A 135,350-nucleotide genomic window follows, 5' to 3' on the forward strand; every position below is an offset into this window, starting at 1 on the left:
CTTCGTGTGTTTCTTTGTTTTGTCTCCAAAAAGGAACGGGAGATAGAAAAAGTGAATGTTTTTTATCTTCAAAAGGAGGCAGAGGTTTGTCGCTACCCTTCCATTTCCATCCCAGTTTTAATCGCTGCGATGAACAATTTTCGAGATACGCTCCTTGAGAATATAGAAGAAACCCAGTTTCGGCTAGGTTCCTAAAATGAGCTTTAAAAAAGCTAATACAACGTCCATTATACAGTTCACGCTGCGCCTCAAGACGCTTCTCGATAAGAAGAGGCTAATACAGTCGAAAAAATGGGTTACTAATTCAAAGGCCCCAGCGAATTTCGTCACCCTGTTCGAAGGTTTTCAACAGTTTGACGGGGACTTGAACAAACTTCAGGTGAGTTGACTATGCTGTGGCGTAGGTCGATACAGATCTCAATGGGAGAGTCAAGTTTCTAAACTTTTGCGACGACATAACAGCAATTCGTCGAGGTCAACGAAACCGCCGTCTCCAAAATTCTGAAAAAGGTTTGTCGCTATATCCCCTCATTGCGCTTGATCGAGATCCCCCCCGGATAGACCGGGGGAAAAAGGAACTTGGAATATAAAAAGAGGAGGATTGCTGACACTTGTTCATATTTAGTGGGATAAAACATCAAAGGTCCGATTACCATCGCTAATATTAAGGGAGAACTGCAATGGGGGATAAGTCTAGCTAACAATAGGATCCACCTAGTCACGTACAAAAGAACTTTATCTTCATCGCGCCGTTGAAGTACAGCCGTGCTTTAATCGAGAGGTTCTGCGAGATCTCTCTGACCGAGCGACGACCGCAAGGTTAGAGCTTGAGGCTTGGGCGGAAGGCGAAAATATTCAGTTCGATGCCTCACGCCTGGCTGATCGCATTGTTGCCGAAGAGGATGATTCCGACTTACAGATCTTACAAACCACCGCTGCAGGTAATTTTCAAACGTTGCGGGAATGGGTTGCGAAGTTGCAGTCGTCGCCGGATGGCGCGGATCGACTCACACGTATGTTCCTGGCTGCAATTAATGAGTATCCCGATGAGGTCCTTGCCCTTCTTCTTGGCACGGGTTTGGTGGACGTGAATGCGGAAGATGATATCAACGAGCGCAACTGTCTCCACGAGGCGGCGATATCAGGGCGCCTATTTGTTCTCATGGCCGGACTGGAGCGTGGGGTTGACGTTGCACGGTCAGATGTCTACGGGAGGATACCTCTTCACTATGCCTGTATGCATGGTAGAGTGGAGATGGTGAAACCCCTCCTCGATGCAGGCATTTGTACTATTGACGCGATGGATCACGATAATTTCACCCCACTAATCCACAGCATCATCCGGGATCAGCTTCCCTGTGTGGAACAGCTCCTTGCCCATAACGCTCGCATAAACCCGGCATCCGAGTCCGACCATATCCCGCTGAACCTGGCCTGCCAGCACGCATCGCTACCAATCATAAACCTTCTCTTGGAGAGGAACGCTGAGTTACTCCCTGACGCAGAGGGTTTATATCCACAGCATCTCGTCGCGAGGTCATGTCGAGCTCCAGAAGTGCTCCTTGTGCTAAAGAGCCATGGAGCTGATCTCGACCAAAAGGACAAACTCTACCAATGGACCCCGATTTTCCACGCGGCAAGTGAGGGGTGCGTTGGTTGTTTGAGAACTTTATTGGAGTGCGGTGTAAATCCCGATGTTTTGGATGAAAAGGGATTATCCGCTATGTACTATGCTGCATGGGAAGGTCACCTAGAGTGCATGATATTGCTCTGGTCAAGACGGGCAGGTTCAAAACCACCACGGACACCGCTGGATATACTCAATGGCCCTAGATTTCGAGATTCGGGGTCGATGACTTCCCCTCTCCTCGCTGAAAAATCAGGAGGACTTAAAGCAGGCGACGGTGGTGACGGCATTCCTCTTCTATCTCTACCACCCCCGATTATTCCATTACGAAGATACGGCCATAATTTCCTTGACACAAAAACATTCATTCAAATATACTTTGAACAAACGCTGTCCTCAGAACCAATTGTGTTTTACCAGGCCGGCCGTTATGCTGCTGCACGATTGACGATTTCCTCCAAAACCTCAGATCTTATACCCCGAAACGTGATGTTACCCATTCAGGATGACGCTCGACTTGTATCATTCCAGATCGACCGTCTGGACACCTTTGCTCTAGAGTTTGAAATTTTCCCTACTTTTGGATCCAAGGTCATCGCCAAAACTGTTGCTTTACCGGATGTATTTATAGGTGGCAGGTTATCAGAGGGGATATGTACCTTACCTCTTTTCGATCCCAGGTTACGAGCAATCGGTGAGATACGCTTCAAGTTCCAAGCTATCAAGCCCTACCACGGTGATCCGCTGGAGATTACACATTTTGCTACTTACTGGAAGGCGACAAGCACCCTTGATTCGGATCACAATGGACTGGTGACTGGCTCGAGTTTATCAGGCGACTACGTCCAGGTTTTTGTCCAGTTGACCAAGGACGGCGTTCCCGTCCTCTACCCAGAGTTCACCGTTAACCATCATGGGATCGACATCCCCATCTGCCGCCTATCCTTCGAACAATTCCGCGCTATCCACGCCGAATATCTGGCCCAAACCAGATCCGAGGACGCCGCCTTGCTTAAATCCCTAGAAGATATGACGGTGGATGACATGGCGCAAGCGCATAGATTATTAGCAACGTCCTTCCTCTCCCTAAAGGAGGTCCTCGAACACCTCCCCACAAACATCCACGTAGATCTATGCATCCTATACCCCTCACCAGCCGAAGAGGCGAAACTTGGCCTTGGCCCACTGGCGGATATCAACACCGTCGCCGATGCGATTCTCACAGATGTCTTTACCCATGCCAGAGTGTCGAAGGAAACGAACCCGGATTTTATGCGCTCGGTCGTATTCACCTCGTATAATCCTAATATTTGCATTGCGCTGAATTGGAAACAACCAAACTGTAAGTTGTCCACCATCAGTTTGCCACTGACATGTGAAGAATTCAAAAATTAACCCCATGTCTCTAGACCCTGTTCTCCTTTGCAACGACCTAGGCCAGATCCGCGACCTGACACAGGATGTCAGCTCGCTACCCGTTATCCGGAGTAGTGGGCGCTCGTCAATGTCCATTAAGGAATCCGCGCGGATAGCCCAGAGCAATAACTTCATGGGCTTGATGTGTCGTTCGAGTTTGCTAGTAACGTCCCCACGTTCCCGAGCTTTCTTTCTTTCACCTTTTAATTTATTTTTTTTGTACTCTATCATATGTTATTTTTCTATACTCTTTCTTTTTACCTTATTGGTCTTTGGCACACTTTTCCTATTATTCTAACCGTTTCACGTAGAACGTCATGCCGTCCCTCGTCGAGTCGATCAAGGAACTCGGCCTCGTCCTTGTCGCCGATACATCTGACGAGATCTTGGACAAGACCCGTTTCGGTCTCGGTAGCGGTAAACTAGCCAGTCATGATCGTAATCATGAACAACAAGGTCGTGCTGGTGCTGGCGTTGGCATTGGGGTTGGAGTTGGAGTTGGAGTGTCCGCGGAATGGGCGTATAAAATGCCCGAGGGCGTGAATGGGGTTGTGAGAGGTAATGGTGTTTTGCGATTTAATGATACGATTGATATGTGACGTGACGTGATGTGATGTGGATTTAACTTGGATCGGATATCCCCTGACCGTCTCAGCCCTCCCTTTTTTTATTTTATATAGAGGGTATATATATATATATATACCACTCCCAATATTTGGTCTTTATCCGAACTTAACTATTTACTCATGGGTAGAATGTGGAGTAATAAATTCATCGACTGTTTATTCTCGCCTTCCTTCCTACGTCCTTCATTGCGCTCTCATCCACCTAGTCAGTCATCCATTGCTACAAGCCCACATATTTATGCATGTTTGAGATATGAGTGTACATATCTATACTCCCATGATTTGTAAAATTTTAAACACAGATTCGGACTCCTCTGCCCATCGTAGAATAAAATAATGTGATCTATGTAGTAGTCGTAGTAGTATACAAGAGGAGTTTATATGTTAAGACCCAAGCGGGGTGTCTAGATGTGTGTGACAAGATTTGTGATGATGAGAGATTATATCAATCGAAAAAAAGGGGAACCGGAACCGGGCCTCGGAAACATAGAGATGTTGGAATCGGGGGGTGTCAAAGGGTGAGTGCCGTACGTGGGCTTATAGTATACAAAACGAGTAGGTAGATTTGTTTCCACGGACATGAGATGGTGATTTGCGGCGGCGTATGTCTGGGGTGGATGGGGTGATGGGCTGATTGTATGTGTCTGGGTATGTGTCTAAGAATGCTCCGCAGGGGGTGAAAATTAAGGAACGCTCTCTTTTGCGCGCAAGGAGAGGAGAAAGCGGGAGTGGGGGGTTTCCTAAAAGTCCTTCCGTTTGCATCATATAAATTTCAGGTACTTTTAGGCTTCTTCTTCCCGATATCCCAACCCCATCGTCGTAGCACCTTGACAACTTTGGGCGTCACCGCTGCCGTCAGTGGGACTCGGATGAAAATGAAACTCTTGTGGATGGCATAAGCTAGGGCGAGTTGCGTCCATAAACCTGACAAAAAAAAGATGGCTTCGTTAGTTGGGACAAACTTTTCAGAAAAGCAGTTCATGGTCGTCTCCTCCCCGCCCCAACACGACAATTAGAGATATCTATATAAAAGGGAGACGATGATATGACGTACTAGCCTCAGGTCCCGTATTCCGCGCGTCAGCCTCCAAAACCCCATGATCATACGATTCGGCATCCTCAGCTCCGCTGCTGATGTCAGCACCCGCAATCGCGACATCGCCTCCTGCACTTCCTACTTTATCATCCGCGGGAACCCCGGCTATTTCCTGTTTCCCCATGGACGGCAGAACTGAGCCAAAAATACTCTTAAACCCTTCCACAAGCACATGTTCGTAGTGTCCAATCCGTTCGACACCTAGTAGCCGCACGGCGATGAAGCAAAATGGGAAATCAAGGGCAGAAAGGGTCAGGTAGACGCCTAGCGCGGCCCAGCCGTATTCCCGGGAGAGCTTCTTCATGCGCTGGGAGAAGCTGAGTGTCGGCGAGGAGGAAGAGGAAGAGGAAGAAGAGGATGAGTTGCTGGAATTCGACCGGCGCGGGGAGCGGGATTGGATTCTTGATCTTATGACATTGTTGAGGATGTTGCTGGCATTTAATCGAGGTCGTAGAGGGGTCGCAGATTTGTGGAAGGGTCGGACATGCGGCGGTTTCGCAATCGGTAAAGACAGAGATTGTTTGCCGGCTGTTCGTGGAGTGAGAGATTGGAATGTTGAGAAGGGGGTTGGGAGTCGTTTCAAGCTGCCTTGAAGGAACAGGTGGGAGGGTGGAGGCATGGTTCGGTGTGTAGTAGTAGGGAGGCCTCTGTATATATGAGGGGTTCAAAAATCTCCCGCGAATAGCCAAAACCTAAGCCCTGGCTGTGTTTGGTAGACTTAGGTATTTTCTTTTTGTTTTGATGATGTCAATCGCCAACAATATTCAAGGAATAAAAAAAAAGTGAGGCAGAGGATTTGGGTAAATAATAAATACCTACTAGTTCGTGAAAAGAGATTGGATTTTGCAACCCGACTGCTCCATCCACAACAGGTATTTCTGCGAAGAACAAGTCGGGAGAGAGCAGACTGCTATGACAACTGCTATGACACTCCCAAGAATACTCCGAGCATCCGCATCAATCAAGTCTGTGTCGCCGTGTTATTTTATGCTTCGAATTTCCGCTTTCGACGCAAATGCTTCCGGATATATTTCACGTGATGACGAGCCAGAGGTTGTCGAATAGCGATAGCACTAGTCTATATCAGGCATAGCGCCCGGTCTCCAAATTCCTCGCGGCTTCAAATCGTCTCGAAAAGCTTCATACTTGCGTTTGGTGTTGGGGATAAATGCTTCGAGTTCACTTTCAACCCGTGTCTTCCTCTCCTGGCTTCGACTGTCTGTCTTAACAGCCTTTAGCCATGCCCCCGTGGCTACCAGGGAAGCATGCGCTGCTGTCCCTCTCCACCTCAATCCCCCGTCTCGCCATCGAAAATGTTCTGACCAAGAGGGCATTTGGCATCAAGTCCATGTACCCGCCAAAAGCAGACCGTTTCAATGTTGGTCCCAATCTCCCCGTCCTTACATCTCGTCCGTCGGTAGCCCATCAGCGCAAAGCCGCCACCACCCCTCTACGAACCGGCGCCCTGGCCATCAAAAAGGGAATGACCGCAATCTTCGATCTAGAGACCGGCAAACGAATCCCCTGTACTGTCCTCCAACTTGACCGGGTACAAGTCGTCGCCCATAAAACCCTCAAGAAAAATGGCTACTACGCTGTCCAGGTTGGTTGCGGTTGGAAACATGAGCGCGCCGTCACACGACCCATGTTGGGCCATTTCGCAGCCAACGGCGTTGCGCCCAAGCGGCATATCCATGAGTTCCGGGTCAAGGACGAAAACGGCCTATTGCCCATCGGAGAGACGATCAATGCGGATTGGTTCCAGGAAGGCCAATACGTCGACGCACGATCAAATAGTCGAGGAATGGGATTTGCAGGCGTCATGAAGAGACATGGTTTCCACGGTCAAGATCGGAGCCACGGTGTGAGTTTGACCCATCGTTCGATGGGTTCATCGGGTCCCGGTCAGGGTGGCGGTTCTCGTGTGTACCCAGGAAAGAAGATGGCGGGTAACATGGGTAATGAGCGAGTGACGCAGCAAAATCTGAAGGTACTGAAGGTTGATGCCGAGAAGGGCATTGTGGTTGTTAATGGTTAGTTGCGTTTACCTTAGCCATTCTCTCCTGGTCAGTAACTAACAATGATGGCTATATAGGAAGTGTAAGCGGTCCGAAAGGCTGCATCGTGAAATTGCAGGATGCAATCAAAAAGCCGTGGCCAGAAATTGCGCTGAAGCAAAGCGCCGGAGGAACTAAACAAGAGAGTTGAGATATATAAAGCATGTTTAAATGTTCTTCCCTTCATGTATTATTGTATAAAATTTATCAAGATATTTTGTTTAAGGCGTACGAATAGATCAAATTAGGTTCACTTTATTTTTTTATCCTTTTTTTAAAGAAATGTCGATGGTTCTTCCCTTTTGAGATCTGACCATTTGGTTATTTTCGCTACTAGTTGAGTTGTTTCCAAAAATCCCAATGCTATATAGTACAGTACACTCATTAAATGCACACCCCCGATATGTATAAAACTCCTGAACGCCACGCGATGAAGCAAAGGGTACTGTAGGCACCGTTTCTCACCGGTTAATGCACATTGTCCTTTTTCATATCGACGTCTTCAAGTCAGTCGTAGTGTCGCCAGACATCACATTTTGGAAAGGGTCTCCTTGCGATGCATCCAATAGCTGCACTACCGTGCCATCCTCCAGTGTAAGAGTCCAGTTTTCGGTTCGGAACTAGGGCGTTCAAGTATTAGCATTCAATTCCTTTTAGAAAATATGGACGGAAATAAAGGGATAAATCCAATAAGGAGGATGTAATAGAACTCCACTTACATATCCATTTCTTCCATCCCTAATACTCCGGAACCTCATCTTCGCCTTGCTCTTCGTTCCCTTGACCCAAAACGAAATATCAATCCGCCCATGCAACTGATTCATCTCCCCGCTAATCCACGGAATTTTCTGCGCAAAGTATATCTCGTCACCTAGAAGTTCCCTTCCCTTGGGCGATACCCGCAACGCATACAGGGTGCTATTCACCACGCTTGACGAGGATTTCTGGTAATTGAACATGCCTAGCATGGAAGCGCCAACGACGACGAAGAAAATTGGCAAGGTACGGAGCCACCTTCGGCCCGACTTTATTGAAGGAAGCTCGCGGTCTGCTCGCCGGCTTAGGAGGGGTCCTGAATGCGGCCCTGGTGCGGAGATGAGTGAGCGGCGGAGGAGGGGACGGGCGGAAGCGGGATGAAATAGGGTGTTTGATCTGCGGCCTAAGGGACGAACAGCTCGAAGAAAGCTCATGGCTGGTATTGATTTCATCGCCATTCTTTAAGGGCTGACTTCTGCGGCCTTTTAAATTTCGATATTATGTAGGATCAGAAGTCCCGGTAGTTCTCTTTCCCAGCTCCGGTGTTTAAGGGTGTAGTTACGGAGTATAATAGTACTGTGGATTGTGAGCAAACCATACGGGAAGAACGTAGGGTTAATTTACGGTGATTACACCGTGGATCCCACCATTCCACCCGTGTCACGTGTCGCCGATTGTAACACATGTTCCATCATTATATTCAGTGACACATTGCTGAATATTAAATGTCAAGATGGTGTTGAAACAGCACAGGACTTCTTGACACCATCAGGGGACAGCTCAGTCATCATGTAATCAGTGAATGCCATTATCAAGATACTACTGAGATACTGTGAGCCATGATATACTATTCTGTCAGTAAAATCAATGCTTGTATACTATTCAGCTAGACTAGTTAACTACTTTATATAAATTAAATTACTATCTAAAGAAATGAGATATCTTAAGTGTAATATAAATATCTTGTTATCTGAGATTTATATATTAAATAATCATTATTTTCATCAGTATTCAGTATTGAAATGTTATATAATACTGTCTTTTAAACTACTGAAAGCCTGATAATAGTGTAACTGTCAGAATTCTCTTATAAAATTAATAGATTCAGTAGACAATTCTGTCTAATATGATGTAGAGAAGTAAGTATAAAGAAAATCTACTTAATCTTTCTTATTTTATAAATAAAGATAGTTATAATCTGATCAAGATCAGCTCTCTGATATTAAAGAATATTTCTCTTTATAAGAGAGATTCAGTGAACATACTCTCTAGTTTATATATTAATAAGTTAATAACTGATTGATTAATTAGTTAAAGAGATATACTAAACTGAGAATATTAACTTATTATAGAAAAGAATCAGATGATAATCTAGTTTCAAAACTAAGAACTTATTTTAATTAATGTTATAGAATTCTCACAGATTATTAAGAAATAAATAAAGTAATTCAAGCTTGAAGAGATTTATAAATTATATATTAACTTTCTCTGATATTTTATTTAATAATAGATGATTAAAAATCTTCAGAGTAATATAATCTTTTATTAGTATTAATTTAACAGAGTAGTTTAATAAATTATTATTCTTATCTTCAGTTTCTTTATTCATTCTTAATAAATTATTAAAAAGTGCTGAATAATATACATATAAATACTGAATCTTCTGTGTTAGATATATATTAAAGCTGTCAAAGAAATCTTCTAATACTAGTTATAAGATTCACTGAAAACTCTTCTGTAAGAGTAATATCTTTTTTATATTTTAATAATTTATTCACTGTATTAGATTCTTATAGTCTTGATACTTATTCTCTTCTATCAGAATATTATAATTGTTAGATACAGTATATTCTTTAATCAGCTTAATATAGTATAAACTAATATATATATTCAGCTGACTTTTTATATATTATATAAGCTTTGCTTTTTTAATATAATCACTGCTGCTGATATATGTAGCAACTGTGCTTATAGTTAAAGTAAAGAATGATTGATAACTAACAACTGAATCAGCTTGAGATGATTTAAATATCACTGCTACTCTCATTACAGCTTTAATAAGAAACTATAACTATTGATAGACTGTAAGTATGATTTAATAGATCACTTCAGAATTATTTTCTCTCAGAGATTGAGATATTAATAGACTATTACTTCTTATAATAACTGTATATATCTGAATAATAAGATTAATAGATGATTGATTTTGACTTTGTGCTGAAAATGCTGTAGAATTAATCTGCTTAATTATCAGACTGAGTCATTTCTCTCTGAGCTTATATTATAAGATAAGAGATATAATAATTAAAGCTCAAGCATGTTTTTGAAGCTGATACTTCTTGAGATGAGTGATTAATAACTGTAAATAATTTTAACTGTGAGAAAAGAAGAATATCTATAATATTTAAAAGTATTCTTACTGATTATACAGTGATAGAACAGAACAGATTAGTAATAAATATAAAATCTCTGATATTTCAGTAAACTCACTATAATATGAATCTGAAGAGAAAAATGAGATTAAATTCAAACTTAAGTATATTTAAAAAAGAGATACTGTCTGTGCTGTTATACTCTGCTCTTGATATATTTAATCTCTATATATGAGATTCAGCAGATTATCTAGTTTAGCCTGAAGATACTGTATATAATAATAAAATCAGCTGTTATTGTATAAATTATAGTTCAAATTCAGCTGATTCTTATCATTAATAAAACAGCTTTAATAAGATCTTCTCATAGTTGATTTTTTAATCTCTGTATTATTATTTTACTGTAACATATCTTTAAGAAATGTTATATAAGATATAATCACTCTTATCTTTTCTTCACTGATATTCATTATAATTCTCTCATAATTTAATATAGATAAGTTATATAATAATACAGTGATAGTGTCAGAGAAATTAATATTATAAGAATCAAAGATTAGAATAAAAATATTATTTCACTTTGAGTACTTAACAGCACTCAGTGCAGAAATTATATAAAAACTTATCAAGCTTCAGTACATATTTTAATATAAATCAAATTCATCAATGAACAATTGATATAATAGAGAAATAACTTATATATCAGAGTAAAATATACTTTTCAAAATATCTTATTTATATACAGCAATTTTCAACTCAGTCTGAATTAGTGAAGATTTATAATATGATTATATCTTAACAGCTTCAGTCTTGATTCTTATAACTCAGTGAAGAAAATACTGATCTTTACTCTTATATTTTATCAGTAGATTGAAATCTGATTCAAATATTATATTCATATGAATATCAAGTTAATTCAGAATCTGAGTAATTAAGATATATTTTATCTCATCTTTCATTGTAATTAATTTAAATGAGATAAATGATAGATTTAAGAATAATAATCTTTATACTATCTGAGAAGTATAATAAATGACTTCTTGAACTTTCAGAACTATTATATAAGATCTTATTCTCATATTTAAATGTCAGTGATTATATCTGATAAAACACACTCTCTTAATATGAGATATATCATTCAATCTTAATTTACAGTAGCATTCAAGATTCTCACACTGATATCAAATAAAATCAGAAGAAAAAAGAGGTTTATTTATTAATAAATATTATACAAAGTTATTAGAATAATATTTAACAGAGCTCTCTTAACTGTGAGATTATTATAACTCAGTAAGATTGTTGATAAGTTCTATCATTTCTATATACATCTATCATCAGAAATTTGAGAATTTGAGAAGAGTAGATATTAATAGAATTGAATTTTAAAAGTAGAGTAATCTTATGAAGAATATAGTAAGATTTTTCTAAGCAGAACTCAGAGTTAGTATTTATATTAATAATACTATTGAAATTGATATTTTCTTAACTGATAAAATTGAAAATTATGCTCTGTATTGCTTTTTCAGAGTTGATAGGCCTTTGAGAAGTAGACTTATCAGTGATATATTCTTCAATAAATGCAGGATTTACAGTAGTAATTGATAGTTTTTTCAGAAAATATCTAACTCTTTAGCTCAGAGTCTCATTATCAAAATAAATAAATTTATTTCAAAGTTACTATATTTATAAGCTATATTAATTACTGAATCAGAATTAACAAATTCATCAGTAGAATGAGAGATAGTAGTAATATCTTCAATAGTAGTATCTTTCATAGTAATATCTTTAGTAACTGACTTATCAGAATCTTCTTAATCATTATTTTCTGAGATATTTTTCAGAATATTCTTCTCAGCATCTGCTTTCAAAAGTCACTCTATATACTTAATATTATCAGTGACATTCTTATTATATAACTCTGTCTTTAAATAATATTAGTTTTTATAATAATAAGTAAGACATTAAAAGTGATAAATGTACTGAAAATAGTAATACTTCTTTATTAGAAACATCATTATCTGAATCACTATTAATAAAATTCTCATTTGCAGTTTCTGAGAAAAGAGAGCTCTGAGATTGAAATTTTAATTGATTATTTCTGAATTCTTGTCTAGAGACAGATAGTAGATAGCATTTTAAATTTCAATTAAACAGATATAACATTTTACTTTCTAATATAATTTATAGAAACAAGTTGTATAGTTGAAAAGATATAATTGAAGTGAGTGAGCAGTCTTAATAAAATAAAGAGATAAGATTGAATTACTGAAAAGAAGTATATTAATAAAAGCTGCAATCAGTGACAATCTATATTAAATTAATATTAATAATTAAACTGTTTTCTTTATTTCAAGATTATATTTCTGCAAGCTTCTGAAATCAGTATTATTCATTGACTAGAATTTCAATCTAATTTTAAAAATGAATACTCTCATTGACTCTGATATACTAGATCTTTTCAAACTTTTTCATCTAGTAGATTTAATGAGACAATTCACTGATTTCAAAGAAAATTCAATATTAATATTTCTTAATCATAGCAGGCATACAATGACATCAATGAAGAATGCTTAATAGATGAGAAGAACAGTAAGAAGAACTCAAACTTCTTACTAATAAGTAATTCATCAAGAAGATGTCAGAGAACTAGACATTTTAACACTGAAATATATGAGAAGAAGATTTGCTTAACAGAGTAATATCTATGACTAGAGATTAAATGAATGTATTTTCTGTTCTTTATAAAGAAAAATCTCGATCAGACAGTTATGAAAATAACTAAAATCAATGATAAAACATTGTATATATTCTCATTCAGCAGAATAACAATGCTGAACACAGTCAAGACCTGAAAATCAAGATTATTAAAGAAAATAAAGATAAGTATTTAGATTTAATAAAATAGTAACTTTTCAGCAGAATATAATAAATTCTTGATAAGAGATTATAAATCTCTGATAAGAATTCAGTAAGAAATCTTAGAAAAATCTAAACTTTTATAATTAAGTTAGCTAACTTAATTTCAATATAGAATTATATTCAACAGAAAAAGACAAAGAGTAGAGTAAGTTCAGAGATAATCAGTTTATATAATTATTATAAAGAAATAATTATCTTTAATTACTTTTATAAGTTATTCATCACTGAAAAGTTCTTTCTGATTTTTTATTAAGTGTAGAGAGTTATTAACTTTGACTGATTCTCTGAGTGAGAATAATGATATATAAAACATAAGTTAGCATAATTCAAATTGTTCTGAAAACTAGAAACTGATTTTAAAAACAGAGATATATATCAATCTAATAACTCAGGTTAAAATATTTAATAATACTGATATAAATAAAAATTTCACTGCAGTTATAATGCAATGATAAAATATTCTGATATTTTAAAATCTAATAAGTGATGTTTCTGAATATCAGGAAATTATCAGAGATGACTTTGTAAAGATAATTCAGAATACTCTGACAGTCAAAAAGAGATATACAGTGAAAGATATACAGAAGAAGATATGAAAAAAGATTAAATTTTCAGAGACACTTTCAGCAAAAGATAGATAATATAGAGATTTCTAATATAATCTATTTCTATTTCAATATATTTAGTTTTCTATGCATTTTATATATAAATTAGTTAATATATACTTTATTATATATCATTAGAATACATCTGTCTTGATATTTACTGATAAAAGTTATTATATTATCTATCTTGCATTTAATTATAGTTATAGTCACAGTAGAATTGCTGATTTCACTGTATCAGAAAATCTTCTTATTTATCTTGAATTCTGTAGATATATTTCTAACAGTGTATTAAACACTTATTTCTAGTTAATAGAAATGATTTTATATTCAAAATAGCTGTAATTCAATCAGTGATAGCCTGTGTAAAAAGTATTAAGATATAAATGAAATTCATCAGATATACTGATTACACTCAGAAATAAAATATGAAAGTATTTATATTTATTGTATAATAATCTGCAAAGATGAATTAATAATATATATAAAGACTTATATTTTTCTTTTTCTTCTTTTCTTCTTTCTTCTTCTTATAACAATAATATACTGTAAAGATTATTTTCAGTCTATTCAGCTTATTCTATTCTTCTTCATCTTTCAGTCTGATTAGTATTCTGTCAGTTATAATAGAAAGCTTTTAATTAGAAAAGTTCTAATCAAGATATCTTATCTATGTAGTATATCAAGAATATTAGTAATTCATTATATCAGTATTAATCACAGTAATAACAATAACAGCAGCAGTATTAAAATAATAAGTAACACTCTTAAGTGTACTTATATCACTGCTGCAAAGACTTAAGAGAAGAAAGCAAGCAGCTGTCTGAATATCTCAATAAAGCAGCTCAGTAAATGAATAATATGTAAGTACTGTATTAAGTATATTTTTCTCTATTATTTGAATACTGCTTATAATAAGATGAAGAGAAGCTCAAAGTCTTATATAAATTATAATTATGAGAAAAAGAGATATATAATTATCTCTGAAGAATTAAAAGAATAAGTTAATAATCTGATTTAAATTCACAACTTTTATCTTTCTATATTAGATAATTTTAAGAAAATAATAAAAAGAGCTATATTAAAATCAGTGAAGAATCTTTTAAAATAGATTAAGAAAGTTAAAACTTACTGATAAAAAGTAAAAGTTTAATATATAAAGAGTATCACTATTACTCTGAAAGCTCTGAATATTATTATCAGTATCACTGAAAAAGCTAAAATTAAGATTAAGAAGATCAAGTTAAATATTGAAAGAGTAAAATTAGAAATTGAAAAGAAAAAAGTTACTATAGAAAAGAAGAAAATCATGATTAAAAAGATAAAACTTAATATTGAAACTATCAAGCTTGAAGTGTATCATAAGCTTTTAAGAATGATAGTCAGTCATATTAAAGAATAAAAATTGATAATGAAGAATCTTATAAATTTGATAAATAATATCAATACTGAAGCTAGTCATATTATCATTGAAATGTATAAAATAATGAAGTATGTTTAAAGACTCACAGATTATCTTGATAAGAATTCAATTACAGTCAGTGATAGTAGTAGCAGTGATGAGAAATTTGATAATAGTAATAATTCTCTTTTTATCTCTTTTACTAATATCTCTGCTACTGCTGTTAATTCTCTTCTTTCTTTCTTCTTCAATCTTCTGACTTCAGTTGATTCTCTGACTATAAGCAGCACTGAAACTCTTGACATTCTCAGTGAAAAAGTAAGTTAGAATTGATGAAATGATTCTCAGATTTATACAGAAGTTGATAATAATATATATAAATGAGTAAATACACAGCTCTTAATCTCTTTAAAATCTTCTCTTTTAAATAGTAAATAATTATTGATACTGACTCTTTACAAACTTTAACATCAATTTGTAAGTTCTCTGAAATAAATGTTGATATAAATATGACAGAAAATAATGACAATGATATAGAGATGATTTAAAGAATTCAGAAGAAATTATAGAGAGATATAACAGATTTTCAATAGAGAATAATTTCAGTGAATGAGATGTTTTTTAGAATTAGTAATTATATAGATAGAAATCAGTGACATTGTCAATACAATGATGATTTTATTCTGTTCATAACTCATTTACAGTGATTCCACAGCTAATCCATCATTATATTATATTTTACAGTTCAGTGACAGTGTCGGTGACTGGCACGGCGGAACAACCATAACCCGGTCGTATAATAAGCCTACGTTTTTCCGGTATGGAAGAACGATTGAGGTCACATGATATCTAATTCATCTCACATGACTTACACAGCTATCCCATTACAAAGAAGTCCGTAATTGTAAGCTTGCCTGTTAGATGTTATTCCTCAGGTATTGAAATTGTTTGGAAGATTCAAATATCAGTGAAGGACGTCTTCTACCACAATAATGGCATCCTTGAATTTGCGAAGAACATTCCGTTACCCAGACTCAGAGAGCGAGAATGAAGCTAGAGAAGAGATGGATGAACAGGGTAAGCAAGTGCTCCGTTATCCATGGGATATGTGATGTTTGCTTGATCCTAGGACTTTGGAGAGGGTGTACTAATCTAGACATGGCTTCCAAATTTAGAGCAAGAGGAGGTGATTCAAAAGTTGCTACGTCGGGATGAAGATCGCAATGCTCAATATAGAGTATGTATATTTGAGCTTCTAACTGGCAAGAGTCCTAACAAAACAAATCTTCAAGGTGTTGTTGACATTATCTCGTAGCTTGTGTTCACCGCCATACCGCTAGCTTCTGTCTTCCTCTATCTGCCCTGTATCTTGTCCTCCACATCTACGGGGTCCGGGAGGCTTCTCTGCCTACTCAGCATTACCTCCCTTCTCTCAACAGCGTACATTATGAAATATTTCCGACTAGAACGGCCAGATCCCAAAGGCAAACGCCCCATAAGAGACATTGCAGCTGAGCAGGGGCCCATGATAGTTAGGCAGCATCTTTCCACTGCAAATACTGTCATTTGTGCCCTGCTCTCCGTTATTGCATTTTACGCTGCAAATCAGACCTATCAGGGAGACATTTTCTGGGCCTTATATCTAGTTCCTGGTAGTAAGTTCACCCAAAATGGAGTTTCTCATCCCTGTGTTCGAATAAGACGTTAAATTTGTCTGATTAACTGGGAACAGTTGTTTTCCTCCTTGTTTCGGTTTCCAGGCAGATCATGGTGTCAGTTGATATTAAAGAGCTCGAAGGTCTGCGCTATGAGTATAAAGGCGCTTAATCACCCTGCATATAGCACGGGAGTTTCTCTCCTTGCTTTGGAGGAGGATCATTCACACATGGCACGATAGTGGTTATGGAGCCACACCATGGGCGGCGGATGGCGGGTGTTGCATATCTGTCGGCCTTCGTGCTTTCAATCGTTGAATGCTTCAGCCATCGAATCGCGCGTAGCCCACATGAGACCCCATGAACGCTGCGGCAGTTTTCTGCCTGACTGATGCTTATATGAGATAACTACTCATCAACCAAGAGCTACGGCCTTGGCATCTGCTTACTCTCTGCATGACTGCTGAAGCGACTCCCTGGGTCATGAAACATGGAACGAGAAGCAGAAACGAATTGTTTACGACTCTCTTTAGCGGTGTGATTAAGGATTTCTTCATAGGACTTAAAGGATCCTGACATTTTGTTCAGAGCAGCGCTAAATGAAATACATTAAGGTTTTCGATTTTGATAATTAGATTGACGAGCACGGGAAATAAAATAAAACTCCAATTACGATTATTTTCGCTTGCCAAAATTGGCGATAGCTATATGTATTGACTGCTTATCAAACAATACTATTCGCGAGATTGTATTTGACTTAAGTTAATGAGGAGGAAGAGAAAAAGAAGACAGATACAAGGAGGGAACATGTCAGAACTTCGGCAAAATCAAGATACATGAGCAACCGCACTAACCTTCGTTTCTTGGTATTAAACTGAACGTCATAAAAAAGGAGGGAACTGGAACTGGGACTAGGATACTACATGACACCACATATCAAGGGTTAGTGCCCGGATGGCTTTGGAAAAAAATATCGCTACATCTCTGGAGCCACAATTTAACTCCACCCGTCACTTTCATCTTCTTCGCGACCACGACCCTCTGCCCAGCGCACAGCCATCATTTTCGCTTTGCGATTCCTCTCCGCCTCTGTCATAGGATGTGACTGGCTTTCGAGTCTTTCAGGTGGTGAGGGCTGAGACTGGGTATTGACGGTAAGTGTACCTGGTGGATTTCCTCCGCCCTTTGCAGTGGCTGGTGATGAATTTGGAGGTAGAGAAAGTTCATTGGGCGTAGAGGATTCCATATCAACATCCTCAGCATTAACAGCGGGGTGAGAACTAGCTGTTGAAGGATGGCTTCGGTCCCGTTCCCGTTCCCGTTCGGGTTCTCGTTCTGGTGCTCGCTCTGGTTCAGGTGATGTGGCCTCTAAGACGGGAGCGTTTGCCAGGGATGATTCATTATTATGCCGGGTAGAAGAAACACGCCGACCCGATCTCCTAGTTCCTGTTACATGAATCGAGTTCTGTTTCCCCGCATTCGTTGGCGGCTGGTCCTCCTCGCTCGAAGGGTCTATCACTTCCATATATGTAACTTTGGCTCTACCTCGTTTCCTACCAGGTTTCCCCTTGGGCTTCCACTGGCGCTGCTTTCGTAATTTTCGTAATCTGAAATCATCGTCGTCCTCTGGTCTATAAGTTTGAAGTCTATCTGGCTGGGTTCGATTGGTGTACTTGATCGCGTTAGCCGATAAAATATCAGACTGTATGATTGCATTACTGGACAGATCAACCACACCATCCATACCGAATTCCTGGTAGGAATTCACGTTGGGATGTTGAACTAATCCATTATTTTGACTATTAATGTCCATCGCGGTTTTGTTTGCTTGGTCTTGAGCCGCACCAGGAGGGGTGGTCTCTGGGTCCGGATATTCGAATGTGATAACCTCTGTTGCTTCGTAGCGATCTGACATCTCTTCCTGGAACATAGCGTTATCCGGCATAGCGAAATGAGGGTTAGGGGCAAGAGCTTCATACTGCCCAGACATCATGGCCGGATCGATAGGAATCGCCTCTTCCTCAGCGACGTTGAAGTTACTTAGAGTCGGGTCCACTGGAATGTTTTCCTGTCTTGCCAATCTAAGGATTCCTCCTTCCACTGGATCCATATAGTGTTCGTCAAGTGTCGGGTCAATAGATTTGGCTTTTTGAGCTTCCTCCAGTCTTTTCCTGATTCTCCGTGTGTCTTGATTTTGTGGATGATCACCCGCCTTTTTTAGCCAAGTCAAGTTTGATTGACTGAAGTCGACGAGGCTTTCGACACTTCTCGGATCCGCCACCTTTCGGGTATCATGGCCAAGCAAAGTTCCAGAGGGTTCAAAAGGTTTCATCGTAGGATCACGGCGACAAGCCCCACACGAACAAATTTTTCGACATCTTGGGCATGTCCAGTTCGGATTTTCCAGAACAGTGCGGGGAGAGATCTCAAAAGCTCTAAAAAGACTACCGTAACAGTAGTTTAATCCACATGTAGAGCAGGATGCCTGTTTCCAGGAAGGTTCCGGAGTTTTGCAGATATGACAACTTCCATGCTCCTTTCTCCATTTCTCCGATCTTCGAATCTTACGACGCTTTCGAACCCGCCCATCATCATTGGTTTCAATAATATCTTCTTCCTCCTCCTCACGGTCCGGCGTTTTGGTAATGTCAGTCCATGGCCTCCGTTTCAGTTCTTCTTGGCAAATTTCTGCGAGGGTCTTTTTGCCCGTACGTTCCCTTTCAATAGGCAGAGTCTGAGGTAACTGGGAGGGATCACTGCGTTTATCAAATTGAATGATTTGGTTTCTCCAGGTATCATAATTCCGCACCAGGTCTTTCCACCGAAACTGTTCAACCCATCTAAGCTTGGAAACGCACGCGCAGCTTCTCCCGATAGAATAACACTCCATGCAAATATCGTATGTATCATCATCACCATCAGGTAGCTTTCCGACGCATGAAGGGCAGGTCAAAAATCGATTGAAAATGTTACATCTGCAATATGAACATGTGACATTGCTATTGAAAGGAAGATATTCAACATTCCTCGGCTCTGACATGTTTCTCGAATAGCTTTCAGATATCAATATTTTGGTGTAGAGTGAAAACAAGCGTCGGAAATCCTTCTGAAGCTGGCGTATGTTATGGGTGTAGTGACCGTGGTGAGTATCACGGAGAAGAGTGGAATATTTGTTGAGAGTATAATAAACAATAGCTTTGTTTTTATACTGCTCATCGCGACAAACCATTCTTGCCTTTGGAAGAGCCTCATTTATAGCCATTTCCAATGTTTCAACAGTGGTCCTATTCCACGCAACTTTCATGGTCCGAGTTCCTCTATTCCAAACTTGATGTGGAGCAAGAGGAGGAATGAGGATTAAATCGCCGACTCTTTGCTCGACAATATATGTTTTAAAAGGCGCAGCCTTCCAGGCGTTGATTTGGGCGAAATGATTCTCGATCTCAATGTCGTGCCCAAGCGTTGATAACCAGTATTCGGAGACCAGGTGTCGATCCTTCGTTTCCGTCATGAACCAAATCGAGGAGCCTGGTTTGGTGGGCTTACCATCCTCCACTGAACCAGTCGAAGTTTCCACCATGATGTTATGACCTAGTGTAGCGCACATTTCACGATGCGCCGGTGTATAGGTACCCTCATGCCCAATGTAGCACATCAGATTCTCAGCCCTCATTTCAGGGGGAAGACTGCTCATCAAGTCTCCGGCTTTGCTTCCTCTCTCATTTGTAGACTCGTTTAAATAATATAGAAATGGAGGAAGCAAATCTTTCAGTTTCTCATACCAAACCGAAGGGCAGTCGATATCTTTCAAATAAATTCGTTGGCGGTTAGTATCCTTGTAGTTTTTTGCATTCCACTGGTCGGTGAGCAGCGACATGTTCTTCAAGTAGTGGTTTATGGAAAGGGGTAAGTTCGATTTAGTGGTTAAGTTCCTCGCGTTCTCGACTATTTCACAGGATTTGTTAGATGAAAAAAAAGTACGCATTGGATCTAAATATCAAGAAGTGCATGACATACTCTTGGAGCCGTGGTTATCTTTCAACCACTGAAGCCCAAATATCCATTTCTCTAGTCGATCCTGATACCCTTCAATGACCAATGGCCTCCCGCCTATGATGACATGCAGGAGGACCAGCTTTTCGAAGTTCTCAATCCCCTGTTCAATAATCGCATCGCAATGGATTCTAACAACATAGTCGAAATTGGGGGTTGATTCAACGAGCGCAACAAGGTCGAGGTCTGGGGATATGGGCTCGAAAGCCGCTCGTGGGTGACTAGGGCTGGGCATCGCGGCGGTAATGATGGGGAGGGGTTATCTCGAAAGTACCAATGTATCAAAAAGAGGTTCGGTTCGAGGGTCGGGATGACGGCGCATTCCAGTTCATCCCAAGCTAGCAGAACGACTGGTGGCTGCTGAGGAGAAGCTCTACACATGAGTGCAGTGCGCTGCGTACACAAGGCGCGTGACAGTCACTTGGCTGCTTTACAACGCGGTACCTATGCTTAGTCATGTGACAATAATCATCAACATATGTACTCCGTAGAAGTAGAATCTACAGATTACTCTGTAAAATATCTTAAAATTATTATATTACAATTGACTTATAATAATAAGTTTAATCTCAATGTGATTTTAGAACAATGTTCAATCATTTCAAAACCTCTGGTGACTTGCATACATTTGTTCCCATGCATCGCATCTGTGTCAAGTCCCGACCACGTAACTACCTCTTAGTCATTCCTGTCAAGACAAGCGACAAAAAGATACCTCGCGGCTAGACGAAATGGATTGATAGCCCGGGAGGTGTGTTGGGTCACGTGGCCACATTGTAGGGCATCTGGCTAACACCTAAGTTTCAAGGTTGGGATTTATATACATACTCATTATTACCATTTATCATAGTTTACCTAATTGCTTACTAGGAACCTTTCGGATTGGGTTTACAGCTCGTCGACAGGATAATCAGAATACCTCAACCCCCTGCATTTCGCGCGTTGCGACCTCATCGGCAGCTATGAGGATATTTTCTTGTCGCCAGTTTCCTCTACACCTGTATTCACTACCAGAGTTCGCGCCAGTTTGCAAAACGAAAACTAGATTAAGTTGTCAATACTATGTATTACGGCACAATCAGTTGCAGTCCCGTGCATCACACAGTAAGGGACATAGGAGCCCGACCAACACCACCGATCTCATCACAAAAGGAAAATTGGGTTTACTACCGGTCAGACACATATCCTCGTCATCGCGAACATTGCACCCGTCATCTTCACTTTCGCCGAAACCCTCTCCGACTTCGCAAACACCAAATGTGAAATACACGCCGCCAAAAACAGGGTTGCTAAGCGTGCTCCCCAAGCCGTGGATTCCATATGCGGAGCTGATTCGTCTTGATAAACCAACAGGAACATATTATCTGTTCTTCCCTTGCGCCTTTTCGACGCTACTTGCCGCACCCCTAGCGTCACCAATGGCGCATCCCTTGGAGGTTGCGTCAGTATGCGCCATGTTCTTTGTGGGTGCTCTGGTCATGCGAGGAGCTGGTTGCACCATCAACGATCTATGGGACAGGAATTTAGATCCCCATGTCGAAAGAACCAGGCTACGGCCTATAGCAAGGAAAGCGATATCGCCGCAGAATGCACTAGTTTTCACGGGCGGTCAGCTTCTAGTGGGTTTAGGCGTTCTCCTTCAGTTCCCTACCACGTGTCTGTGGTATGGCATTCCAAGCTTATTGTTTGTGGCTACATATCCCTTGGCCAAACGAGTGACGAACTATCCTCAGTTTGTCCTGGGGTTGACTTTCTCATGGGGAGCTATGATGGGATTCCCTGCCCTGAATATAGATGTTCTGGGAGACACAAATGTCATGCTAGCAGCATCTATGTTGTATTCGAGCTGCGTAGCGTGGACTGTGCTATATGATATGATTTACGCACATATGGACATCAAATATGATGCCGCTGCTGGCATTAAGTCTATTGCCTTGAAACATGAACACAACACCAAGGCCATACTCTCTGCTTTGGCTGTAACCCAGGTCGGTTTGCTAGCAGCAGCTGGCGTGGCTGTGAATGCCGGCCCCATTTTCTTTATTGGAAGCTGTGGTAGCGCTATTGCCTCCCTCGCCACGATGATATGGAAAGTCAAGTTGAAGGATGTTGAGGATTGTTGGTGGTGGTTTAAGAATGGCTGCTGGATTACAGGTGGTGGAATAACCCTTGGATTACTGGGCGAATATCTCGCCCAGGTCTTTGGATTGTATGAGACTACCGATTCCGCGATTGAAGGAAACCAGGGCAAGGAGGAACTATAATTAATGACATGGGGCAATTTTAGTTGCTTTAATGATGATATATTTTGTATTATTATTTATGCCCTGACCGATAGTTAATACCTTCGTCCCCTCCATTAGAATCCACTGTTCACTTATGTTTTTCGAGGTTGTGCTGTGCGTGTAGGACTACGTATATATTGTAGGCTACTGGGGCAAAAGAGCTCAATCACCACCAGCGCCTGCTGGTAGAAGGGCCGACCAACCGCGGGACCCCCAACATATATTCATAGTTCACTTGCGGTCCCTGTAACGCTGCTTGGTCAGCAGTCTGATTTCCGCAGTGGCGCTGGTTTTAGCGCGGCTTGAGTTAGTTAATCCAATGGCGGCAGCTTGAATGTCAATCCATGGATTAAATTGACAACCACGCTGCGCCTACAACTTCCTACCTCTCATTATCACCCATTTACCGTATTTCTTTCTTGAACAAAAGACATCGCTTTAGACTTTAACAATGGCTGCTAGGATAGGCATGAGCCCTGTGAGTTTATTATTCCCCGGCGATCGCGAAAATTCCTACTTCCCACCAAGACCCAGAAGAAGTCTAACAATTATGTCATGTCATTATAGCTTTTTAGGGCTCTCCCCAGGCCGACATCCGCTTTCCGCAGACCGCCGCCATTCCTAAATACTCTCCCATCCCAGATCCGCCTGCTTTCCGATGAAACAAGAGCTGCCATTGACAAAGCAGTGGCATCTGCGCCGGTTGTTTTGTTCATGAAGGGTACCCCAGAAACGCCGCAGTGCGGATTCTCAAGAGCAAGCATACAAATTCTTGGACTCCAGGGAGTAGATCCGAGGAAGTTCACCGCATTCAATGTTTTGGAGGATCCGGAGCTGAGGCAAGGTAAGCGCTTCTCTTCCGTCTCTTTCCGCAGTTCGGACCGTGGCCCCAAATCGTTGACAGATCAATGATTGACAAACCCTTTCTTTCTATGCTGTAGGTATTAAAGAATATTCGGACTGGCCCACAATCCCGCAGGTGTATCTAAACAAGGAGTTTATTGGCGGTTGCGACATCTTGATGTCCATGCATAAAAACGGGGAGCTCGCGAAGCTCCTGGAAGAAAATGGGGTCCTTATTCCTGCCGAAGCGGAAAATGAAGCGCACAAAAAATGAGAAGCCCCGAGAATCTACGTTATGAAAAGATAAATCACGAAAACCTTGGTCCCAGCAGGATCTTTTGTACTATAAATTCTTTCTATTTTGTGTTTAGCTAAACTGTCAGATTTCTCTACTTGATGCGATTCCCCCTTCTTCCTATTGGCAATAATTGATGCCTGGGTTTATTGTCTCGATATGCGCTGTACATATTTAGATATACAGTGCACAGTTAGCAGATTAGAGAGGGAAATATGCCTATATACCTATGTATTGGTTTCCTTGAAGGGTACACGTATTCCTCTCTAGCAATGTTTGGGTTTGTCTGCATTGTGGTGTTGGTTTTGATACCACTACTTTCCCAAGAGCCCCAAGCTGAGGTAACCTCCACCACGGCGCTTGGGCTACTTTACATTCATCTAATGAACCCAACTCGCTTCTTCAACCCTAGACTTACTGCTCCTTTTCTTTCCTTTCCTTTCACAGTTTCTATCTCCTATCCTACTCACAATACATTGCTCTCTGGGAGTAGCTAGAGGAAGAAAGGGGTCTGTCACCTGTGGATCCTTTACCCTGTTTTCACTTGGCCCATTCCCACTGAAGGCTCAGAAAAGATGTCACGTACTCGTGGAAAACAAGTAGTGTCTATCCGTGGCATTTTTGGGCGAAAAGTTGCACAGAAAGATGCTTCTGTCCGTAGACCTGCCGCCTATTACAACATGAGAAGCCGGAAGTATCCTCCTCCACAGAAGTCAAGTGGTTCCAAAGTCTCAAAGGGCCCGAAACGGTTCACATCGATCCAGTTCGGACGTCGCAACCTGAAAGGCGCAGACTCATCAATGACTATCAGCAGTGGTACCTCTGGTTCAGACGGACAGCGTCTCCTCCATGACTTCGTTGGTGCGTCTAGCTATGAATTTGTTTTGTCCACATGATCCTGGCTGCTAATGACGCTCTCCTGAAAGACTCCATCAACACCACACACTCCCAAATCGAAGAGGATATTTCTAAATCGCTGGTAGAAGCAGAGAGAGCGTTAGAGAAGCGAGTCGCGCAGAGAATCTCGGAACACGACGAGAAACTTGAGCTTTCGCGCGCTACGCGTGCTGCTATCTTCTCCCCCCTGGAGCCAGAATCTCTGAAGAGTGCAGCTTCCCTAGCTAAAAGCAAGGATAAAATCCATCTCGCCGACGTTTGCAATATACTCAGCCCTACCGAAAAGGCTCTGAAGGGCCACTGGAAAGCATGGGCCAAAACCCAGCAGAAAATTGCCTGCTTGGCGGTTGAGATACTCGGCCCTGAATCCGTGGCTCTCCCACAACCTACGAGAGAGGCCATGGGTTCGGGGGCATTTAAGAAGAGACTCGCCAGCGCGGCTGATGCGTTCGAGAAGCAGGAATCCGTAGAGCTAAAGATGTTGGCAGATGTGCAGAAATGTAGGGATGATATCGCCTGCCTGGCAGGGGAGATGAGGAATCAGGTTACCGCTCAGGAAAAGGTATACTATATTCCATCCTCAGCTTTTATGTTTTACACTTCTTTCTGCGCTTGGCGAAGCCGGACATTATAGCCAATGAATTAATTCTTTTTTCTTTTCCTTGTAGAAATCGCGAGACGGCAAACGGAAGCAGAGAGAAGAAATCTGCCAACTGGCTAGGAAGATGATTGCGAATATATGACCTGACCTCATCGATGGTGGAATTCACAATTGATTAAGGGGAAAAAAGAAAGAAAATTAACGAAATGCTTTGACTTATATTCTTATGTTATTGCATCAGTTTCCTACGCCAGAACTTGTCTATGGTGCTCTCTCCCAACTTCTATCACCTATCGCTGCCCATGTGCTTTTATCCTTTCCGTTTTTTTCACCCTCAAAAAGGTAAAATGGTGTTATATAAATACTAATCAGTATCGAGATATCATGTAGATTCTTATATCATGAATTATTTAAATTCTCGTCTTTCTACAAAATTAATATCATTCAAGACATTTTCGTTGTTTCCGTGGCGATAAAATCTATTGCGTTTGTTGCCGGAGAGAACAATCTTCCCAGTGGTTTTGGGCGATCGACGGAACAGCGGCAGAATGCTTGCCCCTTGCATTCAGTTTCTGGAGGACGCACCCTTTCCTATTCGGGCTAGTTTCCGGCATCCATCGATTTACCCCTATTCCCGCTGCTGCTGCTGTTGCTGCTGTTGCTGCTATTTCCGCTGCTGCTGTTGTTGCTGTTGCTTTCTCAGCTTCTTCCTTGGGCCTGGAATTTCGCTTTCACTGGGCCGCCTTCAGTAGCTTAGGTTCGCTGTCTCTCCTCAAATGCCTCCCGGCTTCTTCAGGATCCGCTGCACAATCTCGCCAGCGTTCACATGCTCGAAAGAGGTGAGAATCTACTTGTCTGAAAATTCCTAGTTTTGATGGAGCAATGTATGGATCATATGTGAGGGGTATAAATGTTTGTGGGACCGTGGTAGACCGCATCAGGCATGCCAAATGGTAGAGCTTTGAGATATTCAATGTTAGGCGTAAATGGAGCGCAGAATATAACGGCGTGGACGTACTATATGTGAGCAGTTAGTTTGCTTCCTTTTGCGTGTCATATCCTCGGTATCGGATCGAGAAAGAAAATAAAAATAAAAATAAAAATAAATAAATAAATAAAGAGTGGGTATACACATACACGACACTGGAGAACGCAAAGTCCGCGCTCAAAAATATTCATGATCGGGTAATTCAGGCCCTTCCAGTGATTGATGACTTCGTCGTCATGGACGCCGGCCACAATATAGGCTGGACCGTAATCTTCTCCATATTCCTTTACTCTGTTGTCAACGTTCTCTGGAAGGTACCAGCCACGACGAGTTGCGTCCTCAGCTTCAATCGCGAGGACACGGCGAAGAAATTCGATATGGCCGGAAGAAAATAAATCAAAACCGCCATCAACGTAGGCGATCCGCTGGCCTGGTTTTGGTCCCTTGCCATCAACGAGGTGCTGGAAACTACCTTGTTCCGTGCTAGTATGCTGGAGTTTTGCGGAGGCCGAGGCTTCCCAGGTCCACACATCGGGTCCCGGGTTTAAGCCAGTTTCATCAGTTGCATAGTCTTTAATTCTCTGGAGAGATTCACTGGCAACTTGCTTCCGCTCCTCATCGCTCCCCGAGCCCTCCTCCCCCCTCAGGAATGCAGGGAAAGACTTGATAAAATGGGTGCGTGTGCAAAGAAGCATCCTGCCGACCAGATCCGTTGTAGAAATGCCGGGGGTACGTTTCACGACCAGAAAACGCCCAGCAGCTTTGACAAATCTGTAGCAGTCATCCCCATTACTATCGGAAGTGATATCATCTCCATGGACAACATAGTAACAGCCATAGTGGGAGATCCACGGTAGCTGCGTGACATATGGCGCATGAGGAATTGACTTTGATGCCCAACGACATGCGTCAACTGCGGATACTCTTTTTCCGATGCCACCCAAACGTCAGTAATAAGTTTCCCATGCCGGTTGAAAGAACAGAGGGCGGACGGACGGACCGTTCGGAGAGTGTCATGACCGTAGGCCCCTTGTTTTCCAGAATCTCCTCGTCGGAATGTACACCCACAAGCAGCTCCTTTCCGAGCCTGCGAGCCTGAAGCATCGCTCCCGCGTGGCCTATAATTGCGCTAACCTGTTAGTCTTGAGCAATTGGACAACGGGGTAAACAAGCTGGGCAGAAGCACACATCAACCACTCACCGTGATGGCTAAAGTCGAAGCAACCATCGATCCAGATACGGTCTTTACTGATGGGAACATCTTCTTGAGGGTCTACTGGCCATTGTCCAGGGGCAGGCACAGATGATGTAGACATAGCTGTGAAATGGTAAACTGTAGAGAGAGGGTCGGGTCGGGACCGAGGGTTTGCAGCAATGATGAGGGGGTTGTGGCATGTGATAACTGAGGATTGTTGATATTCAAAGGATACAAACAGAGTAGACGGGATTGTTGTTTATTATCTATCTGTTCATTGCGTGACTGTGGCATGTATTGAGCCTTTTAATTGAGCATCTTGTAACCAGAGAGAGTGAGTGTGTTGAGCGCGGGGAGAAGAGCGAGGAGGAGGAATGTTGGGGTCGGGGAGCGAGCAGTATTTATTTATTTATTTAACTATTTATGGCAGCCGGACCGTGGCCCCGTTTAAATATTTAGTTAAATACAGGGTAGAGTAGACTTTGTCTGATGTTCTACTAAGATAGTATTTAACTAAATAATAAATAGTATATTTATGGTCAACAGCAAGATCTTTTGTTTTTTAAATCATCAAAAGTTCTTGTTTGCTTTTTCCATTTAAATATCAATTTTGTCGCTGTATCATATTTAATACCCCAACGATTGCCACAGGAAGATGTTATGGAGCAGTTGAACTCCTCTTGATTGGTACGGTACGTTAACAATAATAATATACAGTACATTGTTGTCGTCCAACCTGTGAGTTCTTTTGCATGGAAAGATATCACGTATTTAATATAATATCAACGACTTCTTTGTAGCATCCGCCCTAGTGGCGTTGCCGTAGCGACCGCTCCGCCTACACGTGATCTCATATGTAATATATATAGCTAGCTCTTCCTACACGAATATAACAGATTAACCATCCCACAGGTTATAGCCCGGATAGCACATTTTTACAAAGGATTACATTTTTTTTACTTTTGTTTAAAAACACCTGTGTAAGCATTGAATGTGTTCATCCTGAATAGAAGAATTCTTTTATCATATTTACATTGCATGTTATGAGTGTATCTGCTTGATCAGTGATTGAAATAGCAGAACTCTTCAGTATAATATAACACATTTTTTTTCTTTTCAATTTCTTTATTCAACTCTTCTTTGACTGATGAGTGATATATCTACATCACAGAGTGATAGAAGAAGAACTTTACATTTACATTCTCACACTCAGGCATCTATCAATGAAGAATCAGAGAAAATAGATACTACATAATATATAAAAGTCACAGAAGAGATCATGAAGTCATCTATAAATAGTGAAGTAGATTATAGATTGAATGATGATATCTCAAGCTTATAAGCAATATGTACAGAAGTATGACACATAAGTACTATATCTAGAATAAGTTCAGATGATATAATATTAATAATATTTAATAATCTGATAATGTTCTGTGACAGAATGAGTATATGTTGAGTAGTCACTTCTGCAGCAGATGATTTCAAATCTGAGATTTACAAATATTAAAAGAATATTCAAAAAGCTATGAATATCAAAGCTGTAATCACATTTGATAATAATAACTATAAGATCTGATATACAGAAATTCTTGCAGATGCTGAAGTTATCAGTGAATCTGATATTCTTATGAAGAATTAATATGTCTGTTCAGAAGACATCAGTCAAGATATATTAAATGCTGAAAAATAAAGCATTTATATCAAAGCACTGTATTGATGTATGTTGCAGTTCTTATTAGAATCTGTATATACAATCATTGAAACTCTTGAGTCAGATAATACAGCTGTACTATAAAAAAGAATTGAAGTTAAATATACTGTCTCACTTATAGAGAAATATATGAATATTATGAAAGAATTTATCATCTTACATGTCAGAGATAATGATTATCTAATATTTTAGAGAAGATTTCATTATCTAGTTACATATTATAAGAAATTGATAAATAACTCAGAAGACTTCTATCATGATCTCTTTCTTATTGATTTGAAGAAGTATCAAAAGTCTTTTATTAAGACATGTTTAGATGATTTCTACATGTCTGGTCAGAACTCTATACACAATATTAATATTAATAATCTCATGAAACAGTTGATAAACTGTATAAACAAGTTTAAGAATAAAAATTCTAAGTCTCAGTGAGTTAATATAACTATCATAACTCTCTCTACATTATCTGTATACAGTTCTAAATATGAGATATGCAGTTTGAGATGACACTGAAAAAACATCTGTTAATATCTGTATTCAGAACTTGCTACTGAACAGTGATATGAGTTAAATAAGAAATATATTATTACATCTGAGAAGAACAATAGTAATAATATCAGTATCAGCAGACATGACAAGTGTAAGAGTAAAAAGAAGAACAAAGATAATAAGAAGAAGAAATTCTCTGATCTTATAATCTCACAATCTGCAGCTGTCAATATGACAATTGCTTTTTCAGCAACTATTAATATAATAAGCAAACCTTGATTTCTTAACATATATACAAGTTTTCACATAACAGATAAAAAGCAGTTCCTCATTCAGTGAAAGATGTATGATAATAATATGAAGATTCACACAGTGAATAAAGATTATAATTATATCAAAGAGATCAGTGATCTTCTTCTAGAATCTGAAGAAGAGAATATCACTGTCTGTGATGTTTATTATGTTTTTAATCTCACAGTTAATCTATTGTCATTCATCAGGTTGAAGAATCAGAGTTTTCAATATAAGCTTTCAAGCTTGAACACCTTATTCTATTTTATTATTAAAGTATTAAGTGAAGTGATATTCACTGTAATCTGTATATCTTAAAACTCAATTTATAAAATAGTTGAAAGAATGTCAGAAGTTGATATATATTATAAGTCTAAAGCAGTCTATTTCACAGTGAAATTATATATATATAATAATGACTATACTAAAGCTATAATTACTATTGATGACAATAATCTTATCATTGATTAACCTCAATATCAAGAATCACTTACAACTGTGAAAATACTTGCAGAGTGATATGTTGATCTGAGATATATATATATGAAAGCTATTATAGCATTGGCAAAGAATTCACTATCTAGCATCTGTATTAAAGACACTAAGATCAATTTCTTTTATAATATCTGTATTAAAGCAGGTATGACATGTAAATACTCAATCATCTTCATGCCACAGGCAGTACACTCAATGAAGCAGATTCATATCAATCTTACAGATGATAAGTGAATATTGAGTAAGTCTATAGATTACTCTGTTGAATTGTGACAGAGTAATAAATATTATATGTTAATTATGAATAATGTGATCAGATATAGATGAATCTATTTCTTATATATTAAGAATCAAACTTACAATTACTATACACACTGAGTTTAATTCATAAAGAATCTAGGTTTTACTGCATCAGTATATATCAGAACTAATATTAATAATATATTTAAATTTATGAAGATTACAGTATTATTCATCAATCATGACACAGTATAAAAACTAACTACTTCTCAATCATCACATTAAGATGATGTGTCTGAGTACAGAATACATACAATTATGGCCTGCATTAAAGTAGTTCTTATTAATAAGAAGATTCTGAAGAAATTCTGAATGAACATTCTGAAAACAGTTATTTTAATCATAAATAATACACTCATATCTACAGTTCTATATAATGAAAAGTATTGATCTGCAGTTGCAGATGATGATAGTAAAGAAGCTGTTTATAGCTCTTATATAATTTCTTTTTCAGCATTGATAAATGCTCTGCTGTAGATCATACATTTCTATAAGCTTAAAACTAATGTTTTTACTCATTTTTATAAATCATAGAAGTCATTGAATAAGTTGTCTGCATGAACTGATTCATATAAGCTTATTAAATTCTGCAGATGTTCAATCTATTACTTATGAAGTTCTACAATAGATAAAATTATTGATATAAGTAATATAATTTTCTCTGTAAAAGTGTAAGAAATGCTGAAGATTACTATAACTACTACAACTGCAGCAACTGATACTGTTTCTATCATCTATTTAATGAAGAATTCTGACATTTCTGAATTGATGAGTACAGATTGAATGCAGTCAGCAAAGGCATTTACAGCTTATACTTTCATTCTCATTACTGATTTTCTTCTGAAATCACACAAGAATGCTATGAGTAGATCAGAGACAGTGAGAGATTATTGAAAGAAATCAATACAATATGAAATATCTGACCTTGAGAGACATAAGACCTGAACACTTATTTCATATTCTGATATCTCATATAATGAATCAGTGATATCTGATTACTGAGTATTCATTGAAAAGAACTACTCTGATAATCTCAATACTGATAAGAATGATATATTATGAAAATCTCAATGAGTTATATGTAATAACTGATTGAAGAAAGATACTTATCAGAAGACTTATACTTCTATGATTACAGATATAATAAATTGAATAATGTTTATAATTGCTGTAAAGTGTGATTGAACTCTATAATAAGTGAATATAGTAATAGTATATCTGTATAATAGATTAGAAAAAACAGTCTATATGAGATAACTTATAGACTTTGAATAAGAAACTCAGTGTATACTTATCTGTGCAGTTGAAGAATCTCTATATGAATTGAATTCAGCTGTTAAAATATAATATGACTACTTAACAGCTATACTGTAAGAAAATGACTTCAGTCTGAGTTCTTATAACTCTGCTCTTTGAAAGCATTCAGCCTGAAAACACCTGTATATGATTATATATGTTGATGATCTTCATATCTTTGTGAATGCTCTGAAGAATGCTGATTGACTTATTAACATTTTACAGTAAAAACTAGAGATCAAAGACTTAAAGAAACTCACAAAATATCTAGAAATGAAAGTGAAATATATAAAGAGTGAAATTAAATTAATACTCTGATATTATATCAATGAATTGATAGAAGATTTTTATCTAGATGATGTAATCACTGTCTATATACTCATGAATGAGAATCTACATCTAGATGACTTCTCTGTCTCTGAAAAGAAAAGCAGTTTTACAAAGTAATGATTTCAGTATAATGTTAAGTATCTGCAATACTTAGCTATTAAGCTGTAGCTGAATATCATCTGTGCAGTATCTCTACTGATGCAGAAGAACACTGCTCTCATCTCTAAGATATGAAAGACTCTATTACATATTATTTAATATTTAAAAGAAATGTGTGAGATTGACATATTCTATATAAAGAATGATGATGAGAAATCTGAGAATGAATTTCTGAATGTGACATACATGTCAGTTGAATATATAGATTTCAATTGAGCTGATCTGTTGAATGATAATTGTAAATCTACATTCAGTTATATCTTTAAATTGAGAAATGTACTGATTTCATGATGATTGAGCAAGCAACTCTGTGTATTCTTAAGCTCTAATGAGGCTGAATATGTGGTGTTGAGTGATACTGTACATGAAGCAATATGATTGAGAAGTATGATAATGAATCTGAGCTTCATTGAAACAGAAGACTCTCTGTCAATTAAGACAGATAATAAGAGAATGATTGATCTTGTTACAGTGACTGTAATCACTGCAAGAAGTAAGCATATTGATATCTGATTTCATTACACCTGCAGCCAGTTGAACAATGACATAATCTCAATTAATTACATCTCAACTGAAGAAATGATAGCAGATGAATTGACTAAACTCTTGAATACAATTGCATTTTGTTGATTCCTTGATTTACTAGGTTTTACAGATGAAGAGGGACAGAATACATAAACTCAATGCAGATAGCATGATTTGGATGGATTTGAGGATGGCATAGCTAGATCTGCAAGAGATGATTGATTCTTTATTATGGTGTTTGTGATCTTGCATGGCGATGCGAGGGGGGGTGTAGCATCCACCCTAGTGGCGTTGCCGTAGCGACCGCTCCGCCTACATGTGATCTCATATGTAATATATATAGCTAGCTCTTCCTACACGAATACAACAGATTAACCATCCCACATTCTTATAGGGTTCTAGCTTGATATTTAGTTGTCCTGAGCGGAGTCTTCAGTTCGACCTTTTTCTTTTTCTTTCTTCTTCTTCTTTGCAGGGCAATGTACAGTACATATATAACTATACTGCGTACATGTCGCATCTGACATTTATTACTGGAAATCGGATGGGATCTTGTATTTATTTAAATAGTCTCGACTCTCGACTCATCCCCCCTTGTGCGAGTCAACAACCGGTAGCTCAAAACACAATCCGGGCATCACACACTTTGGGCCGATTCAATGACGTTATAGCAATCCATAATCTTAGACAAGTTAGATAGATAACTATATAAAAGAGGAGAGACGGAAGACAACGGCGCAAGCAGAGAGGAGAAACCTAGCAAAGTAAAATCAATAATGTACAGCACGTACGCACAACGTACACAGTTCTGGTGAAAAATATCAACCTGTCACAACAAGAAGAAAAGACTCTGGACGAAGAATTGGAAGAACTGCGAACGAGGGAAAAGGCACCAACCTACCGTGATACAGAAAATAAATAATCCACACCGGGCGAAATCCAACAATAACAAGACGTACGTTGCTGTGATGATCCAGGGGGTAGTTATTTATTGTTTAAAATATTTATTAGCTAAATAAATATTTTCATGTCAGTTTATTTATTATTATTATTTCATAAACTTCGCGACCTTCCAGCTAACGTTATTTAACTTATTTATTTACAGCAAGCAGAGTTCTTCTGTTTCTCAACCTCCATAACTAACTTATTTACTTCCCTTCCATATAGCAAGATCAATCCAACAGCGTTGCCTATATGCTATGGACCAGTTCGCACCCTGCCCCGACAGCCCAGCCCAGCCCAGCCCAGCCCAGCAGTATATTATAACCAGCAGTATAATAATATGTATGATATCTCCGCCATCCTGCTTCCTCTGCCTGTGCCTGCCTGGACGAAGTAAATAGTGTGATCTGACTGACTGACCTAGCCAGGCCTGACGGGGGTTTGCGTTGTTGTGATTTGCGCCAGCTAAATATTTAGGAGCAAACCCAGCCGCCACGCCGCCGCCATGAACCGCCACGACCATCACCATCATCCCCATCATCCCCATCACTACCACCACCGCGACGGGAGTCATGGCGGCACATCCAGCTTCGACCGGAACTTGGCTCCCCATCATCCTGGAAACCTCCCCGTCCTAAGGGTACCCGACAGCGTCCCATTACCTCGTGTCGACACCCCCAGTCGCCCGGGATTCTTCTCGAGAAACGGTTCTTTGTCTAGATCCTCTAGCCAACGGCAAAAGACAAAACAGCCCGCCCCTCCTCCAACGCCTCTCGTCGTGCCCTGCTGCAGCAGCTGTCCGTCAACTTCCACCGCTGCGACGATATCCGCAACCAATGCGACAAGTCCTCCTCTGACGGCGACTACGATTCCCCCCTCCTCTTCCTTTCATTCTCCAGAACGACGACCGTTTCTCAAAGATTCCCCGACAAAGCGCAAGGTGTCTGGCACGGTCGGGAACAAAGGCAAAAGCATATCGCGGTTGATAATACCAAACTTTTCCGCCAATTCGAATCAGAACACCTCCTCAAGTGATTCCCAGTCGCTCCCCCAGACCCCATTGGATATACCGGGGATCTTCTGGGCGAAAACCCCCACGATAGGTCAAACCATGGATTTCCAGATGTATGGTGGTCTTCCCGGCGCACCACCCCCAACTTCGGGCGGGGGTGCTTTCGGCCCGCAAAGCGCCAGTTCGATTTATATGAACATCCATCAAACCTCGTCAAAGCGGATATCAACGCTGGATTATTTACGGAAAGCGTAAGCTCCCCCTTGCTACGCTCCATGTTCCCTCGTCCCAAGTAGATGTATTATTAATGGCTGTCTCATATGGCGGGGGAAAAATATACATCTAGACATGAAGGCAGTGTCTACTGGTTTAATACTGTACACTTCTCAAAATCAGACCTCTCCCGCATGTCCTATTTCGAGCAACGGAAACTCTCTCGCCGAGCAATTAACTACCTCCTCCTAGGCCTTTCCATCCCCCCCCTTCTCGACGTCAGCACAACCCCCTTCGAATACCTCCGCGCTCTTAATGCACTCCTCATGGAGTTCGAAACGTTCCAACAGGTCCACCCCGCCGATGGAAATGCCTCATCTTCACTCGGGCGCGCAAGGATACCACACATGTTCAAACGCTCCGCCCACTCAGGCGCCAAGACCCGCCGGGCGAGCTCAGCAACGGAAATCGGCCTGCCCATGCAGACAAGCGATCCATCAGACATCAAAGCCATGACGGGGAATATCGCGACTTCGTCAAATTCTTCCGCTACAACCTCGTACCCCAGCACAGACTCCTCCGACCTTCTACCCGGTGAGGAATACACATACCTCCTCACGCCAACCTTGCCCTTCGACCCTGACTTCTTCGAGACCTTTTCATCTCTATGCGACGTCCTGATTGATTGTTATACAAGGCTTATGGCACTGGTGTCTGGGCCTGCTGTCTGCTCTGCTGTCATTGCCGAGATGTTCACCAAGGCCGATTCGAGGCTGCGAAAGGTGATGATCGCGGGCGTGGTGAAGGAGTTCGAAGATGCCAGTCGCAGTAACGTCAAATCGGAGATTGCCGGGGTGAATAAGGTCCTTCTTGGCGGGCTGCTGGGTTGAGTTCAACCATGCTGAAATGATTTCACGGGCATTTTTGATGTCTGTAAAATCGCACACATACTTACCCCGCCCCCCAGCCTCCTCCTCCCTCCCTCACTCTATTGCGGCGCATTATCGGGCGGGGTTTTTTTTTTTTTTTTTTTTTTTCCCTTGCATGGGTGCGTTTGCTTTTTTTATTAGAGACCATGTCACCTATGTAATGAATATATATCAAGGATTGGTCCTTCAAATAATAAATATCACTTTCTTCACATTTAAAGAAAATATATAACGTACAGATTTTCTTTTTTCTTTTTCTTCTTTTCTTTGATTTTAGTGAGAGGTGAGTGGACTTTGAAACGGAAATTATCAGCAGCATAGAAACCTCGATCAACTATCCTACGCCACACAACAGCTTTCTTGGATGCAGTAGCAGTGGACCCAATATAGACGATTTCAAATGACTGATAATAGATGACATGGGACTCAACCCCCGATCAAGGTGCCAATATTTCTGGAAGTATTGCTCACTGACGTGAACAGTATTGTATGTGTATGTGCATATGGATGCGTATAGACAGGAAATGTAACGCTAATGGACAGGAGTCTAGTTCGAGTACATGAAACGGAGAGAGTATATATAAAAAAAAGTGAAAAGAAAAAGTCGTATACCAAAATACACCACGACGCCGATTTTTTGTGCGCCAATCCCAAATCAATAATACTTTTGATTTTTTTTTTTCCCCAGCCAACAGAATAAAGAAATGAGAGCACAAATCAAGGAAAAAACATATACATATAAAGTGACGAAAATCAATGTGCCGGTTCCTCTTCGCCGACGGGTCGCATGCTTCTCCGCAGATGTCGTCTCGGTATCAATGCAGTCGCTCAGTATGTTGAAGTTTGAAAGAATGGTTAACGCTAAAATAAAAAATAAAAAATAAAAAAAGAAAAAAGTGGCGTATGGCTCCAAAAAGCGCAAAGCGGTAGCATCAGGAATAGAGGTAGGTAGGGGGGCTAAGAATCCCGGGGAGCTGGCGAAAAAGGAGACAAGGAGACATGGATCAAAAACGGGTGTCATTGAGCCTGCTGCCTTGCCTCCAATTCCCGTTGTTCCCCAAACACCCTCCGACTCATTTCCAGCACTGCCTCGAAGCCTTCGCGACCTTTCTTAGCATTCTGGCTAAATCGTTCAATGCTGGCCTCTTCAACTTTGTTCTTTACTTTCTGCCAGCCGCTGCACACGGCGGTTATTTGTGCGTCTTGCTTGAAATCTGTCTTGGTGCTTGGAGCATCTCGCGAAGGCTGGTAGGTAACGGTTTCTCGGACTTTCAAAACATTCGACCATGTTAGGTTTGTTGAGCACATGGTCACTTTCTTAGAAACGGGATCGACATATGACACTTCGTAGACATGAGAGGTGGCGCTACCCCCGAAAAGCGTGAGGAGCCATTGGGGAGCGGATTGATTGCAGGTGATCAGGCGTTCCGTTCGTAGCTAATTGTAGGTGTAACTGTTAGCCAACAAGAACTGCTGAGAATGTTTGCCGAAAAGTGCATCCAATGTGTTAGATGTGGTAACTCACAATGCCGGTATCAGGGTGCAGTGTCCGGGAGAGAATATCAACGGCCACAACATGGGTCGACTTGTCGTTCCAAGGACAGTATTTCCGCCAGTTGGCGGTAGAGACCTCCTCCCATGAGTAATCGAACGTGCACGTTGACGCGAAGACTTTCATATCTAGATGTCTAGAGCAAGAACAACCAACGGCCTAGGCGAGACGAAAACAAACGACGGAGTCGGTCTGTCGTCTGTTCACCGAACGCAATGACAAAACAAAGGTTACTAGCAAGGGGGAGGATTGTTGATCGAGTGAGGTCGGGTTCCTACCCCGGGTCTATCTGGTAGTGGAAAACGGCGAAGACGCAACCTTCGGAGGAAAGGAGGAAATATTATTCGGTTACAGCAGTCGGAATACTATACATTAGTGGCTATTATGCGATCACAAGAGGATTGCAGCCTTCAGGATTGCGCGTGTGTGGGGGAGTAAGTGGTGTTAAAAGAACGACACCAATCTTGTGGGTATATTGGATATTTATTGGACTGTTCAACCCCGTCTTCTTGGTTGGAGCGGAGGAGTTGAGTCTTGTCACAAGGGAAAAAATTTTGCCAGACTTGAAAAAAGCGGGAAGAATCGATTTCGATCGCAAGGGGCGGGTTAGTCAGCCGGGTTTGCCGCGGTTTCAGCCGATCCTGACCGGATAATAACTTTATCCGATTTGTATTAATCATCATACTACGACTGATATGATTGGCTGTGACCATCGACAAGCAAAGTAAAAAATATCTGCTAGAATATCTATCATTCTTTAACATCTCTCTGCTCGCGTACAACCTAATAGGCTGCCTATTACTGGAAAAACGACATTGCCAACGATCGCAAAATGATAACTGCAACTCCTTTCTGAAATTCCAGTTTTATCCCTTGAAAAGCAGCTACTTACCCCTCAAAACCCTAGCCAGACACCGCAGCCGGAGGAATATCATGGCTTGTTCCACAGCCGATTTTACTCAGTTACTCTCCTCGACCCCAGAGATTTTCTTAAAACCGGCAACTTCCTTACATACAGCATGGGCGACAGCGACAAAGCGCTATCTCGACCCACTTGCATCAGACATCACCAAGGCTCAGAAAAAACGCCTCCAAGACAAATGGAACCGAAAAAGAGTTGACAAACATCGACATTTTCGTTCCCAAGCGCTACATCTGCAGGAAGTTCATACCGATGGTTTTACGCCGCGACAAATCTGGGAGCAAGCGAATAGAGTGCTTAATGCCTCTGTACAAGATACCGCGCACGAACTTGCGTTATTGAGAGAACCGGAGGCGGAAATCGTCTCTTCCCAATCCAGCCCTCATAAAAAGTCCCGTGGAACCCAAGATGAGGAGCATGGATCTGAGGTTACTACCGAAACGGATCAAATCTCGGACAATTTCCCTAGCGACGATCCAGTCAGTATCCAGAATGGTGAAATCGCAGATGAAGACAGTAATGGAGAGGGGGACGAACGCGTAACGGAAGATAACAAGGATGGTGAGGATGGTGAGGATGATGATGATCATGATTCTATGTCCATCGATGGCGTCCAACCGTCTTCACGGCGCAAGAAAGACAAGAAATCAATAAGCGCGAGCGATATCAAATTTGTTCAGGACCCTCATAAGCTCAATGACGGATTCTTTTCAATAGACGAATTCAATGCTCAAACAGCTTTATTCGAACAGAAGGACGCAAAGGGGATGCAGGATGGCGACGACGATGACGATGACGAAGGAGCGATTGATTGGGGAGCCGATCCTCTTGGTCTTGGTGCGATTAATGGGGATAAAGAAGATGATGAATCTGCAGACCAGGACTACCCTAAAGAAGACGACGGTTCGGATTCCGAAGGTATGGACGAGGACGGCGATTTTGACGAAAGTGAGATGGGTTTGATGGGTGGTAATGCGAATGACATAAAATACGCTGATTTTTTTGATCCTCCTCCTTCCAAAGCTCCAAAAGGTCGACAAAATGGTGTTTTGTCTAAACACAAATCGCCCACTCCCGATGAAGACATCGAAGCTAGGATCCGTCGTGCTATTTCTGATGTACAACGCGATCTTTTTGACGATGATATGTCCGACGATGAGGAAATGGACGGCTCCGCGCGACAAACAGGGACAGCTCAGTCTACCCATGAGAAACGACAAGCCAAGCTCACGGATGAAATTCGACGATTGGAAGCCGCGAATGTTTCCAAAAAGGAATGGATGCTTTCTGGAGAAGCGAAGGCGCCAGACCGCCCCGTAAATTCGTTGATCGAAGAAGATCTTGAGTTTGAACGTGTTGGGAAGCCTGTACCTGTGATCTCAACTGAAGTATCGGATGACATTGAAGCGCTTATCAAACGGCGTATTTTGGCCAAGGAATTTGATGAAGTCCCACGTCGCCAACCGTATATTCCAGGCAGCGAAGCCCAGCGTAAACGTGATCAATTTACACTCGACGAGACAAAACCACAGCAGAGTCTAGCAGAGCTATACGAGGAGGATCATCTTCGCAAAACGGATTCTGCATTCGTGGACCAGAAGAGCGAGAAGTTGAAAGGTGATCACGAAGAGATTGCTCGACTGTGGAGTAACATCAGCTCTCAATTAGATACGCTTTCAAGCTGGCACCATAAGCCTAAGCCGCCGCAGGCAAGCATCAATGTTGTCACCGATGTCGCTACCATTGCGATGGAGGATGCGAGACCAACGGGTGGAGCGGGAATGGACTCGTCAGGCATGCTTGCGCCGCAGGAAATGTACGCTCCTGGCGATGAGGGCAAGGTGCGGGGTGAAGTGGTTCTCAAGAGCGGGGTGACAGTGTCCAAGGAGGAGATGACGCGAGAAGCGAAATTGCGAAGACGGAGACGCGAGAAGCAAAAATTGAAGAAGAATTCTTCTCAGCCTCTACGTACTGGAAAGCAAGCTGAGAAACAAAGGATTGTTTCCGACTTGAAGAAGGGTGGTGTTAAGGTGATTGGAAACCAAGGCGATCTTAAGGATGTATACGGCAATAAGGTGTCTTCTAATGAAAATAGAGGGCAACTTGTCTTGAAGCTATAATATTTGGACGGCATCTTGAAGTGTAGACAAAATAGATAATATGATAATGTTCATCTCTAAGCTACCATAATATTGCATCCACTCCATTACTTGATGTATCATTGCATTATCTCCTCCTTGCGCTTCCCCGGTTCTTCAGATTTCACCTCCCTTTTCCTGATGATGTATAGAAAAATGCTTTCTTTCGAATAACGGTCACGATCCGGATCATCCTTTACTTCAACCACATTGAATAACTTTTTTGCCTGTTTCATGAATCTGAGATCTGCACGACGCCGCTTTTTGAAACAAAAGTAGCATAATGAATGCGAACTGCTAAGCAGGTTCTGAAGAGTTGATAATAATAGCGGAAATGCAGGTTCGAAGTAGACACAATCCGCAGCAATAATTACAGCAGGGTCCGATGGGACCCCCTCTGGGAGCGCGCTGCCCCAGTCGAGTACGGCCGGGTGAACGATGTCAGACAGACCGTTTAACTGGACATTACTTTGCATTAGTGACAGCATCGGGATCTGGTCGGTGATGTAAATTGGCGAGTCAACTGCGCATCCTCGTGCTACCGCAAGTCCAACGAGCCCGCCTCCAGCACCAAGTTCGACACTAAATGTAAAAACAACATCACGTAAGTCATGGTTCTTAAGTAAAGCTATTGTCCCACAGGAAAAGCCGGAGTAAAAAGGCGGAAATGTACGGCGGGCAATACAGACATTACTTTCCCGCGGAGGTCAGACTTGTGCTTGCGAAGCATATATTTCGCCAGCACCATCCCGGCTGGCCATAGTTTCCCACCACACCCGTCTTTCAGGTCTTCCTTGATTTGTAGAGGGGGGGTTAGGAGTCCATCGAGGGAGAGAAGCACTGTTCCCGCCGTTTTGTTTTCACGGACCGGAACCAGGGACTCACTAATAGCGAGTGGGAAGTCTGGCTCCGATAGCACAAGGGTCGCTTCGGCAGAATGGTCGATTTCACCCATTGGGAAACGTTTCTTCGTGGCCGTCTAATAACGACAATGGTAGATAACCTGGTAGTCTGACAACAACGGCAACACCGACCAGGACAGCAATACTCGGGGATTTGTCGAGAGATTGGTTAGGTAAGAGTTAGATGGCGGTCATGTTCTTTTTACAGGCACAGTTCATAGCGCAAAAACTGAAATGGTATTATTCATTGTGTCGTCTGCAAGAGGATAGGTATTAGAAGAAACAGAATTGATATTGGGCAATATCAATGTATCGGGATCGAAATTATCACAAGATCAGAAATTAAGTGCTCCATTGTTGGTAACGAACGCTTTTGCATTTTGAGCGGGCAACAAGAACGTCTCGGGAGAAAGCGTGAAAGGCGGCTCTGCGGGCATGCCGGCCCTGATCGGCGCGGATATTGTTCCGTCCGGCGCTAAGCCCGTCTGGCGCCTAATCCCCATTCAAATGAGGTCACCACCGCCAGCAGATCAACCGCGTTTTTATCAAATTCATAGTTGCTTCTAGTTAATATTTTAATTTCTTTGTTAAGCAACGTTTCTTCAAAAATCCTACATCAGGCCCCAGCTGCATTTCAACTCCTCCTGGTACATCTCTCCATGGCCCCAACCATGAAAAGGCACAAACAGAACAATGGCGGCGAGGCTCCTCAACATAAAAGGCCCAGAACAGACAACAGTAGTTCGGTCGCGTCACCTGAGGCTGGTACTACCATTGGGACCTCTTTTCCTACTTCTGAGAAGAAGATCGACTCCAACGGCGACTTCTACTGGAACATTTCGCGTTTCCGCCGTCTTACGGTTTCCTCCTTTAAGGGCCGTACCATGGTCAGCGTGAGAGAGTACTATGAAAAAGATGGACAAGAACTTCCAGGCAAAAAGGTCAGCTCAATACTACCCTTCTACGCCATATTTATCCTTAGTGAACTGTCATTATGAAAACCTAGTTGTCAATGCCTGCTAACATATGTCTACAGGGGATATCAATGCCATTAGAGCAGTTTAATGCCATGGTCCAGTTACTGCCCAATATCGAAGCAGTGATCAAAGAGAAAGGTGGATCTTTAGATAGACCAAATTATATTGATGGTGAAGGCAAGGAGATCGCGAAGAACGACCCAGTCCAAGAGGACTCGGGCTCAGAGTCTGATGAATCTGAAGATAATTAGGTTGAATTTTTCTTGTATGTTTCGATTGCCCTTCATATTTTCCTCTGTAACGGTTGTAACTGTCCCTGTAGTCTGCATACCCCGGCGGGTTCTTTGTTTTCCTTAGTTCGGTTTGCGCTTCGGGATGTTTGTGTAAGGGAACGTGTGAATTTATTTTAATATAATCACTTCCGAGGCGTAATTGGTTTTTGTTCTTCTAGCAGGTGCGGTATCTAGCGACTAATTATTTCGAGGTGATCATCACCCGAGCGGCAAATAGTCATTTCACGATCATGCGCTCGTCTCCTGTGTTTCTATGCGGCTAGCCAAAGACCCTCCTTTCCAAGCTTGTTTAAGGTCTCTCCCTTTCCGAGCTTTGCTTTCCTCCCCTACCTTGCCCCACCCACCGCCGCCAGGGGTCTTTACAACTATGCGATCGCCAGGAAACATTTTCGCTGTATTCTTCGCCCCTAGGTTTATCTCCCTTACCTCCCATTCGCCTGGTTGCCCTCGTTTTGGTGTCCTTCTCACCCAAATATTCAGTCCGCATTGGCCATCCTTGCCTCCATTCAAGCCATACGGATGGTATACCCTGCGCTCCGAGAGGATGGATACTTGTACTGGAATTCGAAATTCAATGTCCCGGATGACACCATCTCCACCCCGGTGCTGCCCATCCCCTCCGGACCCTGGCCTCAGACTGAACTCTCTTATCAGCACTGGATATCTTCGCTCGAAGACTTCAGAATCCGTAATACGAGTATTAGTCATATGTGTGTGGACCCCGGAGGTCCCCTCCCAGTCTGGGCCAGCACCACTTCCACCAGCAATGGTTTCGTAGTACCCAAACCCTTTGGTTTCTTCTTCTCCTGAAACATTTCCGCCATATCCAAAAGTTAGGTTGTTTGTGTCCCCTTGGGATGCAGCACAAGCTTGGAAACATTTTAAGATTACGTCGGTCACTCGCTGGCTCTGTGTCGCGTGTTAAATCAGAGAAAAGAATACAAGGAAAGCCCAAAACAGGCAAGGGACTCGAATAAAGTAGTAAATAAAAATGTTTAACCTACTGTCAAAACGTTACCGCCAACAACAGCAGCTTTATCGGACGGGGAAAGGAAACAATTTCTCGGGATTCGCACATTGATGGGTTTGAGACACCCTTGGTTCAATGGAATATCTTCGGATATTAGACACCGTAAGCAGTAAATGATCGCAGAGTAAGTAACAGCTTCCGGCGCATTGATGTTCCCTGTAATTTAAGTAAGTATTCAGGTCCATAGCTGGCATTAGCTTGGAACTGACCGTAGACTTCAGGGCCGGTGCCTTCAAAATCAAATACCGCTTCCCCCATCTCCGCATCAATGGTTATCTTCAGGTGGATTGGGCTTCCATCGTCCATGTAGTCGACAGCGACAAGATCCGCCCCTGCGAACCTTTGGCTAACTGTTTTCAGAAGGTTTCTTACGCTAAGTTCCGCATTATCTTGGATGTTATTCATGTAAAACTGAACCGTATCCTCGCCGTATTCGCTGATCAACATTGATATGAGGTTAATTCCTTTCTGATTTGCGGCTATTTGAGCTTTCAGGTCGTTTATATTATCTGCAAGACATCTTGTCCCGCTGCATCCAGGATACTGTGCAGGTTCGTGATACAAGAGGTGGGTGATTCGCTCCTCGTTGAATATGCCTTCGGAAACCAACTTCTCTGATTTGATCGCCGCGCCTTCTTGGGATAGCTCTTTTGAATGTGGGGGCATGGAACCCGGGAGAATACCACCAATGTCCGCTGTTTGTTTTAACCATCAGCTCCCCCAAAGAACACAAATTCGGGTCTTGGATATGAAGTGAGATTTGACTAACCATGATGCGCCCTAGATGCGACATAAAATATTATCTTATTGCCATTGAAAGCTGGTGTAATAACCGTAATGTCTGGCAGATGAGTCCCACCGAACTCAGGATGGTTGCTTACTATAACATCACCTGGTTTGAGTTTTCCGGCCCATATTTTCGACTGCTTTCTGACGCAGGTGGACATGCTACCCAGATGAACTGGTAGATGCGGTGCATTGGCCACAAGTCCGCCATCGGAATCAAACAATGCACATGAGTAATCCAATCTTTCCTTGACATTAGTGCTAACACTTGTTTTCTGAAGTGCGCGTCCCATTTGTTCCGCGATAGCCATGAAACGGTGTCCAAATATACTGAGAATAACAGGGTCGACCGTGTTAAGGTTAATCTTCGCATCTCGAAGTTCGGAGGTACCGATATTGATAACAACATGGGTTTCGATGACTAGAGCTGTTGCTCCTGGGGTTATCACTAGTGTTTGCGTCCCATCAGCAAGAATAGCCGGTCCATGAATGCGGTCATTCACGTTCAAATCTTCAAGCTTATATATCGGCGTTTGGCGGCGGCCACCCTCAAAATACACCTGAGAAACACTGAATTTCTTTTCATCTCCTACATCCTGAGGTTTGGCTTCTTCGAGTTGCTGATCGACGGTCTTTCCTAAATCGTCAAAGCTCTTGCCGATTGCCCGCACCCGAACATCATCGATAATAATATCACGGTCGGGCAATGTGAATCCAAATTCTCGTTCATGTTGCTGGACGAAGGCTTTCCCATAGGCCCAATCGCTACCGCTATCAGACCCTCCAGTCGCTACTCGTGATTTGGGATTGATTATCATCAGTGTAGACTCGGTTCCTCGGTATCTCATGTTGAGATATTCCTCAAACACAATAGACTTGTCCTCAAATCCCTGGTCGTGCAGCCTCCTCCGAGCTGCTTCTTTCAACGTATCCATTTTTTGTCTCAGCTCTGTGATGGTACTTCCATCATCAGACCATACCTTTGATTCTGGCACCTGGCTTTCGTCCACCACGTCTGCAAGGGCCATTCCATATGCAGATAGGACTGAGGAATAGCGGTGTACAAAAATCTGCTTAATTCCAAGGTTTTCAGCAATTGCCACCGCATGCTGGCCACCAGCACCACCAAAAGTTGCCAACCTATGTTTCGAGGTATCATGTCCCTTGGCCTCGGTTAATGAGCGGATTGGCCTTGTCATTGATTCATTCGCAATTTGAATAAACCCATACGCGACTTCGTCTGGGGTCATTTTCTGGTCTTCGGGCAATTCTTCATTTATAGTTTCTGTCAGTTCTTCGAAAAGCATCGCACTTGCATATGCATCCAAGCCTTCGTTTTCTTTCGGGCCGAATATTTTAGGAAAGAACTCAGGTAACAATCGACCAAGAAACAGGTTGGCGTCCGTGATAGTTAGCGGGCCGTTTTTGCGATAGCAGGCAGGACCAGGATGTGCACCAGCGGACTCTGGCCCTACCACGAACAAACCATTTCGATAAAATAGGCGCGACCCTCCACCGGCAGCAACAGTATTAATATCAAGCTGAGGGCTTTGTATCGTGACCCCAGCTGTTGTAGTCTCGAAAACATGTTCATAGCGACCAGAACCATACCGGCTAACATCCGTGCTGGTGCCCCCCATATCAAACCCAATTACGGGAATGTCCGTCTTCGAGTCGTACGAAGTAAGGGCATAGCCGACAACTCCGCCAGCGGGCCCTGACAGAATCGCACGCAAGCCAGAGAAGTTGTCAATATCGACTAGACCGCCATCTGATTGCATAAATTCACATCGCGCCCCTTTAGATCCATGTTCCTTTTTGAGGCTGCTTGTGCCAAGTCCACCCTCAAATCCAGACTGAAATCCTGAGATATACTTGCGAATGGTAGGTGTTAGGTACGCGTCAGCACAAGCGGAAGTTGCCCTTGGCACCAATTTGATCATAGGCATGAGCTCATGGCTCAAGCTGATATGATCGAAACCAGTTTGTCTTGCGAGCCTCCCAATCATGACTTCGTGATCCGGAAAGGTATATCCATGCATGAGACATACAGCAATGCTTCGGAACCCCTCGTTATAGAGAGTTTGGAGCTGTGTTTTTACGATGCTTTCGGAGGGTCGCCGTAGTATCCTAACCGCCTCCGAGGACAGGCCACGCACAATTTCCGCATCTGGGGGTGACAGGTCTCGCGGGAGCGTTGGTGTACTGTGCTGTATTGGATCCTCTGTATAGTCCTCGAGCGTGACCCGTTCATCCACTTCAATAACTTTCTCGTATAGGACGTCCGGCCTCTGAATGGCCAGGTCAAAAATTTTGGGGCGGGATTGATTTCCAATTTCCAGGCAATCCTTGAATCCCCTAGTCACTACCAAGGCCATTCGCTCTCCTTTCCTTTCTAGTAAAGCATTCGTGGCAACTGTGGTTCCCATACGAATGCTCTCTATCTTAGCAGTATTCAATGGCTCCCCTCGAGGGATTTCACGACCTTCGAACTTGGAGAGTAGCCGACGTATGCCTTCCAAAGGCGCATCATCGTAATGGTTTGGGTCTTCGGACAGTAGCTTGATCACAATGTCATCTTCTAGCTTCCCGGAACCAGGATTGCCAACGCAGTCCGTGAAAGTACCACCACGCTGAATCAGTAAAGTTAGCGAGATTGTCGGTCAATTGGCAGAAGAATAGTGCACATACGTCAATGGCGATCCTGATGCCGCGCCGCTGTACTGGAATAGCCATTGCGGAGGTGGGCGATGAATACTACCTTCGGCTTGGATGGAGAAAATGAGAGTTTATTTATTTAGAACGTAGAAGTGAATATCTTTTCTTTACCAGGACAAAGAGGTACGACGACTTGATTCTTTTATATTATTTCAAGCAAACCCATAGCGTCGGGAACAAATGCCGGCGCTTGGTAATGCGGATGAACCGCCCAGAGTGAGTGGGGGCGGGGTTTGATACCAGGGCTGAGTGAGGTTTATCAAGCTCGCAAAAAAGCACAATTTGTATCAATTACTATTATTTGATCATCGAACCCCTAAACCCCCACTGTAGAGGCAGAGGTATTTTGGCGGATCCCATTTTGAGCTATGTACGGAGTATTATTGAAACTACGATGTTGGAAGCCGCGCCCGGCTTGGCAATCGGAGCTTTGGTCCCGAGTCCCGAGTTGTCAGTTGTCGCTGACATCATCAGCGGCTGACGTCACGTGTCGATGTTTTTATTCCAACCACCACAACAAACATACCACAGAACAACGCAACGCTTCCTCATTATTATTATTGCATCTTCCAGCTACCCACAACTGTTGTTCACTGAATCGCGTAAAAACACGCGAATTCAATTCCTTGCTGTAATATTCCCGCAATTGCAGGCTTTATCGAGGGCGAGGGAAGCTCTCCCTTGAACTTCATTAGACTTTCCAAATCCCTTCACGCGTCTTGCCTCGATAATATCCACAGCATGCCTCGACCGCCTGTCAGACGTGGGCGTCGCCCAAAGACTGTTAGCCCCTCAGAAGTAGTTGCGGTATGCAACGACAGACAATCCGACGCACATAATTTTGCGGTAGTAATTAAACCAAACTTGGATCACGCCCAAGACCCTAAAGAGCACGGTGGTAATACTAGGGATGATGGGGAGAATTCACCTGAGACAGCATACCTCCAGAGAAGTGAATCGGTGGCCAATGAAGAGCGACATCTGGAGGCAGTAATCCCTCAAGCGCAGACCCCTATCTCGGAACATCAAAATGGCGCCAGCGACTTACCAACGCGAATCGACGTTATGTCTTCCGCCATAGGAAAAGCGCTCCATCCCAGTCTTCCCAATCGAGGGGACACCAGTTCCAGAGCACAAAAAATCGGAACTCCTGCCTTTGAGAGCTCGATGCTTAGCAATTTTAGACGGCGGCCCAGGCAACCCAGTATCCTTCAGATGATGCAAGGAGATCCATCGTCCGAACTCGATGACGATGATGATATGCTTGGTAGTTTCGACCCGGATGATGAATCAACTCCCCTAAAATTTTCCAACCGCCAAAGTATACCTTATGACTCTGTATCGATCCCATCTTCCACGCTGCGGGATTTATCCCCTGCGCGCTTATCGAAACGGAAACTACACAGCAAGACTCAAGTGCAAGTTTCTCCGTCCCCCGATCCATCCAAATTCGCAATTGCAGTCGATGAAACCACCGATAATAGTACCTCTGAAGATGACTCCCTGCCTACCCCAAGGGGAGCCCAGTCGCCGGAGCCGCTCGAATTGTCGAGTCAGACAATGATGCCACCCGAGAGCAGCCCAGCCTCTAGTGTGGAGAAACGACGATTAGATACTGCGCACGATGAATTTCCAGAAAATGAAACATCTCTTCCTAATAGAGAAAGACAACCTGCCACGATCTATAAACCCCGGGTTTCTACTGCGACTCTGAGAGAAAATTTGCTGCCTCAGCGGCGACGTCTGCAAAGACGCCGTGTATTAAACCATGCCAATACGCTCGCTTCAGACGATATTGAAAATGAACCCTTTTTCAGTGACCATTCCGACACATTTGAGGCTGATCAAGATGAGCTGAGTTACACAGCGTCGAGGGTTTTTAAAAGGAGGAAGGATATAGCAGGAGTGCCGGAAGCCAGCAGGGGCGGAGGGAACAGGGAGCTACCCGGCACCGTCGGGAACAACCGTGGCCGACGACGGACACCAGCGATGAAGTCGTCTACTATTGGGCCCTCCAGAAATGCGCATTTAACTCGCTCCAAAAGGGGTAACAATACCACTTATTTCTCGCACGACAGCCACGAGGAACTTGCCGATAAGGAGAACCAATCGATCCACGCATCCTCCTCACCACCGGACTCTGAAGAGCCATTTTCCACTGCTGATATTTCACCACCAGCCTCAGAACGCGTATTTCTAAGCGATGAGCTCATGCAACAAGCACAAAAGTTCGCCGAAATTAGCCAGTGGCCCCTAGACTTTGAGGATGTCGCGGTGACATCATGTCAAAGCAGCCCAGCACGGTAAAGATTATGGTCTTGTTTCGTTTGAGATTCATGTATATAATAATATTGCAGGTCCATTACAGCAACTTTTTTACCCATGTACTTTGTACCTAACGAGAGAAAATATTCAATTTGCGGGAACTGTTACATTTCGGTTCACCTCGAGAACATAGCATCGAAAAAGAATATTCATGAGCTGCCTGTTTTTTTTTTTTTCCCCTCCCCTTCTCCAGGGAACAGAGACGAGTATTAGGATGTAGCCGGGCTGGGACGGAACGGAACGGCTATCCATGGTCACGTAGCTTACTCAGCAGCCGTACTCCCTTCCTGTCGCTGTAACACCCCGCTCCGAATAAATCAGTGTCCACAGTATTAAACTGTTGCTGCTCCTCTCTGAAAAAGAATTGATCATTGCCTTGCAGCTCAGTTGTTTATTTTGCAAGATCAGTGGAAATGGATGCATCTGTCGATAAGATCCTTGCGGGCAAATACCCGGCCAAGCACCATGCAAAACGCGTCGCAGCTCGCATCAGAGAGCTTGGGCATGGCGAAGCTGGCGTCATTTATCTCGAAAGCCAGAAGACGCGGATGATTGAGGACAATGATGGTGAAATGCCATTCCGGTAAGTCAATTTAAACTGTTTGGATTTTCCCTTGTCCATCTTTGATGAATGTCGCTTACTAACCTCCCACCCACAGCCAGCGACGTAACTTCTTCTACTTATCAGGCTGTCCTCTCCCTGACTCGTATCTCACATATAACATCGAAGAAGACCATCTAACCCTCTTCATTCCTCCCATTGATGAGGATTCGGTCATCTGGTCGGGGTTGCCTCTTTCGCCCGATGAAGCGTTGGAGCTATACGACGTAGACGCCGTCCTCTCAACGGCTGATGTAAATGCTAGTTTGGCACATTACTGTTCGGCAAAGGAGGGCACAAAGGTTTTCGCAATATCTGACCAAGTTTCTCCGCACATAACCTTTTTACCCTTCCAAGAAACAGATTTTGATGTTTTGAAACGAGCTGCGGAGGAGGCTCGTGTTGTTAAAGACGATTATGAAATTGCTCTTCTCCGACGCGCGAATGAAATATCTTCCAAAGCACATGTGGCCGTTATCAAGGCTGCTAAATCTGCCATGAACGAACGAGAACTGGAGGCCACTTTCATTGCCACTTGCATGTCTTATGGTTGCCGAGAGCAGTCATATCATCCGATCTTTGCTGGCGGAACAAATGGCGCTACCTTGCACTACCAGAAGAACGACCAAGATTTAGTTGACAAAACTACTGGAGAGAAGAAGCTGAACATGTTAGTCGACGCTGGAGGAGAGTACCGGAACTACTGCGCCGATATCACACGGGTTTTTCCCCTTTCAGGGAAATTTTCTGCAGAGTCCCGACAGATATACGATATCGTCCTGGAGATGCAAATGACGTCTTTGGCGATGATCAAAGCGGGTGTAATGTGGGAAGATGTACACTCGAATTCCCACCGTGTCGCCATACGCGGACTACTCAAGCTCGGTATCCTGCGTGGTACAGAGCAAGAGTTGTTCGACAAAGGGATCAGCGTTGCCTTTTTCCCTCACGGTTTAGGACATTACCTTGGCATGGACACTCATGATACTGGAGGCAATCCAAACTATGAGGATAAGGACTCGAAGTTCAAATACCTACGTTTGAGGGGCGTTTTAGCATGTGGCGGCGTTGTGACTGTTGAACCAGGGGTAAGTTATACCATATCTACGGCCTCCGATTGGAGCAATAAGCACCCTTTGTGTTGTTGGTGAGTGGTTCAATGAAAGCTAATATATGTTCGATAGCTCTACTTTTGCCGTTTCATCATCGACCCTTATCTCGCGTCTCCGGAGTTGGGAAAGTATATAGATGCCAACGTGCTTGAAAAGTACTGGAGTGTAGGCGGCGTGCGCCTTGAAGACAACGTTGTCGTCACACAAAACGGCTATGACAACCTAACAACTGCCCCGAAAATTCCAGAGGAGATAGAGAAGCTCGCTGCAGGGCCATGATGGCCTGCCAAATTTGTCTTGTCTGATTAGGGTATTCATGTATATCTATCTACACAGCAATCCCAAAATTCTAACCGTCGAAAATTCGTGAATCAAAACCAAACTATCTAAGTGCATGCAGCATTCAATCTATTGTATCATAGCCTTTAATGCCTGAAGCAGTAGAGCAAAAATGAATCCTCTAGCAACAGATTTTACCTGAAGAGAATCAAAAACACGCCCAAGTGCCTCTGTGGTTGCAGCGTTACCCATGATGCTCGTCAGAGCCTGTGGCATGCCTCTCGTCACTAGCAATTTTCGGGCCTTTATTCGGAGCTCCTCCTGTTTATCATCAGTCAGTGGCGGAGGCCACGATTTAAGCTCATCTTCGGTTGGGAGTGCATTTTCGCGTATGGCAGTGATGTGCGCCGCCAGAGCATCATCCGCGGCATTAGATTCAATAATTGATTCCTGGACGAGCCGGCGAATGCCCTCAATGTTTGGATTCCCGGGCCGAAGCAAGAATGACCTCGCCGCATTCAACAATTTCTTTCTAATTCCCCAAGCGGAAGACAACGAATATAATTCGTTGATGACAGCAAACAACAGCTCCACTGCGACACCGGTCTCTTCTTCTGAGAGAGGCAAAACCCTCACTTCGTTTGAGCTAGGCTTAATTTGAGATTTCGAAGATTCCATATCTACTTCAGAGTGGCCGGCCGTATTGCCCTCAACGTCGCTTGCTTGTCCAGCTAAGGGGGACGATACGGTCTTGGTTTCTTGAAGGTGATTTTCACCCACGATGGGTCCATTTTGTTGATTCTCGTCGGCCTGTTCCGTAGCAAGAGAAGGGGATAATTGATCCACGACAGGTCTTTTGAAAGTTGGCTCTGCCTCCTGATTGTGCGTCATACAAGTCACAGGTTTCTCGAACCCATTTTCATTCGAGTCAGAGTCAAGAGGGGTGGAATGTTCCGTATCCGAAGGTAAGGGGAAATGCACTCCTGGCGCCTTACGAGCGTCCTGACTGATTGTAATTTTATTAACGAACTCGTCAGAGGACATTCTTAACTTCGAGTCCACCTTGTCTCTGAAGCCCAAGTCAACTGAGCGTTTCTTAACGCCGCTTCCTGTTCCAAACACCCCAGTGACGCCTTCGAGGACAGCCTTTCCACCCCCTGCTACGCCTTTAGGAGCATTACTCAGGGCTTCTAGTACCCCTTTGCCCATATTTTCAAACACTGCCTGGCTCGGAAACGAAAATCCAGTCTTCCCAGCCCCATTCGGAGATGATGTCGCAATCCCTCGATCTTTTTCTAAAAACCGTTTCATAGCTTCGCACCCAGCGAGCCGCTCAAAGCGTAGGGCATGCTGAAGGTAGCGTTCAAGGCTCTGCCGCAGATCCGGCTGGTGCTGACCTTTCCAGGTGGGCAGTTCTTTGTGTTGTTCTACGAAATCGGATACCCCAGAGACAACCGAAATGCGTCGTAAAACCTCATGGAGAACTTCGAAGTCAGAGTACTTCCTCGTAATTACCCAGCCTGGATGACGCGAGCTAGCGGGTTCAATTTGTAGCAAATAGTCATCTGTGGGTTTCATACGCATTGTCCCGTTGTTGCTGGGGAAACTGTCATCGAAAATCGATACGGAAGCACCAAGAAGGATCGTCTGAATAGAATCTATTAGATCAGAATTAGCATCCGAGGCTCAAAAGACAGGTCAAAATCGTTCGGTAGTTGTATTGATTCCTACCTTCCTGTCTCGAACGTAGTTCCCCAGTGGGGTTTCGTAAATCCCCAAGTTCATTCGGGCTGCTTGATGGGCTAGGTCTTGCGGGGACATGACTATTCCAATTGCCATCATTTGGGGAGGCAGTTGCGTCTGGGTGAGGGGTTTTAGAGGAGCAGCTTCCCAGGCCGATATCGATGTCGCTATCAGTCCCAATCGCAGACGGTTGTTCCTCACTCCTTGGGGTACTACCGAGTTCAATCATCGCACTAAGGCGCTTCGCTTCCCTAACCGCCTCTTCCATCTCAATCTGTGCCTTGGTCAATCGTTCGTTTTGCAGACTTGTTCGCGAATTGTCAGGGACAATCCGCTCGTTTATAGGATGTTCAGCTATATTGCTACTATCCGCCAGAGAGTTGGCAGAGAATGCCTCCATCTGATCCTGTCGGGCTCTGTCAACCCCAATATCAATTGCATTCATCAATTCTGGCTCTCCTTCCTCCAGGATATGCACAATCCAGCCATTGATCCATTCTGGTTTTGAACAATTGTCGATTATGCTTTCTAGGATGACACCTGATAATATTTCGCAAAGAAAGATTCGAACCGGTTCACACTCGTACAAACCGGGCTGTAGAAACGTTTGTAGGACGTCGGACGCGACGAGCCTGAGCTTCGCATGCTGTTGGCTTGTTGATAAAACATTCGCTAGATTACTTTCAGGGTATTCATTCAGGTAGGATGAAATTGCATCTGCTGTAGAGATTGGGGTGTGGGAAGTGGATTCCAAGGCAGATGAGAGTTCGTTTAAGAATACGATAATGATAGACGATGCATTGGTGACAAAATGAAGGAAAATATCTGCCGGTCTTTTCCGCGAGAGGTGAGAGGATATGGAAATAATAAAACGTGAAAGGCTCAAACGGCAGGACTGTGGAAACGTCTGTTCTGATGATAGTAGAGGCCCATACCACCATCTACAGTTTCTTAGTTAGTCCGCGAAGGTCGCGAATGAAATAAATAAATAAAAAGGAAAAAGGAAAAAGAAAAAAACATTGTACTCACTGGACGTAATCTCGAATGACGGCATCAGTCAACGCATGCAAAGCTGCTGCCGTTGCGGGCTGGAATCCGGAATAATCCAACGTGGGAATTGATATATCAATATCACTCGCTCCTGTGCTTGGTTTATCACCAGTCCTCGATTCTTCCCAACTCAGCAGTCTATTCGCCACTTCGATGGCCAACTCCCGCTTCCTTTTCGAGGGCCTTGAATTCACCGATCCATCCCCACAGTCTTTGTGGTCCTCCCATAATGCATGCAGCCCGGCACCGGCGACAGCCCCAAATAGCACCAGGCTAAGTTTTCCGAACACGAAATATATAGTCGCAAAGACGACTCCACCCAAAGTAGCCAAAGTGGCATTGTTAGCGGACGAGAGAAATTGCAAGCATTGATCAATGAGAGGGCTATGTCCGACCATAGTAGAAGGAGAGGTACTCGTGGCATCAATTGTACGCTCTGCAGAATCTCTGACACGACTTGTCATCTCTTTTGGTTGAGACTCATCCATTATCCCAAAGGATTCGCCAACGGCGCGACACTACTCACTGCATTGCTGTGATGGCGATGAGATAGTTGTCAAATAATCAATCCCAACCAGAGCCGTTTATTAAAAGCCGCGGGGGTTGGAACAATCCAATCCCCAGTGAGCAGCCGGTAGCATTGGTACAAGTACAGAGCTGTACAGAGTATGGTATGGTAACGTTTTCGTGCCATACAGTATTTAAATAAGCACTCTTTCCTGGTATCATTGTATGACCAACGCGTATCGTATGTATCATATGTATATATGTTTTCCCCGCCGCGCTCTTGCTCGCTATATCAACTCGCTCGGGTTTAAAAGTTCACAATCCAGCGCAACCTTCCAACGCAAAAGTCTTGTTGCCTGAGATATTCTTTGTTGGTCAACCAGATGGTCAAGCCTCCATATCACATATCTCATCATTCATGGTGTCCCCGTTATTTAGTTCATTTCGACTAGCGACTCGCAGCCAGACCAAGCTCCCACGATGCCACTCTCCTTCGGTTTATGGTCATCATGTATCATGGGCCGATCCAGCGGTCAAATCTAGATTCCCTATTGGGTTTTCAGTGTCTCTTCACACGGCACTATTTTTTCCTGGTTTGCACTCCGCCCATCCTCCGTTAATCAATGCTAAATCTCGATAGGCCATGGCGTTCAACGAGTGGGAATGACTACCCCGTGGTTGGACGCTTTCCCATCCACCGTGAAGCCGTTTCTAGAAGAAATGGATAGCACTCTTAACGTTCGGCTCTCGACGATTATCTCGGACGGGCCAAACTCGAACCTAAACAAGACTGAGAATTCTCAACCTGCAATCATGGCGACGTCGATATTGATCCTTCGCGTTCTCCAGGAACATTTTGGCTTCGATACAAGCACACAGATCGATGTTGCGTTGGGCCATAGCCTTGGAGAGTACGCTGCTTTGGTGGCTGGGGGTTATATAGGATTTGGGCCAGCTCTCAAGATGGTTCGACGCAGGGCAGAGATGATGGCTCAATGCACCGCTGACGCAGGAAAACTGACCGGGGAAACTTATGGGATGGTGGCGCTCGTCTGTGAGCCTGATCGGTTGGCAGACTTGATTACAACAATCCAGGAATTCTTAGACCATGGCTCTCGGTGGTCAAACGACGAGGGCAACTACGAGCTATCGCCAATGCAACAAGTTTCAATTGCAAATGTCAACTCTAAAAACCAAATTGTACTCAGCGGTAGCATCGAGCGGATTAAGCATCTGTTGATACAGCTTCGGCAGTTTTCGGGTCATGATCCGAGAGCTGTCCGCTTAAGGAGCGAGAGCCCGTTTCACAGCCCAGTTATGAAACCAGCAGCAGACTACATGCGAAAGGCTCTTGAGCATGTGGAAATAAAGTTTTCGGCATCGATCCCCTGCATTTCAAACGTATCCGCAGTTCCCTTCCGTTCAAAAGAAGATCTCAAAGACCTCCTTTCAAGGCAGTGTGTGGAGACTGTAAGGTGGTGGGATAGCATACGATATCTTGATCAGGAACGCGGGGTGAAACGGTGGATTGGTATCGGTCCCGGCAAAGTTGGAAGAAATCTTGTGGGAAAGGAAGTCGGAAAGGTCTCTGCCCGAGGTGGAGGAGTGTGGGCGATCTGTGACCCCAGAGAGATTGAGCAGGTACTTACTGACTTAAGTAAAAGTAATGAGAATACAGTACATTGAATATCAATAATATATAGAGAAGTGCTATTATAATATAATAATAATAATTAAAAAAAAAATAATTAAAAAAAAAATAACCAGAATTACCAGAATCGGCTTTTTCACACAAAATTACTCAATTTTTTGAATAAAAAACCTGTCAATAGATTCATTGAAAAGCTCTTGATTCAATGAGTATTTATTTATATGTAAACAGAGAGCATATACTTTTCTATTTTTAAAGAATCAAATTAGCTATACACAACTCACATGCATATCTCAAGAATAGTTAGTGAATCTATATTCAAATCTATATAGTGAGTCAACAGGTCTCATATTTTACACTAATATTAACAAAACATTCAAAATCAATGAAGAGATTTTGAGCTCCTCTGTGACATCTTTCTTGAACAACACTTGTAGAAGATCTTCAGAGAGAAAACAAAAAGAGATTTCTGAAATTCAAAAGGCTCACTGCAGAAGAGCTTGTATTTGAGTCCTGGTTGATGGAGTGGCTTAACTTCAGGAAAACCACCTAGGGCAAGAAAACTCTCTTTCTCTTTTCAGGCTGAATCAATTAGAAGCTAGTTTTGAAAGATCTATATCCACATTAAATTTTATATAGTACTCCGTCCTCCGTACTCCGTACTTACTCTGTATAGAGTAGCGTGAAATATTAATATTATATCCATGCCATGGGAACCGCCTCCCGGAATTATGATTTCCTGTTAGCTGACATAAGCATCGCCAAGATCGGCTCCGACCTTCCCATCTTGCCCAACTCCGGTGAGAGATATCTAGAGAAACTCCCAATCTAGTTAATCTCGACGTTGCCGGGTTTGAATTGTATTGACTATCGACAGCTACATTGGGATGCGGTCGACCCAGGTATTGAGAGCGGCAAAGTCTGCCAATGCTATCCCCGTTAACCAGGTACCAAAATACATCCTGCCCTCGTCTCCCTTCCGTCAAATCATGCTGATTTCTAAGATTCTCTGAATTCAACAGAAATACACTCTTCAATCTACCGGCGTTTGGGAACGCATTCGTCGGTTTTTAGCCGTCGACCCTAACAGATCAAATGGTGTTCCATTGAACCCTCAATTCCGAAACCCCACCCCAGGCGCACTCGCACCACAATCCTACGATGACCCTGTCACGCTGCCCGCTGGCGATATTGCTGACAACCCATACTGGAAACGAGATGGACGACGAAATTACGCCCGCCCAAGCGTACTGAGGCAGGCGGATGTTGTAGGACTTCTTACTGTTGGAAGTGAGGCGTCTCCTAAAGCAGACGTTCTTCAGATCGGAGACGCGGGCGCCCAGCAGCTTGTGGAAGTTAGGCAAAAAGGAGAGGCACACGGGTTAGCTGCATTCTTCGAGAAGGAAAAGAATGTTCAGGGTGTGCTAGACTCACAGGGACTCCCGCCTATGGCTCCGAACTTAAACCCGGCATCGAGGTATGAGCTAGGCACTGAACATGGCTATCCGTCGAGGTAAGGTGCCCTATGAATGACAATTGCTGTGATGTATAGCTAACATTGCATCAAAGTTATCCATGCCGTACTTTCGTGTAATTTTTCCGTACCAGAGCCAGTTTAGTTTTCATCTCATAGAGGCAAATGTACAGATTTCTTTTCGTTAAGCTTATTCTTGTGATTTGAATGAACATTTCGTATCAACTGCAAGATACATCTCCCTTGGGAGATATGTAGGTGTAGATTCCAATACTTATCCGAACGTGGTGCCGGAGCCGTTTTGATATAGACCTCGATTTGCCAGGAAACTAGGTTCAAAGTTCCCATGCTTTCCATTGGGGCTAGAGGCATTCGAAACTAGTAGACCAAACATATATTGATTTATGTGTCTAAATATCACGTATCAGATTACAGTCAAGAAAAGAAGAGAATCAACTGTCAGGGTTGGAGGAGCCATTAGAAGAACAAACTCTCTCCTCGAAAAGTCATCATAGAACTCTTAAAGCCTCTTCTCGGCACTTTAGTGACTGTTTCTCCTGTTATTTGTAGGTAATTCCATAGATTATTAACCACTGTCCGCAACGCCATATACGGTATGGAAATTCTATAATAGGGATTGTTGGTCTTCCTTACATATAGTCATGTAGCAAAATAGCTCCACCACTCTCTGGATTGCATTTGGTACCTAAAAAAAGTTCCCAATTTCCCCCGCTCACCATTGCCACCCTTCCCCTCCTTTTCTCAGACAGTCACTTTCAAAGATTTTCTAGGGGACCGAGGTGTATGCATAGATAGGAATGGAAACACCAATATACTCAGAAAAAATATTCAGTCAAACTCCTACCAGAAAAAGCATTCCAATTATTTAAACTTTTTTTATTATGACTTTCATTAATAGTAAAGGACCAGCGCATAAAGAAACGTAGCTTCGAGCATCACTCCAAGAAGTTATCTCCAAGTAGATGCAGACATCATATGATATGTTTTTACCTTCCAGTTCTTATGGCTGTACAGAGAACAATCAAACGCACATCCATTTATACATAGCGAATCACATATACAAATTCGACATCCCTTCCCATTCTTCTTCCTCATATCCTCCCTACCTTCCTGACAAATCCTGGTACAGTCGAATACGTCCGCCATGTACCAGTTATCCCTAATCGAAGGGATTAGTTCTCGTTCCCCACCAGGTGAGGAACAAGCTCAACCCAACAGTCTCCAGGACTCTTGTCAGGACGCCAACTGCAACAGTATCCATTGGCCTTCGCTCCGTAACAACCTGTGAGATAAACTGCAAATCAATCAGAGTTAGCCATGATTCAATTAATCTTCCCCCAACCAGAGCCCTTATTTAGGCTTGGACTGAATCGATCATCCAAACAAATCAGAAAATAGAATACTACTTACACTAGGCGCTGCACTGGCAAAGAAAATCAAGCTTCCCAGGTAAGCAGCTCCCTTATAACTCAATGTGCCTGTGGCATTGATCAACGCGCCAACTCCATAGCTCTGCACGGCGCTGCCAATCAAAGAACTGCTCCATGCTGCTGCGGCAGAAGCAGCTTCCTTGGACTTGAAGAATTCCTCTTTTGAGTTGGCGGCCTGTGCGCGATGGTAGGTATCACCGAACACTGGGGTTAGGACACCCAAGGATGCAACATGATTGAAGATAGTGCCCAGGGCAATGGCAGATGGTTTGACGGTGGGGAGATCTGGAGGTTAGATGTGCATGTTAGTGGAGGTGATTGAGACAACGAGGTTGGGCAGGTAAGCTGACGTACATTGAAGAGTGGCCATGTTTTCGAATGTACGTGCGGTTCAAGTGGGAGATATTGCTCTTGTACAGAGCTGTTTATTATTTAAATGGTCAAGAGTATCAATTCCAGCATTTAGCTATCCTCGAAGTATTTAAATAGTAAACTGAAAGCTGAAGGCAAAAAAAGAAATGGTGCTAGAAGAGGGAGTTGTTGACTTTATGAGGGGAGACGGCGAAGGAGGTTGAATGGAAATGATGACGTCGTTATGACACCCGCAAAACGTTTGGGGGGGGGAAGCAAAATTCCAGTCAACAATGTGGAGCTTTACTGGAATCGCTGTCTCATTCCATAAAACTAGGCATATTTGAAATACGAATAGGCTTTATGCTACGATATTTATCATCTATATCCAATCCGCCTATGGCATAACTTAATGCGACATGTAGATGGATATCTAGTTAAATCTGGTATTCCGCAGCTACTCAGAAGAGGGTCGAAAGTGGATACATAGTAGATTTCAGGTTTTGAACACCTATGTCCATATCAGGCATTCACGCTTTCTTAACATGATTACTGGGTAGGTTGTTTGCCAGGGGCAATCATATCACATCCAATGATCTCATCGGACGGCCCCTGGATTCGACATCATCGCTCGCAAAGAGGGGTGGTTTTACCATCTCGGCGCTCCTTGCGCGTTCTTGACAGCATTTGCGACATGATAAAGTGGCTTACATCCTCATCAGCCCAGTAGGAAAGATGGCTGGCAATGCTGGCAATAAGCGATATATCAAACGCTCCTCTATATCATCGTGCTTAGGTTAGCCTGTGTTAAAAATATTAAAAAGACAAAACCATGAATATATCACATGAATACATAAGGCAGTGGTTTAAAACGTACTCTTGTATACTGTAGTCCACCCGGCCATTAGAATTCAAAGCGCGCACTTTCGCCTCCTCATACCTTATCTTGCGCGCGCGATTTTCAGCCTCGATATCTTCAATTGTTGATGACTCCGACCCACTAGCTATGTCGGTCGGTGAGCTCCTAGTTTTCTGGAACCCATCATATAATGTTTCGATATTCGCATCGATGAGCGTCGGGTATTTCTGGGATCGGCTCGGTTCGTTGGTCACCACTTCCCCACTAGCCGCGAGCGATTTCTCGTTGTCCGAGTCGCTACCTAAGCCAGCTATTTTTAATGGACCTCCAGCAGCTGATTGCGGCTGTGTTGATCCGTCACTCAAGCCCAAACTGCGGTTCAGAAAGCTGCTTGCAACACCGGAAGCAAATTGGGACCAGAGGGATCCGACACTCTGACCCACGCGAGTACTGATATTGGTGAGGCTCTGACCTGATGTACTCCATATTGTCCGTTTGACGTATGGCAGCGGTTGAGGTTTCAGCGCAGCCATTGCTGGGGATATCAAGGGTTCAATGCGGTAACTAATAGGGTCAGACGGATGGAAGATATTGAACAGTTGATTGCATTTAGGTGACGAGACTGAGTTGGGAAAACAAGGGGATCCGGTCGAGTCTGTTATGGACGTCCCTGTTGAAATATTATGAGAGTCTGTAGGTTTGTATGATTGGCGAGAAAACTTTGAGCTTTTCAAGTCCCTTCCGGCAATAGTTTTCCCTTTCAGCATCTGGAAAAGGGCAATCGGAGATCCGAGGCAAAAGAAATCAGCACATTCGAAATCCAAGAGGAAGGCTTCTGATTGGCGATTTTCAGCTGTTCTGATTTTAGCACGTTTAGAATCCCGACTAGGGGGCTTCGTGTGTCCTGAATCACTTGGCTGGTGGCAGAGGATATCGAAAAGTATTGCACTACCCAGGGAATGACCGCAGAGACTGACAGAACCTTTAAACGTTGGATTGCGGTCCTTGAAAAGTTTATATATGCGATTACATTCCCTTTGCACGATACCGGCAATATGCTCTCGATATGCACTCTGGTAAAGCAGAACATCCATAGCCAGATCTGTAATCAGATTCCGAACAGCAGGGACCCCTTCTAATGTTATGTCGGCCAAACTGGGATAGTGCTCATCTTCGGCTGCCATTTTATCAGCGTCAGCAAGGTCGAGCTCCTTGCGGTGCTGTTTGAGTCCTTGTTTTGGAAAGTCAAGTAAATGTCTCCAGCATACGGGGAGGACTTGGACACGACAATTTTTGAGCTCGGAGTCGACTTGTGAGTTAAGAGCCTGCAAATCAGTTGATGCGGCGTACACGCTTTTCATGGTCTTCCTAAGGACATTGACGTCGTGCACGAAATTAATACTGTCCAAACGCAGTCCCAATCTTTGACCAATCCCATGAGTGACAAGAATGAGATGATCAATTTCTCTGTCCTCTTCTTCGCCTTCCACTTCTCCTGAATCTACCATCTCTTTTTCTTCCTGTTTCCGCGCCTGTTCTTCGAGTTCTTTTATTTGGTCATCGTCCTGTCGCTCTCCAGTCAAAGATGACATCTGACGCTCAAGTGGGCTTCTTTGGCGCTCCAAGGCGGCAAGTGGCTGATCCTGACCATTATCATCTGGGGCAAGTGGTGAAGACAAAGAGTCAGGAGGAGCTGATTGTCTTTTAATGGACTTAGTCGGGTTTTTGGGTGTTAACTCGGCGGCTTTCCCGTCTGCTAGTTCTTTCACTTTTTTGCTTTCCGAATATCCGCGAACGACTTTTGACCCTGCGGTTGCACCGAGCCGCTGATATACGGTATTGCTCATCCTCGATACAAAATCATCGGACATAAGCCATGCTGTAGATTCATCCTGGTATGCCACTGTATTGTTCATGTAGGACCCAAAAAGGCGATATGTTTCATTCATAGTCTTAGATGCGGATGAAGCCGCCCCCGCTGCTACATGAGACGGACCTTCTTTGTTGACTTGGTCCGCATTGGAGTTCAGTGACCCTGCGTTTCTGGGGTCTTTGGAAGACAAGGACACATTGCTCGCTAACGGGTTGCTCGATGAGCGCTTTCGTTGGATATTCCATGGTTTTACTTTCAAATAACCTTCCTCCAACTGAGTTGCAAGATTTTCATCGCACGGACGGAGATTTGAGCCTTCCTGAAAGAACCAAGAACCACGTCTAACCTCGTATATCGGGCCTTGCCAATAGGCAGGGCCAAGTTCCCTCTTCTGAACGTCGACATCGAATAAGTAATCTTCATTGACGGGAACCTTGACAGTCTGCGAAGAAGGATCCCTGGGGGTATCCCTCAATTTGGATGATTCCGCAGCATCTTCTCGATCCGCAAGATCCTGAAAGGCAGCTTCAATAGACTGAGAATCTCGTATCGAAAAAGGAACAAATTTTTTAGGAGCTCCCTGAGATTTAGGAGCAACTGCCTCCTTGCCCCAAAACGACGGTTTCGACTTTGGAGTATCAACCGCATAGAACCACCTAGTTTTTAGTGGGGGGCAATCTCTTGGATAGCGAGCTGCACTGATGCGATGGACTTGGGATACGGTATGGTCACGACCCTGCGACCGTTGTAAACATGGCTTTGCATTCTCAGCCTCCAAGCCTTCAGGTTGGGGTGTTCCGCTTCGGCTTCGTGATGTATTGCGTGAGGAGGCAGCGGGGAAAGAATCCGGCCGCGGGTCAGAATTGGACATCTGTCCCCAACGACCCCAAATCGTTTTTCGCAGCTGTGTGAAGCTAGTAGGACAGAGTTGAAACGAGCGACGAAAGAGTAAGCAAGAGTAGTTTGCCAGTTTCGAGGAAATATTGGCCTATGAGGCCAAATGTCAGGGTCCTTGTCTGATATCTCCAATCAAGGGGCGCGGTGTTGGAAAAAAGTCGAGAGCTGTACCCTCAAACCATAAGCACAAAGAACGGTATGGTATGATACAGTAGCCAACTCGTGGTGTATACGTAAACTGAAGTCCTTGATTAAAAACAGTTGCCTCCAGCTTGAACGCGCACTGTCTGGATATGTCTCTTAGATAATAAGAACATATTTGTTGTCATTCCTACTGAGTATAAAAATGGTTGTTGGTTTCGGCTCATGACGTAGGCGGATGTATGGCAGTCGTAAAATACGGCGATACGACACGGAATGCTGCTGCCTGCTGTGGTATCGCCCAATACAAGCTTTATGATACGCGGCCTCAGCCCCATCCCACCTAGTTGACGCTGCGTTGCAATTTCAACTGCTGCAACCACCACGCCAGAGAGATATATATACCCATCCATTGTACTAACTGCCGCGTTGTGCTTCCAATTTCCACGAGCGAGGCCTGCGCTTCTCTATCTACAACAGACCTACTATCGATTGTGGTTCTTTAGCTTTCGAGTCGCCAGACTCGCCTTTGTTCATACATCTACCCCGCCAACGCAAAAGCTCCCTACCCTCAACCAGAGTCGCCTCGTTCTACTGCCGCGATGAACGTCATAAAACTCCAAAAGTATGATATACTAGTGTTGGTGCAGATTGAATGGACCTCCTAGGCGCTAATGAATATTTTTCAACCAATTTCAGGAAATATCCCCAGTTCCAACAGAGCGAAATATTTTCTCTCCAGGATGCTTTCCGGCGTCTAGATGTGGATGACAAGGGCTATCTTGACGAGGCTACGGCTATTAAAGCAACCCAGCAATCTGAAAGACAGCCATACGATGTTGTTCGTCAGGCCTTGAAGCAGGTCGAGCTGGACAGCTCGAGGCGCGTTGAGCTCGAGGACTATGTTGATGTACCTCCGCCCAAACAACTCGCATATTCCCTCTTCTCTAGAGTCCACATTGAGGGGCTAACATTTATTTTGCATTGTAGCTGATAGCAAAACTCCGCGATACTTCATCCGCGCCATCCCAACGTTCTGCTGGTCCAGCACCAACTCCCACGGGCCCAACCCGTGCCCGCCATGTGTCCAAGGGGAGTATCGGGGGGAAGATTCATGTTCAAGGCTCCTCTGCGAATGTCACCCACACCATCAATGAAGACGAACGGACTGAATTCACACGACATATCAACGCAGTCCTTGCCGGTGATCCCGATATTGGCCACCTCCTTCCGTTCCCAACTGACACCTTCGAGATGTTCGACGAATGTAAAGACGGCCTAGTGCTCGCCAAATTGATCAATGACAGCGTTCCCGATACCATTGATGAACGAGTATTGAACCGCCCAGGCAAGAAAATAAAGCAGTTAAACGCTTTCCATATGACCGAAAACAACAATGTCGTCATTAACTCCGCTAAAGGCATTGGCTGCTCCGTTGTCAATATTGGTAGCGGTGATATCATCGAAGTTCGAGAGCACCTCATATTAGGCTTGATCTGGCAGGTTATTCGCAGAGGCCTTCTCGGAAAAATCGATATCAAGCTTCACCCCGAACTCTACAGGCTTTTGGAAGATGATGAGACTCTGGAACAGTTTCTCCGGCTTCCACCCGAACAAATTTTGTTGCGATGGTTCAATTACCATCTGAAGAATGCTAAGTGGGACAGGAGGTATGTACCTGTTGGAAGTAGACTTTCTATGCCACCGCTAATAGTAGATAAAAACAATTCAGAGTCAACAACTTCTCAAACGACGTCAAGGATGGAGAAAATTATACGATCCTTCTCAACCAGTTAGCTCCAGATATCTGCTCCCGCGCACCTCTCCAAACTCGCGACTTACTCCAGCGAGCAAATCAGGTCTTGGAAAATGCAGACCTCCTCGAATGCCGCAAGTTTTTGACCCCAACTTCTCTAGTAGCAGGCAACCCGAAACTCAACCTTGCTTTCGTGGCAAACCTATTCAACACACATCCAGGCCTAGACCCTATTACAGAGGAAGAAAAGCTTGAAGTCGAAGATTTTGATGCCGAGGGTGAGCGTGAAGCCCGTGTTTTCACTCTTTGGTTGAATTCTCTGGATGTACAACCAGCTGTCAACTCGTTATTCGACGACCTTCGCGATGGAACAATCCTCCTGCAAGCTTATGATAAAGTTATCCCAGGAAGCGTTAACTGGAGACATGTCAACAAACTCCCTACTTCCGGGGGCGAGCTCATGCGGTTTAAAGCTGTGGAGAATACAAACTATGCCATTGAACTAGGAAAACAAAACCACTTTTCCCTTGTTGGCATCCAGGGAGCCGATATTACTGACGGCCAGCGGACACTGACCCTCGGGCTTGTATGGCAGCTCATGCGCAAGGATATCACCAACACACTATCCTCACTCGCGCAGAGAATGGGTAAGCGTGAGATCACCGACAGTGAGATGATCAAATGGGCAAATGACATGTCACGCGCTGGGGGCAAGGGTTCGACCATCCGTAGTTTCAAGGACCAAGCAATAGGAACTGGTATTTTCTTGCTTGATGTCCTCAACGGAATGAAGAGCAACTATGTAGACTACGACCTGGTTACCCCTGGACGTACAGATGAAGATGCGTACGCAAACGCGAAATTGAGTATCAGTATTGCACGAAAGATGGGCGCGACCATCTGGCTTGTTCCCGAAGATATTTGCCAAGTTCGCTCCCGACTGGTTACCACTTTTATTGGTATGTTGACATATCTCCCCCTTAATTTACCCTTGTTGTATAAGTTGTCTCCTCTCCAGTATATGATGTCAGGTTTAATTGCTAATATTCTTTCGTTTCCCAGGCTCTTTGATGGCTACGTACGAGAAAATGTAGGAAAGAGATTGCAACATGAACGAAAATGTCCCGGGAGGCTGTTATGGACCCATATGTATGGCCGGCTAGATACTTGCTCTCCTGCGAGAACACACCCCCTCCTTTTAACTTTCCCCAACATCAAGTCTTTTCTCCTTTTTTTTTTTTTTTTTTTTTTTTTTTTTTTTTTTGTTTTTATCTTCACCCCTTCCTTTCCTTAACGTGTCTCCTCATTCCTGGCTCATTGATTGGTTAATTGGTTCGGGACCCATCGTGACAACTACCGTAGGTAACCTACCAGCTCATAAGCTCTCTTCAAGCTTAGATACCAATATTACTGTCCAAAAGTAAGAAATTATGCTCTAACATGATTCGTTTTGTATGAAGAGGAAGGCAAATTGGGTGGAGAAAGCTACGTTGTTTGTTTTGGCAATATGAAGGTGGCCTTATTAGGCTCCTCTCTAGGTAGACATTGATGAGCTTGGAAACAGAGAATTTAAAATATTATTTCAACCATGAAGAAACAAAACGTACTTTTCAAATTATGGAGCTATCTGTGAACTAGAAAGTCAATAGTGGCAAGCAACTCACTGGTGGGCGTTTCCAAACCAGCAAGCTGCCCAGGAGAAATTTACGAAAACAAAGTGCTGAACTTCCCACAAGTGGGGCAGGCTTTTGAGAGAGCACAATGGTAGCTTTCGTTGATTTCACCAGAACAATGAACCCCTGTTAATAGAAATCGGCATTACCCTCTCATAGCAAGCACACTTCGAGTGACAAAGTAAACAGGAAACAGAAAACAAAAACAGAAGCCAAGCAAATGGGCAAAACATTCTTTTTTAAAAAACAAAACCGAGGAATGATAGAGAGGGGGTTGCAAGGGGTGTATTATCTGGATATATTGTGAGGAAATACCGATTGTCGAAACAGTCTGCGACTTTCAAATGGGCTACCTATTAAAGTGTGGTTTCCAGGCAAATAGCTCCCAGTGCCGAGGACGAAAAGGGGGGTTCACTGCAGAGCAAATTACCGCCATCATTTGTACTTTTCAAAAAAATGGTGGGCGAAAATGTTACTTGATCAGGGGATGCAAAACTCGGATTCACTCAGCAGTATCCAGCTCATCATGAGCAGGGGTTGGAGAATCCAGGGGTACTGATGAATACGGTTAGCAAAAAATGTATCAGAATAGTGATTCATCTTTTTTTGAAGATTGATAAGCCCATACCTTTCCTGTCATCACTATTCGTTCCATTCTCGCGATCGTCGTCACGCCTATCGCGATCATCCTTCATGTCGCGATCCCGGTCCCGCTCACGGTCCCGGTCATCAGGACTCCGCGAGCGGTCGCGGTCACGTCTCTCGTAATCGCGGTCGCGACGGTCATCTTTGCGGGGAGAGAACTCTCCGCGAGCTCGTCGGGGAGATGGAGAGCGGGGACGGCGAGGGGGAGTACGGTCTCGGCGGCGGTCACGGCCGGAATCAAAGCGCCAGGACGCAGATGGAGGAGTACGTGCCCACTAATAACTGTTAGCTCGAACTAGATAAAATATCGACAAACAGGGATTAATTACCTCGATTTTTAGAAGGTCGTCCCTACCGATACGTTTGTTGTGCATTTCATGATAGGCGTCGTCGGCATCGCGACGGCTCTCGTACTCAACAAACGCAAAACTATAGATAGTGTCAGGTCATTCAAAGCCAATTGAGATCAGTCTCCCGCCATTCGATGCGAAAGAAGGAACTTACAGGCGACTAGAAGCGGTACGGGGAGCTGGGATATCGCAGCGAACAAGCCGACCATATCTTCATCAGGCGGGTTAGCAAATTGCACTATGAAATACTTTGATGCAAGTAATCGCGAATAGAGATAAGTGGAGGAAAGTGGATGAGAGAACGGGTAAGGTATGCAAGAAATATGATTTTTTTCTTCTTTTTTTTTTTAAGACTCAGGAGGAGCCATGCCAAGAATCATCATTATTTTCATGGTGGACAGTTATTCAGGAAGAAAAGCGCCGGTAAGGCCGTGCGTCGGGCGCCAGGTAAAGGGGGGGGAGAGGAGGAAGGAGTAGAAGCATCGGTATCACGAATTTTTCGAGTCAAGACGAACGAAGAAGAGGGAGGACCGTCCGCAGGATATCGGCAGGGGAGGATCGACGAATAGGACATACCGTTCGAATTCGTAGGCTAGTTCTCGAGCTCGAGTGCCGTGGCCGAAACCAGTGACATAGAGAGTAGTGCCGCCACGAGACATGGTGAAAAGGGATAGTTGAACAACAGCAGCAAGGGGAAACAGTGGAAGCAGAAAGCCTAGCAACGACAAAGATAAAAGAATACCAAACAAAGCGGATGGAAAAAGCACCAGCTTAAAGAGAAACAGTAAAAAGAGGTGATGGAGATGAAGGGATATCTAGATGGTGATGAGATAGGAGGAGAGATGGATGGAGATGGGGATGGTGAGGTTGAAGATAGAAGAAGAAGAGACGACGAGAAACGAACGACGACGGTGACGAGAGAAAATGTTTTGAGCTTGGGCCAAAAACAGACGTGCTGGTAATACGAATAATATGCTCAATACGCCTGGTCCGCGTAATATATTACAGCATTTGCCGAGGGTTAGACGTATTATTGATACAAGATATATGACAGTACCGTACCGATTTCGTACGCAAGCAGCATCCGTGGATGTAATGTACTGTACATGTACTGTACCGTACCTGTACATATATACAATACGAGAGTGTACGTACTGTATATAGCGTCTCGGCCAGGGACAAGACAAAGGCTGGCTGGTTCCTCTCGGAATGCCGCCCAGTCACGTGTCCGTCACAACGACAAACCTTGGTTGAAAAAAATTAAGAACAAGATTCCCGAACAGTCAGCCAACGCCGAATTCGAAGCCAGCGCAAAACTGGGTCGTCGCTGGAGCGCCTTGCATATACTGTTGATTGCCGCTACACTCACTAGTCGAATGCACCACTGTCCTCTCGGCAATACCTTCGCGGCTTCTTGTCGCAATTGATATCATCGTCCTCGTGTGCCGATCTCCATACCTGATCAGTTGACGTACCCCCATCGGTCAACCCTAGCCTCTGCCTCCCCCGTTTGGCAGATTGATGAGGAATAAAAAGAGAGCGAAAGGGAGAAAACAGAACTTTTGGAAAATATAGCATTCGATCTCTCCACCTTTCCCTCGGCTTATTGTTTCAAGTACCAAACCTGCTTCACACGGTGTATGCTTTTTCCATGGACTGTGCAGTGTTAAGACTCCTATTGCCAGAGTACTGCCTTTCAAACCACTAGTACATATCTGCAGATCTGTCTCTCTTTATATATATATATGTTTGGCCCCGCCTGATGAAAGAGCTTTCCCAAGATACTCAGGCGAAGCGAGTTACTCGTCCAACGTGCTTTGGCTAGTTTGTGAGATCGGGGACTCAACCCGTACTGGGTTCTTGACGCGGGTTCCTCACCATGAGGCTCGGTCCTAGAGATACAGCTCGAAATGAAGCTTCGGAAAGGGAAATGACACCGTTATCGTCGGGCGAGTCCAAGTCGCGCATAGAGGTACGGATATTACATCTCTTCTTTGGAAACATCATGTTGTTTCCGACCTTTCAGTTTTCCTGGGGTTAACTATCTCCTCAATACAACTAGGACACTCTTCCGCAACCGCCTACTTCTCTCCTCAGACAAACTCGGGACAAGTTATCGGAACCTGTGACCGCCGCTTTTATTGCAGGAGGGGTTGCCGGTGCGGTGTCTCGAACGATAGTTTCCCCTCTCGAGCGATTGAAGATTTTGCTTCAAATTCAGAGCGTCGGCCGAACGGAATACAAACTATCTATATGGAAGGCTTTGGTCAAGATAGGTAAAGAAGAAGGGTGGAGAGGTTACATGCGTGGCAATGGGACAAATTGCATACGCATAGTGCCTTACTCTGCTGTACAGTTTGGAAGCTACAGTTTTTATAGAAGGGTAAGCTTAAGAATCAGAATTTGCTGGGTTTACTGTGTATTTTGCTAACAAGGATCTCAGTTCTTTGAACCAACCCCTGGGGGTGAACTTACTCCCTTACGTCGCTTAATATGTGGAGGTATGGCGGGTATCACGTCTGTCACGTTTACTTATCCATTAGATATCGTAAGAACGCGACTTTCGATACAGTCTGCGTCGTTTAGCGAACTGCGCAAAGGACCAGAACAAAAGTTACCCGGAATATTCCAGACAATGCGGTCGATGTACAAGACCGAGGGCGGCATCCTTGCTCTTTACCGTGGAATAATCCCCACCATTGCGGGCGTTGCTCCCTATGTAAGTGTTTGAATCGCTGAAATACTTCCCATTGCTCCCAATGGTCAACGCTAACTTCTTTTACAGGTTGGATTGAATTTTATGACTTATGAGTCAGTACGAAAGTATCTGACCCCTGAAGGGGACCTTAACCCTAGCCCTTACCGCAAGCTTCTAGCCGGTGCTATATCAGGAGCCGTTGCTCAAACATGCACATATCCATTGTAAGGCGAAATTTTACTTTTTACCTTTTTAAATATTATCTAATTAAACATTACAGTGATGTCCTCCGAAGAAGATTCCAGGTCAATACCATGTCAGGTTTAGGGTACCAATACACCTCCGTGTGGGATGCGGTGAGGCTTATCATAAAGCAAGAAGGAGTCAGAGGCTTATATAAAGGAATTGTACCGAACTTGCTTAAAGTGGCACCAAGCATGGCAAGCAGTTGGCTCAGCTATGAACTAACGCGCGATTTTTTGGTCGGGCTGGGTGAAGATAATAGTGATTAAAATGGCTCAAAGCGCGAATTGGCAACCTGGTCCCGACATGCACTCCTCGCATGCCTGGTCAAACACCGATTGTTATAAACACTCCGCGCCGCCTATGGACCCGCTTGACTGTCAAAGATTTCCTTGACTGTGATATCATGCCATACATGTTAGAAAATTTTTCCCTTCGATGGCCCACTGTGTTCCATCTGTCTATTCCTTTATTTTTCTTTTACCTTTTCACTTTTTGTTTCTCGGATTTCCTTATACTTCTCGCATCTGACGAGCTGAAGAATTGCTAGAAGTCCACATCGTTTTAGAGGGGAAAAAATGAAGAATTGTCTTTGAATCCAATTCCATAGACAAGTCGTTCGGCTAATCAATACAGTGCAAGGGTTGTACATATATCAGCATATAGGTACCTAGGTTTATACCAAAAATAAAAATAAAAAATAAAAAATAAAAATAAAAAAATAAAAATAAAAATAAGAAAAATAAAAACCAAAAACCAAATATCAACTTAATCGCATTAGGTGGGAACCTTTGGAACCGCGCCACTTTCCATTTATAGACTAGCGTGGATATGTAAGACTTGGTGAACGCGGCTCTAGCCATCCGTCCCAAACGGGCTAGCGTAGGGTTACGCCCGCACACTCCCTCCGCTCCAAAATATTGTCAAGCAGAACATCTTGTTGTCTTCGAATCTCGCATCGGTGCAAAAGTCAACTTTCGACAACGGTATCCATTTCCACCAGCAGCCATGGGTAAGCATTTTTCGATTTTATCCTGAGTTTATTTCGAAGATTTGTTGTTGATTAAAAGCGACTTGCGTTTGCTGAGGTGGAATACTGACACTATTCTCTTCCTAATCTTCCCAGGTATCGATTTGGACCGTCACCATGTCCGGGACTCCCACCGCAAGGCGCCCAAGAGCGAGAATGTCTATCTTTTGCTTCTCGTGAAGCTCTACCGCTTCCTTGCCCGTAAGCTAAATTCCCGCGAAATTCCTTGAAATTGAAGAAGAATTAGGGCAATAAAAGGCGACCCAGCAATCAATTTGTGAAAAGTACAAAACCATTTTCTAAAATCCAAACAACACAGGCCGTACCGACTCCAACTTCAACAAAGTCGTCCTACGCCGTCTCTTTATGTCGCGCGTCAACCGTCCTCCCGTATCCCTCTCTCGAATCGTAGCTGCCGTAGGAACCAAGGAAACCGCTGAGGCAAACAAGGGAAAGACCATTGTTGTTGTTGGTACCGTCACTGATGACAACCGCCTCCTGAACCTCCCAAAGATGTCAGTCGCAGCTCTCAGATTCAGTGCTACCGCCAGAGCTAGAATCGAGAAAGCCGGTGGGGAGACCTTGACTCTCGATCAACTCGCGCTTAGAGCCCCAACTGGTGCCAACACGTTGCTGCTGCGGGGTCCCAAGAATGCCAGAGAATCCTTCAAACATTTCGGATTCGGCCCACACAGTGGAAAGGTTAGAGATTCTCCAATGGATACATATTTGCGTCATGTTTGGTTATTCGTGTGCTAACTCGCTCATTTTCATCTGTGTAGAAACCAAGAGTCGAAAGCAAAGGTCGGAAATTCGAACGGGCTCGTGGTCGGAGACGGTCTCGTGGCTTCAAGGTTTAAGGTGTTTTTCTATGGGTTCTTGTTTGGGTTCAGCAAAATATGTGAGGCGGTCTTGCGATATTGGCCACTATAGGTTTCTAGTCAGATTGAACAAGCCCATCATGAGTGATGTTTCACAACTTTTTTACCTCCCTGGAGCTCCTGAACCTTTTGTTTGTCCTTTTCTCAGCCTCGTATTTTATTACGTCCAATTTCAACCGGATTTTTTCTCTGTTCACCGAAAAGAAAGGAAAAGCGATGCAGCAGTAACAAAAGAGTGTCTTCCAGGTGAAGCGCAGGAAAGTCTCAATCTAGTCCAGCCAACAGGAAGCATGCGTAATCAACAGGGCGGATTATTTTCAAGGACTCGCAAGGTTACAAGGGAAACAACAAGTTCTCATTAATTTATATCCTTCCTGCTTTTTGTTTGCTTTTTGTTTTGGGAGGAATATCGATCATATGCTATTGTATCAGATATCTGAAAGAATTGTTGCCCCCAAGAACCTATATGCTTAACTTCTGATGTTTCCAGTTTTTTCCACCCTCACCTTCAAAGTAATCGCCAGCAGCCTGACCATTGCCGCGAACTAAATATTTGTAGATAGTCAAGCCCTCCAAGCCTACCGGACCCCTCGAATGAATCTTGTTCGTACTAATTCCAACCTCTGTCCCAAACCCATATCTCATACCGTCGGCAAACCGAGTACTCGCGTTCCAATAAACACCTGCGCTATCGACACCAGCCAAGAAACGTTCTGCAATAGGCCTCGAGGAGGTTAAAATTGCATCTGTGTGTTTCGACGAGTGTGTATTAATATGGTCGATGGCGGCGTCTACAGAGGTCCCCGTGGACGACGGTGAGATTGTTTTGATTGCGAGGGTAAGGTCTAAGAACTCAGTGCTGTAATCAGCCTCGGTTGCGTCCTGCAATAGTGCAGATTGTTCCCCCGTAAGCTTTTCGAGGAGAGCCTGTTTCGATAAAGCATCGCAACGAAGGATGATGCCTTTTGAGAGCAGGGCTTCCACAATGGGCGGTAGTAGAGTCGACACCGCATCTCGGTCCACCAAAAGTGTTTCCACGGCGTTGCATGCGGCGGGGTAGCCGGTTTTGGCATCGATTATAACTTTCGTTGCCATTGACAAGTCGGCGTCTGAGTGAAGATATATCGAGCAGATGCCATCAGCATGGCCGAGAACGGGAATTTTGGTGTTATCTTTCACGTAGCGAACGAGGTCATTGGATCCGCGAGGAATGACGAGGTCGATATATCTATCCTGTGCAAGAAGGGGGAGGATGGCATCTCTCGTTTTAACGAGTTGGATAGAAGCGTTCGGAACTTGCGACTGGGATATGGCTTCTGCAATGACATTGGAGATGGTTACGAAGGATTCAGTCGATTCCTTGCCCCCTTCAGGTTGGATTAGGTGTCAGAAGGATATCTCTCACGACAGGGTATAGAGTGGTTTAATGGAATAGCAGTCAGTACCTTTCAGAATAGCGGCATTTCCGGACTTAATTGATAAAGCAGCGATATTTACAATCACTTCTGGGCGTGCCTCAAATATTATAAGCAATACTCCGATGGGACATGTCACTCGTTCGAGAATGAGGTCATCGTCCAGAAGTGTTCGAAGAGTAACCTTCCCAACTGTCAATTCGTTAGCACCGTTTAGAGGGCAGCGCGCCAGTACAATGTGCGCATGAGATTGAGAAGAATAAGTGATTCAGAAAAGGAATATAGGGATTAACCGGTGTGCGACTTACTGGGGTCTTCCAGTTCTCGCACATCCAGAATGCCCTTCAACATGTCTTCGTATTTCCCGGGCTTTGCCAAATCCAATCTCTTAATGAGGCTCATGCTCAATTCGCCATTCTCTGCAGCTTTAGTAGCAGCTTCGATATCTCTCGCATTTGCTTTGAGGATCACATCTTTTTGCTTTGACAGCGCGGCGTACATCAAGTCCAAAGCCTCATTCCGAGCGGAGTTAGACAGCGTCGCAAGGTGTCGAGAGGATTCGGCGGCAATTCTTGCCGCCTGATGAGGCGAGGATTCTGTAAGTGACATTATTGTATATCAATGGCAGGCATATATATAAAAGCTATGCTATGGTGGTTGATGCAGTGAGGCAAAATGCCATTGAGCGCGGGGTAATTTATTTAGTTGCAATATTTATTTTGTCCGATCGAGAGATTGGTACACCGGCTAACTAACTACTGGAAGCTGATTCGCTAGTTAGTTATTTAACTACCAGCCATTATTAAGATTATTATTCTCACTCTCGAACTTCGGTCAGAATCTTCAACTACAGTAACTACATATCCTCTGACGCCAATATTTTGTTGAAGCATATAACCCTTGATTATTTCTTTTTTATGATTTTTCAGACCTATCCAAAAGAGCTGGACAGAATAATAATAAAAAAAAAAAAACAGAATGAGAGAAAGCTCGCTGCTATCTAAGTTCTTCCAGATTAGCAGGCCAGCAAGACAGTTTGGGGGCCTCTCTTTAACCAGGAACTTCGACGTCAGGGTGTAAGTCATGGTATAGTAAGTACATGTACAGTACAATGAGCTTGATGGAGTCTTTAGATCGACCTGCGCTAGAGGCACGAATAGGAAAGGAAACCAGTTTATTACTCTCTATCAAGCTTGTCAAGCAACACAAGCAAGAGTTTGTGCACGAGCTTATCGCATTATTTTTGCAGTGGTTGCAAATGTCATCTTTGAACAAGTAAGGCAATTTAACGTTATTTAGGGATACTGTACCCACTGTGCTGTTAGCCTCCCAATAGAAAAATCACCGGAAAACATCATCTTCTATGGGGCATGGGTGCCCCTCGATCAAAAATTGTGTGTTGTTTTGAGAACATACAAATGCCCGGGCAGAGTGGGTTGGTGAGCCCTGGACATTGATGGACAGAGGAGAACAGAATATATCTTAAATAATAGAAATGTCACGATGGCAGTATTCTGCCAACAACGGACCCTTGAGCTTTTAATGGCAATATCTATCAAAATGTGCCAGCAAAATAGCGACGTTTTGGTTAAGATTACATTACATATAGGGGTTGTCTTGCTGTTCTAAAAACAGCCAAAAAAGCACGAGTGCTCATTGAAACGAAAAAAAAAAATATTCTCAGGATCACACCAAAATTGCTCAATTTTTCCCAGACCGGCTCTGCCAGATCTTAGCTGGGAAAGAATCTGGATACTTCGAATAATCCTTAGTGGTTGACGTCGAGCCTCCATTTTCCGCCGGCGGTGTGCCTTCAATTTCTTCTTCAGTTTTGGCCCCGGTCAAATCAATCTCGTCTACAGGAATAAACCACGGCTCCTTCCGGCCAACAGTGAACCTGTGCCCAATATACAAGACGACAAACAATAAAGTACCCACATACGCCGTCATGAAGTCTGAGACATTCCACTGAGAGGGGAAGAATGTGTAGAAACCATTGAGGAGGCCAACAATGGTAAAGAACACGATGCAGAGCCATGCACCGGGTTTACCGCAAATTGAAACGTACGGCAAAGTTTTATGGTCGATACCCTGGAATTCTAGGGCCTTGCGGAACCGAAGATACGAAAGCGAGCACAGAATCCAGGAGAAGTAAGCGGCCATGTTGATCATATTAACGAACCAGTTGAACACCACGCCCGCACCAGAGCTGACGCTCAAGTACGCCAACAGCGCAATCACAGCGCAGCTCGTCACAGCGAAATAAGGGACGCCCCAGCGATTTGTCTTGGCGAATATTTGGGGGGCATTGCCTGCCACGGCCAGCGAGTATATGGAGCGAGAGGCCAGATACATGTAAATGTTGCCGGCAGACCACGCGGAACACAAGATGACGGCATTCACGATGTGGTCAAGCACCTTAATTCCCGCATGCTTAATTCCAACAACAAATGGAGAAGCTCCAGCTCCAGCACCCCCAGAAGTGAGCTCCTCAGCGTTGGATGGGCATGTTAAGGTAACCGCCAGGATAGGGAGTACGTAAAACACGACGAGTCGAACGACAAATGCCTTAGCGGCCACGGGTATCGTCTTTCGAGGGCTTCTAGTTTCGCCACCGGTGGTAGCTACCATCTCGACGGCAAAGGAAAGCTGAGAGCGTCAGGTTTGTTGATTGTCATATGCGCAACCACAAAGAAGGGGGACCTTACAGGGAGAATAACGCTGACAAGTGTGCCAAGGAAGCTCACAAACAGGCCCGCGTTTCCCTCGATAATCCAAGTGTTCGCTGGGCCTGGATCATGCCAGTATCTGAACCCGACGCGGTCGCCAGAGGGGCCTCCCCCGGATGCCAGAACAATTGACAGAATAATCAGGCCAAGAAGAAGGGAAAGTTTGAGAGAGGAGAAGGCAAATTCGGCTTCTCCAGAAGAAGCCACAGGCAGATAGTTCAATCCGACGATGATTACCATTAGGATGGTGATAAATATTGCAACGTTGACCGGCGGATCCCAGTACTGAATAATGAGTGTCGCCGTGGTTATCTCAAAGGGAACCAGAATTGCGTATGCATACCAGTAATTCCAGCCCAAAGCAAATCCAAACGATTTCGAGAGGAAAGCTGTTGAGTAGAAATCCGGAGCAGCTCCATGTAGAGGGATATACGCTGCGATTTCGAGCAACAGAGTGGAAAAGACCCAGACGACGGAACAGATAATGACGAACGCAGACAGGGTCATCGCCGGGCCTCCTCTGGCCAAGGTGCGTCCAGAGCCGACCAGATAAGCCGTGCCAATGCAACCTGCGCGACTCCTGTTAGATCATTGATTGATTGGCCTTAAGGGGTTCGAAATAAAACTATTTTGACGACTTACCTCCAAGGGAAATCAGATAGAGGTGTCTGGGCTTGAGCCAGGCCGAATCTCTTTTTTCCTGAGGAGCCTCGAGGCCATATTCAACGATCCACGTCCGGTCCGCCTCCTCAATCTCGCTCCTCATTTGTTTTTCTGTCATGGCCAATGGCTGTGATATTGAACTGATAAACTGAGGTTTGATTCATAGCATCATCTGAATGGAGTTCAGAGACTTGAGCACCTCTATATACCACTGAGGTTTGACAGCTTATGTTGTGAATTCGATGGAAATGGGCTGAGCCTGCTTTGCCTTCCATATCCCCGGAATTTTGGAACTATTCATCGAAAATCATTCTCTCGTACTCTGTACTCTAGTCAGGGATTCCCCAGGTTTGAGCTTCCTCAGTGGCTGCCGGGAGAGCATCAGACATATGAATCCCCGTGGGGCAGTGCTAGTGCAGGCCCAAGAGACGAGACATTGTGGAGAGGAACATTCAACGAAACTGTTTTCGCCAACGATTAGTGGCTGGCGTCTCTGGCGGTATTTGTTCGCAAGCTGGGCGAGCGATGATCCCCCCACCTTCGTATTCTTCCAATAAAACTATCGGTAGGTAGCCGAGGGGGTGCGAGGGAGGGAAACAGGGCTCAATGGGCAGCCGAACTCAAGATGCCAAGTCGTTGCGAGGCTTTGGGCGGGGAAATCCTCCTCAAACCCATGAACAACTTTAACAAGGTTGGCCCATCCACACCCAGCATCACCCTTTGTGAGACTCCATAAATAAGGTAATTAATTTAAGTAAAAAAGAATGTCCGGCGAAGGCAAGCCTCCCTCTGACATGACAGAGGCAATCCCTCCCTATTCTCCCGGCGCCTCTCCGGGGGCCAAAGACCGCCTGATACGCCGCCGGGTTACCGTTGACGGCCGTGTCCGTTCTGGATGCTTGACTTGCAAGACCCGCAAAAAGAAGTGCGATGGACAGATCTCCAGCGTTGACAACCGCTGCAGAGCCTGCATCCGCCTGGGGCTCGTCTGCGAACAATCGCCCCTGCGAAAGGTGGCACCACGACGTCGGACGCTGACAACAGAGGTAGCTACTACGCCAGAGAATATCAGCAACAAGCAGCAAGAGACCCAGAGCCAGGCCCGTTCTGACGGCAAGATGGGCGATTCTCAAGATCAAACTCCTCCCAATTATAGCGAAGACTCCCTGAACAGTATAGAACCACTGCTGCTCAAATACTTCCTCAGTGACGTCGCACCACTCTGCTCAATCCTGCAACAAGATGGTGCTAGCTTCTGTTCTGTACTGCTGCCGATGGCCATCGTCGACTCCTCTCTATTGCACGCTCTCTTCACCTATGCTTCCGTCCATTTCGATGCCACCGCGCCCGTTTCAACGGCCATCTCTCCCCGAACAAGGCTGGGGTTTGAGACTCATGTCGCGCGCGGCATCTCAAACGCAATCGCTCGGAATACCGTAACCGAAAGCACTGTGGCCTGCGCGCTGGTCGTTAGCACCGCTCATGTTATCGGCGGTGACACATCTCGCTGGCTCCTACACTTGCAAGGTGCGGGACACCTAATAAGCCACCTTGGTCCTCCACGGCTGCTCAAAATCCCCGATGGAGCGTTTCTTCTGCGATATTTCGCGTACCATGACATCATGGCCGCCTTGAGCACTGGACGACACCCTTCGATTGAGGGCGTATATTGGGCTCTCAATATTGATGGAGATGTCCATTCCGCGGATTCCTTCGTGGGCCTCGCGCATCATATATTTCGCCACATCACGAGTATCTGCGCGTTCGTTGCCGACACCTCTGATCTCGACGCTTCTTCGAGTTGCGATCGGTTGGCGAACGAAACTCTTCGGGCAGAAACCATCGCTCATGCACTTCGCTCACAGGATTTGCACCTCCAACTGAGGTATACAGATAACTATAGCGAAGCCCTTGTCCACCATGCAGAGGCATTCCGGTTTGCCGCTCTTTTCCATCTCTACCGCCGATTACTTCATATCTGCGGTCCAAGTGCCATCTACGAACAGCACATGGTGGAGTGTGTGCAACGTATATTCAGTCATGTGTCCCTAGTTCCGTTGAACCTATATTGCGAAATTGGATTACTCTTTCCCTTGTTTATGGCGGGAATAGGCGGTGCCAACGATGCAAGCGCCGTTCATTACATCCAAAACCGCCTCGACTACATCGAAACCTGGACCAAGTTCAAGCATGTAACAAGGACCCGGGAACTGTTGCAACTGCTTTGGGATCAAAAGCGGACAGATTGGGAGGTAGTGCTCCGGGAATTAGATTGGCATATATCTCTGGCCTAAATTCCGCCAATGGTGTGAACGTTTTCGAGACAACGATATTTCCTGTTTGGACAGTCGACTATGAATTTTATTTTTGCCTCGTGGTGGCGGGTTCGGCGCATCTGGCGCGCAATTTCCATGCCCAGAAAAAACCAAAACCCCACCTGTAGCTTAGCACTGTGCATCTGCAAGTAACATTGTGGAGAAAGCGGATGGCTCAGCGCAGGTAGTCATCAAGAATGTCGGCTTGAATTCAGTGCTCCAAGTGGTACCGCAATTCCTCCGTGAGAATGACAAAAAGACAGTTTCCTATCGTTGAAAGAGGGAGGGAAGTTGCCAACACGGATTTTACCTTTTCCCTTTATTTTTCTTACCCAGACAAATACATTCTCCTGGTCAACATGACTCCCCATCACCGTCCTCTATATTTCAACGCTGGTGCACAATCCTGCTCCAGCAAAGGGTTCAACTCCGCCAAATCAGTGAATGCTTTCCATACGCAGCTCGAAGATTATCACCCATTTCCCCTCATGCTGTTGCCTGGTGCGGCAGAGGATATTGGGGTCAAGGCCATCTACGCGAAGAATGAAACCAACCGACTGGGACTCCCGGCAGTCAACACTCTCAGCGTGTCATGGGCAATTTTTCGAGCTGTAGTAAATCGTTTAGGGTTGCTGGAGGATGCTACTATCAAGGCAGTCAGGGCTTGTCTGTCTGAAGAACCCGTTCCTCTCTTCACTCCCTCGGAGGGCAACCACGGGCAGGCTGTGGCTCATATAGGCTTGCTCCTGGCAACACCGGTTCAGATCCACGTCCCGGTGCACACAAGTCCTGAGACCATCGCACTCTTGCACATCAGAAAAGCAACAGTTGTCCAATCTAGCGGCTCTAGCTGCGACGCGCTCTCAGAGGCGCAAATTGCCTCCCAATGAAACAATAGCATTTTGATTCAAGAGGATGCTAGTTTAGGCTATCATGAGATTCCACAGGTATAAAGATATTCCTATGCTCCTCAAACTTCCTGATTCCATTCAAGAACAACACTGATAAGCAATCATATTTGTACAGTTAATTACTGAGGGTTACTCAACAATTATGCATGAGATTGACTACCAGCTCGCAGGTGAGCAGCTGAGCCTTGTAGTCTCTCCTGCTGGGGCTGGATCGCTCGCCCAAGCAGTTGTGGCCCACTACAAATCATCAGAAAGGAAATCTACAGTCTTCATGGCAGTTGAGCCAGACACCGCTGGCCTTTTGTGGAATAGCTTGACTAATGGGAAACCCGCGATCGGGAAAACTAGTTCAACCATCATGACTGAGCTAAAGTGTGGGAGACTTTCTGAGACCGTGTGGCCACTTCTAAAATGTGGAACTGACGCAAGTATAACAATCTCTGACTACGAGGCCCATCGGGCGAGCCTTGAGCTACAAATGCTAGGCATTGCAGGACCCAGTGGTGCAGCCAGTCTAGTGGCTCTTCGTGCGCTCAGTGAATCAGACAAGTCTCAGTTGGGGCTTAATCAGGATTCTATAGTAGTTTTAATATGCACAGAGAGGGGTCCCATGAACTTCAAAACTCTGAAAGATGTTGCTTCTGACAATGTAATTGACTTGACCTAGACATTAGTGCAAATTGGCTCTTCAAATCCTGATTTCAGCTCCATTCCAGGCCCGGGTGAAACCTCGATTGCACAATATATCACTGTGTGGCTTCAGCATCGCAACATCGAATACCATTGGATTGAGCCAACTCCAGGGCGACCTTCCGTTGTTGGTATTGCACGCGGCTCTGGTGGAGGCAAGAGCCTCATGTTCAATGGGCATATTGACACTGTCACGCTCCTAGGGTACAATGGCGACCCTCTTAACCCTTTAATATCCGATGGGAATCTTTATGGCCGGGGTTCTGCGGATATGAAGAGTGGTCTTGCTGTTGGCATGGTAGCCATCGCCAATGTGAAGGGAATGAATTTGAGGGGAGACATGATCCTCGCGGCGGTTGCGGATGAGGAGTCAGAAAGTCTTGGAATGGAGCAATTACTGCAAGCAGGATGGCGTGCGGATGCTGCCATTATTGCTGAACCGACCGAGATGGCTCTCATCAACAAGCACAAGGGATTTGCGTTATTTCAAGTTGATATTCACGGCGCAGCCGCTCATGGATCTCGTGCGGATCTCGGTGTCGACGCCATCTGCAAAGCTGGATATTTTCTCGTCGAGCTTGGATAAGCTAGCAGCAACCATCCCTGGCTTTAAGTTTGACCTACGATCGACTTTCTCATGGGCCCCCTACTTCATCCAGCGGGAAGACGAACTTGTTCAGCTTGTGGCCAAGCACGCAGCTCGGACGACAGGGGAGACTCCTCAAATAAAAGGTGAAACTTATTGGACAGACATGGCATTACTGGGAGAGGCAGGTATTTCAGGATTGATCTGGGGCCCGAAGGGGCATGGGCTGCATGCCAAAACTGAGTGGGTTGAGGTCGAGTCAGTACGACAACTTGCGGAGTCGTTTGTGGCAGTTGTAGGAGGCTTTTGTAAATAGATAGAATATGATATTCAGCAGAATGTTACTGTATTATTTCTAATGTCGCCGCTCCTTTTCTACGAGGCATACACCACAGAAAAAGATTGCTTAAACATTGATTTCCTAGGGTTTTCGGGATGTTTCATCGGCGTGAGTGTTGATCATCATTATCAGGTCTCAATCTGATGATATTCTCCATTGGAAAACAATAGTAAAAGGCGTTGGATTTGGCTTATTTCCTAGTATATTTTAAGCGGCAGGCTGGTAGGTACTAAAGTCATATTCAACATCGTAATCCTCCGCATCAATATCACCATCGGAAAGCTCGACATCCTGCAGATTTTCGCCATCATCTTCTTCCTCCTCAGTGAACCCATAGTCCTTCTTTTGGATTTTCTTCCAGGCGGCGATTGTTTGCTTTCGTGTGAGGTAGAATGGGAGCTTGGAGAGTGGAACGCAGCCAGTATCTGTCACCTCAACTGTCTGTCCAATAGAACTGGCGGTATCGGTGGCCATATCCACAGAATAATGTGAATAAAGAATACCATTCCTTTCTGTGCAATGACTGTTTGACCTGGCACAAACATAGGGTAGTCCATCCATGTGGGGGCAAAGGTTGCACCCATGCTATACCCGCATGCATCAAACCTCTGCTCACGGAAACCATTCTCATCAGCCACCCGAGCGTAAGCCTCAGCAACCTTTCCAATTGGTCTCCCGGGCTTTAGAGCTTCCATGGCAGCTTTCATCTGCAATACGTTGACCTCATGCATACGCCTGGCTAGTTTTGTAATACCGCCAATTGGGATGGTTCGCATTAAACAGGCATGGTAGTGTTTGTATACACCAGCATGTTCCAATGTGACCTGTCGTTCGATTCTTGATTTGCCGGTGGAATATCGAGTCAGGACTCCTTTGTTTCCAGAAATAAGGATATTCTCGTTTGCTGGATCGTCACCACCACCTTCATAAACAGTGCCTACAATTTCCCTCCACAGGCCCCCTTCATAGGCTCCAGGCTTTGCTAGCTTTAGAGCGCGGACAAAAGCAAAGTCAGCCAGATAAGCGGCTTTGCGAATTTTGTTCATCTCAGTTGGAGATTTGATAATGCGCAGCTCCTGGCCGAACAAGTTGCTGTGGTCAACCAGGGTGCACAGACCCTCTACAGCTTCCAGAAGCAGCTTTCCGATTCGAAGGTTCAGAGTGCAGGAGTCAGGTTCGTAGCCGATTCTTTTCGCTGGCGAGTTGATGCCAAACTCTTTCAGCACCTCAGGGACCAAAGAAACTGGGTTGCTGCTGGCGGCGTCGCTTCGGATAAGAATATCTTCCCGCTTCAAGACTGAAGTATAGAGTGCCTGGCGGAGGTCAGGGAGACGTGTGATTAAGCGCATTCTACCATCGTTATGGAAGTACATCGCCTGGAAAAAGACGTAACCAAAGGTGTCGAATCCAGTGAAGTAGTAAAGAGACTCTTGCTTGGTCATGATGAAGCCATCAAGCTTCTCTCGCTTCATAATTTCCAACGCGCGGTTCCGCCGTCCCTGTAACTCCTCCTCAGAGAAGTGGAGGGCCTTCTTGAAGGCTGGGAGTTGTTTGAGGTTGGCCATTTTCGAGCTAAATTGTGATTCTTGAGTTGAGGAATAAGGACGATTGTTTACAAGCAGAAAAAAGGCATTGTTCGTTTGGCGTCCCCGAAAAATGGAAGGAAAGGAAGCATTTGAACGGTTTTATAGAAAAAGGAATCCTTGGGGAGCCAGGGGATCGAGCGAACTGGGACCAAACCGATGCTGCTGTGGCCCTATTGCGAATGTGAGTGCATCCACCAGCTCACGGGGCCAACCTGGTGAGAAAGCCGCCAGATACGACGAAGACAAGCGTTTGGTCAGAGACTCAGGGGCTGAGCGATTCCCAGTTTCCACAATATTGCCCCGCGCACCATGGCCGTCTGGCCCTGCGGGTTAAGTTGAACATCGGCATATTGTGGATTAGCTACTGTCGTTAGAATATGCTTTAAGCGGTCTCAAATGGGCATATAGTGGAAGAAATACAGGAGGAATGCGGAAGGGCGAGTACGGCGGGCAATTAGAGCATGCTCTCTTAGATACGATTGTGTAGCTCTGCGGGGTGGGTGGGATTAGTGCGTCCTGATTATTGTGGGGGAATTCCTCCAAAAGTTATGACGATGGGCTGGAGATGCAGTGGAGACGTTGCAACGGAATGCCCGGTTGTGTTCTCTTGTATTCTCGGCGGAACTGGCGGGTACCTTGGTGTGCCATATTATTGTATGATTTGATTGCCGTCTGTCCAGGCAGCTGAAAGGTTTCGTTGAATGGTTGGAGCTTCCTTGGGCCCAATGCCAATCCAACTCCAGCAACACGGCCTTCCAACTAGCTCCCTGATCACATCACCAGGGGTTAAAAAAAGAAAAGGAAGAAAAAGAAAAAGAAAAAGAAAAAGAAAAAGAAAAATCGTTGTAACTACTCCTCACACCCTGACAAAGCCTCGACAGCCCTCTAAATCCCCAGCTCCAAAACACCATGCACGCTTTCTAGCTCGAGGGGATGCCACTACACACTACGATGACACGCAAGGCTTTCAAATTTGTTTCATTTAAAAAATAAAAAATAAAAATAAAAAAATATGGCAACGCAGTGTAGTAGTACCTCCTAGTATATAAACACAATACAGCTAGAGCCTGGAACCAGTTTCTATTAATAGTAACTGTCGCGCGAAACCCAGACGCGCAGAATTCAACCAAAATTTACTCCTGCAGGTAAATCACGGCGTCGTCCTAGAACATCCCGTCTCTCACAGCTTTGAGACAACGGTAAGAGTTCCTGTCTTCTGGATCAAATACTCATCAATGGCAACGTCTTTGCCGGCTTCTTTGCCGTAGCCAGATTCCTTGATCCCTCCAAACGGGGATTCTGCAGCGGAGGCATTACCTAAATAAAATGTCAGATGCGGACTCTCGAGAGGAAGAGCAAAAAGAGGAGATGCCGAACCTGTATTCATGCCAATCATACCAGCTTCAAGGCTCTCGAGCAGTCGCCAGGAACGGTTGACGTCGCTGGTGAAAAAATAGGATGCGAGTCCCATGGATGTATTATTTGCTGCTTGAACAACCTCCTCCTCAGTTTCAAACCTGTAGAGTCCTAGGAGAGGACCGAAAATTTCCTCATGAGTCGTCAGCATGGAGGAGGTCATCTCTGAGATAATTGTAGGCTCGAAGAAATAGCCCCCAAGGTTACTGGGGCGTTTCCCACCACATAACACTCTACCCCTTTTGGAGACAGCATCAGCGACGTGTCTCTCCAACTTCTCGATACCTCGGGGGGTTGTGATTGCGCCCATTGTGGTAAAGGAGTTAGCACCATGGCCAACGCGAAGCTTCTGCGTCGCCTTGAGCGTCTTCTGCGCAAACTTGTCATACACCCCCACTCTGGACATAGACTCTGTTTGCATGCGTGCAAGCCTGTCCAGCGGTGCGCCACTTAAGTATCATGAGTGCAGCAACTGCTTGGTCGAGGTCCGCGTCATTGAAGACAATGAATGGACAATTGCCGCCAAGTTCAAGTGTTACCTTTTTCAATCCATCAGAACAGTGGTGGGCCACAATTCTTCCCACAGCAGTGCTTCCAGTGAAAGTTACTTTGCGTACGAGAGGGTGCTTGCAAAGAGCCTCACTGACCGAATGCGTATTAGTGTTGTCGGTCGTGATGACATTCAGAACCCCGGAGGGAAAGCCAGCACGTAGAGCTAGGTCTGCCAGGGCCAGGACACTGAGGGGAGTCTCCGGAGATGGCTTGACGATCATAGAGCAGCCAGCTGCCAGAGCAGCCGCAACTTTACGAATGATCATGGCGACGGGGAAGTTCCACGGTACCAACGCAACGCTGACTCCAATGGGCTGCTTGACTACGAAGGTTCGGCGCTCAGAGACGGATGGAATGGCGATGGAGCCTCGAATCCGTTCTGCTTCACCAGCAAACCACCAGGCAAAGCCAAGTGCATAATCGACCTCTCCGCGTGCCTCCGTAATTGGTTTGCCGGTTTCGTACACAACTAGCCGTGCAATGTCCTCGCGACTATTTGTTATCAGATCGTACCACTTTAGAAGCATTTTCGCTCGTTGGCGTGGGTTTACATGGCGATATTTGAGGAACGCGGTGTGTGACGTCGTGACGTATTCGTGCACGTCTTCAACCTTGTTGGCTGGGCATGTAGCGAAGATTTGTCTGCTCCCAGGATCTGATTAACACTCAGCAAAATATATACTTTCATCGCTAGTACATCGAGCAAAAATGGCTTGCAGGGTGCATTGTTCACCTTCGACTTCAAAAGTCTCCCGTGCTCCTGATTGGACCCATTTGCCGTTAAGCAATGAGCTTTCATGGAAAAGGGCCCGATCGTCTAACTACAAAATTTGTTAATATTCATCCGTGTCGCAAGAAGAACCTCAATGTGTCTTGACTCACTTGGAAGAGCAATTGGTGAGGCATGATAATGTCTTAACAAGGCTTTATCTCTTGCAGAATATAGATAGGGATGTGTCCAAGCTGTTGCAAGGTTTTGCTCCGAGGTGCTAAATAACTATCAACAAGCCTTCATGGGAGATGTTCAACGCGATGTTCAGAGAACTTCGGCTTCTTTTTATGTCGTCCACTCATTATCATTGTTCTCTCGCTCCGGTTCTTCCCAGGCTTTGACCGTCCCCAGGAACATGGTTTTGAGAAGTCTGGGATTGCTCTGGGCAGTTCGTTGGGACGCGGAGCCCAGAAGCTGTCCGGGTCGATGATTGCCCGCCCGTTACGCTGCAAAAAGTGGGGTGTCCTTCGCTCCTCTTGGCCTTTTCCTTTAAAGGTGCGATTTACATCTCCCCATTGCCAGTGGCGGAGAGCAGGATGGTCGAGACTTGTTGTCAATGTTGAGTCATGCCTTTAAAGGAGATCCGGGATGCATGGCGGCGCCCTTCGAAAATTTTCCCTTGAGCAAGTGATGGGACCGAAGATACACAACTCGAGGATATGATCACAAACTTGATCATGGCACCTCTTCCAACTTAAGCCTTTGGAGGTAAGTCTATCCCGAGTCATGCTGCTCGTGGCGCCGAATTTCGATTTTGATTTTGAATTTCTGTTGGCAATCGCCTAGTTTCGGGAGGATTTCTATTTAAATATGCCGAGTTGTAGAAACTAACCTGGCTTCTTTCTCAGCAGTTAGAAAATGGGAAAATATATAAAAGCTTCAGTCTCTTGGTTTCAGGCTCTCCTCTGATCTTCGCATCGAGTATCTTCTATATTTCATTCAGAGATTCGATCTCGTTCTAGATACTGGTATTTCTCAGCAACAATGACTGCCAAAACTCCCCATCCGTTTGACCCTCTTACCCCCGAAGAAATTTCCAGAGTGCGTTAACCCGATGTTCCCTTTTACACTGTCTGTCTACCCCATTACTAAGAAAGAATCCATCGCAGGCTGGACGAATCGTTCTTCCGCACTTTGGCGGGCAGGATCCCAATTTTCGGGTCATCACGTTGCAGGAGCCGCCCAAAACACAGATGATACAGTATCTCGAGAAAGAGCATCGCAAGCAGACCATAGGAGAGGTTCCCACTCGTTCTGCACGTGTTGAGGTTGTGGTGAAAGGCCACAATGACACCAACGAGCTCTTCGAACTCTTTGTTGATCTCGACAATGACATAGTATCCCACAAGCAGCATCGCAAGGGAAAACATTCCTACATCGATGCGGACTATATGAAATCAGTTGAGGCTGCTTGTCTAGCCAATGACGAAGTGCAGGTCGAGATACGCTCCCTTGATCTTCCTCCAGGATCAACTGTTGTGGTGGAACCTTGGGCTTATGCCACAGACGGCATGAATGACATGACCCAGCGAGTCTCCATGGTATGTTTATTGTTCATGTACCTGCACTGAGTTACACCCTGCTCTCTCTTTTCCTGCTAAAAAATCATTCAGTGTTGGTTCTATCTCCGGTTTGAAGATAATCCAAATGCCAATTACTACTCATACCCTCTCGACATATGTGCAGAGGTCTCGGAGTCCCTCCAGGTCACCAAGGTATATCGCTTGCCGACAAAACCACACGGAAGAATCAATAATGAGCAGAAGCCCTTCGATCGCCGGAAAATTCGACCGACAGCAGCTACAGAGTACCACCCTGACTTGAGACCAAGCCCAAGGTCGACTACCAAACCTTACCAGGTTGTTCAGCCAGAGGGCCCATCATTCCGTATCGGTGGAAATCACGTAGAGTGGGAGAAATGGAGCTTTAGAGTAGGCTTCAACTACCGGGAAGGATTGACATTGCACGACATTCGCTACGATGGCCGGAGCTTGTTTTACAGGCTTTCGCTTGCGGAGATGTTTGTACCTTACGGTGATCCACGGGCTCCCTACCCTCGCAAGGCGGCATTTGACCTCGGAAATGATGGTGCAGGAATCAATGCCAATAATCTACAGCTTGGCTGTGACTGCCTAGGTAAGTACAAGCTAACTTCCTACTGTGCTTATCATTTTACCTTGGACTCTTATGCTAACCCGAGTGCACGTTTCAAAGGGACCATCAAGTATTTTGACGGCTACCATAACACGCCCTCTGGGAAGCCTTTGAAAATGCCAAACGTAGTGTGTTGCCATGAACAAGATGACGGCATCCTGTGGAAACATACCAATTTCCGCACTCAAGTTCCTGTGGTGGCTCGCTCTCGTATTCTCGTTTTACAGACTATCATTACAGTGAGCAACTACGAGTACATCCTTGCCTTCCATTTTTACCAAGATGCGTCGATTTTTTACGAAGTCCGTGCCACTGGTATCCTATCCACCGTTCCCGCCGACCTAGACACGAAGGCCAAATTTCCTTACGGCACCACTGTGGCACCAGGGGTTCTAGCGCCATATCACCAGCATCTCTTCAGCCTGCGCATAGACCCAGCGATCGATGGCTATTCCAATTCCCTGGTCGTTGAAGAGTCAAAGGCCCTTCCTGTGGGAGATCCTTCAGTCCACAACCCATTCGGTGTAGGCTATACCACCAACAGTCAAGCTGTCGAGGAAGAAGGGGGTTTTGACCTTGATTTCACTAAGAACCGGACCTTCAAGTTCCTCAACGAGAGCAAGATCAACCCTGTAACGGGTACGCCGGTTGGATTCAAGCTTCTCCCTGCTTACAGTCAAATGCTCCTCGCCAATTCCGAGTCATACCATGCGAAGCGCTCAGAGTTCACTAAGCATGCCATTTGGGTAACTCGCTACGAAGACGGGGACCACTTCCCCGCGGGCCGATATACCATGCAATCTACTGGCGGTGACGGTATCGCTTCTGTAATTGCCAAGCGAAAAGAGTCAAAAGCGGCCCAGTCAGTCAGAGATCAGGATATAGTCATCTGGCACACATTCGGAGCTACCCACAACCCTCGCATTGAGGATTGGCCGGTTATGCCGAGCGAGAAGCTCGTGGTTGGGCTCAAACCCGTCAACTTCTTTTCTTGCAATCCAGGCTTGGATGTAGCTCCCTCAACTCAAGAGAAGAACAAGAGTGTTTTGTACACTGGGGATGAATCCGAGCCAGCATCATGTTGTCACTCAAAGCTATAGTTCTTTTCTTGAAATCACTTCCTCGTTAAGAATAGACAAAAACACAATTGCTCATAATGCAAGAATAGACTAAATGGCATTATTGTTATTAACGTATTAGCCAGGAAGCAATAGTTTAATATATTATAAATCCATTGAAGTGCAACCCGCGTAGTAAATAATGTCGTCAATAGATTAAGAGGTCAGATTTGACGAGCAGCCGTTAAATACACGTGCTCTGGCTGCGAGTTTGGCGGACCGAGAAAAGCTCGATGTCCATGGCAACATAATCATACCACATAACACCGCCAAAAAACAACATCGAGGTGTAGGAGGCACGCAACGCAACCCAACCCAGGAACAATATTGTATTGGTTTTTAACTGCGAGTCATTACCCTAGATTTGGTTTTCCATCAAAGGTAAGCAAGCTTGCGTTGGGTCTCAGATATCTCAGCAGCCAGACTTCGTGGCTTAAATATATAGCCCAAGGAGCAACCTTTTAGCCCTCCCCACCCAATGCCAACGGACATCAATAATATAGGTGCGATCGCAGCTAACAGGAAACATAGCTCTGCCTCTCACAATCACAACAGTCAGCGATTCCTGACAATCTGACATTGAGGCCGTTGACTAAAGTCATTGGCAAGAAATCCATCCCCGCATTTTTGGAATTTCGCCGTTACCGAGGGCGTCTTTAAATAGGATTTCTCATGGACTCGACTATCTAATCCTTTACGCTTGAAATTTATATACAGGAGCACGAGCATGTCGGTATCCTGAAGCACTCTCTTCCAAAAGCTCTCTCTATCTTCGGTATCACCCTTCGCTATGGCGGAAATACTGTCGCGTTTGCTCTCCTTCCCACCAGTGTCTCCACGTACTGTATCTCAAATATCCGACGTTGAGTACGACAAAGAGATACGCACTTTATATTCAGACCTGAAGCGAATACCTGCGCATAAATTAGTTGCAGACATTCCTGGGAGAGGAAGTTTGTTGGAGGTTCGGTCTCACCCTTCCCTGGCTGCACGGTTGAATAACATAATAACATAATCTGACGATCTGGCTGATGAATTGCTGTTGACAGCTTCTGGATCCGGGACTCCAAACTCTGGCCTACCTCTTCGTCATACTATCATATTACCAAGTTTCGCACGAGAATACGAAAGAATCATTCCCAGCCACTTGGCTGCCAGGAGGTGAAATCTGGTTAAAGTCAGTAGCATTCTTAAAGGTGTTTGACCCGATCCAAGTGAGATATGCCGGTCAAGAATGGAGAAGTCTTGTTGATGTGGTAGTAAAATCGGCTGAGATCGCTTCACGAGTGAGACCCCCCACTCCTACTTTTTCATAGAGCTTAAACTTGTTAATATCTTGAAGCCGTTGCTAGCTCTTCATCCTTTAAAAACCGCTATACTCCGCCTCGACCCTTCGTCTTCAACATTCACTTCGTCGCATACAACATTCGTACGGTTGTGTCTTCAGTCAAGGTCTTATCTAAATGCATTGGATATCCTCGACAAGCCTATTTGCCATTTCCCAACCACATCCGATAAGCAGTTCATTAAAAGGTCACAACTTCTTCTGTGTCAGCAACATGAATCGAGCACGTCCTTTATCACAGCTGCATCCGGGTTGCCCGGCAAAATAAACCACAGGTCCTATCTGGAGTACTTTCTGTACGGCGCCATGGTCTACATGGGGCTCAAGAAATGGGACGATGCCATTCATTTTCTCGAAATCGTGATTTCTGCGCCCACAACAAACTCAGTGAGCATTATCATGGTAGAAGCTTACAAAAAATGGGTCTTAGTGTGTCTTATAGAAAAGGGAAAGGTAAATAATTGAAAAATAATTTTTGATATTCGATCTGCTAATTATTTGACCTAACCATAGCCTCTACCTATGCCAAAAACAGTGACACCTTTTACAGCAAAGGCATATAGGTCACTAGCGAAACCTTACGAAGCTCTCGCTGACATCTTTAAATCTGGAAACGTGTCAAGATTGCTGGCAGAGATTGCCGCTGGGGAGGCTGTTTGGCTCAATGTAAGTGATAATTCGCATACCCACACCGGAATATATGAAGCACGATAGATTTTTAACTGTCTCATCAATTCTTTTTCGTTCCCCTTACCAGGATAACAACATGGGTTTGGTCTCACAAGTATTGGTTGCATATCAGCGATTTTCTATCGTGAAACTCGAGAAAACTTTCGCCGCATTATCAATACCCGATATAGCTTCATATTTAGGACCTGACGCCCAAATGACTGATATCTCTATAGCTGACTTGATTACTGCGGGACAGCTGCGGGCATCGTTAATACACGCTTCGGACTCTTCGACGCCCACCGTGCTTCGTTTTACTTCATCAACTGCTAACTTGGGTCATCTGTTAGAAGTGAAATTTAGCGCTGATTTAGTAACACAAAGAAGCCGATTAGAAACGCTTCTGAAGAACGTGCGTGGAACCGATATCAAATTGGAATTGGGCCGTGAGTATATAGAAAGCTTGCGGAAAGCACCGAGACCTTCAGACGTCGAAAGTAGGGATAGGTCCACGGCCGGGGTTTCCAATGGCGAGATGGACGAAGATGTGATGGGGGACTTTGAATAGAAACGAACCAATGACATTCGCAACGTTTGGCTGGTGACAACGATAGATTTTGTACTTAACGATATCGACGAATGATCTAATTATGATACTGCTCGGGTGCTGAATTAGACACGTATGACGACCAGCGCTGGTCTGCATGTGCGTCCTCCTAGACGACAATATTATCGCTTTCGTAAATGCTCGACGGTTCTCTACGGCGCTTCAGTAATCACTATACTGGAGGATAAATGTGGTATGATATATATATGTATGATTGCATCACGTTATTGGGGCGATAGAACAATCCAGACCCAAAAGCAAAGAAGAAAAATCTCCGAACCCGTTAAGCAGGATAGTAATTTGTCCACGGATGACTTTATAACAAAAGCGGATATCGGGTTAAATGATAGTTTATGTAATACAATAATGGAAAAGCAGGAACTTTCAAAAGGTACAATTTTTGACCACTTTGGAAGGGTAACAAGCTCAAAACGTGATCCTGGGATCAGAATATCAAGCAAGAAAAGCATATAAAATGCGAACAGAGAAAAAAAAAAAAAATAAAAAAAAATAAAAGAAACGAAAAAGACGTCAGGCTGATGGAATTCAAAAAAGATAACCGGACCGTCCATCTGCCTGTGAATTTTTAAAGAAAAAGGCAAACAAAATGACACTTCATCTTCAAGTTATTTAGCTGCTAGCCGCGTTTCATGCTGTTGTCGATTCAGCCGACTCCTTTTGAGCTTCAACGTTGGGGATAGACGCGGCGGTTCCAGATAGGTCGGTAGAACGAGCTTTCGGATTCTTCGTATAATAGTTTGAGATGGCGGATTTAATTGCATCTTCAGCAAGCATGGAGCAATGAACTGCATTGGAAACAGAATATTAGCTCACTGGATCAGGTCCAACGTGGATAAAACATTCGTAACTTACGCTTTACGGGTGGCAAACATAGCTCCTTTGCAATCTCAGTATTCCGGATCTTTCCAGCTTCCTCCAACGTCATCCCCCTCACCAACTCGGTCAGGTAACTGGAGCTGGCGATGGCGCTGCCGCATCCAAATGTCTTAAATTTAACATCACTGATGGTATTGCTGCCCTTGTCGACACGAATCTGCAACTTCATGACATCTCCACAAGCTGGTGCACCAACAAGCCCCGTACCGACATCCACATCTGCCTTTGGCATCGAGCCTACATTCCGGGGATTGCTATAATGATCTAGCAGTGCACAAAAAGGTCAGCATGATGATCATGAAATTAGGCTCCAAATATAAAAGAGCCAACTATAAAGTACAACAAAGAATGAAAGATGATCAAACATATCTTTTTCATGATAGCCTCGGGCGGATGGGACGGCAATTCGGGCGAGATTATGACTATTTAGGCTGGAAACTGACGGACGGCCGGCGGCCTGTGGCAGGGTTGACAGAGCGGACGTCCGCGGGACAAGAGTGAGCAATCGTCTGAACATCGTGATTGAAATATGTAGATAGAAAATCCGACAAGTACGTGGCCTCGATGTCGCGGGTTTTATGAAGTCGGGTATTGAAGCTCGTAGAATCTGCAAGTATTTCAGTTCGTGTCGAAGGCGGGACAAGGGAAGATGCAGAATGATGGATTCGGCTGATTGATAAGACAAGCGGAGACTCGGCCATGGGATAACCATTACATAAGTGCTTATTAATCATGTTATAGGGGCGAATGCGGAGCAATTTCACTTCAGCTTCCAAGTTGGAACAAGCAGGGCAAGCGGATTTCTTGGAATCTTGGAAGCCAAACGCCAACATCATGATAAGAAATGACATTTTACATGAGAAGTCCAACGCCACTGAAAACGAGTTATCTCCTCGTTTTAAAAACAGCAAACACAGATAAAAGCCAGCGCGGCCGTAACAGTGATGGGAATATGACATAGTAAGAAATTTGAAGCAGGTCAAATACTTCTACGCTGTATGTAATCCGACCAAGGAGAACTCGTGATACCGGTATATAATTACACCACAACCCATTCACTTCCTCGTTTAATAAACTTATCAATCATCAAACCTATATCATTGAGAGCGAATCGACAAACGTAAAATCCAAAAAACTCAGAGGCATGTCGAGCGCTAAGCTCAAGCCCAACAAGCGTCTGAGATGAATGCTTCAAACCAGGGTCTTCGACTTGCCGAGCAATTTGATCTGAATTTACCTGTTAACGTTCATAGACTCTCGCTGAGGCCAGAGACAGGAAGATGGGATGAACATGTCAAGGTTATCAGGCAAAGAGATTGCTTACCAAGGATCTGAGCAGCATCGAATAGCCTGGCCAGAGCACTCATGTAGCTCGCATGAGGACCCGTACACTGTAACTGAGTTACATCTCTCTTTGGTGCACGAAAGTCAAGGCTATCCGTCATCGGTAACGAATTCATGGTAAGTGCATCTCTCCCTCCATCCTTCGGTGCAGGAGCTGGTTGGGTAGGGGCGCCCGTTCCAGAGCTCTTCGATTTTAATTTTCGCCAGGACGCTAGGTACGACTTGCTTGAACCACTTGAAGGCTTTGCTGCGACATTGTCATAAATGGTGGAGGTATCTTCTCCGGATGATTTAAAAAGAGGCATTGATCCTTGGACACCAACGTCATTGCCTAGCTTTTTTGACCATATATTCTGGACTTGATCGAGGACATTTTCCAATGACTGCATTTCTTCGAGTACCGCTTCAGCATCATAGCTATCCGCCTGGGCGAGTTTCAGCAGGGCGGCCGTTAAAAGATCGCAACTTGATATTTTCTCCTCCACAGCTTTTAATTTCACATTCTGAACGCGCCACACATCCCTTGGAACAAAGAGCTTAGCTGTAAGATACCCACCACGGGGGTGGGCAATGGTCTGATACAAACACCTCATTAGCCAGAATGGCCGAAGGAGAAACGACTGCGGGCAGGGTTCCAGAGGCAGAGGAGCATTCGACACGGATGCGTTGGGGGAACCCAGGTTTGTAAGTGAGTGAATATGGCTATCGAAAATATAGGGTCCTCCGGCATGAAAACCGTGGGCAGTAAATGCAGTAGTGGTAGGGGTGAGTGAAGACGGGAGTGAAGGACTGCTCCCTTTCCTCGCCTCTAGGTTTGCGAAACTGGCACTGGACGGCGTGCCTGGTGTCTGTGAAACGATATCTGGTGTTGACACAGACATACCTCTAGCTTTCATTGCCCTGAGACTCGAGGAAGATATGTTCTTTCTAAGATTTTCAGGGGCTGATGAAACTTTTGCGACTATATGTGACGGGGATGGTAGAGAACCGGAGTCATCTATCTCTTGGGGCTGCAATTTAATTGTGAGTGAGTCGGTATGAACAGATTCAATGGGCTCTGAGGCTGTGGCAATGGCATGTATAGGATTATTTGGTGTACTCGTTTTGACCTTAGAAGGTGCATCGTGAGAACTTGGTGTTTGTACACTAGCCTGAGCCTCGGTTTTCGGGACTGATGAGGATATGTGAGGAGAGGCCGTGGAAACAGGGTCCGCCTGTGACCCGTTCGTTTCAATGGATAGCTCCTTCGGGTTCAGGCCGTCCACTCGTCTACCATTCAAACTTGTTGGCTTAGTTGATATCACCTGGGCCGAACTTGAAACTGAAGGTACGGATGGCATGGATGGCGGTAAGGGAGGTAACGATGGCATTGACGATGATACTGGTGGAGGTGGTAACGCAGAAATAGGGGGCGGATGGGGAGGCGATGAGGCCGTCTTTACCCTCGCATCCAATGACTGAAATTCAACACCTTCGGCAAGGGTGGAAAGTGAATTGCCAGAGGTAGTTACGTTTGATCCAACAGAGCTTCCCCAAGTCCTACCAGAAAATCCACTTGAGTCGGACTGCCGCGGAAGAGCAGACTTTGATTGCAAGTCAAACTCAAAGTCGGCCATCATCTCCTCCAAAATGCGCTCTTCCTCCTCATCTTCTACGTCTTCATCATATCCTCCAGTAACTGCCCCAAAATTCAATAGCACATCATCGCCATTCAACATGCGTTTGTCTTTGTTTCTGGCTAACGCGGCTTCAGATTCTATCTGAGCCTCCCGGACCTTCTGTTTCGCTAACTCAACACTCCTCCTTGCATCAGATACGATATCATCAGGGATAATGCTATCTGTCCCGCGTACTGGCTCAAATCCTTCATCATAGGCTGCTTCCACCGCGGCATCCAAAGCAGTGTCAAATTCAGCTTCAGTACCCTCGCTAGCATTGCGACCGTGTTTCGGACGGAGGTAGAGCAAGGATGATCTCGATCGGATTGAGGAACTTGATGACGCCCCAGACTCATCAATAGTGTCGAGCCAGGAGGTTGATTCGTTGCTTGCGTCATGGGAATGCTGATTCGGCAGAGGCGGAAGAGGGTTTGAGGTTTGCAACTGACTCGACGCTTGCTTGGTGAGATCCGATGGTGGGGAATACGTCATTGGTGATGAAGGCCTCCTTCCTGTCGCTGTGGGATCCCACCGTGCTTGTTTCAATCTTTCACTGGAACCATTCGGTTTTATATGAGGGTCTTTTCTAAAGGACTTAGACTGTGAACGCTCATGTGACGGTCCAGGATTTGAGACTGAATTTGCAAGTCTAACATCGTCATCAAATACAGATGGTAGTAGGGACTGGCGTCTTGGAGGTATTTGTGAGGGGGCCAAGCTGCGCTGCTCTCGGGGGCTGCCGAAATAGGGGCTGTCATTGGTGACGAAGCTTGGTCCTGCCGGCATGGATGTATCATGATACTCTATCCCAGCCGTTGGATACGATGGGAAAACAACGTCAGACGGCGATTCCGCGCCTTGTGGGGGGTCAGGTAAAGCCTTCCCATCGGCGCGCTGAGATGATAGACCAAGCCTTTGGAGCTCGGCTATCCGACTCGTATACGTATTCCGCTAGGTGGCCCTTATGTTAGTAATTGAACCCATGAATAGACCCTTAGACAAACACAAAAGACAACCACAATAACAATTAATATAAAATGGACATAGAGGGGCCCCACGTACAATCTCCTCTAACTTCTGTTTCTCATCATGACCGCCGCTGTGATGCATCACATGCTGCAGGAGCTGGCAAGCATCATTGTAAGCATCGATGGCTCCCTCGTAGTTCGTAGCATTATCGAGGAGGACAGCGGCGTTGGCCTTCTGTAAAGCTTTGGAAAGCATTGTTTTTTGAGACGGTCCTCGAATTTCGCGGTCTTGTAGTGGTTCTCTGTTCATTGAGATAGGAACCCCCGATCTAGGTCAGGGCCACCACGTGGGGTACGAGAGAGGAGATAAGAGTTAAGAAGTTTGGCGCAGAGTTGAGCCCAGAAGCATTAGCCTGCAAAGCAACTTCAACCTCGTCTGAAGGAGCATAAAGACGGTCCACCTTGCGGAAAACTCCTTTTGTGCCGGGAGAGGAGGCCGGTCCTCTTCAGCGACTCTCGCTGGGGGGCGCCCTGGAGGGATTCAGAGGTAACGTGGTAGATATCCAATCGCAGGTAATCAACGGACGAGTCAATGGCAAATCACAAGCCGAGGGAAATATTTGCCGGGAAGGCTGCACGTCTGGATAGTGGTAAGCGGTGTAAGACAAGGGACACGATAGGTGGGTTTGATCGAAGCGCAGTTCGGTGACAGCTGAGAATTCTCATGGGGAACAATGGCTCGAAGGCTCATTATTTGGCAGGACGGGAAATCATTGTTGAGTGGGGGGAAAGACGGGGAAAGACGACGTCAAAGCTAGGCCTTTCAGAAAGGCTGGTAATGGCGGGCGGTGGATGGGTTGTTGCGGGCTGACGAAACTTCGATGATAGGATAGGTGATTAATGTGGTTATGATCTGGGCGATCAACAAAACTAACTAGTACTTTAGTCGCACTTTTTGCAAAAAGCCTCCCCTGAGAACGGGTATTTAAAATCCTGTACGGACGACAGCACGGAGGACTGTACATTTTAAATAGCCAGAGGCTGTTGGGGGAGGGAGGAGGTATTGAGATATTTTTCCAAACGAATGCAGTTGGACACACCTAGTTACGCATCTCATCTCAATTCTGACAATCATGCTGGAGGCCGAACTTGGGCGGGAGAAGGGCCACCAACAATTTCTCGTCACGTTTTACAGTTATTTTGACACAGAAAAATTGAAAAAATTAACACACACACTCACACATAATACTACACTGCCAATGGGAATAAACACCGTAAAATTATCTCAAAAAGAAGAAAGAAGAAAGAAGAAAAGAAGAAAAGAGGACGAGGAGAGAAGGACACGCTTATCTTCTGGTCAGCAGTCCAGGTACAATTACCCTCCTCCTAAACCATTCTCTCGATTTACTTCATAAATGAACTTGAGTAACAATAACAAGCCATCAGTCGAGTATATTCATTGTGTCTGGTCCTGGGAAAAGGAGGTAGGTTCAATGTGTTGTATATGGGTTTCTCTCTCGCCGTGATCATATTCTATTTGCTCACTGTGCTTAGCTACAGCTTGGACAGGTATTGCTACTAGCAGTGTCATCGGCATATGATGATATTGTAAAACAATACTTCAACTAACTTTGCATGGCTTCTTTTGCATTTATCACATGTTGAAAAGTATAACTTGTTACACACCTGTTTTTATTTACAATGCCGTTTAACAGCACGGGGTGGGATTAAAAAAAAGAAAGAAAAAAAAAAAAAAAAAAAAAGATAAAGAGGCATTGGCTCCTTCTGCTTATTCTTTGATATTCGCGAAGTATGCTATTTACTTTCGGTACCACATCCGAGTAATCCTAGTGTGCCGCATCTTCTTCTGCAGCTGGAAAATACCATACATAAGGGCTTCTGAGGTTGGAGGGCCTAGAAAACATAGTTGTTAACAGGCGCTATTGTCAGCTGAAATCATAAGATATAACACTCACATCCGGGAACATAGATGTCCACTGGTACTATCCTATCACAGCCTCTTGTGACCGAGTAGCTATAATGGTAGTAGCCACCGCCATTGGCACAGCTTCCCATGCTGATAACCCACCGAGGATCAGGCATTTGGTCATAAACCTGTCTTAATGCGGGTGCCATTTTGTTGGTCAACGTTCCGGCAACGATCATCACGTCCGATTGTCGCGGAGACGCTCTAAAAATAATACCCAGGCGGTCCTGATCGTAGCGGGGAGTCGACAAATGCATCATCTCCACGGCACAGCAGGCTAACCCGAATGTCATGGGCCACAAGGAGCTCTGTCTTGCCCAGTTTGTGACTTGGTCAAGTGTTGTCCTGTTGGTATGGCGATTAGTCCACCTCTTGAGCAAAATCAGGGAGTAGCATCTGAGTAATCCGGCAGCCATACAGCGCAAATTGCATAGCCCCAACCTTCTTTTCCTGACTGGGCAAAGGTACTTCTATTCGCGGTTTTCCCGATGGCATAAGCCGATATTCATGTTTCTCGACTGCTGTAGAGGCATTGCGGATTGAAAGTAGGGCGCCGGGGGCTATCGACCGCTGCAAAAGCGGTAGCGGGATCGGAAAGGCAACTTCGCGCGGATGAAAATTAGCATCATATCCAGACATGTCCAGGCTTAGAGCTCTTACTATACGGTGCCACCCGCATTGGTGCCTGCCTTAAGGAAAGCATTGGGAAATTATTTGCCCTATGGATGAAGGTCGCGAGGGGTAGGTAGAGGTGATGCAGTTTGACCGTCGGAGGTGGGAGATTGGATGGGAAGTTTTGGAGCTGCTGTCCAAAATCTTGGAAATACACGCCATTTCATAACATACAATCAATACACACATATGCATTTGATACGTCTTGTACGGATGACGCCGTATTACATTACCGGAGTGGCGCAGAAACATTTCCATACAGTGCCAGGGCCATACAGCAAGTGGACAGTCTTTTGACAGTGCAAACCTTCATTATTGCCATCTTTCTCTATATAAATAGTAATCTGCTGGGTGTTCTGACATTACTTTTATTACTTATCTGTGATTTTTATGATGTTGATTATCATGTCACCTCAGCAGTTGTATGAAAAGCGGTACTAAGAAGATTGTGCTGCTCAGATTCAATTTATACAGCTAGAAAGCACAATATATAATTACACTGTACATTTACATAGATTTCTGTTTCAAACTTACTTTAAAGAATGTCTGCTGATCAGACATATTTACTAAATTAATAAAATATTTAAAAATTCATTTAACTAGTTCTTTGTGGCGGGCTGCGCCCGATCAATCATATAGACTATTCCATTACACTCCACAGATTCCGCTGAAAGCTCCGATCCTCGGTCGCTGATCCTCAGCTGAAAAACTCATGGAATTCCTATTCTTCCGCCCTGAAGCTTCACTGTGTACACATATAAATATCCACTCTGATTGCTGATTCTCACACTTTCTCTTTCTTTCCTTCTCTAACATTTTTCACTTTGTTATATAAGATCTATATATTATACCAATCTATTCAGTGTAGGCCTCTTACACTTGAAAAATATTCATTGTCTTCTTATTAGAAACAATTATTCATGTATTATCTTCTCATTAGAAATGATTATTCACTGAGATATTTAAACATGTAATAACATGTAAGAAATAGAGAAACAGTTAAACAGTTAAGTAAATACTGAGTTCTTAGATAGAAGCTTACTCATCAGTCACTCTGACTCTGTAATAAGATCTTATAAAGAGAATATCAGTAAAAGATCTGAGAGTTCTGATACTACAGATATATAAGATATTCATATAATTACACTTCTTTCAATTTCACAGATATCTCATATTTAATAAATAATATAATCATGTCTAATAATAATATAAGAGAACTCTTAAATGTAAGTATAGAAGTAATATCACAGTAACTCTAAGTAATATTAAAATTACAACAGTAACAGATAGCTGATATATATACAACTTAACAACTTTAATATGAGAAAATTCAATAATTAATTCAATAAGAAACTCATACAATTTCAACATTTATAGAATTAAATATAAAAGTACTGAAAGAATGCTTAGATACTCATACTCATACTGAGACTGATCTGACTTCACTCTCTGAGAAAAACTCTATATCATCTTCTAGAGTGTGTACATCTCTATCTTAGCAGAAATCTGAGATTTCTGAACTCACTGCATACTTTGACATGAGTTCTTCAACTGTTCTGCCACTGCTGCGGCCTCTACACATCTATATCTATTATAAAGATAGAGAGATTAAGATCAGAGATTCTCTGAAATATAAGAGAAACATATTATCTGAATTTCACAGCTTTATCTGTACTCTTGAACAGAAATTCTACCTTAATCTGAGCCAGTATAATACTCATAAGATATAAGTAATATACACTGTCAACCTTCTTGAAGACATCTCTGCAACTACTTGAGTTATTAAGAAGAGAAAGCTTGAGTGTACTGATACTGCAATAACTTGAGAAGAATTCAAGAACTTTCTACTGAATCAAATCAAAGATCACTGTAATTACAGCTTCACAGTGACACAGCAGTTCAACTCATTATATTAATAAGATAATGAGAATTCTTTCAATTTCAATACAAGATTTGAAGAATATTGAGAGAAATTAACTGATAATTTGAATTAATTAAAGACATAGCTTTATCTCATAAAGCTGACTTATAAGATGCAGATAATAATATCACAGTATCAGAGTTTATTAACTAATCACACTGAGCTTGTCAACCTGACTTTCTGAATCTATTTGAATAATTGATTCTCTGAGAAAAAGATTAATAAGACTCTTTCTAAGTAATTAATAACAGAATCTAAATAATGCTGTGATAGCTTCAGTGTAAAGAAAGTAAAGAAGAATTTCAAATATTCTGATTCTTTACTCACTGTGAAGAAATATTAAAAAAGATTTGATAAAGATCTCTATTTTAACTGTGAAGCTGATAATTACTATATCAGTGATTATAAGAAGTTGAAGAAGAGAAGAAACTGAGAAGATATCTTCTCAAAGTTAACTTCTCTTCTGACAAATGTATTCACAGAAGATAAAGAAGAGAAAGAAATAAAGAATTAATAATTCTTATATCTCTGAGTTTATATTACAATTATAATGAATACTCTGAATGAGAAGATACTAGTGAGATATCTACTTAACTCTGAAATGAATATTAACTTCATATTCTATTTCTTTTCTTTAATAAAGAGTTGAAAGAAGATAGATCTGTCAGACTATGTGAAATTTATCAATGAAATAAAGTGTCATTATTTTGATATAATTTAAGTAAAGTATATAATCATAGACTCAGAAGAAATCTTTAAGAAAAGCAGTCTGCTTCTTCACATTATTAATATTATAGATGAGAATGTTATTCTAGATCTTTCATAATTAAGAGAAAACAATTCTCTCATTAACTAAGTTACTCAGACATGACAGTATCATCTTACTGATGAAGAGACAGTGATAGAGAAATCTGAAGAGTTTCATCAGAAGAATCTTGAGAAAAAGATAGAGTCAATATACTGTGTAGCAGATAATTGAGACTTGAGAATAAATGAAGAAGTCATCATTCTTACTGCAAGATTGCAGCAGTATTCATCATTGAAAACAGATATATACAATATCTCTTTACAGATTATAAGAATATCTTTTCAGAAAGAGAAGCAGTGAAGTTTTCTGATATCAAGATATAATATAAGATTTACTTTGAAGACAGTGTAATAATACTGTACAGATCTCTTTATAACTTGTCTGTAAAGAAATTGAATGTTCTGTACAGATATCTTGAAGAAGTGTAATTAAAGAACTGAATATACTTATTAAAGAGTCTGACAGAGATGTCTATACTCTTTATACTCAAGAAGAATAGTAGACTACATCTATATATAGACTACAGAGACCTTAACAAGATAACAGTTAAGAATCACTATTTATTACTATTAATTAATGAGATGATTAATCAATTATCTGAAGCAAAGATATTCTCAAAGATTAATATATAGAATATCTATCATAGAATCAGAGTTAATGAAGACAACATTTAAAAAACAGCTTTTTATATTAAGTATAATAATTTTGAATATCTTGTTTTATCTTTTGATCTTTGTAACACTTCAGTCATCTTTCAGATCTATATAAATAAGACACTGCAGAGTCTTGTTAACATCTTCTGTATAGTATACTTAGACAACATTCTAATCTTCTCAAAAACAGAGAAAGAATACAATACTCATGTTTAAGAAGTATTAAGTTGCTTAAGACAGTATCAACTTTATATAAACACTGAAAAATACTCATTCTATATACAGAAGATTGATTTCTTAGATTATAGTATTAAGATAAACAGTATTTCAATGAATAGAAGCTGAGTCTCTGTCATTAAGAACTAGCTGACACTGTGAACATATTATAAGATGCAGATATTTCTAAAATTTATGAATTTCTACAGATAATTCATTTATACATATTCATAGATTACTGCCTCTCTTACAGATCTGTTAAAGAGAAGTATGAAAGACAGAAAAACAGAATCATTTATTCTTACTCAAGATATTATAGAGGCATTTATAGAATTGAAACAAGCTTTTATAAATATTATAATACTGAATCACTTTAATCTTAACTTACTCAGTCAGTGTGAGACTGATACATCTGAGAATAAAGTCTGTGAAATCTTTTCACAGTTGATATCAGAGATCTTTCAATACTGAAAGAATCAGAGAATAATTATCTCTGAAGATACAGATAATAAAATATCTATAAAAGAAGACTTTTTCACAGAGTCTATAAGACACTGTAAATAGAGATCAGTGACTTTCTTCTTTAAGAAGTTATTACTTATACAGAGAAGATATAATACTTATGATTAAGAGATGTTAGTAATTGTTAAATTCTTTAAGATCTGATAATATTATCTTCAGAGTAGTAAGTATTCAGTGCAAGTTCTCATTAATCATGTAAATCTGCATTACTTCTTGATAATAAAGAGCTTGATAGAATATCAAGTCAGATGAGTAAAGCTGCTTTCAGAGTATGATTTCTATATTCAATACTGTTCAGATTGACTTAATCTCACTGACATGCTATCTAAATAACTCAATTATAATATTATTAATATAAAGAAGAATTTTATAAAAGAATCTCTGTTATCACTACAGAAGAAGCTAACTGCAGAGAATTAAAATTCTCTGAAGCTCAGAAACAGCATCAGTAAGACAGCTGCATGACTCAGTATAGAAGATGAAAGAAAACTCAGATCTCTGCAGAGAACTGACACTGAAAATCATCAGCTTCTTATATTATATCTTACTATCATTGAATTGATAAAGAATGAAACAGTCTACAATCTTTCAATCTAACTACTTTTGAAATTTATTAATAAATTATAGAAGAGAGATATCTTTACTACAGCTTGAATTCATAAGCTGAAGAAGAAAGAATTTAATTTAAACTTGAAAGAGATAGACTCTGAGTAGAGCAATGCTGCTAAGAAATCAAGTCACTGATAACTAGAAAAATATGAACTTCTACTGCTGAATAATTCAGTCTTTATCTCTTATAGCAGAACAGTGCATCAGAAGTTATTAAGAATTCATTATAATAATTCTTATATAAGACACTTCAGATTAGAGAAGACTGAGAAGATTTTAAAATATAAATATATTTAAGACAAGCTTTGAACAGATGTTAAAGAGTATATTAAGACTTACAATATCTATTAAAAAATAAAGATTTCACAGTATAAGTAATACAGTGAGTTAATATCACTGTCTATTTTAAAGAGCTTATAACAGAATCTATTAATAGATTTCATAGTTAATCTGCTGAAGTCAATAAGAGTCAAAGAATATGACTTAATTTTAATCATTATTAATTATTTCATAAAGATGACTAAATATATCTCTATTTATAAAAAGATTAAAGCCTCTGAATTGACTGATCTATTTTTAGATATTATCATTTATAATCACAGTACTCTGAAATCATTAATAACAGATTGAGAATTCCTCTTTATCAGTAAATACTGATTGACTTTTTACTATTATCTTATAATAAGATGTCTTCTCAGTATCATATTTTATCTGCAGACAGATAATCAGACTGAATATCAGAATCAGATACTAGAACAGCATCTTTAAGCATTCTATTCATATTATCAGAATAATTGATCTAAACATCTTCTAACTGCTGAATTCATATATAATAATATAAAGAATGCAATCTTAAAGATATCTTCTTTCTATACTTATTATGAATATAATTCTTCATTACTCAGTGACATCACAGACAACATTTCAAGAGAGAGAATAGATAGTCAGAATATTAAACAGATACAGAGAACAGAGTACTTCTCAGTACTAGAAGTAAAAGCAAGATTGAAACTTTTGAATAAAATTCATGAGAAGATGATGAAAAGTATTCATTATACTCAGAAGTAGTAGATAAAATACTATAATTAAAAACATCTTTCAATGAAGTTCTTGATAGAGAATTAAGTACTACTTTTAGCAAATAATATCAAGATAATAAGACTGTGTAAGAAGCTCAGTGAGTAGTGACTAGAATCTTTCTCAGTAATAAGAGTGATAAATAAGTAGATATATAAGTTAAAATTACTTACAGAATTGAAATCAATTCATTCTATTTTTCACATTTTCTATTTAAAGCTCTATAAGTAATATTTCAGAGTGAAGCTGTCTTAGCTGAATAATATCAAGATTGAGAGTGATACTGAATATCTTATAAAGAAAATATTGAATAAGTGAATATATTATGATAAGCTTTAATATCTTGTTAAATGAAAAGATTATTCATCATCAGAGAATTCATAGAAACTGCTTAAATATTTGAAAAATACTGAGAAAGAGATTACAAGCTATGAGATGACTAGTAGAGATTATCTTATTACATATCAGAGATATTGAGTAAGAAATACTGCTTAAAACTTCTTATTTTTCTCAAAGAGTTTTTTAGAGATGATCTCACAGTAGTGAGTCAGTGTCTTGTTAACTTTATAACACTCTTCTTCTATTTTCTCTCAAGAGGTTTTTAGGAGTTTAATAAGACTACACAAGTATAAAATTCCTGAAGTGATTAATAAGAAAAGAAAGAAATATTTGAAATTAATAAAGATTAATATTATCAATTCACAGACTGCTGCTATTCTAATAGAGCTGCAGCTCACTGAAAAAGTAAAAAGAGAGATCAGAGTCTACTTATCAATAATCACACTCTCATTAAACTTATTCTTCACTGTTAAAGTCTCTAACACTGATATCTTTGTCTACTGAGAAGTTAGCACTGCAGTACTACAGAGAAGCATACTGCAGAAGAGTATAAGAGATGCTGAAAGTATTAACTTATTAACTTATAAAGCATCTCAGTCATCTGCTTTAACTGAAGTATGATTCTCTTCAATCAGTGATTGATCTTCACAGCACTTTTAACAGCAGTGCTGACTGATCTCTTCTTAAGATCAGTCATTCTGAGATGTTTTTTCATCTCAGAGACTCACACTTTTGCCTTCTTTTACAGATAAGTAAGAGAGATCTTCTCAGTCTTGACAGAATTCATCAATACTTGAAGCTCTGAGACTCTTGCTCTGTACTGCTTGAGTATCTAAGCTTCTTGTCAGAGCTGATACAACACCTTCTTGTAGAGTAGATAATACTTACAGAGAGACAGAAGTCATTATTACAGATACAACAGAAATAACAGAAGCGAAAGAAGAAACAGATATATAAGATCTCTCTCTTCTTCAGCTGCTTAGCACAGTATAGATAAGTAATGATGTCAGTCAGAGATCACACTGAAGTCTTCTTATAGAGAGAAGACAAAGAAACTGCAGAACTCTGCAGACTCAACTTAGCAGTATTCTAAGCAGAGCTCAGATGTGCTGTGAGAGAGAAACTATAAATTGAGCTTCTCAGAGTCACTGTCTTCAGAATCAAGCTCTTCTCAGGTTTCTCTCTGAATGATCACACAGAGTCATACATCACTGTATTAACTGAGAGAGAGAGTAATGTCACAACAGCAGTAGAGAAGACAGAAGAAGAACTGAACATGAATAAATCAATCAGCAGAAGAGATAACACCTCACTGCAAGGTATGATAACTATCACTGTGACTGCAAGAGAAGCAGAAGAAGAAGAAGAAGAAGATATGATAATAAGAGCAGTGCTTCTGTAGTCTGTTAACACTACTGTCTTCATCTTTAATCAAGCTTTCTTAGCAGTCACAGAGACTGCAGCTGCATCACAAAGACATTTACTCACTAGAAAATATCAGAATAAGTCTCTTATTATCTCTCAAGAATGATGCTCTCATGCACTCACTATTATAGATGAAGAGAGAAGGAGAAAAATATATTATAAAGAGAAGAAATCTTTTTAAAAAATACTGTTACTACTGTTAGCTTTGTCTTTAAAATACATCACTTTTACAGAGAATTTAATATATAGAACAGAATATGATGAGAGATCTGTAAGTCACTTATTAACTATATTTTTCACATCTTAAATTAATATATAAGAAACTCACTTATCACATATTTGATTTAAATGAAGATGAGAAAAGAAAGATCTACACAGTCAGCAGAAAAACTCATCTATTTCTTTATATCACATGCAGTATACACACTGTTAATCAGTGAATAATCATTACTATATAACAAAGATAACTCTCAATTGAGTAATCTTAAGAGTATTGAAACTATACTCTTAAAGAGAAGAGTATTGTCATACTCTCAGTTATATCAAGACTCTGCTGCAGTTTCACACAGCTCATTGCTTTCATGCAGATGATTTCATTTTATCTGAATCAGTTTTCAATCACTCTATAATATCATTCAGATATATCATAGAAAGATTTAATTAATGAATATAAGAACTCTGCTTCTATACAAGATCAGCAGATTACTCTTTCTTAACAGTGAGATACTGCTGAGGTATCACTCTGACTATTCTCACTCATGAAATGAGAGAAGAGTATTCACTCATTATCTATATAGAATAGCTAGATGCTGGCTTCTTATCAAAGAAGTCAGTGATTCATTTTTCTTCTACTGAAATATATACAAGAGTTACTATGTTTCTCATACAATCTTCTTAGTATACTAAGTATTATATCTGTGATATTCTTGCAATAACTCTGTAGCCTACAAGCTCACTATTTAAGCAAGATAGTCAAGCTTACTTATACAGCTTCTTAAACAACTATCTCTATATAACGCCGCTGACTAGTCACTGCTTCAGTTCCATCACATTACAAGTATATTAATAAATAATTGAAGAATTATATAAAACAGAAGTTTTATTCATAAATAAAAGTATGTAAATCAGTGTTATAAATATCTGATAATATTATTAAATATCTTAATATTCTATTCTAAGACACTGTCATATAACAGAAGATATTAGATTAATTATAGAGTATTTAACAGAGAAATACTTCTCTTATAACATTTATCTCTGACTTTGATACTAAGATCTTAGAAGTAGGTAATCAATCTTGAGAAAATTGAATAAAGATTAGTATGCTTAAGAAGATATTAACTTTTAAACTCTTACAGATTCTTATAAGTGTAAATAAAGATCTAACTTATGAAGACTTCTGCACACAGCTCTGAATATTGAATAATTGTCTTATCAAGCTCAAGAGTATACAGAACAGTGATAGAAGATATTACACTTATACACTCATACTGAGAAATAACTCAGTTACTTAATATCTATACTGAGAAATAACAATAATAATACAGATGCTATGAACTGAGTAGACTTAAATATCTATATATAAGCAAGAGTTTTCACTGTCTGAACAGACTTTCAAGTTTCTAAGATCATCTCTAAAGAAGTTGCTGATTAACATTAATAAGAAGTATGCATTAACTGTAACTAATCAGAATACATTACTTTTAACTGCTGATTAGTCTATGTATCTTCTTACTCAAGAGAAAGATTAGTGTCTTCTTACTTAAAGAATGAATCAGTGTCTGTTCATGTTAATCACATTGCATTGAAAGAAGATTCAGAAGATAACTATAAGAATACTCTAATGAAACAGAAAAAAGATTAGCTTCTGTTCAAATTTATAAACAGAAGCTTGAAGAGATTAAATAATAATAATTTGAAGAGAAAATAACAATGAATGTAATTCTTATATCTACTGTGATAGATAATATGTATAATATGAAAGCTATAATAGACAGCAGTCTATATTATTATACAATGATTAAATCTTCAGTTGTAAGATATTATAATCTTCAGTGTATCTTCTTATTAAAACTCTGACTTCTTATGAGATTTGATAATTCAAAAGACATTTATACCTGTTATATGATAAAACTAAATATAGATGTTAAAGAACATTAATATGAAAATATCTATATATATAAAGTTAATAATCTTGATTAGATTCTTATATTAGAACTTGTCTAACTATCTGAATAAGATATCTTACTGAATACTTGAAATAGAAGCTTAATATTCTCTAACAATGATAGAATTCATGAAGATAATATTTATAAAATCATGAATCTGACACAGATCTCTGTCAATGCATATAAAATACTCTGAAAAAGAAGTCACTGACAGAATTACTGATAAAATTACTAATAGTAGAACTATGTAGTAATCTACTCTATTAGTCTGACTAATATTAAAAAGACTCTAGAAAAGTTATTCTGTATCATAATAATAGATTCTCATATAATACTCTTTCAATAATATTATAAATATCTAGATATCTTCTGATAAGATAATATTATAAATATATTTCTCTTATAAGACTCAAAAGTAAATCACAGTATTAAGTTAGAAAAGAAGAATGATAAAGACTCTGAATTATTATAAGACTCTCTTTATAACATGTTCTGAGATGAACTTCTTCTTCTTTGAAAGACACTCAATGATCTGTTAAATAAAGAATTTATATATATTAGTAACTCTTTCACTGCAGTCTCTATTCTCTTTGTAAAGAAATCAGATAAAGAACTTTGATTCTGTGTAAACTATCAAGAACTAAACAGATTAATAAAGAAGAACTGTTATTCTTTATCTCTTATCAATGAAACTCTAGCTCACATTGAATAAGCTCAATAATTTACAAAGTTAGATATCATCACTGTATTTCATAAGATTTATATCACTGAAGAAGATGAATGACTTACAGTATTCTGAACATAATATAGTCTCTTTGAATAAGTAGTCACACTCTTCAGACTGACTAACACTCTTAGTATATTTCAGAAGTATATTAACTGAGCACTCTGAGATTTTCTTGATGAATTCATATCTGTGTATCTTGATAACATTCTCATCTTCACTAATGAGTTCAAGAAAGAATATTAAGAACATGTATAAAAGATATTATAATGACTATGAGAAGCAGAACTACTAATAAACATAGATAAGTATGATTTTGAGATTAAAAGTATAAAATATCTAGGCTTTATCATAGAAGCTGGTAAGAGAGTCTGAATGAATTCTGAGAAGATCTCTGCTATTCTTGAATGAGAGACTCTGTACACTGTGAAAGATGTACAAAGCTTCATCAGATTTGCTAACTTCTATCAGTGATTTATACAGAACTTCTCAGATATTATAAGATTACTTATAGAAGTTATTAAGAAAGACTCAGTATTTGAATAATCAGTGAATACTGAAGCTGTATTTATATAAATAAAGAAGATGTTCATTAATATCTCTCTGCTAATAATATTCAATTCTGATTATAAGATAGTTATTAAAGCTGATTTCTCTGACTATATCATAGAAGAAGCTATATTATAATATAATAATAAAAATATCTTACAATTATATATCTTTATATCTAAGAAACTAAGTTCTGCTGAATACAATTATGAGATCTATGATAAAGAACTTCTCACAATTATATACTATCTAGAAGAATAAGACTTCAAACTCTGAAGTATCTCTGAATTTGAGATAATCACAGATTATAAGAATCTCAAGCACTTCATTACTATCTGTAAACTCACTGAATGACAGATATAATGATTTGAGTTCTTAAGTCACTTTTATTTCACAATATACTACTGTTCTGACAGTCAGAACTTGATGACAGATACTCTCTTATAATAAGAGTAAGATATATCTTTCAATATAACAGACACTCATTGAATGAACTGAGAACACTGACTCTTAAATTCAAAGATATTGATTGATCAAGATGAAATAACTCATGACACTATACATACTTCTCTGATTAGAACACTCTCTCTTCAAACTGATACTGATACTGATATCTTCACTTCTTCTACACTGAATAAATTGTGATATATAACAGCTTAAACTGATGAACTTCTTCAAGCACTTACTAAAGCAGTATATCAAGAAGCACTCTGATTTCTCTCAGAACTATATATAAGAATCAACATCTCAGAATACTTAATCAATGATAATAATACTCTGTAATTTTATGAATAATATTAAGTCTCTCATTCTGAACTCTTGCACACTCAGATAATGCAAGAGATGTATAATTCTTATATAATTAGTTATTCAGATTGTAAATAACTATATTAAATAATCTCTCAAGAGTTCTACTGATCTGAGATATTAAACAGCATCAGACATTTCATCTGAAACTGTAATCATTGTTTCTCTATCATCTTATGAAAGAACTGTAGAAAAGACCTGCTGAAATCACTTAATATCTCTAATAGAATCTGATAAGATGTGATAATTGACTTTACTATTAATCTCTCTGAGAGTAAGAGTTATAGAAATATTCTGATTATCATGAATTAATTGAGTAAGAGTATAATATTGAAATCTTGTAATAAAATGAATACTGAACAAGTCACTGAAGCTTTTCTACAGAGCTCATTCTATTGAATATATAAATTATCAAGATTCATAGTATCAGATCAGAGCTGTTAATTTGTAAGTATTCTCTGAATAAGAATCTGTTAAGTTTCTAATATTATACACTGTTTATTAACTGTCTATTACTCTGAGACTGATGATGTATCAGAATGAATAATTCAGACTGTAAAGAATTATCTTTATAAGTTCTACAATTACTTATAAGATAATTGATATAATTTTCTTCTACATGCAGAGATTGCTATCAATGATTCAGATACTGTCTTAACAGATATAAGGTTATTCTTTCTTACACATAGTTATTACATGAAAGTGTTGAATCTTCTAGAGATTACACAGTTTATATTAAATTCTCACAGTCTGATTCAGATCACTGATAACATAGTAATAAAGCTCTGAGACACTCATAACTGAGCAGAAGTCTTCATGACAAGTGTTAAATAAGATTAAGAGAACTGAATTAATATTCACTGAGATCTCACTGAGTAATATAAGATAGAAGATCTGATATAATTAAATCTTAAGAATATACAGATCACACACTCATCTCACACACTGAATTATCATTACATAAAGTATAAAGTGATAGAAGTTCTAGACAGTTATAACTACTATTATAACACATTATCAGAAATTTATAATATCTTTTATATAAGCTTACTCTGCTGCACTGTCACTGATCTGTTCTCTTCTCAACTGACTTTCAACTAACAGCTGCCAGAAATCATAGAAGAAGATAACAAACTTGAATAAGAGATTGAAGATATTCTTAATAAGAGACTCTGTAATTATAGCTGATAATATCTTATGAAATGAATTCACTATGATCATCTGACCTGAACTCTGAGCTTTGTGTTATCTGAGACAGCAGCTCTTGACTGATGAAAACTACACACTTATAACTCTATATCACTTCTGAAAAGAGAGGGCTAATGTGGCGGGCTGTGCTTAATCAATCATATAGACTATTTCATTACACTTCACAGATTTCACTGAAAGCTTCAATTCTCAGTCACTGATTCTCAGCTGAAAAACTCATGAAATTTCTATTCTTCTGCTCTGAAGCTTCACTGCATACACATATAAATATTCACTTTAATTACTGATTTTCATACTTTCTCTTTCTTTTCTTCTCTAACATTTTTCACTTTGTTATATAAGATCTATATATTATACTAATCTATTTAGCGTAGGCCTCTTACATTCTTCCATTTTTATTACTTTTTTATATTATTATTATTATTATTATTCTTTTATTATAAATATATACAGTTAGAGACTATAATATTTATTTAAAAACTGTTAATTCTCAGAGTTTTTCTAGTATTTATAAAGTGAATTATTTTATATTTATCAATTTCAAATATATAAAATTAGAAAGTTTTAGCTTAGAATATAAAAATCTTTTATAAATTACAGTATTTTTAATATTTTTCAATACTTTTGAAATTATTTAAAAAATAATATAATAAAAGAAAAGAAACAAAGTTTTAAAAATAAATATTATCAGATTTTCTCTTTACAGACTAATCACTTCTATCTAAGTAAGATGTTTGTCAATTACTTAGTAAATATCTATTATATATAAAAAGCTGCATAATAAATAGATCTTAATAATATAATTAACTACTATATTATATCATCTTTATCAGATTATGACCCGGTGACGTAGTAATTAACTATACTACTATAAAGTCTCAATTGACAGCCTTCTCCTCAGAGAATGAATACTAAGAGAAGACAGATTCAAACTCTGTGAAAGTTATCTTAATTACAGCTTTCACTGTTAAGTTATAAAACAGTATCAGAGACTCTCAGATACACTCTAGTAAATTATTATCAAGCTTAAGATATTTATCTCAGAGATTTTCAGATGTTAATTCTTACTAATCTTAGAGTTAATAGCTTTTCAGATACTTTAAGTTAGATTAGTATTAAAGTAATTGAGATTTAAAGTGTTTATAGAATAGTGAATTATTATTAAGCTTAACTGATCAGATCTTATCTCTCTTACTCTAAATATTCACTTTCAGAGAATTGATATTTAAAAATTATCTGATTATAACATCTCAGATCTAGTAAGAATTTAAATAAAATAAAACTTAGATACTTTTAATAGATAATTAATACAAGTAAGACTGTGACAGTTAATTAATAGACTGAAATACTGAGATTAATAGCCGAAAGATTAGAGACTTAACTAGAATTAAGTAACTCTGATATTATTCTTAATAAGAATCTCACTTATAACTTATAAGTAAGCTAGTTACAGAAGCTAGCTGAGCAGCAGCTCTTTAAAAAGAATGATAACTTCTGAAGTGAGTCTGAGAGAACAGAGACAGTGATCAGTTATATAGAGTGTTAAAATATGTATATAACTTAAGATATAAACTGCAGAAATCTTGTTCTATATAATTTTATTTTATTATAATCTCTCTTTACTTTACTTTTTCTTTTCTATTCTTTTCTATCTACTTATTTAATATATCTATCTTTAAGACTTTGTTCTCTTTTCTGTTATCATGATATTTTCAAATGATTTCAAAGTATTAGAAGGTGTTAAAATACTGTAATTTATAAAGAGTTTTTATATTCTGAGCTAAAATTTTCTGATTTTACATATCTGAAATTGATAAATGTATAATAGTTAACTCTATAGATATTAGAAAAACTCTGAGAATTAAAAGTTCTTAAATAGATATTATAGTCTCTGACTGTATACATCTATAATTGAAGAATAATAATAATAATAATTCATCAGATTATGTTTTTTCTTATATATAAAAATCTACTAATTCTATCTTAAAATCAAATTCTTACATTTCATACCTCTAAATTGAAGATTTAATTATATTTTAAAACACTGTATTAATGATTCTGTAACTACTTATTATAAATTAAAAAGAACTCTGTTAATTTTAAAATTAATTAACTTACTACAAACTTTTATAACAAGTTTATAAGCAATCTCTGTATTCTCATATAAATAGAAGTATAGATAGTAAATATATCTCTGCAAGAAGCTGTATTATTAAAGATAATACTATCTCACTTAAATCTATATTAATTACTAGAAGTAGATAGACTGACTACTGAAATTATGAATTTCACATTTGATTCTATTTGATCTGATCTCATACATTTCTTGGCATGAATCCCGCTGGGACTAGTTATTAAAAAAATATACAAAGTGACTATATATCAGATCTTAAAATGAAATCATGACTTGAAAAAAATGAGAAAGTGATCTCATTTAATCTCATTTAATCCCATTCTTGGTATAAAGTTACTATTTTTAGACATTGTAAGGTTTTTTTAGACTATTTTTAATTTTTTAAAAAGTAACGCTTTTTGGTAACACTCAAATGAGATTTAAAGTCATTTAAAGCAATAAAAATAATTTAAATTGAGAAGTGAAAATCATGATCTCATTTGGAAAATGTGATAAGAGTAGACAGTAAGTCTCACTGAGACAGTATAAAACTACTATCTAATGTTAAAACTGTGTAATGAGATCAGTTGAATCGATAATGAAACTATCAAAAAATCTGGTTCTGATCTCAGACACGGTCACACGGTCAGTCTAGCAGTAGAAGATATTTAACACAGTTAATATATACATACAATATCTCTGAATAAGAATTACTTGAGCTGTAATTATTATCTCAGACAGCTCAGAAGATTCAAATCAAAATAAATACAGAATATAATATAAGTTTAAGAGAGAGAGAAGATCTTTTCTCAATAAAATACTTTACACTCACTTAAGATAGTCTCAATTAAGATAGCTCTATTAATAAAATTACTGCAATGATAATATACTTTACTTGTTTATAAGAGACAGAGTTCTCTAAGAGAGATGTGATAAAAATTATCTGTAAGTAATAACTATAAAAATAAAGAATAAATCTCAACCGTACTATAGCTGTGAACTCAGTCACTGAAACAGATAAGTTTTATGAATTCAAGAATAATTACAGTTATATTAAAATAAAGATTATTATAAAGCTCTTGAGACTGAAAGACTATAATATTTAACACTGTGAAATTAAATTAAAAGCAGTTTTAATTGACATGTTTCATATTCTTACAGATGAGAAGCTTTTTCTTAATACTTAACTTATAAGTAATGATTTAAAAATCTGACAATATAAAAAAAGCCGATTATAAAAGTGCATGTGAAACTTAATAAAAACTTAGTTATTGTAACATGACGGAACTGAAGCAGTGACTAGTCAGCAGCATTATATAGAGGTAGTTGTTTAAGAAGCTGTATAAGTGAGCTTAACTATCTTGCTTAAATAGTGAGCTCATGAGCTACAGAGTTATTGCAAGAATATCACAGATATGATACTTAGTATACTAAGAAGATTGTATAAGAAATGCAGTAACTCTTGTATATATTCTTATAGAAGAAAAACAAATTGCTAACTTCTTTGATAAGAAGTCAGTATCTAGCTATTCTATATAGATAATGAGTGAATACTCTTCTTCTATTCTATGAGTAAGAATAGCTAAAGTGATATCTCAGCAGTGTCTTACTATTATGAAAGAGTAATCTGTTAATCTTATATAGAAGTGAGATTCTTATATTCATTAATCAGATCTTTCTATATTATATTCAAATAATATCATAGAGTAATTGAAAATTGATTTAAATAGTCTATAAAATAAATGAAATCATTTGTAGAGAAGTGATGAGCTGTATAAAACTGTAATAAGATCTTGATACAACTGAAGATATAATAATACTCTTCTCTTTAAGAGCATAGTTCTGATACTTTTGAAATTACTGAATTAGAAATTATCTTTGTTATATAACAACAGTTATCAACTGAGTAAGAGTATATATACTATATATAATATAAAGAAATAGATGAGTTTCTCTGCTGACTGTATAGATCTTCTCTTTCTGATCTATGTTCAAATTAACTATATAATAAGTGAATTTCTTATATATTAATTGAAATGTGAAAAATATAGTTAATAAGTGACTTACAGATCTCTTAATATATTCTGTTCTATATATAAAACTCTCTATAAAAGTGATATATTTTAGAGACAAAGCTAACAGTAGTGACAGAATTTTTCAAAAAGATTTCTCTCTTCTATAACACATTTTTCTTTCTTCTTCTCATCTGTAATAGTGAGTGCATGAGAGCATCATTTTTAAAAGATAATAAGAGACTTATTCTGACATTTTCTAGTGAGTAATAAATGTCTTCATGATGTAGCTGCAGTCTCTGTAGCTGTTAAGAAAGTCAGATTGAAGACAGTAGAAGTAATGAGCTGCAGAAGCATCACTTTTATTATTATATCTTCTTCTTCTTCTGCATCTCTTACAGCTGTAGTGATAGTAGCTGTGCCTTGCAGTGAAATATCATTTCTTCTATTAGTCAGTTTATCAGTGACTGATTCTTTCTCTGCTTTCTCTATCACTGTTACAACACTGTTCTTTCTCTCAATTAACATAGTGATATATGACTCTGTGTAATCATTCAGAGAGAATCTTGAGATGAGCTTGATTCTGAGAACAGCAGCTCTGAGAAGTTCAATCTATAGTTTCTCTTCTATAATATGTCTGAGCCCTGCTCAGAATACTGCTGAGTTGAGTTCACAGAATTCTGTGATTTCTTTGTCTTCTCTTTATAAGAAGACTTCAGTGCAGTCTCTGATCAGTAATATCATATACTTATACTATACTAAGTAACTGAAGAAAGAGAGAATCTTATACACTTATCTCTTCTTTCACTTCTATTATTTTCATTGTATTTATAACAATAACTTCTGTCTCTCTGTAAGTATTATTTTATAAGAAGATGTTGTATCAGTTCTGATAAGAAGCTCAGATACTCAAGTAGTACAGAGTAAGAGTCTCAGAGCTTTAAGTATTGATAGATTTTATTAAAACTGAGAAGATCTCTCTTACTTATCTGTAAAAGAAGATGAAAGTATGAGTCTCTGAGATAATAAAACATCTCAGAATGACTGATCTTAAGAAGAAGTTAGTCAGTGCTACTATTCAAAGTACTATAGAGATTAATCACTGATTGAAGAGAATCTCACTTCAATTAAAGTAGATAACTGAGATACTTTATAAATTGATAAGTTAAAACTTTATGTATTTCTCATACTCTTCTGCAGCATGCTCTTCTGCAGCATACTCTTCTGCAGTACTGTAGCACTAACTATATAGCAGATAAAGATACTGATACTGAAGACTTCAACAGTGAAGAATAAGTTTAATAAGAGTATAATTATTAGTGAGTAGACTCTGAGATCTCTCTTTTTACTTTTTCTACAGACTGCAGCTTTATTAGAATAGTAGCAGCTCATAGATTGATAATATTAATCTTTATTAATTTTAAATATCTCTTTCTTTTCTTATTAACTGCTTCAGAAATTTTATACTTATATAGTTTCATTAAACTTCTAAAAAATCCTTTAAGAGAAAATAGAAGAAGAGTGTTATAGAGTTCATAAGACACTGACTTATTACTATAAGATTATCTCTAAAAAACTCTTTGAGAAAAATAAGAAGTCTTAAGCAGTATTTCTTACTTAATATCTCTAGTATGTAACAGAGCAGTCTCTTCTAATTATCTTATAGCTTATAATCTCTTTCTCAGTAGTTTTCAAATATTCAAGCAGTTTTCATGAATTTTCTGATAATGAATAATCTTCTTATTTAACAAGATATTGAAGCTTACTGTAATATATTTACTTATTCAATATTTTCTTCATAAGATATTTAGTATCACTCTTAATCTTAATACTATTCAGCTGAGATAGCTCTGTCTCAGAATATTACTTATAGAGCTTTAAATAGAAAATATAAAAAATAGAATAAATTGTTTTTAATTCTGAGATTAATTTCAACTTATATATCTGCTTATTCATCACTTTTATTACTGAGAAAGATTCTAGTTATCACTCACTGAGCTTCTTATACAGTCTTATTATTGTGATATTCTTTGCTAAAAGTAGTACTTAATTCTCTATTGAGAACTTTATTGAAAAATGTTTTTAATTATAGTATTCTATCTGCTGCTTCTAAGCATAGTGAAAGCTTTTCACTGCCTTCTTATAAATTTTTTTCAAAATTTTCAATCTTACTTTTACTTCTGATACTGAGAGATACTCTGTTCTCTGTATCTATTTAACATTCTAACTGTCTATTTCTCTCTTTGAAATGTCATTCATAATGTCACTGAATAATGAAGAATTATATTTATAATAAGTATAGAAAGAAGAAATCTTTAAGATTACATTCTTTATATTATTATACATGAATTCAGTAGTTAGAAGATGTTTAGATTAGTTATTCTGATAATAGAAATAGAATACTTAAAAATACTATTCTAATGTCTGATTCTGATATTCAGTCTGATCATCTATCTGAGAATGAAATGCAGTGCTGAGATGATGTCTTATTATAAGATAATAGTAAAAAGCTGATTAGTATTTACTAATAAAGAGAGATTCTTAATCTGTTATCAATGATTTCAGAGTACTGTAGATTAGACTGGCCGCCGGGATCATGAATTTCACATTTGATCTCATTTGGTCTGGTCTCATACATTTCTTGGCGTGAATCCCGCTGGGACTGGCTATCAAAAAAACATGTAAAGTGACTATATATCAGATCTTAAAATGGAACCATGACTTGAAAAAAATGAGAAAGTGGTCCCATTTGGTCCCATTTAGTCCCATTCTTGGCATAAAGTTACTATTTTTAGACATTTTAAGGTTTTTTTTAGACTATTTTTAATTTTTTAAAAAGTAACGCTTTTTGGTAACGCTCAAATGAGATTTAAAGTCATTTAAAGCAATAAAAATAATTTAAATTGAGAAGTGGAAATCATGGTCTCATTTGGAAAATGTGACAAGAGTAGACAGTAAGTCCCACTGAGACAGTATGAGACTACTATCTAATGTTAAAACCGTGTAATGGGATCAGTCAAATTGGTAATGAGACTATCAAAAAATCTGGTCCTGGTCTCAGACACGGTCACACGGTCAGTCTACTGTAGATTGATTCTCAGAAGAATTTCTACTCTTCTATTAAATTTATTATCAGATTCTTCTCATAGTGAGAAGAAAGCTCAGCTATCTTTACTAAACTAAATATCTCTATTAGATCTCAGTATTTCTCTGATATCTGAAGCTCAGTTTTCATAATCATGAAGTTCTCAGATATTTATAAAGTTATTATATAGATAAGCTTATCTTCTCTAATTAACTCTGCAGTATTAACTGATTCTATCTTTATAAGTGAGTCTGTCAACACTGATCAGAAGTATAAACCTGACTCATGAACAGCTATGTGCAGATTATGTCTTTAAAGTTATACAAGTCTTAAGTACATGTTATCTGTAATATTCATAATAATCACAGTTTTTATAAATCTTCTTCAGATTCTGAAGAGATCTTATAATTCAAAGATAACTTTTATAAGTCTCTCAGCTCTCAGGTCTGAGTTCTTATACTCTGCTTATTATAAGAGTAGATTCTCAGTTTTCATCACTTAGCTCATTTACTTCATGAGCTTTAGAAACACTACAGTGACCTGAGATTCTGAGTTTATCAATACTTCTTATACTTGCAGAATAGCAGCACTTAGACTGGCCGCCGGAACCATGAATTTCACATTTGGTCCCATTTGGTCTGGTCCCATACATTTCTTGGCGTGAATCCCGCTGGGACTGGCTATCAAAAAAACATGTAAAGTGACTATATATCAGATCTTAAAATGGAACCATGACTTGAAAAAAATGAGAAAGTGGTTCCATTTGATCCCATTTAGTCCCATTCTTGGCATAAAGTTACTATTTTTAGACATTTTAAGGTTTTTTTTAGACTATTTTTAATTTTTTAAAAAGTAACGCTTTTTGGTAACACTCAAATGAGATTTAAAGTCATTTAAAGCAATAAAAATAATTTAAATTGAGAAGTGGAAATCATGGTCTCATTTGGAAAATGTGACAAGAGTAGACAGTAAGTCTCACTGAGACAGTATGAGACTACTATCTAATATTAAAACCGTGTAATGGGATCAGTCGAATTGGTAATGGGACTATCAAAAAATCTGGTCCTGGTCCCAGACACGGTCACACGGTCAGTCTAGCAGTACTGCAGTGCAGTCTCTCTTCATAAGTAAGTATTTTTATTGAGAAAGTAATAGATTCAGATGTCAGCTTTAAGACTCTTAAGAAGACTGTTGCTGACTCTGTTCATAACTTCTCAAATTTCTATTTTAATTTATTCAGATAGTTTGCACAGAGATATTCTGATTTAGAACAGATAAAGTAGAAACTCTTTTTCTTAATCTCTCTATTATATACTCTGTTCATAGAAGCTTATGAAGCTCTCTCTCTCTGCTCAGCAGTCAGATATAAATCTCTCTATATCTTATCGTCTTTTTCTGATAAATCTGTTCTCTGTTATTCTGACTCTTACAGAGTCAGTTAATGATTCACTCTCTGCAGATCTGTGACTCTCACAGTGATTTATAAGTGATGAATAAAAGTCATCAGTTTCTTCAGAGTCAAGAGCTTAGAGTCTTACTTAATAAGCTTATTCTGCATATCTTTATTCAGTCTCTTTATAAATATCATCATTCAGGTCTTATTTCAGAGCTCTGTTTTCACAGACTCTAATTCACATTACAATTCTATGAAGTATCATGAGTAGTCTTTATCAGATTTCTCACCTCTTTTTCTAATATTAATAATTACAGTTCAGATGTTCTCTGTTCAGCTTACAGAGTTTCTTAACTTATTCTCTAGATAGATCTTAAGAACAGATCAGTGAGATCTCTTATAATTATTTTCTAGATAATTCAGTCAGTTCTTGACTTTAGTATAGTAGAGATCTGTCATTGCATAGATAACAGCTTCTTCATCTTTTATATCACATAGTCAGACTTGTAAGTCAATTTCAAATACAAACTCATAAAAGCTTTTATAGATTGTAATTTAATAAGTGATCTTAAGTGATCACAGCTTAAGAAAGTTTCTTTTCAGTTCATAAGTATCTCTGAAGATTATGTCTAGAGACTCAGTTCAAGAGTGTTTACAGACAGTAAGTATTTCTTATAGAAAAATAGCTTAATCTTATAGAAGATACTTGAGAATGTTCTTCACTGAGATTGATTTATTCATGAGTTTGAAGAGTTCCTCTGTCACAGATACAGAGAATGATATTCTATAAGTAATTAATAAGTTCTCTGAAACTTCTTTTACAGAGATTATTCATAATTTGAGTGACTACTTCTGAGTGTCTGCAGTAGAGTTCACAGAGATTGAAGTATACAAGTTTCTAGTTCTTTCAGTTATAACAGACAGTTGCTGACTGACTGAGCTTGAAATGTAAGAATAAGAACTCACAGGTAATTATTCAGATGTTTGCAGCTTGACATAATATATACTATTAACTACTAGAAGTATTCACAGTAGAAAGATAAAATGTAGAAGTTAAATATATAATAGCATTCAAGCTGAGTTATGAATAGTATTCATGAACTTCAGTCTATATAGTTGTGTGTAGCCAAGGGCCGCTAACCCTATTAATTACACAAGAGATAGAAATAGGGGTAAAGAATCCGCGAGGAGCGGGATTTCTTACAATCTTAATATAAAAAGATTTATCACAGTCTGATTGAATAAGCACTGAGAATGTTATTATACATTTTCTCAGTGTGAGAAAAGTCTCTTCACATGCAGTATTTCAGATGATTGACTGAAACTTCTTCTTCTGCAGATTAGTATTCATTTCTCTTAAGAGATCTGAGAGTGATACAGCTATTTATATGAAATTCTTGATAAATCTGTGATAATATGAGACTAACTCAAGAAACTGTTGTACATGATGTATATTTCTCAGCCATAGTCAATTCACTATAACATTCAATCTCTTCAGAATGAGATGTATACAGTTATCACTTACTATATATTCTACAAACTTTAACTCTTTCATTTTAAACACACACTTTGTTGATTTAATATAGAGCTTATACTCTGTCAGAGTTGTAAGTACTTTATTGAGATACTTCAGATATTCATTGTATAAGTTTGAGAAGACTAGAATATCATTCAGATATATAAGACATGAGGTTTCATTCTGTTTATAAAGAATTATATTCATCATTGTTTGAAAGATGATGAGTATATTTATCAGACTGAATAGTATTATCAGAAATTCAAACTTCTCTCATTATATATTAAATATGATTTACAGTATTGATAGTTCATCTACACAGATCTGTCAGTATTCTGAGAGAAGATTAATCTTTGATAGATATTAGGTGTTTTCAACTGTATTCAACTATTGTTGAATTCATGATAGTGAATATTCATTCTTGATTATAAGCTTATTAAGTGCTTGATAATCAATACACATTCATCACTTCTCATTCACCTTTTTCATGAATAGAACTGAAAAGTCTCAAACACTTGATAAGAATTATATAAGATCACATTCTAGAAGGTCTGTGATCTGATACTTCTGTTCTTTGAAATGTGTTTGTGACAGAGAATACATATTCTGATTGACTGATTTCATGTTCTCTGTGTCAATCTCATGTACAAATTCTCATTTCAGTAGCAATTCTGATGAAAGATCTGTTTGAAAGATCTTTTCATACTTCTTCAGAAGCTTCTTCATACACTTGTTCTTCTGTATATTCTTTATCTTAGTTTTCTCTGCTTTCAGATCCTGTATAATATACAGAATACTTTTGAATGAGATCTTGCAAATTATTCTCTTTACTTATTAATATGTAAGCAGATTTAATTCTTCTATATCAGAGATGTGAAATGTTCTTCTCATATCAGTTAATAGAATTGTATGAACTGTTTTCTTCTTATCAGTTAACTATATATGACATGTATGCTATTAAATCTGCAGATTGAATCTTTGAAACTAATTAAGTCTGAGAATAAGATTATATTTCACATTCTGCAGCTCTCACACTTAAATATAGCAAGATTATTCTCTGAAGTGCAAGAGAACTCTTACTCTTATAAATGATATTAAATATCAGTTATCAGACAATCTTATACATCAGAAATTCTTCACTCAGCAGATCTCTTTCAGTCTTTGAATTATATAATTATTAATATATTGCATAGAAGCTTCTGTATCTGTTAACACTTTTACAGTCATCTCTCAATTCTTATTCAAGTGCTCTTTATACATTAATATTTCAGGTCTTAAGATATTAAGATGAGTATTCACTTCATTCTCATCTGTATCTCAGTCAGAAGCCTGCTTTCTCTTGATATTCATAGAATTCAGAGAGTCTTTTAATACAGACATCTCTTTCACTTTAAAAACTTTTTATAGAATATCAATGAGTGTCTCTGAGCTCACTGATTCTGCTAGTTTTTTAACTCTCTTGTTTTTCTTGACTGTGCACACTGTGTGTAATCTTTTATATCATGATTTTAATATTCACAGTTGAAGCAAGCTTAATGCTTATAATATCAAGATTTTCACTCAGAGAATCTCTTTTTCAGAAGATTCAGCACTTTAGTAATAATATTCAAATCTAAATTTATTACATCTGAGTGTATAACTTGTATTATAGAAGTCTGATTATCTGTTCTCTGTTGAGACATACTCAATTACAGTATTTTTTATCACAGTTAACTCACTTGTTTCTGTACAATGAGAATATTATATACTTTCTTCACTATATCTAACTGTGAGATTAAGCATTTTGATTCTGCTCTTAACTTGAGTGTAAGATCATGAATAAAGATCTGTAAATAGAAAGATATTAAAAGCTTTTCATTTAATATAAGATAGTGTAAGCTGAAGTGTGTGAAGTATAATATAAAATCACTTACTTATCTACACTCAGTGAAGTCTTTATAATACTTGTCTTATATATTCACTTTCTCAAAGTTATGTAAGATTTATTTGAAAAACTTATTTCATATTTATGAGAATGAATATCATTTCAGATCTATAAGATTTATCTTTTTATTAGTTATTCATAATGACTTCACTTTTCTATGTAGAAACACAGTAGATTTTAAAACTTATTAAAATTCTGTTAACTATCTATCTGTAAGTTCATGTTTAATCTGATAATATAATTATATCTGACTTAGTCAGCTGATTGTAGCATTATTTTTTCAGTTATTATTAAAGCTTGATGACTTCAGAAGATCTTTCAACTTAATATATCTCATGCTCAGATTCTTATCCTGTACAGCAGTCTCTGATAATATGTATACTTTTAAAGAGATTATAAATAATCATGATAAAATCTTCAGATTCAGTGTAGTTATCTATCTATATAAATATTTAATCTCTCACTGCAGGTTTAAGACCTGATTTTCTCTATTCTTATTAATGATGATAATTATATTGATAAAGCTCTTCATTATAAATATTTGATCTGCAGTGAATATTAATTGTTATTTAACTTCTGTCTCAGCCTGTCACTGTGTATACAAGATCTTAATCTTGTTTAGAATTCTTGTACATATACAGAGCTTTGATTTCAGTTCAGTGATCTCAGCTACTTTTCTTACTGCTTTGAGTAAACTCTCTGAGAGATTCTGCATATCTTTCAGTTCAGATAGCAGAGAAGAGTATTATTTATATTGACTAGAAGAGATATTCATTTCAGTGATTTCTCATTAATTGTATAATATCTATTATTATATTGTTATATTATTATATCACTATATTATTATATCACTATATCATTATATGATTTCTGTTATCATTGTATGACTTCAGTAATGATCACTTCTTCTTTTTATTCTTCTTTTAAGTAGGAAGTGAACTTCTTTGAATCTGATTTACTACTCTTATCTCCTTTCTCACATCTCATTCATTCACATATGTGGCATTCGCCTGGGTGTGGAGTTTTTCCCTAACAAGTGAAGTAGTATTAATCAGATGCTCTTCTACTTATCACTCTTCATACACTATCTTTTGAGATGTTCTAGAACCACACTGACATGATAACTATAAATTACTTTGTAAATAAAATTATCATACTCTGAAGAAGCCTGCACTTCTCACCAGTTTTTAGACATGCTATTAGATGTGATTCAAAGGTTTCTTGAGCCAGTGTACAATTACAGGCGTACACCGGCTTCTTATATATGTTATCTAAATTAATTAGTGGCCGCTAGGGCCCCTTTACATTCGTAAGCGTGTTCGGAAGCGGCCGCGTTATTATCCGGCGGTCGTACGTTCTTCCGAACCACAATACTTATAAAATATGAGTAATATATGCTGTCAATCTTCTTGAAGACATCTCTGTAACTACTTAAGTTATTAAGAAGAGAGAGCTTGAGTGTACTGATACTGCAATAACTTAAGAAGAATTTAAGAACTTTCTACTGAATTAAATTAAAGATTACTGCAACTGTAGCTTTATAACAGTACAGTGATTTAACTCATTATATTAATAAGATAATAAGAATTCTTTCAATTTTAATATAAGATTTGAAGAATATTGAGAGAAATTAACTGATAATTTAAATCAATTAAAAACACAGCTTTATCTCATAAAGCTGACTTATAAGATGTGAATAATAATATCACAGTATCAGAGTTTATTAATCAATCACACTGAGCTTGTTAACTTGACTTTTTAGATCTATTTGAATAATTAACTCTTTAAGAAAAAGATTAATAAGATCTCTTCTAAGTAATTAATAATAGAATCTAAACAGTGCTGTGACAGCTTCAGTGTGAAGAAAGTAAAGAAGAATTCTAAGTATTCTGATTCTTCACTTACTGTAAAGAAATATTAAAAAAGATTTGATAAAGATCTCTATTTTAACTGTGAAGCTGATAATCACTATTCTAGTAATTATAAGAAGCTGAATAAGAGAAGAAACTGAGAAAATATCTTCTTAAAGTTAACTTCTCTTCTGATAAATATATCTGTGAAAGATAAAGAAGAGAAAGAAATAAAGAATTAATAATTCTTATATCTCTAAGTCTATGTTATAATCATGATGAATACTCTGAATGAGAAGATATTAGTGAGATATCTACTTGACTTCAAAATAAATATCAACTTTATATTCTATTTCTTTTTCTTAATGAAGAGTTAAAAGAAGATAGATCTGTCAGATTATATGAAATTTACTGATGAAATAAAATATCATTATTTTAACATAATTCAAGTGAAGTATGTAATTATAGACTCAGAAGAAATCTGTAAGAAGAGCAGTCTGCTTCTTTATATAGTTAATATTATAGATGAGAATATCATTCTAGATCTTCTATAATTGAGAGAAAACAATTCTCTCATTGACTGAGTCACTCAGATATGACAGTACTGTCTCACTGATAAAGAAACAGTAATAGAGAAATCTGAAGAGTTCTATTGAAAGAATCTTGAGAAAAAGATGAAGTCAATATACTGTGTAGCAGATAACTGAGACTTGAGAACAGATGAAGAAGTTATCACTCTCACTGTAAAATTAGCAGCAGTATTTATCATTGAAGATGAATATATATAATATCTCTTTACAGATTATAAGAATATCTTTTTAAAAAGAAAAGTAGTGAAGTTTCCTGATATCAAGATATAATATAAGATTTGTCTTGAAGACAGTGTAATGATACTGTATGAGTCTCTTTATAACTTGTCTATAAAGGAATTGAATATTCTGTATAAATATCTTGAGAAAGTGTAATTGAAGAACTGAATACACTTATCAAAGAGTTCAGCAGAAGTATCTATACTCTTTGTATTCAAGAAGAACAGTAGACTATGTCTATGTATAGACTACAGAGATCTTAATAAGATCATGATTAAGAATTACTATTCATTACTATTAATTGATGAGATAATTAATTAATTATCTAAAGCAAAGATATTCTTAAAAATTGATATACAGAATATCTATCATAGAATCAGAGTTAATAAAGATGATACTTAAAAAACAGCTTTTCATATCAAGTACAGTAATTTTGAATATCTTGTTTTATCTTTTAGTCTTTGTAATACTTCAGCCATCTTTCAGATCTATATAAATAAGATACTGCAGAACCTTGTCAATGTCTTCTGTATAGTATACTTAAACAACATTCTAATCTTCTTGAAAATAGAGAAAGAATATAATACTCATGTTCAAGAAGTATTGAGTCACTTGAGATAGTATCAACTCTATATAAATACTAAAAAATGCTTATTCTATATGCAGAAGATTGATTTCTTAGATTATATCATTAAGATGAATAGCATTTCAATGAATAGAAGCTGAGTCTTCATTATTAAGAACTGACTGATGCTGTGAATGTATCATAAGATGCAGATATTTCTGAAATTTATGAACTTCTACAGATGATTTATCTATATATATTTATAAATTACTGCTTCTCTTACAGATCTGTTAAAGAGAAGTGTGAAAGACAGAAAAATAAGACTATTTATTCTCACTCAAGACACTGTACAGATGTTTATAGAATTGAAACAAGCTTTTACAGATGTTATAATACTGAATCACTTTAATTCTGACTTATTCAGTCAGTGTGAGACTGATGTATTCAGAAATGAGATCTATGAAATCTTTTCACAGTTGACACTGAAGATCTTTCAATATTGAAAGAATTAGAGAATAATAATCTCTGAGAATACAGATAATGAAATATCTATAAGAGAAGACTTTTTCACAGAGTCTATAAGATACTGTGAATGAAGATTAGTAATCTTCTTCTTCAAGAAGTTATCACTCACACAGAGAAGGTATAATACTCATAATTAAGAGATATTAGTAATTATTAAATTCTTTAAAATCTGATAACATTATCTTCAGTGTAGTAAGTACTCAGTACAAGTTCTCACTGATTATATAAATCTATGTTACTTCTTGATAACAAAGAGCTTGACAGAATATCAACTCAGATGAGTGAAGCTGCTTTCAGAGTCTAATTTCTATATCTGATATTATTCAGATTGACTTAATCTCACTAACATGCTGTCTAGACAGCCTGATTATAATATTATTAATACAGAGAAGAATTTTATAAAAGAATTTCTGTTATCACTGTAGAAGAAGCTGACTGCAGAGAGTTAAAATTCTCTGAAGCTTGAGAACAGTGCTGATAAGACAGCTGCATGACTTAGTATAGAAGATGAAAGAAAATCTGAATTCTTGTAGAAAACTGATACTGAAGATCATGAGCTTCTCATGTTATATCTTATTATCATTGAATTGATAAAGAATGAAACAGTCTATAATCTTTCAATCTGACTACTTTTAAAATTTATTAATGAGTTATAGAAGGGGAACATCTCTACTGCAGCTTGAATTCAGAAGTTGAAGAAGAAAGAATCTGATTTAAACTTGAAAGAGACAGACTCTGAGCAGAACAGTGCTGCTAAGAAATCAAGTTACTGATAACTAGAAGAATGTGAACTTCTACTGCTGAATAATTCAGTCTTTATCTCTTATAGCAGAGTGATGTATCAGAAGTTATTAAGAATTCATTATATTAATTCTTATACAGAGTACTTCAGATTAGAGAAGACTGAGAAGCTTCTAAAATATAAATATATTTAAGACAAGCTCTGAACAGATATCAAAGAGTATGTTAAGACTTATAATATCTGTTAAAGAATAAAGATTCTGCAGTATAAGTAATATAATGAGTTGATATCACTGTCTGTCTTAAAGAGCTTATGACAGAATCTATTAATGAATTTCATAGTTGATCTGTCAAAGTTAACAAGAGTCAAAGAATATGACTCAATTTTGATTATTATTAACTGTTTCACAAAGATGATAAAATATATCTCTATTTATAAAAAGATTAAAGTCTCTGAATTGACTGATCTGTTTTTAGATACTATTATTTATAATCACAGTGCTCTGAAATTGTTAATAATAGATTGAGAATCTCTCTTCATCAGTAAATACTGATCAGCTTTTTACTATTATCTTATAATAAGACATCTTCTCAGTACTGTATTTCATTCACAGATAGATGAGCAGACTGAATATTAGAATCAGATATTAGAACAGTATCTTTAAGTATTCTATTTATATTATTAGAATAATTAACTCAAACATTTTATAATCACTGAATTTATATATAATAATGTAAAGAATGTAATATTAAAAGTATCTTCTTTCTATACTTATTATAAATATAATTCTTCATTACTCAGTGACATTACAGATAATATTTTAAAGAGAAGAATAGACAGTCAGAATATTAAATAGATACAGAGAACAGAGTATCTCTCAGTATCAGAAGTAAGCCCCGGTGGCCGAATGGTTAATGCGGCCACCCGGTAGTGCCTTGGCGTGGGAAACCAAGGCGCGTGGGTTCGAAACCCGCAGGGAATACATTAAATCCGGAACTCAAGCACCTCAGGTTTCTAATAAATACAGAGGTGTACAAATCGCTTCAATGAATCGCTCTATGTTCCTGGGCTAGGAAGTTATTATCGCATGTATCTAATTGTCACTCCTTTGTATTTTTCTATGTTCTTGTTATCTTGGCATGGTCTCAACACCTGTATTTCCTCCTGTATAATCAACACTTGACCTGTATTTAACATCACGCAAGAACTCATCATAAGCTCCGCTTGCATATAAGTATAATGGAAGAATAATAATAATAATAATAATAATAATAAGTATCAGAAGTAAAAGTAAGATTGAAACTTTTAAATAAAATTCATAAGAAGATAGTGAAAAGTATTCATTATACTCAGAAGCAGTAGATAGAATACTATAATTAAAAACATCTTTCAATGAAGTTCTTAATAGAGAATTAAGTACTACTTTCAGTAAAGAATATCAAGATAATAAGACTATGTAAGAAGCTCAGTAAGTGATGACTAGAACCTTTCTCAGTAATAAAAGTAATGAGTAAGCAGATATATGAGTTAAAATTATTCTCAGAATTAAAATCAATTTATTCTGTTTTTTACATTGTCTATTTAAAGCTCTATAAGTAATACTCTGAGATAAAGTCATCTTGACTGAATAATATTGAGATTGAGAGTGATACTGAATATCTTGTGAAGAAAATATTAAAAAAGTAAATATATTACAGTAAGCTTTAATATCTTATTAAATGAAAAGATTATTCATTGTTAGAGAATTTATGAAAATTGCTTAAGTATTTAAAAAATGCTGAGAAAGAGATTGCAAGCTATGAGACAGCTAATAGAGACTACTCTATTATATGTCAGAGATATTAAGTAAGAAATACTGCTTAAGACTTCTCATTTTTCTCAAAGAATTTTTTAGAGATAATCTCACAGTGATTAGTCAGCATCTTATAAACTCTGTAACACTCTTCTTCTATTTTCTCTCAAAGGATTTTTTAGAAGTTTAATGAGACTATACAAGTATAAAATTCCTGAAGTGATTAATAAGAAAAGAAAGAAATATTTGAAATTAACAAAGATTGATATTATCAACTCATGAGCTGCTGCTATTCTAATGAGACTGCAGCTCACTGAAAAAGTAGAAAGAGAGATCAGACTCTACTTATTAATAATTATATCTTTATCAAACTCATTCTTCACTGTTGAAGTCTTCAGCACTGATATCTTTGTCTGCTGAGAAGTTAGTGCTACAGTGCTGCAGAAGAGTATAAGAAATGCATGAAATATCAACTTATCAACTTACAAAGCATCTCAGTTATCTGCTTTAATTGAAGTGAGATTCTCTTCAATCAGTGATTGATCTCTGTGACACTTTCAATGATAGCACTGATTAATCTCTTCTTCTTAAGATCAGTTATTCTGAGGTGTTTTTTCATCTCAGAGATTCACACTTTCATCTTCTTTTACAGATAAGCAAGGAAGATCTCTTCAGCCTTGATGAAATCTGTTAATACTTGAAGCTCTGAGACTCTCACTCTGTACTACTTGAGCATCTGAGCTTCTTATCAGAGCTGACATAATGTCTTTCTGTGAGATAATACTTACAGAGAGACAGAAGTCATTGTTGCAGATATAACAGAAACAATGAGAGTGAGAGAAGAAATAGATATATAAAATCTCTTCTTTCTTCAGCTGCTTAGCACAGTGCAGACATGTAACAGTGTCAGTCAGAGATCATATCAGAGTCTTCTTATAGAGAGAAGATAAAGAAACTGCAGAACTCTGCAGACTCAACTCAGCAGTATTCTGAGCAGGGCTTGAGTATGTCATGAGAGAGAAACTACAGATTGAGCTTCTCAGAGTCACTATTCTCAGAATCAAGCTCTTTCTAAGATTCTCTCTGAATGATCACACAGGGTCATACATCACTATGTTAACTGAGAAGAGAAATAATGTCATGATAATAGTAAGAGAGACAGAGAATGAATCAGATGCAGATAAACTGATCAGCAGAAGAGATAACACTTCACTGCAAGATACAGCTGCTATCACCACAGCTGAAAGAGATGCAGAAGAAGAAGAAGATGTGATAATAAGAGTAATACTTCTGCAGCTTATTGATATCATAATCTTCACCTTCAATCTGACTTTCTTGACAGTCATGAAGACTGCAGTCATATCATGAAGACATTTGATCACTAGAAAATATTAGAATATTCTTCTTATTATCTTATAAGAATGATACTCTCATACACTCACTATTAAAGATGAGAGAGAGAGGAAAAATTGTGTCATAGAAAGAGAAGAATCTTTTCAAAAAATCCTGTTACTACTGTTAACTTTGTCTCTAAAAATACATCACTTTTGCAGAGAATTTTATATATAGAATAAAATATAATGAGTGATCTGTAAGTCACTTATTAACTATGTTTTTCACATTCTAAATTAATATATAAGAAACTCACTTATCACATGTTTGATTTGAACAGAGATGAGAAAAGAAGATTTACACAGTTAGCAGAAAAACTCATCTATTTCTTTATATCACACATAGTACATGTACTGTTAAATCAGTTGACAATCATTGCTATATAATAAAGATAACTTCTAATTCAGTAATCTTGAGAGCATCAGAACTATACTCTTAAAGAGAAGAATATTATCACACTCTCAGTCATGTCAAGATCTTATTACAGTTTCACACAGCTTATTACTTTCATATGAATGATTTCATTCTATTCAAACCAGTTTTCAATCACTCTATGACATCATTCAGATATATCATAGAAAGATTCAATTAATGAATATAAGAACCTCACTTCTATATAAGATTAGCAGATTACTCTTTCTTAGTAGTGAGATACTGCTGAGGTATTACTTCAGCTATTCTTACTCATGAAATAAAAGAAGAGTATTCATTCATTGTCTATATAGAATAGCTAGATACTGACTTCTTATGAAAGAAGTCAGTGATTCATTTTTCTTTTACTGAAATATATACAAGAGTTACTGTGTTTCTTATACAATCTTCTTAGTATACTAAGTATCATATCTGTGATATTCTTGCAATAACTCTGTAGCCTATGAGCTCACTATTTAAGCAAGATAGTCAAGCTTACTTATACGGCTTCTTAACAACTATCTCTACATGACACTGCTGACTAGTCACTGCTTCGGTTCCGCTATGTTACAATAAGAGAGATAGATTTATAACATTATTATCTTATCAGAAGACATCTAGATATTCATGATATTATTAAGAGAGTTTTGTATAAGAATCTGTTATTATAACACAGAATAACTTTTCTAGAGCCTTTTTAATATCAGTCAGACTGATGAAATAGATTGATATATAGTTCTACTATCAGTAATTCTTTCAGTGACTTCTTTTTCTAAGTATTTCATAGGCATTAACAGAGATCTGTGTCAGTTTCATGATTTTATGAATATCATCTTCATGAACTCTATTATTGTTAGAGAATATTAAACTTCTGTTTCAAGTATTCAATAAGATGCCTTGTTCAGATAGTCAGATAAGTTCTAATATAAGATTATAATCAAGATTATTAACTTTATATGTATAGATATTCTCACACTGATATTCTTCAATATCTATGTTTAGTTTTATCATGTAACAGATATAAACATCTTTTAAATCATTAAATTCTGCAAGAAGTTGAGGTTTTGATAAGAGAATATGCTGAAGATTATAATATCTTACAACTGAAGATTTAATCATTGCATAGTGACATAGACTGCTGTCTATCATGACTTTCATATTATACATGTTATTAATTACAGTAGATATAAGAATTACATTTATTGATATTTTCTCTTTAAATTATTATTATCTGACCTCTTCAAGCTTCTGTTTATAAATTTGAACAGAAGCTAATCTTTTCCCTGTTTCATCAGAGTGTTCTCATAGTTATCTTCTGAATCTTTCTTCACTGTAATGTAGTTAATGCAGACAGGTACTAATTCATTCTTTGAGTGAGAAAACACTGATCTTTCTCTTGAGTGAGAAAGTGCTGATCTTTCTCTTAAATAAGAAGATACATAGATTAATTAGCAGTTAGAAGCAATGTGTTCTGATCAGTTATAGTTAATGTATATCTTACATTGATGT

At 40.4% G+C, this 135,350-nt stretch overlaps 37 protein-coding genes across 40 annotated transcripts in view; 20 read left to right on the top strand and 17 right to left on the bottom strand.

Moving 5' to 3' along the window:
* BDBG_04796 (peptide alpha-N-acetyltransferase Nat2) overlaps positions 1–5,767 on the bottom strand; it is a 5,969-nt gene extending 202 nt beyond the window's left edge. Inside the window, exons 1-2 of the mRNA XM_002624886.2 lie at positions 4,724–5,767; positions 1–4,593 (exon numbers count right to left, since the gene is read on the bottom strand). The exon at positions 1–4,593 is cut by the window's left edge and continues 202 nt beyond it. Coding sequence (XP_002624932.1) covers positions 4,442–4,593; positions 4,724–5,384 — 813 coding nt within the window. The 5' untranslated portion in view covers positions 5,385–5,767 and the 3' untranslated portion in view covers positions 1–4,441. The remainder of the gene's footprint in view (positions 4,594–4,723) is intronic.
* On the top strand, positions 197–3,642 carry BDBG_04795 (CDK inhibitor PHO81; the record flags this gene model as incomplete). Its single annotated transcript, XM_031721844.1, has 6 exons — positions 197–379; positions 463–510; positions 626–643; positions 719–2,969; positions 3,037–3,206; positions 3,355–3,642. The coding sequence occupies 6 exons, from the start codon at positions 197–199 to the stop codon at positions 3,640–3,642; spliced, it is 2,958 nt and encodes a 985-aa protein (XP_031578335.1).
* A 1,543-nt stretch (positions 5,768–7,310) lies between the features above and the next one.
* BDBG_04798 (cytochrome oxidase complex assembly protein) lies at positions 7,311–8,036 on the bottom strand (the record flags this gene model as incomplete). The annotated part of the gene is made up of 2 exons (XM_002624888.2): positions 7,311–7,442; positions 7,542–8,036. 2 exons carry the CDS (start codon positions 8,034–8,036, stop codon positions 7,311–7,313), a joined length of 627 nt encoding a protein of 208 aa, XP_002624934.2.
* A 7,723-nt stretch (positions 8,037–15,759) lies between these two features.
* On the top strand, positions 15,760–18,069 carry BDBG_04799 (uncharacterized protein). Its single transcript, XM_002624889.2, has 4 exons — positions 15,760–15,953; positions 16,052–16,113; positions 16,192–16,531; positions 16,609–18,069. The coding sequence occupies exons 1-4, from the start codon at positions 15,869–15,871 to the stop codon at positions 16,701–16,703; spliced, it is 582 nt and encodes a 193-aa protein (XP_002624935.1). The 5' UTR covers positions 15,760–15,868; the 3' UTR covers positions 16,704–18,069.
* On the bottom strand, positions 16,740–21,086 carry BDBG_04800 (JmjC domain-containing protein). Its single transcript, XM_031721845.1, has 2 exons — positions 20,549–21,086; positions 16,740–20,476 (listed from the first exon to the last, which is right to left on the bottom strand). Exons 1-2 carry the CDS (start codon positions 20,817–20,819, stop codon positions 17,529–17,531), a joined length of 3,219 nt encoding a protein of 1,072 aa, XP_031578336.1. The 5' UTR covers positions 20,820–21,086; the 3' UTR covers positions 16,740–17,528.
* A 460-nt stretch (positions 21,087–21,546) lies between these two features.
* BDBG_04801 (4-hydroxybenzoate hexaprenyltransferase) lies at positions 21,547–22,848 on the top strand (the record flags this gene model as incomplete). Its single annotated transcript, XM_002624891.1, has 1 exon — positions 21,547–22,848. The coding sequence occupies one exon, from the start codon at positions 21,547–21,549 to the stop codon at positions 22,846–22,848; it is 1,302 nt and encodes a 433-aa protein (XP_002624937.1).
* Positions 22,849–23,320: 472 nt separating this feature from the next.
* BDBG_04802 (monothiol glutaredoxin) lies at positions 23,321–24,001 on the top strand (the record flags this gene model as incomplete). Its single annotated transcript, XM_002624892.2, has 3 exons — positions 23,321–23,347; positions 23,437–23,713; positions 23,811–24,001. The coding sequence occupies 3 exons, from the start codon at positions 23,321–23,323 to the stop codon at positions 23,984–23,986; spliced, it is 480 nt and encodes a 159-aa protein (XP_002624938.1). The 3' UTR covers positions 23,987–24,001.
* A 46-nt stretch (positions 24,002–24,047) lies between these two features.
* On the bottom strand, positions 24,048–28,261 carry BDBG_04804 (ethanolamine-phosphate cytidylyltransferase). Its single transcript, XM_031721846.1, has 4 exons — positions 27,695–28,261; positions 27,494–27,611; positions 26,643–27,417; positions 24,048–26,522 (listed from the first exon to the last, which is right to left on the bottom strand). The coding sequence occupies exons 1-4, from the start codon at positions 27,807–27,809 to the stop codon at positions 26,397–26,399; spliced, it is 1,134 nt and encodes a 377-aa protein (XP_031578337.1). The 5' UTR covers positions 27,810–28,261; the 3' UTR covers positions 24,048–26,396.
* On the top strand, positions 24,583–25,647 carry BDBG_04803 (uncharacterized protein; the record flags this gene model as incomplete). Its single annotated transcript, XM_002624893.2, has 3 exons — positions 24,583–24,868; positions 24,934–25,466; positions 25,573–25,647. 3 exons carry the CDS (start codon positions 24,583–24,585, stop codon positions 25,645–25,647), a joined length of 894 nt encoding a protein of 297 aa, XP_002624939.2.
* A 5,505-nt stretch (positions 28,262–33,766) lies between the features above and the next one.
* Positions 33,767–36,344, top strand: BDBG_17063 (the record flags this gene model as incomplete). Of its 2 annotated transcripts, none has more annotated exons than XM_002624896.2 (4): positions 33,767–34,242; positions 34,393–34,571; positions 34,658–35,492; positions 35,588–36,344. In XM_002624896.2, the coding sequence occupies exons 3-4, from the start codon at positions 34,735–34,737 to the stop codon at positions 36,342–36,344; spliced, it is 1,515 nt and encodes a 504-aa protein (XP_002624942.2). In that variant the 5' UTR covers positions 33,767–34,242; positions 34,393–34,571; positions 34,658–34,734. The 2 variants fall into 2 exon arrangements, with proteins under 2 accessions (XP_002624942.2, XP_031578338.1); XM_031724868.1 differs by lacking the exon at positions 33,767–34,242 and adding an exon at positions 34,293–34,316 and having other exon boundaries at positions 34,455–34,571.
* A 166-nt stretch (positions 36,345–36,510) lies between these two features.
* BDBG_04807 (PRELI-like family protein) lies at positions 36,511–38,502 on the bottom strand. The gene is made up of 2 exons (XM_002624897.2): positions 37,909–38,502; positions 36,511–37,820 (listed from the first exon to the last, which is right to left on the bottom strand). Exons 1-2 carry the CDS (start codon positions 38,059–38,061, stop codon positions 37,401–37,403), a joined length of 573 nt encoding a protein of 190 aa, XP_002624943.1. The 5' UTR covers positions 38,062–38,502; the 3' UTR covers positions 36,511–37,400.
* A 167-nt stretch (positions 38,503–38,669) lies between these two features.
* Positions 38,670–42,715, bottom strand: BDBG_04809 (uncharacterized protein). The gene is made up of 3 exons (XM_002624899.2): positions 41,685–42,715; positions 39,395–41,577; positions 38,670–39,322 (listed from the first exon to the last, which is right to left on the bottom strand). The coding sequence occupies exons 1-2, from the start codon at positions 41,948–41,950 to the stop codon at positions 41,076–41,078; spliced, it is 768 nt and encodes a 255-aa protein (XP_002624945.1). The 5' UTR covers positions 41,951–42,715; the 3' UTR covers positions 38,670–39,322; positions 39,395–41,075.
* BDBG_04808 (U3 small nucleolar ribonucleoprotein Mpp10) lies at positions 38,702–41,632 on the top strand. Its single transcript, XM_031721847.1, has one exon. It carries the CDS (start codon positions 38,869–38,871, stop codon positions 40,975–40,977), a length of 2,109 nt encoding a protein of 702 aa, XP_031578339.1. The 5' UTR covers positions 38,702–38,868; the 3' UTR covers positions 40,978–41,632.
* Positions 42,557–43,408, top strand: BDBG_04810 (RNA polymerase II transcriptional coactivator; the record flags this gene model as incomplete). Its single annotated transcript, XM_002624900.2, has 3 exons — positions 42,557–42,838; positions 42,934–43,139; positions 43,385–43,408. 2 exons carry the CDS (start codon positions 42,557–42,559, stop codon positions 43,123–43,125), a joined length of 474 nt encoding a protein of 157 aa, XP_002624946.1. The 3' UTR covers positions 43,126–43,139; positions 43,385–43,408.
* On the bottom strand, positions 42,790–50,222 carry BDBG_04811 (5-oxoprolinase (ATP-hydrolysing)). The gene is made up of 6 exons (XM_002624901.2): positions 48,630–50,222; positions 47,675–48,455; positions 44,967–47,616; positions 44,407–44,892; positions 44,172–44,353; positions 42,790–44,076 (listed from the first exon to the last, which is right to left on the bottom strand). The coding sequence occupies exons 2-6, from the start codon at positions 47,717–47,719 to the stop codon at positions 43,396–43,398; spliced, it is 4,044 nt and encodes a 1,347-aa protein (XP_002624947.1). The 5' UTR covers positions 47,720–48,455; positions 48,630–50,222; the 3' UTR covers positions 42,790–43,395.
* BDBG_04812 (uncharacterized protein) lies at positions 48,443–50,008 on the top strand (the record flags this gene model as incomplete). The annotated part of the gene is made up of 1 exon (XM_002624902.1): positions 48,443–50,008. The coding sequence occupies one exon, from the start codon at positions 48,443–48,445 to the stop codon at positions 50,006–50,008; it is 1,566 nt and encodes a 521-aa protein (XP_002624948.1).
* Positions 50,223–50,439: 217 nt separating the features above from the next.
* Positions 50,440–52,018, top strand: BDBG_04813 (xaa-Pro dipeptidase; the record flags this gene model as incomplete). Its single annotated transcript, XM_002624903.2, has 3 exons — positions 50,440–50,609; positions 50,686–51,715; positions 51,812–52,018. The coding sequence occupies 3 exons, from the start codon at positions 50,440–50,442 to the stop codon at positions 52,016–52,018; spliced, it is 1,407 nt and encodes a 468-aa protein (XP_002624949.1).
* BDBG_04814 (PX domain-containing protein) lies at positions 51,773–56,990 on the bottom strand. Its single transcript, XM_031721848.1, has 4 exons — positions 56,099–56,990; positions 54,791–56,029; positions 53,750–54,702; positions 51,773–53,676 (listed from the first exon to the last, which is right to left on the bottom strand). Exons 2-4 carry the CDS (start codon positions 55,297–55,299, stop codon positions 52,148–52,150), a joined length of 2,991 nt encoding a protein of 996 aa, XP_031578340.1. The 5' UTR covers positions 55,300–56,029; positions 56,099–56,990; the 3' UTR covers positions 51,773–52,147.
* On the top strand, positions 55,225–57,153 carry BDBG_04815 ([acyl-carrier-protein] S-malonyltransferase). The gene is made up of 2 exons (XM_031721849.1): positions 55,225–55,911; positions 55,959–57,153. The coding sequence occupies exons 1-2, from the start codon at positions 55,737–55,739 to the stop codon at positions 57,002–57,004; spliced, it is 1,221 nt and encodes a 406-aa protein (XP_031578341.1). The 5' UTR covers positions 55,225–55,736; the 3' UTR covers positions 57,005–57,153.
* Positions 57,154–57,550: 397 nt separating this feature from the next.
* BDBG_04816 (NADH dehydrogenase) lies at positions 57,551–58,941 on the top strand. The gene is made up of 3 exons (XM_002624906.2): positions 57,551–57,916; positions 57,992–58,482; positions 58,539–58,941. Exons 1-3 carry the CDS (start codon positions 57,857–57,859, stop codon positions 58,561–58,563), a joined length of 576 nt encoding a protein of 191 aa, XP_002624952.1. The 5' UTR covers positions 57,551–57,856; the 3' UTR covers positions 58,564–58,941.
* Positions 58,942–59,623: 682 nt separating this feature from the next.
* On the bottom strand, positions 59,624–60,250 carry BDBG_04817 (uncharacterized protein; the record flags this gene model as incomplete). The annotated part of the gene is made up of 3 exons (XM_031721850.1): positions 59,624–59,758; positions 59,875–60,179; positions 60,223–60,250. The coding sequence occupies 3 exons, from the start codon at positions 60,248–60,250 to the stop codon at positions 59,624–59,626; spliced, it is 468 nt and encodes a 155-aa protein (XP_031578342.1).
* Positions 60,251–60,869: 619 nt separating this feature from the next.
* Positions 60,870–63,848, bottom strand: BDBG_04818 (DDHD domain-containing protein; the record flags this gene model as incomplete). Its single annotated transcript, XM_002624908.1, has 2 exons — positions 60,870–61,023; positions 61,123–63,848. 2 exons carry the CDS (start codon positions 63,846–63,848, stop codon positions 60,870–60,872), a joined length of 2,880 nt encoding a protein of 959 aa, XP_002624954.1.
* Positions 63,849–64,287: 439 nt separating this feature from the next.
* Positions 64,288–67,494, top strand: BDBG_04819 (fimbrin). The gene is made up of 5 exons (XM_002624909.2): positions 64,288–64,640; positions 64,715–64,925; positions 65,006–65,685; positions 65,748–66,730; positions 66,834–67,494. Exons 1-5 carry the CDS (start codon positions 64,618–64,620, stop codon positions 66,863–66,865), a joined length of 1,929 nt encoding a protein of 642 aa, XP_002624955.1. The 5' UTR covers positions 64,288–64,617; the 3' UTR covers positions 66,866–67,494.
* Positions 66,415–69,583, bottom strand: BDBG_04820 (uncharacterized protein). Its single transcript, XM_002624910.2, has 5 exons — positions 69,016–69,583; positions 68,594–68,650; positions 68,419–68,518; positions 68,073–68,364; positions 66,415–67,999 (listed from the first exon to the last, which is right to left on the bottom strand). Exons 1-5 carry the CDS (start codon positions 69,096–69,098, stop codon positions 67,947–67,949), a joined length of 585 nt encoding a protein of 194 aa, XP_002624956.1. The 5' UTR covers positions 69,099–69,583; the 3' UTR covers positions 66,415–67,946.
* BDBG_04821 (mitochondrial carrier protein) lies at positions 69,580–72,112 on the top strand. The gene is made up of 5 exons (XM_002624911.2): positions 69,580–70,411; positions 70,502–70,822; positions 70,883–71,158; positions 71,225–71,361; positions 71,418–72,112. The coding sequence occupies exons 1-5, from the start codon at positions 70,319–70,321 to the stop codon at positions 71,647–71,649; spliced, it is 1,059 nt and encodes a 352-aa protein (XP_002624957.1). The 5' UTR covers positions 69,580–70,318; the 3' UTR covers positions 71,650–72,112.
* A 51-nt stretch (positions 72,113–72,163) lies between these two features.
* Positions 72,164–75,438, bottom strand: BDBG_04823 (glutamate-5-semialdehyde dehydrogenase). Its single transcript, XM_002624913.2, has 3 exons — positions 75,015–75,438; positions 74,737–74,898; positions 72,164–74,658 (listed from the first exon to the last, which is right to left on the bottom strand). Exons 1-3 carry the CDS (start codon positions 75,313–75,315, stop codon positions 73,754–73,756), a joined length of 1,368 nt encoding a protein of 455 aa, XP_002624959.1. The 5' UTR covers positions 75,316–75,438; the 3' UTR covers positions 72,164–73,753.
* Positions 72,223–75,008, top strand: BDBG_04822 (60S ribosomal protein L18). Its single transcript, XM_002624912.2, has 4 exons — positions 72,223–72,392; positions 72,507–72,611; positions 72,730–73,112; positions 73,193–75,008. Exons 1-4 carry the CDS (start codon positions 72,389–72,391, stop codon positions 73,268–73,270), a joined length of 570 nt encoding a protein of 189 aa, XP_002624958.1. The 5' UTR covers positions 72,223–72,388; the 3' UTR covers positions 73,271–75,008.
* A 674-nt stretch (positions 75,439–76,112) lies between the features above and the next one.
* Positions 76,113–78,957, bottom strand: BDBG_04825 (proline permease PrnB). The gene is made up of 3 exons (XM_031721851.1): positions 78,078–78,957; positions 77,415–78,004; positions 76,113–77,355 (listed from the first exon to the last, which is right to left on the bottom strand). Exons 1-3 carry the CDS (start codon positions 78,214–78,216, stop codon positions 76,408–76,410), a joined length of 1,677 nt encoding a protein of 558 aa, XP_031578343.1. The 5' UTR covers positions 78,217–78,957; the 3' UTR covers positions 76,113–76,407.
* Positions 78,863–80,392, top strand: BDBG_04826 (uncharacterized protein; the record flags this gene model as incomplete). Its single annotated transcript, XM_002624916.1, has 1 exon — positions 78,863–80,392. The coding sequence occupies one exon, from the start codon at positions 78,863–78,865 to the stop codon at positions 80,390–80,392; it is 1,530 nt and encodes a 509-aa protein (XP_002624962.1).
* A 380-nt stretch (positions 80,393–80,772) lies between these two features.
* Positions 80,773–81,303, top strand: BDBG_17064 (uncharacterized protein; the record flags this gene model as incomplete). Its single annotated transcript, XM_031724869.1, has 1 exon — positions 80,773–81,303. The coding sequence occupies one exon, from the start codon at positions 80,773–80,775 to the stop codon at positions 81,301–81,303; it is 531 nt and encodes a 176-aa protein (XP_031578344.1).
* A 163-nt stretch (positions 81,304–81,466) lies between these two features.
* Positions 81,467–82,600, top strand: BDBG_17065 (uncharacterized protein; the record flags this gene model as incomplete). Its single annotated transcript, XM_031724870.1, has 2 exons — positions 81,467–81,904; positions 81,992–82,600. The coding sequence occupies 2 exons, from the start codon at positions 81,467–81,469 to the stop codon at positions 82,598–82,600; spliced, it is 1,047 nt and encodes a 348-aa protein (XP_031578345.1).
* Positions 82,601–83,147: 547 nt separating this feature from the next.
* Positions 83,148–84,505, bottom strand: BDBG_04828 (peptidase M24; the record flags this gene model as incomplete). Its single annotated transcript, XM_031721852.1, has 2 exons — positions 83,148–83,448; positions 83,484–84,505. The coding sequence occupies 2 exons, from the start codon at positions 84,503–84,505 to the stop codon at positions 83,148–83,150; spliced, it is 1,323 nt and encodes a 440-aa protein (XP_031578346.1).
* A 755-nt stretch (positions 84,506–85,260) lies between these two features.
* BDBG_04830 lies at positions 85,261–90,665 on the top strand. Of its 2 annotated transcripts, XM_031721855.1 has the most exons (5): positions 85,275–87,974; positions 88,115–88,307; positions 88,376–88,807; positions 88,880–89,402; positions 89,481–90,665. In XM_031721855.1, exons 2-5 carry the CDS (start codon positions 88,251–88,253, stop codon positions 90,518–90,520), a joined length of 2,052 nt encoding a protein of 683 aa, XP_031578349.1. In that variant the 5' UTR covers positions 85,275–87,974; positions 88,115–88,250; the 3' UTR covers positions 90,521–90,665. The 2 variants fall into 2 exon arrangements, with proteins under 2 accessions (XP_031578348.1, XP_031578349.1); XM_031721854.1 differs by having other exon boundaries at positions 85,261–88,307.
* On the bottom strand, positions 85,707–87,400 carry BDBG_04829 (succinate-semialdehyde dehydrogenase; the record flags this gene model as incomplete). The annotated part of the gene is made up of 5 exons (XM_031721853.1): positions 85,707–85,843; positions 85,904–86,291; positions 86,332–87,149; positions 87,228–87,315; positions 87,377–87,400. 5 exons carry the CDS (start codon positions 87,398–87,400, stop codon positions 85,707–85,709), a joined length of 1,455 nt encoding a protein of 484 aa, XP_031578347.1.
* Positions 90,666–90,667: 2 nt separating the features above from the next.
* On the top strand, positions 90,668–95,648 carry BDBG_04831. Of its 2 annotated transcripts, XM_031721856.1 has the most exons (7): positions 90,668–90,919; positions 91,070–91,502; positions 91,588–91,824; positions 91,881–92,336; positions 92,397–92,549; positions 92,641–95,517; positions 95,608–95,648. In XM_031721856.1, exons 2-6 carry the CDS (start codon positions 91,329–91,331, stop codon positions 93,118–93,120), a joined length of 1,500 nt encoding a protein of 499 aa, XP_031578350.1. In that variant the 5' UTR covers positions 90,668–90,919; positions 91,070–91,328; the 3' UTR covers positions 93,121–95,517; positions 95,608–95,648. The 2 variants fall into 2 exon arrangements, with proteins under 2 accessions (XP_031578350.1, XP_031578351.1); XM_031721857.1 differs by lacking the exon at positions 95,608–95,648 and having other exon boundaries at positions 90,790–90,919; positions 92,812–94,695.
* On the bottom strand, positions 93,808–98,282 carry BDBG_17066 (uncharacterized protein; the record flags this gene model as incomplete). Its single annotated transcript, XM_031724871.1, has 5 exons — positions 93,808–93,965; positions 94,033–94,320; positions 95,116–95,283; positions 95,381–98,009; positions 98,121–98,282. 5 exons carry the CDS (start codon positions 98,280–98,282, stop codon positions 93,808–93,810), a joined length of 3,405 nt encoding a protein of 1,134 aa, XP_031578352.1.
* Positions 98,283–99,773: 1,491 nt separating this feature from the next.
* On the bottom strand, positions 99,774–100,863 carry BDBG_04834 (NADH-ubiquinone oxidoreductase 19.3 kDa subunit, mitochondrial). Its single transcript, XM_002624924.2, has 4 exons — positions 100,674–100,863; positions 100,432–100,615; positions 100,003–100,358; positions 99,774–99,940 (listed from the first exon to the last, which is right to left on the bottom strand). The coding sequence occupies exons 1-4, from the start codon at positions 100,714–100,716 to the stop codon at positions 99,846–99,848; spliced, it is 678 nt and encodes a 225-aa protein (XP_002624970.2). The 5' UTR covers positions 100,717–100,863; the 3' UTR covers positions 99,774–99,845.
* Between the last annotated feature and the right edge of the window lie 34,487 nt (positions 100,864–135,350).

This window comes from Blastomyces gilchristii, assembly GCF_000003855.2.
Source record: "Blastomyces gilchristii SLH14081 genomic scaffold supercont1.8, whole genome shotgun sequence".
In the NCBI taxonomy this organism is placed as follows: Eukaryota; Fungi; Ascomycota; class Eurotiomycetes; order Onygenales; family Ajellomycetaceae; genus Blastomyces; species Blastomyces gilchristii.

Coding starts and splice junctions, on each gene's coding strand:
- BDBG_04799 (XM_002624889.2), top strand. CDS start 15,869: ATGGCATCCTTGAATTTGCGAAGAACATTCCGTTACCCAGACTCAGAG. Junction 15,954..16,051: donor AGAAGAGATGGATGAACAGG/GTAAGCAAGTGC, acceptor TTCCAAATTTAG/AGCAAGAGGAGGTGATTCAA. Junction 16,532..16,608: donor CTTATATCTAGTTCCTGGTA/GTAAGTTCACCC, acceptor AACTGGGAACAG/TTGTTTTCCTCCTTGTTTCG.
- BDBG_04800 (XM_031721845.1), bottom strand. CDS start 20,819: ATGCCCAGCCCTAGTCACCCACGAGCGGCTTTCGAGCCCATATCCCCA. Junction 20,477..20,548: donor AGATAACCACGGCTCCAAGA/GTATGTCATGCA, acceptor CCTGTGAAATAG/TCGAGAACGCGAGGAACTTA.
- BDBG_04804 (XM_031721846.1), bottom strand. CDS start 27,809: ATGTCTACATCATCTGTGCCTGCCCCTGGACAATGGCCAGTAGACCCT. Junction 27,612..27,694: donor CTTCGACTTTAGCCATCACG/GTGAGTGGTTGA, acceptor GCGCAATTATAG/GCCACGCGGGAGCGATGCTT. Junction 27,418..27,493: donor GTCATGACACTCTCCGAACG/GTCCGTCCGTCC, acceptor CATCGGAAAAAG/AGTATCCGCAGTTGACGCAT.
- BDBG_04807 (XM_002624897.2), bottom strand. CDS start 38,061: ATGAAAGTCTTCGCGTCAACGTGCACGTTCGATTACTCATGGGAGGAG. Junction 37,821..37,908: donor TGCACCCTGATACCGGCATT/GTGAGTTACCAC, acceptor ACCTACAATTAG/CTACGAACGGAACGCCTGAT.
- BDBG_04808 (XM_031721847.1), top strand. CDS start 38,869: ATGGCTTGTTCCACAGCCGATTTTACTCAGTTACTCTCCTCGACCCCA.
- BDBG_04809 (XM_002624899.2), bottom strand. CDS start 41,950: ATGGGTGAAATCGACCATTCTGCCGAAGCGACCCTTGTGCTATCGGAG. Junction 41,578..41,684: donor GACCTCCGCGGGAAAGTAAT/GTCTGTATTGCC, acceptor TTTTACATTTAG/TGTCGAACTTGGTGCTGGAG.
- BDBG_04811 (XM_002624901.2), bottom strand. CDS start 47,719: ATGGCTATTCCAGTACAGCGGCGCGGCATCAGGATCGCCATTGAC. Junction 44,354..44,406: donor CACCGGCCCTGAAGTCTACG/GTCAGTTCCAAG, acceptor CTTAAATTACAG/GGAACATCAATGCGCCGGAA. Junction 44,077..44,171: donor TTGGCGGTAACGTTTTGACA/GTAGGTTAAACA, acceptor CACGCGACACAG/AGCCAGCGAGTGACCGACGT.
- BDBG_04814 (XM_031721848.1), bottom strand. CDS start 55,299: ATGGATGAGTCTCAACCAAAAGAGATGACAAGTCGTGTCAGAGATTCT. Junction 54,703..54,790: donor GTCATTCGAGATTACGTCCA/GTGAGTACAATG, acceptor AAGAAACTGTAG/ATGGTGGTATGGGCCTCTAC. Junction 53,677..53,749: donor ACTACGTTCGAGACAGGAAG/GTAGGAATCAAT, acceptor CTGATCTAATAG/ATTCTATTCAGACGATCCTT.
- BDBG_04815 (XM_031721849.1), top strand. CDS start 55,737: ATGGTGTCCCCGTTATTTAGTTCATTTCGACTAGCGACTCGCAGCCAG. Junction 55,912..55,958: donor CACGGCACTATTTTTTCCTG/GTTTGCACTCCG, acceptor AAATCTCGATAG/GCCATGGCGTTCAACGAGTG.
- BDBG_04816 (XM_002624906.2), top strand. CDS start 57,857: ATGCGGTCGACCCAGGTATTGAGAGCGGCAAAGTCTGCCAATGCTATC. Junction 57,917..57,991: donor ATGCTATCCCCGTTAACCAG/GTACCAAAATAC, acceptor TGAATTCAACAG/AAATACACTCTTCAATCTAC. Junction 58,483..58,538: donor GAACATGGCTATCCGTCGAG/GTAAGGTGCCCT, acceptor ATTGCATCAAAG/TTATCCATGCCGTACTTTCG.
- BDBG_04819 (XM_002624909.2), top strand. CDS start 64,618: ATGAACGTCATAAAACTCCAAAA. Junction 64,641..64,714: donor AACGTCATAAAACTCCAAAA/GTATGATATACT, acceptor AACCAATTTCAG/GAAATATCCCCAGTTCCAAC. Junction 64,926..65,005: donor AGCTCGAGGACTATGTTGAT/GTACCTCCGCCC, acceptor TTTGCATTGTAG/CTGATAGCAAAACTCCGCGA.
- BDBG_04820 (XM_002624910.2), bottom strand. CDS start 69,098: ATGTCTCGTGGCGGCACTACTCTCTATGTCACTGGTTTCGGCCACGGC. Junction 68,519..68,593: donor CGTACCGCTTCTAGTCGCCT/GTAAGTTCCTTC, acceptor CACTATCTATAG/TTTTGCGTTTGTTGAGTACG. Junction 68,365..68,418: donor ACGACCTTCTAAAAATCGAG/GTAATTAATCCC, acceptor AACAGTTATTAG/TGGGCACGTACTCCTCCATC.
- BDBG_04821 (XM_002624911.2), top strand. CDS start 70,319: ATGAGGCTCGGTCCTAGAGATACAGCTCGAAATGAAGCTTCGGAAAGG. Junction 70,412..70,501: donor AGTCCAAGTCGCGCATAGAG/GTACGGATATTA, acceptor CAATACAACTAG/GACACTCTTCCGCAACCGCC. Junction 70,823..70,882: donor GCTACAGTTTTTATAGAAGG/GTAAGCTTAAGA, acceptor CAAGGATCTCAG/TTCTTTGAACCAACCCCTGG.
- BDBG_04822 (XM_002624912.2), top strand. Junction 72,612..72,729: donor GCTCTACCGCTTCCTTGCCC/GTAAGCTAAATT, acceptor CAAACAACACAG/GCCGTACCGACTCCAACTTC. Junction 73,113..73,192: donor TCGGCCCACACAGTGGAAAG/GTTAGAGATTCT, acceptor TCATCTGTGTAG/AAACCAAGAGTCGAAAGCAA.
- BDBG_04823 (XM_002624913.2), bottom strand. CDS start 75,315: ATGTCACTTACAGAATCCTCGCCTCATCAGGCGGCAAGAATTGCCGCC. Junction 74,899..75,014: donor GCGAGAACTGGAAGACCCCA/GTAAGTCGCACA, acceptor ACGAATTGACAG/TTGGGAAGGTTACTCTTCGA. Junction 74,659..74,736: donor AAATGCCGCTATTCTGAAAG/GTACTGACTGCT, acceptor TCCAACCTGAAG/GGGGCAAGGAATCGACTGAA.
- BDBG_04825 (XM_031721851.1), bottom strand. CDS start 78,216: ATGACAGAAAAACAAATGAGGAGCGAGATTGAGGAGGCGGACCGGACG. Junction 78,005..78,077: donor CTATCTGATTTCCCTTGGAG/GTAAGTCGTCAA, acceptor GGAGTCGCGCAG/GTTGCATTGGCACGGCTTAT. Junction 77,356..77,414: donor TTGTCAGCGTTATTCTCCCT/GTAAGGTCCCCC, acceptor TGACGCTCTCAG/CTTTCCTTTGCCGTCGAGAT.
- BDBG_04830 (XM_031721854.1), top strand. CDS start 88,251: ATGACTGCCAAAACTCCCCATCCGTTTGACCCTCTTACCCCCGAAGAA. Junction 88,308..88,375: donor CCCCCGAAGAAATTTCCAGA/GTGCGTTAACCC, acceptor AATCCATCGCAG/GCTGGACGAATCGTTCTTCC. Junction 88,808..88,879: donor TGACCCAGCGAGTCTCCATG/GTATGTTTATTG, acceptor AAAATCATTCAG/TGTTGGTTCTATCTCCGGTT.
- BDBG_04831 (XM_031721856.1), top strand. CDS start 91,329: ATGGCGGAAATACTGTCGCGTTTGCTCTCCTTCCCACCAGTGTCTCCA. Junction 91,825..91,880: donor CGGCTGAGATCGCTTCACGA/GTGAGACCCCCC, acceptor AATATCTTGAAG/CCGTTGCTAGCTCTTCATCC. Junction 92,550..92,640: donor GGGAGGCTGTTTGGCTCAAT/GTAAGTGATAAT, acceptor TCCCCTTACCAG/GATAACAACATGGGTTTGGT.
- BDBG_04834 (XM_002624924.2), bottom strand. CDS start 100,716: ATGCTTTCCTTAAGGCAGGCACCAATGCGGGTGGCACCGTATA. Junction 100,616..100,673: donor AATGCGGGTGGCACCGTATA/GTAAGAGCTCTA, acceptor ATCCGCGCGAAG/TTGCCTTTCCGATCCCGCTA. Junction 100,359..100,431: donor GGGGCTATGCAATTTGCGCT/GTATGGCTGCCG, acceptor CCATACCAACAG/GACAACACTTGACCAAGTCA.